This window comes from Hypomesus nipponensis, chromosome 10, assembly GCF_054491055.1.
Source record: "Hypomesus nipponensis isolate SF chromosome 10, ASM5449105v1, whole genome shotgun sequence".
Lineage (NCBI taxonomy): Eukaryota > Metazoa > Chordata > Actinopteri > Osmeriformes > Osmeridae > Hypomesus > Hypomesus nipponensis.
In genome coordinates this window covers 4,147,400-4,263,987 of record NC_140370.1, presented here as the reverse complement: position 1 = coordinate 4,263,987, position 116,588 = coordinate 4,147,400, and the positions used below count along the sequence as shown (strand labels likewise).

At 45.6% G+C, this 116,588-nt stretch overlaps 8 protein-coding genes across 12 annotated transcripts; 5 read left to right on the top strand and 3 right to left on the bottom strand.

Annotated features, from left to right (window-relative positions):
- Nucleotides 1–7,571: 7,571 nt before the first annotated feature.
- On the top strand, nt 7,572–18,202 carry klhl14 (kelch-like family member 14). Its single transcript, XM_084707491.1, has 8 exons — nt 7,572–8,978; nt 11,032–11,153; nt 14,625–14,714; nt 14,813–14,891; nt 15,101–15,291; nt 15,567–15,725; nt 16,159–16,316; nt 16,539–18,202. Exons 1-8 carry the CDS (start codon nt 8,059–8,061, stop codon nt 16,677–16,679), a joined length of 1,860 nt encoding a protein of 619 aa, XP_084563617.1. The 5' UTR covers nt 7,572–8,058; the 3' UTR covers nt 16,680–18,202.
- Nucleotides 18,203–24,623: 6,421 nt separating this feature from the next.
- Nucleotides 24,624–61,831, top strand: LOC146270885 (voltage-dependent R-type calcium channel subunit alpha-1E-like). Its single transcript, XM_084706595.1, has 48 exons — nt 24,624–24,776; nt 24,924–25,409; nt 30,054–30,314; nt 32,207–32,312; nt 32,534–32,673; nt 38,662–38,765; nt 38,922–39,080; nt 39,981–40,171; nt 40,430–40,533; nt 40,734–40,849; nt 42,720–42,773; nt 43,299–43,382; nt 43,477–43,686; nt 44,428–44,540; nt 44,730–44,842; nt 44,984–45,115; nt 45,776–45,845; nt 46,387–46,504; nt 46,636–46,703; nt 46,812–46,879; nt 49,136–49,882; nt 50,022–50,368; nt 50,481–50,637; nt 50,808–50,937; nt 51,056–51,115; nt 51,282–51,388; nt 52,214–52,310; nt 52,789–52,949; nt 53,409–53,546; nt 53,822–54,023; nt 54,204–54,368; nt 54,889–54,999; nt 55,109–55,189; nt 55,443–55,562; nt 55,785–55,850; nt 56,086–56,177; nt 56,328–56,502; nt 56,796–56,923; nt 57,315–57,411; nt 57,525–57,630; nt 57,764–57,871; nt 57,983–58,083; nt 58,207–58,313; nt 58,695–58,797; nt 59,759–59,863; nt 60,365–60,503; nt 60,612–60,781; nt 60,912–61,831. Exons 2-48 carry the CDS (start codon nt 24,964–24,966, stop codon nt 61,422–61,424), a joined length of 7,290 nt encoding a protein of 2,429 aa, XP_084562721.1. The 5' UTR covers nt 24,624–24,776; nt 24,924–24,963; the 3' UTR covers nt 61,425–61,831.
- A 3,806-nt stretch (nt 61,832–65,637) lies between these two features.
- LOC146270884 (RING finger protein 11) lies at nt 65,638–67,469 on the top strand. The gene is made up of 3 exons (XM_084708442.1): nt 65,638–66,347; nt 67,019–67,188; nt 67,276–67,469. Exons 1-3 carry the CDS (start codon nt 66,225–66,227, stop codon nt 67,445–67,447), a joined length of 465 nt encoding a protein of 154 aa, XP_084564568.1. The 5' UTR covers nt 65,638–66,224; the 3' UTR covers nt 67,448–67,469.
- Nucleotides 67,470–70,444: 2,975 nt separating this feature from the next.
- Nucleotides 70,445–74,756, bottom strand: rpe65a (retinoid isomerohydrolase RPE65 a). The gene is made up of 14 exons (XM_084707724.1): nt 74,746–74,756; nt 74,580–74,662; nt 74,286–74,436; nt 73,960–74,067; nt 73,657–73,798; nt 73,215–73,362; nt 73,042–73,123; nt 72,108–72,240; nt 71,602–71,741; nt 71,349–71,478; nt 71,130–71,244; nt 70,888–70,982; nt 70,686–70,797; nt 70,445–70,590 (listed from the first exon to the last, which is right to left on the bottom strand). Exons 1-14 carry the CDS (start codon nt 74,754–74,756, stop codon nt 70,445–70,447), a joined length of 1,596 nt encoding a protein of 531 aa, XP_084563850.1.
- Nucleotides 74,757–77,039: 2,283 nt separating this feature from the next.
- Nucleotides 77,040–83,863, top strand: LOC146270882 (uncharacterized). Of its 2 annotated transcripts, none has more exons than XM_084708495.1 (12): nt 77,040–77,326; nt 77,705–77,838; nt 80,204–80,319; nt 80,498–80,578; nt 80,777–80,808; nt 80,973–81,103; nt 81,222–81,300; nt 81,798–81,917; nt 82,138–82,227; nt 82,414–82,497; nt 82,661–82,868; nt 83,034–83,863. In XM_084708495.1, the coding sequence occupies exons 1-12, from the start codon at nt 77,205–77,207 to the stop codon at nt 83,220–83,222; spliced, it is 1,386 nt and encodes a 461-aa protein (XP_084564621.1). In that variant the 5' UTR covers nt 77,040–77,204; the 3' UTR covers nt 83,223–83,863. The 2 variants fall into 2 exon arrangements, with proteins under 2 accessions (XP_084564621.1, XP_084564620.1); XM_084708494.1 differs by having other exon boundaries at nt 77,041–77,326; nt 80,759–80,808.
- A 186-nt stretch (nt 83,864–84,049) lies between these two features.
- On the bottom strand, nt 84,050–93,753 carry LOC146270881 (ankyrin repeat domain-containing protein 13C-like). Of its 2 annotated transcripts, none has more exons than XM_084708492.1 (13): nt 93,002–93,753; nt 92,813–92,854; nt 92,080–92,184; nt 88,999–89,084; nt 88,704–88,749; nt 88,330–88,396; nt 87,655–87,799; nt 87,361–87,495; nt 87,058–87,219; nt 86,821–86,900; nt 85,756–85,854; nt 85,568–85,668; nt 84,050–85,451 (listed from the first exon to the last, which is right to left on the bottom strand). In XM_084708492.1, the coding sequence occupies exons 1-13, from the start codon at nt 93,351–93,353 to the stop codon at nt 85,321–85,323; spliced, it is 1,551 nt and encodes a 516-aa protein (XP_084564618.1). In that variant the 5' UTR covers nt 93,354–93,753; the 3' UTR covers nt 84,050–85,320. The 2 variants fall into 2 exon arrangements, with proteins under 2 accessions (XP_084564618.1, XP_084564619.1); XM_084708493.1 differs by having other exon boundaries at nt 87,361–87,492; nt 93,002–93,752.
- Nucleotides 93,754–93,969: 216 nt separating this feature from the next.
- znf830 (zinc finger protein 830) lies at nt 93,970–95,807 on the top strand. Its single transcript, XM_084708500.1, has one exon. It carries the CDS (start codon nt 94,047–94,049, stop codon nt 95,082–95,084), a length of 1,038 nt encoding a protein of 345 aa, XP_084564626.1. The 5' UTR covers nt 93,970–94,046; the 3' UTR covers nt 95,085–95,807.
- On the bottom strand, nt 95,608–101,353 carry efcab14 (EF-hand calcium binding domain 14). Of its 3 annotated transcripts, XM_084708499.1 has the most exons (11): nt 100,552–101,353; nt 100,247–100,395; nt 99,460–99,605; nt 99,199–99,297; nt 98,408–98,518; nt 97,954–98,040; nt 97,610–97,771; nt 97,373–97,472; nt 97,136–97,261; nt 96,789–96,927; nt 95,608–96,224 (listed from the first exon to the last, which is right to left on the bottom strand). In XM_084708499.1, the coding sequence occupies exons 1-11, from the start codon at nt 100,725–100,727 to the stop codon at nt 96,209–96,211; spliced, it is 1,311 nt and encodes a 436-aa protein (XP_084564625.1). In that variant the 5' UTR covers nt 100,728–101,353; the 3' UTR covers nt 95,608–96,208. The 3 variants fall into 3 exon arrangements, with proteins under 3 accessions (XP_084564625.1, XP_084564623.1, XP_084564624.1); XM_084708497.1 differs by having other exon boundaries at nt 95,608–96,927; XM_084708498.1 differs by having other exon boundaries at nt 95,608–96,927; nt 100,247–100,392.
- Nucleotides 101,354–116,588: the final 15,235 nt, after the last annotated feature.

The following is a 116,588-nucleotide window of genomic DNA, read 5'->3' as shown; positions in this document are numbered from 1 at the left end:
TCAACAGAGCACCGCACTGTTCCGTATATGTGCTTCTCCACAGACACACCGAAGTGCCTTAGGTTAATGGAGCCCAAACACTGGCTCAGATCAAAACCTCACTACGCAGTGAGGCCGTTAGCTCTCGAAAAGCACCTTGATGAAATTTGATGAAAAATGTGCAGTGTGTCGGTTATCTCTTATAATTTACATGGCCATATCTCAAAGGAAGGAACCTCCCAAACACATTTATCTACTCTCCTTGTATCTAATCCATCCATTAAATAAATGAATAGGACCCAGTCCTTGCTGTCATCGCATTCATCTACAGGCACAGCTGCGCTAGTGACTGTGTGTAGATATTGATGAAGGTAAAGACCTGACAGCAGACATATATTCAATTCCATGTCATATGCTGCTGATGCTTGCTATGGTGAGTTAAGAAGATGGCGAACATGCCTCACTGTGGCATTTTATTGTTGCGTTTTGCGACACTGTTACTGTGCGGGCATGTGCTATAAAGAGCCAGTTTGTAACAGATAGGGAGGGAAGATGAGACTCGACTGCCTGATACTAAACATTAGTGCGGAACCAAACTGAATATTGCTTCGTTTCGGTCGGTTGCGCTTGACTGATCACCTCTGATCAGTGAGGTGAAGCCAAGTGAATCGTAGCAACAGTGCATGTTTTCGGGACCAACCGAATGTCTGTCGAAGGTTTTAAAAAACATGGGAAATGAGGAGTGGGTTTGGTCCCTGTCCACTGTTGAACTGTCCTTTCTTTTTTTCTTCACCGAGTGGGGAGTTGAGCTATGGAGCTGATGGGAGTCAAGTAAGGAATGTGTGTGGAGAGGTGCCACTGTGTCTAAAATATCAATGAGGGTGGTCCTGCCAAGAGTCAGTCCACACAACGAGGATCGAGCTTCATAGAGAGGAGCCAATAATGGCTTACTGCTAGGTCGGGTCAGCCTCATAGATTCAGTTAAAAACAACAACAACAAACAGGTTATTTCATCTAAGAAGGAAATGAAAACTTTTGTTGTTTCTTTAGACATGCTGCACCTTCGTAGCCTAGATATCAATTGCAAGTCTGTCAGTGTGGAAATGTTGTGCGTCACTAGGGCTTGAAGCGATGCTACATCTGTGTTCTTAAAGACTTAAACCAACATGCCAAACACATTTATTACAAAAGTAATACGTGTTCGTTGTGTTTCCACACTCCTTTGATTTCAAAGACATTTATCTTAACAGGATAATAATTTGTGAAAGTCTTTGACATTTGTGGCTAGCTAGCATGATAATAAATCCATGGCTTGGAACATTTTTTAGTTAATTAGAGTCAATCAATCCAAACGTTGCTCACTTACCGGTGTGAAACCAGAGTATAATGAGCAGAAATCAGCATGGTGATTGGAAAACACAAATTACAGCTGTTAAAGAGAAACTCATCCACTCCTTTTCAGTTGATGCCAACTCCTGCTGTGAGGATTTAGAAATGCTGTGGGATTCTTTTAATGGGTGTTTGGGGGAAAAGTGCCCCTCAATAATTACAAACCTTTTAGCCTCCTCCTGGGCCAAAAAAACACCTGCATATATGAAATGCCAATGAAATGTTAAACAAACATGTTTAAACATGTTTATTTAAAGTCAGTGTGAAATATGCTGAGGTTGAGAGGAACCAAACAGCTAATCAGAGCATTCTTTGTAATTCACCTTACTCACCTTGTGTATGTCAACTTTGGCAGCACGGCTACTGCACATATGGTACAAAATGCATATTTGTATTGATATGACACATAATGTTGCAGTGCTGTCTTTCCCCGTGTAATAATGTAAGTACAAACACACTTCACTTCTAGTCAGTGTGTGCCGCTGTTTGTGCTTGAGCTCAGTGACAGAGGAGTGTACACTGTCTCATGGACTCGAGGCCTTCCTCTCAGTTTGTCGGTCCCCATGCTAGTTACACCATACGTGACTTGGACATGACATGATTTATAGGACAATCAGTGATTTAAAAGGCCGTATGGGGATGGTTAAAGGGCTATTTATATGATTCTTGACGCCCTCCAGACACACACCATTATTAGTGTTTATGAGGTGAATGAAAACCTTTTCCTCGTTGGGGGACCTTTGTTCACTCATAGAAACTACATAGACCACAACACCCGTGATCAGTTACTACAACATCTATGACATCACCACTGGAAGTCATTTGTTGTTTGGGGCTGTTAGAATGGGGAGGGTGGAATGTTGTTGAGCTTATGTCGCCAGGGTTGGGAACACCAGCTTGCCATTGTATTAATTATTGTCAGACAATCCAAGGAGTGTAGATAATACAAAATGCACTGGTTGGTCCCGTTTGTTTCACTTGTCAGTGAAGTGAATAATTGGGAGTGCTGACCATATTAGACACAGGGAATTTATAAAAGATACAATTCCAATAGTCAGAACACGAAAGTATGGCTGGAAATTAAAAGCTTAATGTCTCAGAATTTCAAATCAGTTTGGAATAATTTGTTGGCTTGTTGTTGAAACTGAACTGTTTATTACTGTGGTCCTGTTTCATAGTTCAAGCATGTACATGGAAATAATACACTTTTGAAAATAACAAGTCATTTTTTACATATTTGGTATTTGATTCAGATGTTTGATATTTTGAGTCACGGAAAATGTTTGTCTGCCCTTGCCAATCTGCAGACACTGCATTTGCTTTTCAGATGACGTCACATTGTGTAACCTATTTTCTCGACACCTAAAACATTACTTTGAGGGCTCAACAGCATTGATACAATTTAGGTGTGAGTGTGTGTGAGTGTGTCGTGGGGGGGGGGGGGAGGTGCTAATACAATGGGGCTCATCTTGCAATTCTCCCAAGGAATAACTATCAGTCCTGCAACAGCAGCTTTAGCGTCCCTAGGTGACCGCGCCACTGAGCCCGTGCTCGCTCCAACGCACCCCACTCCACGCCTGCTGCCACCCTGAAGGTAGATGCATCACGCTGGGGAGACTGCACCCCCTCTCCCCCTAGCCTCCTCGCTGCTCCTCCCCACTGTGGGCCCTTGTGGCTCCCCGCACCCTGACTCTCACCCCCACACACACACGCTCACCGCCCCTGCTCCCCCCAGTTATTCCCCCAGGTAAGCCTCTGGACCACCCCCCTGGACTCCCCCCTCTGCTCAAACCAGCTATCCTTTGTCATTTGAGAATGTCATGTACTCGCCGTCTCTCTCTCTCACACGCACACGCGTGCTCCTGTGCTCAGTCTAGAGGGGACACCGCCTGTTCCTCTCTCTGCTCACCTCCCGGCTGCTGGCGGGCTCCGTGAGCCGTGTCTATGGTGGCGACGCCATGTGTGGAGGGTCTGGGGGTTTCAAACAGCAGGCCCTCCCTACTGCAAACAAGAGCAGACGACTGAATACACGGTAGACTCTCGTTGACTCCCAATCACTGACGTTTCATTAAGTGGGAAAGTGCACAGCCTCCACAAGCAGTGAGTGATAACTTTGTGTCGGTCACAAGCGGTTGAAACGAGGATTCATGAATGGATCAGAGGTATGCATTTTGTTGTGACGAGGGGGCTGATCCAAAATATTACAAGACTACAAAGAATTTAGAAGCAGCTGCAATAGCAACCACCCTGTTTGCTCTGTGTGGTAAATAATGGGCCTCCCTCCATTTGTCATGAATCACATTTAAACTTTTGACCTTATCTACAAATACAACTTTTGCCGCAGGAAACGGACATTTCGTTGGGAGTTTCGGGGTGGTGGTTCCAGGAACAACCTATACATGATTATTATCCCTAGTTAAAGCTTTGAAATTAATCTTGTACTTTTCTGTATATTCAACTTAAGATGTTGTGGAACATGGCGTACAAACGAACAGTGTCGGAGCTCCAGCACAAGAATGAACTTATCTTAATGTTTCCCTCCTGGATATTCTGGTATGCCATCCTTTTTAGATTTATTGACAGAGAAGAGCTACTTTTAACTGACAGACTTCTGGGAAGGGAGATAAATTAAAACTTTCACTGCAAAGGTTGGCATACCAGCACACTTAGTTAACAAAATATGTTTTTACAAACAAGATGATATCACCCTCTCCATGATATTAATATGATATGTTCTGTGATCTGTAAACGGCTGGTTATCTTGCTTTTCCACGATAAGAGAAAGTGCAGAGGATTTCCGCTTGGCGAGCACATTTGGGCTGAATCTTTCACACATCACAAATTGCAGATGGGAAGCAGTGATCTTGAACAGCTGATCACATTTCCGTGACCATCTGACACCTTCCATTTAGGAAAATAATACTTTCTATCTTAGCATACCCTCTGCTGCAGCCAGCAAAAGGAATTATGCCTTGTACACGTTGCTATGCACAACTTCTATCTTCTCCTTGTTTTATTTTTGCTGGATTGATTAGATTAAATGCTCAGTCTTGAATCTGATATTCATCTGTAATCATCTGGGCAGAATGTGGGCTTCTGTTATTTCCTGTCTTTTTATTGATAAACACAACACTGTTCTTCTCTTTATCAGTCTAATTACTTATATTATTGGAGGGCACAGTTTGTGCTGATTGAATGAGAATAAGTCACAATAGTTACAACTGGGGTTACTAGCATTAATAAGCATGTCCTAGGCTGAGAATGCATCCATGACATTTAGAAATGAATCTACTGTATTCATTGATTTATTGGGGTTTTACTATTGTAAGATCGTATTAAAAGAGTACATCTTTTAATGTTGCTGCACAGTCCATCTCATGAACAGTGCCAAGTAAAATTGTGATTTGACTCTTCATTGTATGTCAAGTGTACTGATGTCCACTTGTTTAAGGTGACAATTCACCTTGTCATGATCATCCTCACAAACATGCACTCCAGAATCTCAGCTGATTCTCATTTGGCTTGAAGTTATTAAATCACTTTTATCATCTGGCTTGACGTAGACATGTGATTCCTTCTGACTACTCTCGCTTTGTTTTTAAAGAAACAATGGAATATTGTCCAGTGTTTGTGCACTCCTATTAAGTATATGAAAGAAAAGCATGGAAAGCATGAACAGACATTGTAATTCTTCATACAAGGAATAGATAGGAAATGTGTAATATGACAGATAAATATGAGTGGGGTTAACTGGTATAGAGAGAGTTGTAAATCACTGTACTGTGATTCTTTGTCTCAAAGGGTTTAATTAGTCTAGAAATTCTTCTCTTATCAGCTGACCCCCCCTCCCTCTCCTCGCTGCAACAACCTACAGCCATAAATGTCCTGCAATCTGAAGACCAGTGGTCTCAGGAGACTGAGTTGCAACAAAGAGCTGAAAGAGTTAGAAATGGTCATTTCATAGTGCTAGGATGGCTCACTAGAGACTTAAGCAATGTCGTGCTAATTTAGTCTTGGCACACAACGGAAATGTAGAACTGTAATGGGCATATGTTAAGTCCTTTGAAAGAGGTTGAACTAACCAATCAGCTGCATTGTGTTTTTATAGCACCTTGAGAAACACACGTTTATTAATTGCGTAACTATGTTCACAGTTGAAACCAAGCACCCCACTGACTAACCATTTAGCATATGGGTTAGACAAGGACATTTCTTTGTTAGATATTCAAGACCTCCCGATAAAATCTCTAGATTTTCTTTTAAATGTTATCTATGTGTGGCCTCCGTTACAGTATGGTAGCGTGATGTTGGTCTATTTCATAGTACATGAACAAGTCCATTTATCCCTATCTGTCATTTGATAACTTGCAAGGTATCTGTCAGTTCTAGTCCCAGGGGAACACTCAGTGTGGGTTTTTGCTCCAATTGAGCTCTTTATTTAATTGACAGTTCACACTACTAATAAGTATTTTTGGCACATATATAATTATAAATATATAATTATATTTATATATTATTTGCCTGAACGTTCAGGGAGTCTTTTACTTTACTTTTCATGCATGTAGCCTTTTATGGCATTTTCAAGGATGAGCCTATTCCTCCTAATGCTGTGCATACAGTATTGGGTGAACCTGTTGTTGGCCTTGACATGCAGACAGACTCACTGCACCACTGTGGCATATTAACCAACATGAGCCCACACGTGTATAAACCTGCAGTTTGCTCTCATGATCTCAGTACCTTGCATATTCAGGCATAATCAATCAAGTATTTGACTTGAGACCTTTGTTTATGTCTGGCTCGCAGCTAGGCCTTAGGGCATGTAACAATCATCTGTAAAGTGGACTTTTTTGTTATATTATCTATTATTGGTTTAATGTTGAAATGAAATGTACACTTGAACATGAGGCCTATATTACCTACTTAAAGTCACTGTGCACTGTGTTACTGCAATGTGGATAGTATCCATAGTTCCCAGTCAACAATCATACCTGATCAAATATAAGAAAATCTTATGCATATTGAATATGCATATTACATAAGTCCCAATGCAATGCATACTGTAGGACTAAAGTTTGAAAAGAGCACCTTCTTTTGAAGGACTTGCAGGCGCAGAATAAGATGAGGGGTTATTTTGGCGATGGAGATTAAGGCAGGGGCTTTTTGTCATTTGTGCGAGACAAGCCATTCATCCATCCAGTTCACAGCCAAAAAAAGGCTGGTCCCAGAAATTAGCAGTTTCAGCTCAGCAGCAGAGTCGTCGGGCTGTGAAGGCAGAGAGAAATTGACTAATTAGCAATGCGCACTAAAACTTGACGGTTCTCTCTATAACAGCGAGGGAAAGACTAGGTTTTTCTCCCCCTTTTTCTTTTCTTTCTTCCATAGATGTTTGAAATCGCAGTCATTTACGCTCGACAGTTTTTACAATAGCCTTGAGCCATAATTTTGCGAGTCTCTCCAGCATCCATACCCCTGCATGGTCTCTCTCCACCGGCCATGCACGACCGTTTCTCTCCCCAACCGTGGATTTCCTATTACTCTCGTTACGACTCACTGAGCCCCAGGCCCAAGGATAATGATGTGTTGTTTCTTGGTAGCATAATTTGTCACACGTATATTTCTTCTTCTTCTTCTCTTGCAGAAAGCACAGCTCCCTCTCACACACTCACACACTTCTTGTTAATTCAGAAGAACAAATGATCAACGTCAACAAATAACCAGAAATAGTGACTTTATGAGTTGGAATCAATGATTATTCTGAGGCACCGACCATAGACTTTAAAGGAAAGGATATTTCTTTACAAAGGAGAACAAAGGAAAGTCAAGTGAAAATATTTGGAACCTGAAGCTTACTTTATTTTTTTTGTGAAGCTCTGAAGTCAGGTAAGTTTGGCTTGTTCTCAGGCAAGCTGCTCACATCATTTAGTTGTGACAGGCGCTTTACAGAATGTGGCGACAACGAAACAAGGTACAGGACGTTTGTATCAAGTCTACAAACATAATTGATTAAGTAGAATCATTTTACGGCTTAGAAGTATCGAGATGTGTTCGTATTTCATTTATATTGGTTGGATATCTGCATTTAATGAATAATTTTCGATACTCACGTCTGCCTAACTCAGGTTAAAAGGAAAACGCACTCCGACAGTGATGACGGCTGTGAGAGACAAACTAATTGCTTTTGTATCGCTCCGTGCGTAAATTTGTGGAATGTGTAATGTCCTCGTTGTGGGGGTGTAGCAAGATAAGAGGAGAACGATAAGTGTTGCCTGAATACTGCATATTATCCTTGCACCGTTCCCTAATCCTACAACTTCGGTAGCGTTATCGAAGGGAAAGCGCTGCAGCATCCTATCGCAGTTTGTTTTGACAACACGCTTCAAACCGCAGCGTCCATTAAGATCTTCAATAGAAAGAATGAATAAGAGTGACACATTGTTATTACGGTTTAGTTTTTCATTGTTTTATGGACAGAGAACGAAGTTTAAAATTATAGGTTATACCTTCCGAACCTTTTTCAATGGTGAATAGCCCGACGTCGTCATGTTTGTTTACCGGTTTAATCGGATGAATATCTATTCAACGTTTAAGCGTGGTATAACGTGAAGTTCTTGGAGATAAATCCCTTCTGACTGCAGCTGAATAATGATATAATCTCATGTTGTTCAAAAGAGAAATGGCTTGAGGTAAATGGCTGCATGGTTTGTTTGTTGCCTAGGTGGCGTTCATAGGCAGGAAGTCATGTCCAGATCGGGGGATAGAACATCCACCTTTGACCCAACACACAGTGACACCCTGCTGCACGGGCTCAATCTTTTATGGAGGAAACAGCTATTCTGTGATGTGACTCTGACTGCCCAGGGACAGCAGTTCCACTGCCACAAAGCAGTGCTGGCGTCCTGCTCCCAGTACTTCAGGTCTCTCTTCTCCACGCATTCGCTCAACAGCGAGGGGAGCAAAGACCAGGGGAGCAGTGGGACCCCATCTTCCTCTCCCGATGACAAGCTCATAGCCAGCACTCGGCCCATAAACAACCTGGTTCTCCAGGGCTGCTCCTCCATTGGACTAAGGTTAGTGCTGGAGTACCTGTACACTGCCAACGTGACTCTGTCCCTGGACACAGTGGAAGAAGTTCTCTCGGTCAGCAAGATTCTCAACATCCCGCAGATCACCAAGCTCAGCGTCCAGTTCCTCAACGACCAGATCTCGGTGCAGAACTACAAGCAGATCTGCAAGATCGCGGCCCTCCACGGCCTGGATGAGACCAAGAAGCTGGCCAACAAGTACCTGGTGGAGGACGTGCTGCTGCTGAACTTTGAGGAGATGTGCGCCATGCTGGACGCTCTGCCGCCCCCCGTGGAGTCGGAGCTGGCTCTCTTCCAGATGTCGGTGCTGTGGCTGGAGCACGACAGGGACGCGCGCATGCACTACGCCCCGGACCTGATGAAGAGGCTGCGCTTCGCCCTCATCCCGGCCCCAGAGCTGGTGGAGAGGGTGCAGTCAGTGGACTTCATGAGGAGTGACCCTGTGTGCCAGAAGCTGCTCCTGGATGCCATGAACTATCACCTGATGCCCTTCAGACAGCACTGCAGGCAGACCATCGCTAGCAGGTGAGGGGTCTCTCTCGCACACACACACTTACTAGAACAAACTCACATGCACAGACCCAAATAGACACGCACACAGAATGTTGGTGGAGGATGACACGTTGGATTAAGTTCAGGCTCAGTTAGAATACAGAGGGAGGTCAGGCTGTATGGTGAGAAAACAGAGAGAGAGATCAGGCTGTGTTGTTAGTGTTTGCCGGGTTATCAGTAGGCCTATATTGATAGTCGCCAAGTTTCAGCTGTCTGTCGTTGTTATCTCTTGACTGTATGAAGTAAAACATGTTTAATGTACACATGTAGACTGTACACACTTAATGCCTTAACGCCTGTGTTAAAAGCCTCGACTTCCATACATCAGATTGTACACTCCACCCGTGTAGTGCCCGAAAAGCTCAACTCAATTCCAATGTCGTTACAAAACTGCCGGGATGTGTACAACGGCCACAGTCATAACACCCATAAACCACCACAACGTTACAGCAAATATTATTGGGCGGTTCGATGTTCATGGTCATTTGGCTCAGTCAAAAAATCCAGTCATTTGGCTCACTTAGCTTCACAGTTGTTCTCTACACCAGTATCCTATATTGGATGATAAACAACACCTCTTTTTAAACAGCTGTGACCTGCGCTACGTGACAGTACACGTTTATCCTTACTACTCAGGTTGTCGGTTCCGAGTCTGCTGCAGCTCGTCAACCACAGGGCTAACTGCACGGCCTGCTGTGTGCTTGTCATGACTAGCATTCCCAGAGACAGGGATAGGACAGCCGTGGTCTGGGACATGATCGATTGGTAGTGCTTGGCACCACTGTTTCAGGTGGAAACAGACTTGTTGTTCTGTTTAAATGACCTCAGAAACTTGGATGAGCCCTTGGGAAGTGTTTTTGTTACCCTGGCACGACAGCATGAATATCTCGTAGAGATGCGGAAACGACCCAAATCCAAATCCAGTGCCAGAGTTACATTTGAAGGAGCAATTTATGGCATGATTAATTTCACTGTTTCTCCCAATATTTCATGGGTCACAGTGGTTGGGCATCCTGTGGTAATCTGACGTGGGTGCTCTGACACAGAGGAGAGCTACATGTAGCGCCATGCTAACTCTCAGTGAGATGTACAGATGGGTTCAAATGAACAAGGAATGAAGAATGTTCATAAATAGTATCACATGACATGCCACTGATTCCCTCCTCTCAATTAATCACCATTATCTATGTCCAGGGTTCATTTGCATATGAATAACCCCCAAACACTTAACAGCGGGCCAGTGTAGCTGAGACAATACACAGAGAGGTTGGCTATTTAGTCAAGCATGAAATAGAAGAAAAAAGCACTGGTATAAATGAAAAAAGAACCAACTTTGTACGACCTGAAAAATATTTAATTTGACTGAACTTTATTAGAAATAGCTACTTACGTTTGTCAGGGTGTCTGGCTGTGACGCCATGCTTTGCAAACCAACACATTCAGGATATGTTAGGCATTGGCTTCAAACTGTCACATGAGGCATCTCTACCAATGGAATGGAGACGTGTTATAGGTTAGTTGCAGGGGTTTATTTCCCTGTCAGCGTAGCAGCCTGTAGAACAGGCCTAATGACTTCACAGCTAATTGATTAGATGTCTTAGGGGTGTAATAAGCATGCAAAATGATACGTGCTCACTGTAATAACCATGCAAAAGGTGACTGAACATTTTGACGTGAGTGGTTATTATGTACATACATAATGGCATTGTTCTATAGGGATCACAAAATGTTCATTTGATTGATCAAATCAAATCTCCATTCGATTTATCGCACTCAGAACCAAAACGTTTTGGTCATTAACACAACGTGTTTTTGTTGTCGAAATGACAAATGTGCAAACTGCTTGCCACATTCACAGAATATGCACTATACAAATACCAGCAAATAACTGCCACACCACCATTAATCTTTCATATGAGGGATTATAAGGGTCTCATTCTGCCCTGGTTCTGTGTTACTTTCTTCAAACCAGACTCTCTGGGTTGATCTGTCTTACCCCCTGTTGTGTTTGGCTCTTTCATAACAGGATCCGTTCCAGTAAGAGGCTGCTCCTGCTGGTCGGGGGCCTGCCCCCTGGACCCGATCGGCTGCCCAGTAATCTGGTCCAGTACTACGACGACGAGAAAAAAACATGGAAGATCCTCACGAGTAAGTGGCTCACCAGCCCTCCTTCTACCTGAAGACCCTTGATGGTCATGAACGAATGAAGGACTGAACGTGTTAGGGAGTATGAACATGCATAGTTGCCTTTTGTGAATAAATGAATGAATGAATGAATGAATAAAGAAATACATTTGAACATGCTGCTGTACAGAATGAGCAGCAATGGAACAAACAATTTATTACCCGAGGCCTGACAGTTACATCCCAGTTAATGACAGCACAATAACCAAGTATACGGGGAACGGATCCTGGGGCGATTCCTCTAGCACAGGTTCATTTGCAGGTAAAAATGAGAGAAAGAGTTCCTTAAATCCTTGAGGTAATGATGTATCACTATCACTTTTAATATAAGTTTTGAATCAGAGCGTGACTTTACACCACTGTGGGGCTTTATGCCTGGGTTCCCATGTTTTTCGCTGAAATCTCCTGGCAAAGATGCATGGCAAGATCCGCTTGACTCTGACGATCTACTGAAGTGTAGACGAAACAAAGCGAAATGACATGTCACTGTCCAACAGCTTGTCAAAGGACGCTCTAATGTTTAGTACTGAGGTAGGGCACTGGGTAGACGCTACCTTTTGTTCTTGAGAAAGAAAGCTAGACGAGAGGAATATAGATGTACATGGCTTTGAAAAAAATGTTTTGCTTCACGTTTGCTGCACATTATATTTGCTTTAGAGTTTAGACAAAAAAAAGGTATTTAAGGTGCAAATTCATTGCAGTTGTTTTAATGCGAAGGTAACATTGTACCACAATTCAGGCTGTGAATCTCAAAACGGTCCAAAAAATAGAAACCCCCGAATAAATCTTACAATCCTCTAAGTGTGCAATGACAAAGGGTAACGTTACCTCCAGGAATACAGTATGATCCTCTCCTCTCTGTCCGACCTGTCTACGCTGACCTTTACAGAGCAGCACCATGTGGCTGCCACACTCCAAAGGTCGACCCGGTGATAATGGGAAACCCCATTTGTCCTCTGCATCATCATCTGGCCTCCTATTGAGTTGTTGTCCTGTGCTTTGGTGTGGGCTATACCTCACTAATGCTTCATTCATACACATTAGAGACCCTGGTTTACCTGCTGTCACCTTGAACTCACACTCTCATCGTTCCCACTTGGTGTCTGCCTTGCTGATATTTCCTGTATTGCGACTCATGATGGCATGTCACTATGACGACTCTTTTAATAGTGCAAATGATCTAAAAAATGACAACCGTATCCATTTGCTGTCTGTCTATTAATGGCGTCAGTATGAGCCCTACTCGGATGTTTATCTGGCATGTTTAATCTGTTGTTCCTAAACAGACATTGCATACATTGACCAAAGGGCATGGTGGTGTTTGACACACGCATTTTTCAATAAAATCATTACACTCCTAGAGCGAAATTGTAGAAAGCAAAAGGTCAATAGGGATTTCCATCATTCAAAACGAAAAAGTTAACTCTCAAATGGCCCGTGGCCGTGTGGAAGGACAAAACTGCCAAATCATCCCCTTAACACATCACTGGCAGACTGATGTAGCTTCCACACAATGGATGTGGAATAGAAGATTATTAACATTCAATCATAACTTTTCAATGAGCCGAAGCCTGAGAGGGACAGAGTTTGATTAAGACATTCATCAACACAATTTAGGAAGAACCCTGATCCCTCTCTGGGTGTCAGATCTCTCCTGCTTCTGGTCGCTTCGAATGGAACGCTTGCCATCTAGTGTGCCTACACAGGCGTGCAGGAGGGGGAGTACAGTGACACGAGCTGGGTCACACCGCTGGCAGGCTGCCCTCCTCAGGTGCCCGCTACGAAAGCAACATCCCGCGTTCACTTGTCGAAAAAGCTATCTTAACCCTACTGCCTAAAGAATAGGAAACGAATGCTTTGAGACGCGGTTGGAGCGATGGGAAGTAGCATCTGGTGGGGCAGTGAGAATGAGCTGTGCAGAGGTCCGGCTGAAGCCCTACCTGCCGTGGAGGGGTCCGGCTGAACCGAACGGTGCTGCTTTGCAGAGGTGTCTGACTCCCTCTAGTGAGCCGGCGTGTTACTGTCCATCTCGAAGAGCCGGCTTAGCCACCCATTGTTGCTTACACAGCACTGCAGGCTTCTGGCTTGCTGGAGGTTTGAGTTAAGGTATAAACTCAGTGAAATGCAAATGCCAGAGCATCACAACGACTAGTTGGTGCCCCTTATAACTGTAAGCCTGTGACAGAACAGGTTTTTGGCTGAAAGCCAATGGCTTGGACAGTGGAGGTCCTAAAGATGTCTTCTTTGATTTGGATCCTTGGTGCTCTGAGAAGGTGTTACACAGTGATATATATATATATATATTTATTTTTATATATATTATTATTATTTTTTTGTGTTGGAATGTCAGATGTTGTCACTATATCCTGGAACCAGGAGACAACCGCCAGAAAACAAGAACTGCTCATCCAAATCCCCATAACACTGACGGAACCATAATGCAACAAAAAAAAAACGCACATGTAAGGAAATCAACAGGAAATCACACGTCTGTAGCCTTTGAAGCGCAGTGAAGGCAGGAAGTGGAATCCCCCCGCCCCCTCCCTTCTCCGCCGCTCTGAGATAGAGCTGTGCCTAGAGTCTCCTCCACAGGGAGAGGGTGGAGTCAATGTCTCCCAGCCAGAGTGAGACAGTAGGGAGAGGCCAATCGGAAAGGAGTGAGATTCAAGGCTGTCTAATTCTACGGCAACTGTGATCCATCAGCCGGTGGGGAGGTGACAGGTGGAATGACTGATGGAGACAGACAGGTGGGCTTTACCATTCCACTGATTTACGCTCAAAAGGCGCCGGGCCCGAGATTTATTGAGTGAACACGATCGTGTTCATTATGACTGTCACCTAACACCATTTCTCTCCAACTCAGTGGGGTCACTTTAGCAGGGGAAGATGAGACAGAACCTCCCAAATATACAGTACACACTGTTAGGGATACTACCACCTGGCTAGTGCACTGTTAGGGATACTACCACCTGGCTAGTGCACTGTTAGGGATACTACCACCTGCCTAGTGCACTGTTAGGGATACTACCACCTGCCTAGTGCACTGTTAGGGATACTACCACCTGGCTAGTGCACTGTTAGGGATACTACCACCTGGCTAGTGCACTGTTAGGGATACTACCACCTGGCTAGTGCACTGTTAGGGATACTACCACCTGGCTAGTGCACTGTTAGGGATACTACCACCTGCCTAGTGCACTGTTAGGGATACTACCACCTGCCTTGTGCACTGTTCTAATGTTCTGTTTTCTACCTGTGAGCTTTATTTTGACTTGGAGTCAAGCGTTAGTATGTTTTGGTTTTGTTTGGATTTAATCGAAACGTGTTGGTTGAAAGTCCTGACGGATTTTAGTTTAGTTCAGGGTTGCTTGTTAGTCTCTTGTTTTACTGTTGATTCTCACGACTTTGCCCTTTGTTGTGTCTCCGCTCGTCTAGTAATGCCTTACAACAGTGCCCATCACTGTGTGGTTGAGGTGGAGAACTTCCTGCTTCTGCTCGGTGGGGAGGACCAGTGGAACCCAAACGGTACAAGAAGAATGAACTTCACTGGGACACTGTGAACAGCGAGATATGTTTGAGTGTCTCCCCGATGAGTGGATCCTAATTGATCTCTTGTTTGGTAGGCAAACACAGCACGAATTTTGTCAGCCGCTACGATCCCAGATTCAATAGTTGGATACAACTTCCTCCTATGCAGGAGAGGTGAGCGCATGAGCCCATGAACGGACAGATACACATACTGTACACCTACACAGCTCGCAGACACACACATACACAATGCGCAACCCCCCCCCCCCCCCCCCCCGCCCAGCAAATACACACCCACCCACGCGCCTCAGCTGTTTATAACTGTTCAATGAATGTGTCATGATGGTTTTAATGACGTTGTCTGGCTGACACCTCTTCCCCAGGAGAGCCAGTTTCTTCGCCTGCCGCCTGGATAAACACCTGTATGTGATTGGCGGCAGGAACGAGACGGGCTATCTCTCCAGCGTGGAGTCCTTTAACCTGGAGACTAACGAGTGGAACTATGTGTCATCTCTGCCCCAGCCTCTGGCAGCCCACGCTGGAGCGGTGCACAATGGGAAAATCTACATCTCAGGTGAGAGCTCTCCTCTCTTACCTGGTCTAGCGTGGGTCGGCGTCGACACGCGTTCCAATGTGGAATGCGGAAATCGGCGTGGGAAAAAGGTGGAAACTCCAAACTCCTTCATTCAGGGTCGTTGGCGAGGGGGGGGGGTCCGCTTGTCTGGTGTAAACACGGGAGTGCGCGGCTCACGTGTCCGTGGGTGACGCAGCATACGTCCTCCCTGCGGGGTGTGAGAGGGCTGTCGATAGCGTGCTGACGCCGCTTGGCGGCCGCTGCTGTCTCTGCAGGAGGGGTGCACAATGGAGAGTACGTTTCCTGGCTCTACTGCTACGACCCCATCATGGACGTGTGGGCCAGGAAACAGGACATGAACACGAAGAGGGCCATCCACACCCTGGCTGGCATGAGCGACCGCCTCTACGCCATCGGCGGCAACCATCTGAAAGGTGCGGTGGGGACGGCGCTTGTTTCAGGGGGGTTCGCTGGGGACGTCATTGGCGTCAGTGACCTCTGTCACGTGGTGGGATCTAGGGCTGAATCCTCACCCGCGTGCCATCTTTCCTCCTCCTCTCCCCCTCTCGCCCCCCCCCCTATCCCACTTCTCCCTCTCTTTCCCTCTCCTCTGTCCCCCTCTCTCCCTCTCTTTCCCTCTCCTCTGTCCCCCTCTCTCCCTCTCTTTCCCTCTCTTCTGTCCCCCTCTCTCCATCTTCCCCTCTCTTTCCCTCTTCTCTGTCCCCCTCTCTCCATCCCTCCCTCGCTTTCTCTCCATACATCCATCCCTCTCTCTCTCTCTCTCTCTCTCTCTCTCTCTCTCTCTCTCTCTCTCTCTCCATCTCCCTCTTTCCCTCTCCTCAATGTCTCCCTCCGTCCCTCCTCCAGGGTTCTCCCATCTGGATGTGATGTTAGTGGAGTGCTACGACCCCAAAGGAGACCAGTGGAACATCCTGCAGACGCCCATCCTGGAGGGCCGCAGCGGCCCTGGCTGCGCCGTGCTGGATGACAGCATCTACCTGGTGGGCGGCTACAGCTGGAGCATGGTGAGGTTCTACCCACAGCCTTCCCAACGCAGTGTCGCATCCAACCCTTTTTGTTGCTGTTCAAGTGTTTTCAGTCTAGTCATGTCGTGCGTGACGTCCGGTGTTGGTCCAGTCTGCTTGTCAGGTGGCCCGCGGGAGCTTTTGAAAACAGCTGGAGCAGGTTGAGCGCGCGGTGCTCCGCAATCAGGGCGGAGAAACTGACAAGTTGTGCTGTGCTTGCAGGGAGCCTACAAGTCGTCCACCATCTGTTACAGTCCAGAGAAGGGAACGTGGATGGAGCTGGAAGGGGAGGTGGCCGAGCCCCTGGCAGGACCGGCCTGCTCCACAGTCATACTACCTGCCTGTCTGCCCTTCAACAAATAGCAGCTCTCTGGGCAGAGGTGGAGGGGGACAGGGGGGACAGGGGAGCGGGGAGGTGCGATGGGGACAAAGGACCATCGTTAAACAGACAGTCGTCAACCAATTTTGATCGTCCAATCAGATGACGGGGTGTGTATAAATTATTTTTTTACAGGTTTGACAAGAGCACTTTCGTTATTGCCTACTGAAGGTTGGAAATGTAATCACGTATCCATGTATTTAAACCCATGTGTGTTGAAATTCTGAAAATGGTCACTTTCATGTCAGTTTTGTTGGATTGGTAGTAAGTGTTTTGGCTTCTCTTGATATAGCACGCATAGTGTCAAACTGAATTATCCTAGCTTTTATATCCATCTGTATCTTGTAACTAGTAGAGGCATCACTCAATCAAACAGAACGCGGTGTTGCTGACACAATCAACACTGGAAATAATGTGAGCAACCACAAACAGAACTGTTTAATATGCTAGTTTTTTTCTCCAAACCAAAATCATGTTTTTTTTTGTAACAGAAAAATGGAACGTTACTCAAATGTCCTTTGCTTGAAGTGAATCATTTTTTAAGCTGCAAGTGAGACAACTTTGTTAAACATGGATTCTGTTTATTTTGAATTATGGATGGTACAATCACATTTCTATTCCATCGCTTGTAATTGGTAAACACAAGTAGAAGACTGGGGTGAAACGTCAAATGAGTCATGGGTTGAGATTTTTTCACATGTTATTGTTAGGTTTTTCCAGAGACAACGGGAGTATTTCTGAATAGATTCTCCCACAAAGGAAAACAAAGGGCTCTGTGGTCCTTAATGCACTAATTGTGAACCTCTGAATAGTTGCAAAAAATGGTTTACAAAACTGAACGTTTGTGTTATCTCGTATAGGTGAAAAAATAAAATAAAAAGATTAGGAAGACAAAAAGAGTGGAAACTCAATTCAGTTATTTTCAAGGTCCACACTGACAGCTGTTCAATTATTTACGGTGTGTCATTTTTTTTCATCCTTGTACATAATCGCTTGCAGTGGAATATTTTGTGCACTTAATCTGGGATTTATTCTCAAATCCTGTTATGTCCTTTGCATTTTAGAATATGAAAATAAAACACTTGATGATTAAAACAGTTTTTGTTCTTTGGCGTTTCTTAACAGAAATAAAATGTTATTCACAGACTGACTGACAGACTTCACCAAGGCATAAACATGTGAGAGGACGTTTCAGTCTTCAGAGTCACAATTTGAGTCAACACTACTTTTTAAATGAATGATTGTAATGCCTGCTTTCTGACTTGATGTATTCATTTCCCAGGTGCTTTCATACAGTGTTCATCCTAATAATCATAACCAAAACTAATCTTGCAGGAAATACATGATTTGCTTTTGAATGTGAAAAAGTGATAGAAGTACAAAAAATAGAAACATAGGAAAAGGAATTGGAATTGAATTAAGTATTCATATACACTGTCTGTCAGTTTAATATAAAGCTTGAACTCATCCTCCAGCCAATTCTGCATTTGGTGTTGATCCTTAGGCAACTCTTCCAACTGAAATATGAAATGAGTAGATTTTAGGGGTGAGAATTTTTAGGGACATCACGATTCTAATCGATTCTTGGGGTCAGGATTCGATTAAAAATCGATTCCCGATTTTTAATAATAAATACAAAAGTTAATTGATTTAAATTGCCAGAAAACTGAATCGAATCGAATGAATTTTTTTCCCAACCCTAGTAGATTTCAGTGAGTTTTGTGTGTGCAGTACATATATATTGTATATATAGAGAAAAAGAATAGCAAGAAAGAGTTGTAATGTGCCGATACAGCAGGATTTTATTTTTGGGGTCCCATCTTAAAATGGGGGGGCCACAACATATATCTATCATTAATTCCTCAATTTTGTATTGTAAGCAATCAGAAATCTGGGGGGGGGGGGGGGGCTGACATGCTACGCCCCTGTGATAAGGTATTAGAAGAAAACTATTACCAGAATCCTGGCAAATCTAGCTTGCCTTTTCCTCTAGAGGCAAGTACTGAAGGTCTTCCCAAATATCTGGGGCAAAATCAATTGCATTGTTCTTCAGCTTGAAGGCTTTAAAAACCTTGTCGGTTATAAAATCCTTTATGAGCGTGATAGAGAAAGACTGGACAAAAGGAAGTAGTGTTTTCACACATAAAAAGAGATACAGGCACAGTCCCATGGAAGAAACTACAACACCAGATGAAAGTGGATAAACTGAACAGAATGCAATATGTCTCTCTCACCTGAACTTCTTGTTGGTTATTAAAGTTGGTGATGTTGCACTTGTATAGGTGCTGCCTTGGTACAAGCCTCTCCTATGGCCTCAAGGGCTTTTCTCGCTGTGGGTCCTTCAGGAGCTCCCAGGTAAGGTCATACACAACCTTCACACACCAACAGAAAGGACAAAGGTCAATTCCTTAATTACCTTATTATAAACTCAGAAACGACTTAAAGAAGAACTACATTTCTACAGTATAACCTCTTAGTAACATGAAACAATCCTATTTTCGCACTGTATTGTACTTGGGTGCTTGCAAGGGAGTTCTACCATTTGGTAGCTCAGCCTACTTCTGGTGTCCAGATCCTCTCCCTGAGAGTAGTCACCCAGTGGGATGTCTGGCTTCAAGGCATCAGTGAGGACACGTGGGGCCCTGCCCAGCTGGCAGCTCATCCACATCTGCTGGCTGGCCAGGTGGACCAGCCTGGTGACCTATGCTACGTTGTGGGGCACAATCATTGGGACTGTGGCCTTTGGTTTGGGTTTGGAAGTTTTTTACAGGTTCCCCCCCCCCCCCCCCCCCCCCCCTCCTAATTTGGACTTGGCACTAAGACTGAGTTTATCCCTCAGATCATCACTCTTTCTGCCCACTGTGGACTTTTCACTTGGGCACTTGGCTTCATTGGCCATGTTGTCAACCAGTGTGGAAGGGACAGGGTAAGAGCTGTTAACTGAAACATCCAGAGAATTTCGAACCTTCAGAACTTCAAGTCGGCTTCCTCAGAACTCCTCCACTGACTCTTCCTCTGACTCCTCGCTCTCCTCGCTGACATCCATCACCTCCTCTTCCTCCTCGTTCTGATTCCACCACCATGTCCTCATCGAGATTCTCCAGAGGAGAATCTTCTTTCTCCAGGAGTACATAGGACAGCAGAACATCGTGGGTGAGGAGTTCCTACATGAAAAACAATACGAAGAAACAAAAAAGACGTACGTTTCGGTCATATCTCTATGTCTCTGTCTGTCACTTTCACACACAAACAGAAATGTGCACACATACCCAGACATGCAACCAGATAGGCTCACCTTGAGATATCTGAGGATATGACGTGTCTTTTCCGGGGACTGATCTGTAAGTGCGTCCCATGCCCGGTCAAACACAGCCTTTATAGCACACATCAACAAAAAGAAGTACACTTAGAGCAACATCCCTTATAAACAAAGTATGGTCCCAAACTAAATGCTCAGTTAGCGTAGCTCACCGCCATTTTGGAAAGATGCATGCTGAACCCCCCTAATGCCTCTGTGGGAGACGTTGCTGAGGTAGTGAATGCGTCCGTGGCTAGGTGCACCAGCCAGGTCACCTTGGGGGCTTCCTCAGCTGTGAAGGGACCCATGACGTTGAGGCCTGGGGTCACAAGGACCCTCGGAGAACTATCATCAGGCTGCTCTGATGTCTCCACAGAGCTTTCCAGCTGAGCTGCCTCCACTCTGTCCTCCTGCTCAAATGTTCTGTCATCGACTCGTTTTTCTGCCTCGTCCTCCTCATCTTACTCAATCTCCTACTTGCTCGCCTCCTCCACCAGCAGTGTCTCTGCATGGTGACGTCATGACAGCAGTGTCTCTGCACGGTGACGTCATGACAGCAGTGTCTCTGCACGGTGACGTCATGACAGCAGTGTCTCTGCACGGTGACGTCATGACAGCAGTGTCTCTGCACGGCGACGTCATGACAGCAGTGTCTCTGCACGGCGACGTCATGACAGCAGTGTCTCTGCACGGTGACGTCATGACAGCAGTGTCTCTGCACGGCGACGTCATGACAGCAGTGTCTCTGCACGGCGACGTCATGACAGCAGTGTCTCTGCACGGCGACTTCATGACAGCAGTGTCTCTGCACGGCGACGTCATGACAGCAGTGTCTCTGCACGGTGACGTCATGACAGCAGTGTCTCTGCACGGTGACGTCATGACAGCAGTGTCTCTGCATGGTGATGTCATGACAGCAGTGTCTCTGCACGGTGACGTCGTCTCAGGAGCACCGCTGACGGTCGGCCCGGAGCAGTAAAAAGGGTTTTACAGTGGCACTTGTTGCATGTTTGCTGGGGTCCCAAAATGTGTGTTATTTGTGATGGGATTGGGAAATGTGGTCTGGGTGCCCATGGACGTAACAGGAACAGGGGTACGAGTAGGAGTAAACGCCATGATTGGACTGCCAAAGCTGGTAAAACAAGGGCCAACATAATTTTTGGGGGAATACATTACAACATTACAAAGCACTTTCATTCCGAGATTAATAATATGGTCACATTTTGATATTTTTACACTCACGTAAACACACACACACACACTCATACAAGCACAAACGGCAGACACCATATACTTTACATGTCAATTTTTTTAAAGACAATACCATATTACTGTAAGTATCATGGATATATACTGTGTTTGTGTCTCAGACAGTTATGTTGCTGTGACGTTTCCAAATTGTCATAGCAATTACAATATTTCAAACAGAAAGGTTTCCATGACACTAGGAAGGTTGTCATGGAAACAAAGTTATAACCTTAAGGAGATATTTTTACCAAAGATAAGGCCTATGGCCTATGGCCAAAGGCCACAGTCCCAATGATTGTGCCCCACAACGTAGCAGAGGTCACCAGGCTGGTCCACCTGGCCAGCCAGCAGATGTGGATGAGCTGCCAGCTGGGCAGGGGCCCATGTGTCCTCACTGATGCCTTGAAGCCAGACATCCTGGTCTGTATCTTCTTACCTAGTTACTAATGTGGGTCTGTGTCGGCCTAACCCGGGCAGGAACCGTAGCGTTCTGTTTCTGCCATGGAATTACATTTTTGATTAGATTTCATGTTTAAGAAAAGAAAAAATCTTACCATTCAGTAAACTGATACGACTGTTATAATAACATTATTTTCAAAACAGAGCACGCTAATCTATTTCGCCTCGAGAATATCTTTCCATTCGGTCCGAATAGGGTAATGTGACCCGGGTCACCTAATGTTACGATAGAGGAAGTTTGACCATAGAGGTTGTAGCCACATGAACCTAAATACAGCCTAAATTAATTAATTAATTACTTACTCCAGTATTTGTCCAACATCGGTCAAATGTGAAGGAAGCACACTGAACGGTCATTCTTCTTGAGGGTTTGGAAGTGCATGTTCTGCTTGAGGTACATTTCTTAAACATGATGTCATCTTAAAAGGTCTAAGAACCGAATGGGTCAATCCGCCTGCCACGGCCATGCAATGTCAGGTAAAATACTCAGTTTTGAATCTGTAAGGCGTATTGCTCGAATTGTCATTTTGTCGTCCCTTTTCAGCTACCTGACTTGAAAAAGCCCGTTGATGATAATAACTTATAAGCTATTATAAGTTGGTCGAAAATATACAAAAATATTGTTTAGCCTAAACTTCTAGCTTTCTAGTCCTAAGAACTGACGACGCCCTGGGATGTAGCGGTCGTCAGCGCACCCGTCAGTGCTTTTCTGCCAGAAAATAAAACGCTAAAAGGATTACGCCTTTTTGGGGACAACCTTGTCCAATAATGCAATGATCTAATTGCAGTGTATTTTTTTTACAGCTTGTTCGTGGGAGCAAGATCTGCGTGCCTAGGCTAGGCCTACCCATCAATAAGTGTTTTTTATTTAAATACTTAGTTTTCACGCCTTTCAACACACTCAAGGTCAATAATGAAATATACAAATATATTAGTAGCCGTTACATGAAGCACAACAACACAAGACAAAATCCAAGACCAACTGAATCTTTTGACCAGTGCTATTAGCCCGTGCCACTTTTCCTGAGTTTAGTTCAGTTTGGTTCCAAAAATGTTGTCACTAAGACTTTTTGAAAATAATTCCAGACTTTTTAATATTTACGTCTCGTGTGGTAAGATAATTCCACCATCTAGTGGTTAATCTAAAAATATTTGCCTTACTGTTACTACAGATGATGTGACGTTGATTTGATACACAGTCCTTAAACATCATTGTTTTATTAACCAGGTGGTGCAAGCATTTTGCATGGTTTATCAATTAATAAATAAGTGGTGTAACCAATAATAAAATACGATGAGGAACTGTATTGGAAGTTAACCGGAATAAAAGACCCTGATAGAAATGGAATAAAAGCAACTTGTTATTTATAATTCGCAGTCATAGAAATGTAGTGCATCTAGAAATGCAATCTACCCTCGACTCGTTGCACGGCAGGCTAAAGATTACGGGGATGTGTGCATGTTGAGCACCCTTCCCTTCCCCTGCCTATTTACGTTCATCTCTGCCAGACTCCTTGGCTCAGTGCCACTCTTCTGTATTTAGCCCCAGCGGTAATCTTCACTCAAGGAATCCGCGCAAATTCACCTCAAATCATCACGGCAACTTAAAGAAGCTAGAATTCATGTCCACCTGATCCACCACTGACTTTCGGATGACAATATGGAGAAAACGACAGAACTTCAAGGTAAAATTGATTTATTAATGTATCTTTTGATTAGTTAATTGATGTTTTTCCTAAACGTTGACGTTCCATGCGTCTTTTCCCGAGAGACCATTTTAACAGCTTTTTCTCTGATCTGATGTGGTGTCCGTAATTTTGCCTAATAGTTTTTTTTTGTTGCAAGGCGCACTCTTTATAATATCGTAAAATTCTTAATATAGGGGGACATTTCTCCATTAAGTCTATTGTCTTAAGTCTATTGACAAGCACACATTACGTGAGACACTCAAGCTTGCTTTAACGAAGAAGTAGGCTACATGTTGTCGTTCTATTGAAGTGATGTGCATTACTATGACGGGAGATGGAATCAAACTGACAGCATTATAAATTCAAAATCAAACAAAAAAACGGTTAATTGGGTTGAAACATTGGAAATGTATTCTTGATTATATAAATCTGTATCCTAATGTGTCGGTCATTCTACTATAACACTTCTTGTCCTATTTAGGCTACTTTGTGTGGAATTAAAGTTATGGACATCAGCAGCATTTATCAAGTGGTCACTCTAATTAACCTCAAACGTACAGGTCTTTGAGTTTGCCCTGTGATACCTACAGTGATGTAGACTAATGTAGTTCTGGGGTAACACCTCCCCCCTAACACCATTCAAGCTAGTATATTATCTTGTACAATGTGTAGAATCATCAGCTTTCCTCCTGATGTCCTTGTGCTTGGTGAGGGCAGTGTCTCCAGTGCAGGTCTGAAGAGCACTGCTGATGAGTGAGTCACTGCCTGTGCCTCAGCTCTCCCACTCTGGAATGGTCCTTTCAGCTCTTGCTCAATGGAAATGGCCTTCCTTCCTGTGTCTCACTTAGGCATGCATTAAACTGCTGTTTTACAGACGTTGTTGTTCAGACCCACACATTGACTACCCGGTAGAGGAGCATCATTGAGGAATCGACTGGATCAAGGCATTGTTTCTTGAGGCAAAAGACAGGAATAATCTATAACTAGGGCATTTGGAAATGGCTTTGTACTTTAAAAAAAAAACAAAGCTCATAGAATCCCTTATGTTAATGGTCTGGCTCAATCAACCCTACAATATAATGTTTTGTATCCCTCCACAGTTCAGAGTTAGTTATTTGTAGTGAATCACACAAGCACAGCACTGGGAGAGAGACGGGTGCATGCAGGGAGGTCATCTCCTTTTCTTTTCATCTGTCCGTCTGAACTGACCAGATACATCCAATTACTCAGCTTCCAAATAGCGGTTCAGCTGAACGCCTACAGAGGGATCACACATTTCATCCCTTCTTTATTGGTCCATCATCACAACGCTGACAAGAAAGGCTTAGGTGTAAGGCAATCTGTGCCCTCCAGAGAGGAAGGAAAGGTTGAAGGAGAACCCCTTTTTGGTAAATAAAGGAGATTTTTTTTCTTCTTTCTATTACCTATCGGAGGATGGAGAAATATTGGGTCTTTCAAGCTAACCTGCCTTTTCTCCGTTTCTCTCTTTCCCTCTCGCTTTCTCTTCTCTGTTTTCTCTCTCCTGCTCTCTCAAGCTCTCTTTTTTCCTTTCTACCCCCCTTCTACCTCAGCAGTATGGTGATGCCAGCACCTTGTCCAGACATGCTTACCAGTTCAGACCAGTCCCTTCCCCTCACCCCCAACCACAGCAGCCCTGCCATCTCTGGACCCAGGGGCTCCCGGGGGCCCATCAGCAGTGGCCGATCCTCCCTGTCCCTCCCTGAGCCTGAGGCCTGGCGAACCCCCAGGACCCCCAGCCCGGTGGCCCGCCAGGGCCTGGCCCAGGGCTCGCGCTCCTGCTCCCTGCAGGTGCCCCGCACCGTCCCAGAGTGCCTGGGGCTCCCTCCCCGGGCGGCCAGCTTCGACGTGTCTCCCTACGGGGGGGACGAGAGCCCGGGGTCAGTGAGCCCCCACAGCATGCTGCGGAGACGCGGGGGCCTGGTGGACCAGCGGGATGTCGTCAGGGCCCACGAGGCCCACAAGATCCAGAGCACGCCCCAGGCCCGCAGGAAAGAGTGGGAGTGAGTACGCGGGGGGGGGGGGGGGGGGTTCCCATCATGTGTCTGCCCAGTGTGAGGACAAGACAGGGGGGGGGATGGGGGGGGGGGGACGGGGAGGGGGATGAGGGAGGACGTTCAGGAGGAGCATGATGTGGATGACGACACAAACCAGTATGACTGTTAATCCTGTCTACTGGAGATCCATGTTTTGTCATGCGCTGTGGAGATGCCCGCCATTTTGTGTTGAGGCAGAAAGGCGATGGCAGCGAGTGCAGCCCTGGCTGAGGTGCTCTGTGTTCCATCTGAAAGCACTTGCCAGTTCGTTTGACTGTGAAGTGGTCTTCATACCTGCCGACTGTTGCCGGCTGTGGTTAAATCTGATGCGAAACGTTATCATTATTAATGGTGAGGCTGAACATGCTTGATTGTGGAACTTTGAGGTCTGGAGCTCTGATTACCTTCTTCCAGTCACTCCAATGTGGAGTGGCACTCCATCACTGGAGCCCCCACCCCCACCCCCGTTCCCCCTCTCTCCTCTCATCTCCCTTGGCCGCCCCCCATCCTACGGAAGTGTAAGAACCCTGCCTTTGTTTCTCTACCGTTTGTGTTCGGCATGCGTGCGTGTGTGTCCACACCCATGCTCACACACCCATGCTCACACACACATGCTCACACACACACACACACACACTCTCCCTCTTTATATTAGACCTCTTCTACTCTCCCTCCCCTTCTTTTGTCGTTGGGGTTTGGGTGAGTGTGTGTATTTGTGGCAGATTTCACTCAGCTCTGTCAGGTATGCACTTTTGTGTTTCTGTTCAAGGTTGTCCAGCAGCAGGACATTCTTTAACAAGACTTGCAGGGAGCACGTCTGGCCATTAGAGGACGCCACATAATCAAACTATAGGAAGCCGTCAGAGACCAAACATGGCCGCTGCAGCATGAGGTCATTCCAGATGGACTTCAAACAGATTGACCGGTTGATGACTTTGTATTGACAGTGTGACAGGACCTTAGAACTATTTAACTTTGAGTGGTGTGCAGCGTGCAAACATTGACAAAGGAAATCCTGGTGTCATAGGTATTGAGACCCCAACTGGAAGGGAACTTAGTGTTTACAGTCTTTCATGTTTAGTATTATTCCTGGTGCACTTATACTTGCTAAATGTCCCAACATTTTTTTACAAGTAGGGTGACTGTGCAGTGACATTTACTTTTATCTTAACAGTTTTGGGTTTCATTTTTGCTCTGTGATAAGTAACATTTAACCATGATCAAATTGCAAGTTTGTTGCATAGCAGAAAGATGTTTTTATTGTAGGTTATGATTAATGTGTGTTTATGTAAGCCTTGCTTATTGCTGGAACCAAACTGACACAACTCAGGAATGAAGAGAGTCTGTTGCTTGGTAACGGAGGAAAAAAGACAACGCTAAAGCCACTCCAATCAGCGCTGGGGTGAAAGCCTGCCGCCAATTACATAAATGCTCAACAGAGTTATGGCGATAAGTACAACCATTAACATTTTAACTGATGGGGCCTGTCACCTACAGTACAATATACCCCCCATCCTTTTTAAGATATAAAGAAGAGCTTATTACTCCTAAATTCCATGAAGGATGTTGAAGGGAAAAGTGCATCACAGTCTTTGTCAAGTTGTAAAGTGAAGTGTAGCTCTGTTATGTGACTGCTGTCTTTGTAGCAGCAGAGACTCAGAGTGTAGCCAGATCTGAATGCTGTTCTGATCTGGCTGTGACCTTGGTAGAGTAGAGATGGTGTTAGACAACATCAGACACTCCGTACAGGCTACCACAGAAGCTGTTTCTCTGTTCGTCAGTGTGTGTGCTCTGAATCTTCTGATTATTGACCGTCTAAACAGACTTGGAGCTCAGCAAAGTTTTCTATTTGCAAAGGGAATAACGCAAATGGTTCACATCTCTTTTATTGGCTTTGAAGGCGATGGTGTTTCTGTTGGGCCATCTCTCTGAAACGGTGTGCTGCTGCTGCTGCTGCTGTGTGCTGATGTCTGTCTTCCTCGTAGGCCAGGAAGGCAGCCTTGACACGCTGTGTTGAAAGGGTTTCTTCTGGAGGACAGACAGATTTCTGGAGGAAGAGGTTGCTATTGTGCAACATGCCTTTTGTTGGCAAAATGAAAAGAACAGAGCAGAAATTCAAGCGAGCTGGGTCGCTATGGAAACCACTGTTAAGAAATGAAAAGGGAAGTAATGATGCTAGAAATTGACAAATATATGAGACCGACAGGATGTTTCTTTGGGGGTGTTCTTAATGTTTGAGTTTTATGTCAAACATCCAACTTTCCCGTGGAATGGTGTCCCTGAAAAGTTATGGACTTTATGTATGATATAGTACTTGACTTTGTTTGTTTGGTGTTTGTTTTGTCCACTTTCTCCCAACTCTCTTTTTCTCTCTTTCTTTCTGTCTTTTTTTCTATTTCTCTTGCTTTTTTGTTTTACCTCTTGAAACAGAATCAAAGAGCAGGTCTGTGCTGCAAAACTGCTCCCTCTCTCTCTCTCTCTCTCTCTCTCTCTCTCTCTCTCTCTCTCTCTCTCTCTCTCTCTCTCTCTCTCTGTGTCTTTCCAAATGTCTTTGCCCCATGATGACTAAACACATACTTGTCTCCTATTGGTTGACTATGTTTCTGTTATTTTGTTTATACAGTGTTGACCTGTTATGTCAGCATCATCCTGCCTACACAGAACTGATTCACACTGATAAATACAACACTGTAAGTTGAAGGATAGCTCAAGCTTCATCTGACAAAATGCTTTCAATATGATTTTTACAGTAAATCTTTATAATAAGATGAGGTACTCAAAGACAGGACCTGACTGATTCAAATCAATCTCTCCTCTGGCTAAACAAGTCATGTGTTTGATGAAATGGTCCTAACTCTTGAATATTCCCACAGTGGCTCTTAGTGGACAAAATAATATGTCAATACATACTATACATACAGTCATGGTAATGTCATTCCTAATGTTGTGTGTGGGTGAGGGTGTGTGTGTTTGTGTGTGAGAGAGAGACAGACGGAGAGAACGAGTGGTAAGGTGTGTGATGTGGTCATTTTGATAAGAGTCACAGAACCAGTCTCTGTAGAGAGGCGTGGAGAGTGACAGATGGAATGATTGAGTCTGGTCGCCAAATGAGGTCTTGTTCACACTTTGAGTGTGTGTGTTTGTGAGAGTGTGTGTGTTTGTGAGCGTGTGTGTGTGCGCGCGCGAAATCCTCGGGTTTTCTCTCCTCCCCTTTTAAAAAGAGAGCAGGCTTGAGATCTATTTCATGATCTATTTATATTTCCGACATATTTCTCTGATATTAGCACAATGACCCCTTTTTTTGAAAAAAATGTAATAGTACAAGTGGGTCTCCATGAATGAAAATGCATCAATGCTCAGACTTTTGAAGTATTATGATGTGGGGCTATGTTCATAGACTGGGCCACTATGTTCATATAGCGCCTGGGCCAAGAAAACTTGTCCATATCACCCCCCCCCCCCCCCCCCCCCCCCTCCAGTTAATGCCAAGCTTTTCACAAGATCGGACAAAGTTTTACACTTGAGATGTGGTTCTAAAGAAAAAAAATAGATAATCGTTGTTCAAGCATGGTTATATCACTGTAATCTCTGACAATCCATGTAGGCTGTGCTCTGTTTTTTAAATATTCGTGCAGCCTACACATTGATTGACACACACGTGTTTCTTTATTCATTTATTCTTCTCTGCTGAATGAGATAAAAATGAGGTGGAGTGGTCTGTAATGGATTTAATTCCATATCCCCACGTATAGGCTATTTACAGAAACCGTCAATTTGGAGAAAACGTCAGTTTCATCATGTAAAAGGTAGATTGCCATGGCAACGGAACAGTACTTTTCCCCCCATCTCTTCTAATTCCCATTCAGATTCATTTTTTAAATTACTGTAGTGAAATAGCACACGTGGGAGGGGGCTGCGCAAGCGTTTGCATGAGCGTGATGTCTGTCTTGATCACTTGGGAAACAGGTGTTAACATTGACAGATCAGCGAAGAGCGCGCCTATGAAATCAAGCGTATTCGATACAGACAATTTCATATGCCCGATTCATCTACTGCATGTGGATAAATGTCTGTGAACGAAGTTTTGGAATATACCAAGTGGTGGTCACCTCGGATAAACACTCGCCTTGTCTATTCGCAATTCAAGAAGATGCGTTGCCTAGTCTAAAGTTTGTGGAAGCGAACGCTCGATCAGTCGGTTTGAAGATTAACTAGTTCAGAATAGGTCTTACGATGTACTGAATTGAATTTCGATTGTGTAAGAAAGTGTCAATGGGAATCTCGATGGAACGTTTACCTGTTGTTACCTGAACAAATAGCGGTGTGCTCAATTCATCACAAAACTTGTTGGGAGAAGAACTGCTCCTACTGCGTCTTTTTCACCAACCCTACCTGATGGATATTGACAGTAAAGTTGAACAGTTTACATAACTGAAATATTAGTTGGATTAATAGTTTTCTTTTAAAAGGCCTTACTAAAATATTTAACCGGGATGCATTTTTTTATGGAATGAGACTGCAACTTTTGGGATATCTTTACACTCTAAATCGCCTGCAAATGGATTAAGACATCAAAACATTTAGCCAGTGTTATCATTATTTTCTTCGTAGAATGGCTCGTTTTGGAGACGACGTGCCGAACACCATGGATTCTGGGGAGGGGGATCCGGAGCGCGGGGGAGACGGTCAGGACGCCGCTTCAGGTGGGATGTCAGGGTCGATGAAACAAGCCAAAGCGCAAAGAGCGCGCACCATGGCACTCTATAACCCTGTTCCCCATCGGCAGAACTGCCTCACCGTCAACAGATCGCTCTTTATATTCGCCGAGGACAATTTCATTAGGAAATATGCTAGGAGGGTGATAGAATGGCCATATCCTTTTCCCAACATAAAAGTTTGTGGGTGTCACTAGTAACTTGTGATTTCTCATTAGCATTTTCTGAAGGTGTCCCCATACACAACGGTTTGTCAATTGGTGATCTTACATAAGTGATACAGCACAATTAGTACACTTTTTAATCGTTTTATCTTTGCAATCCGTTTCTGGTTGTGATTGATCAGCAATAGCTGTGTATGTTCAATGTGTGTGTTGTGTCTGACAATCATTTGTAAGTTACGTTGACATTTCATCATAAGGGGAATGAGAACTGTTATTGTGGCAACTTTGAGAACGTCTTAAAATCAGACTTGAAGCTAGCTAAGCTTGGTTGAGCACAGTACCTTCTGATCACACACAGTTTGTTGTCAGTTTGGGTTGTTGTCAGTTAGGGTAAGTCCCTAACTGACACTGACAACAAACCGTGTGTGATTAGAAGGTAGCAGGCTAGGTGAGAGATGATCTCTTGGAAAAGCTCTGCATACAGTGGGAGGTGGATGTAGGCATAACTCTCAGCCTACACTTTGGAACATGAACTCGGGCATGCGTGGGTGTCAGGACAGAAGCGTAATCTCTCCAGTTCCTCTCTGGTAGTGTCGAGGTATTCAACTACACGCATCCTAACAAAATCACCTTCAGTAAAAGATCGAATCCACACACGTTCCCTGGACACCTTTAGCACCGTCCGCATATAGCAAACCACCACAGGCATCTGGGAGGGGTTTTCACAGCGTGGTTGTCTGTCAGTGCTGTAATCTGTTTGGGTGGGAGGCGTGCAGTGTTGAGTGTGGACTGTTCCAGAGGTCAGGTCAGCGTCACAACACCCTCTGGAAGGCAGCTACCTGTGACTGCAGCCAGTGTTGTGGAGGCTGCTGTGTGCTGTGAGTCTGTTGGGATGCTCTGTGACCACCAGATAGTCAAGTCACTTTCCCTGTGTTGCCTGTGTTTGGGACTGAAACCAAATATTTCTTGTGTAGCCATTTCTGAAGTTCTGAAGTGGTTCGAGAGCGATATCGTGGAGCCTTCTCTAGATGCGCTATTTTTAACCCGTTTGAGTGGTGGAGATGCAGACTTGTCAATGTGAGTCACTAGAAACCCCTGAGGTCTCCATCACAGGCCTACTCAGTGAGTTAATGACACCATTTTCACTCGAGTCAAGAATGTAATAATTCAGGAGAAAGGGTCTGCTACAGGAATTACTAGCAAGGAGAAACAGGCACAAACTCTCTCACACACACACACACACACACGTGTGCACATACACATATGTGCACATGCATATTAGAAAGTGTCTGGTACAGGGATTTGTATGACACGCTACCCTAACAAACACAGTCTCTCTCTCTCCCTCTCTCTCTCTCTCTCTCTCTCTCTCTCTCTCTCTCTCTCTCTCTCTCTCTCTCTCTCTCTCTCTCTCTCTGTCTCTCTCTGTCTCTCTCTCTCTCAAACACACACACACACGGCACACTGTGCGTATATAGTTTCCAATGCAATTTGGTATGTAGACATTGTGAGTCACGTTGCTAGCTATATTCCAGAGGTCCTATTAGAGGGCTCTGCCTGGGGAGTTAGCCTGCTGGGAAGCCGCTCTCTCAGGCCAGAGTGACTTTGGAGCACTCTTTCCATCCTCCCGTGTAGCATTAAAAGCAGGTTGCCATGGTTACTCCAGCCCCTCACGCACACAGTGTCTCCAACGGTAGAGTATTTGCAACAGTTCATCATTCCCCTGTTCCATCCTCTCAATCATCCATCCAATGATCACGTTTGCTCACGCCGTGCCGTCGCGGCCTAGCGCCACGGCGCACGACGTGAGCTCCAGGTGTGTGTCACGTGGGGTGTCGTGTGCGCGACATGAACGCAGCTTGTGACCTTGACCCTGGCCCTTTACGCCGTTCGAGTACATGATCCTGGCCACCATCACAGCCAACTGCATCGTGCTAGCCCTGGAGCAACACCTCCCTGGAGAAGACAAGACCCCCATGGCCAAACGACTGGTGAGGACGGCCCCTGCCGGCGACACACAGCGCTGACCCATGCGCGTCCACGCACGCATCCGACGCCCACGCAAGCACACACTGATTGGGCAAAAGATACAGACGCACTCATGTGGGGTTGGGCGTATGGGTCGATCATGCATCATAGGGGTGCCTATCTATGCCCCTGTGAACCCATGATACAGTTGCCCCTGCATGTGTGGGTGTGTTTGTGTGTACAGGAGAAGACGGAGCCCTACTTTGTTGGGATCTTCTGCTTGGAGGCGGGGATCAAGCTGCTGGCCCTGGGGTTTGTGTTCCATAAAGGCTCCTACCTGAGGAACGGCTGGAACGTCATGGACTTCATCGTGGTGCTCAGCGGGTGAGTCCCCTGTCCCGGTCGCTCACTGCTCCGGTCTCTCCCCGCCCCGTTCTCTCTCTCTCTGGTCTCCCCTACCGTCCAGGCTGGGGTCGATGTTCTCAGCAGGCTGGGCTGAGACCGTCTGCAGATTTGTGCACATGCCATGGTGGTCGTTGTCGCCGTTACCTTCAGAAGAGGTTGGGGAGTTCACTGTTGTCTCCTTTTGAGGTGGATGGGTGGATTCTCGCTGTCCAACAGTAGACACATGTGGCTTGTTGTTTCACATTGGAAGCTTAAATGTGTGACATGAATAGTGAGCAGTACATGAGAGCTGTATAGTGAAAGAATGTTTAACAGGCACAGTTGCCGGTACCTGTTTGTGACATGGTTTGCACACGGTGGTGTGTGTGTGTGTGTGTCTCATCTCATACAGTCACTGCGGGTGTGAGCATGTTTCCATTGCTCAGTGTGGTTTTGCAGTCAGAGAAGAGGTGGGTGGGTAAGTGGATTGGCAGTCGTGTCTAAAACCTGTTCCGTTTAGCCCCCAGGACCTCTGTAGAATAAATGTAAATGTAGCCATGGAGATTTCAATTCTGAAGCAGCGCAAGAGAGAGGGATGAGAGAAGGAGGAGAAGAGAGACATGGAAAAAGAAAGACAATGGGAAAGAAAAGAGAGAGGTGGAGATGCAGAACAGCTCTCTTGTTCCTCGCAGGACTCAGTTAATTTATTCAGGTGTTTGCACACAGTTAGGCGCCGGCCATCAAGTGAACACGACAGATGAGGGGCTGTTGTCTATGGTTGACGGTACGAAGACTATTCAGGGAAGATAGCTGTTGGCATGTTGACTTCTCATTTCACCCCGACACCCACGTCAGTTCCTCTCCACTCTCTCGCACTGAATGCACTTACATAAAAGGAACAGCATTACGTTGACAGAGCAATGAGAACAGGCCCAAGCTGAACAGATGCTCCAGCTCTGTGTGGCAGCTCTCCCTGGCTCGCACGGGGGGTCAGAGTGTCGACTGAAACGAACGAAGGATGTCACTGACAGAGAAGGACAGGAAACAGGGATCTACAGGAGCCATGATACATGTTGATGTACTGTAGATGGCAAATGTGCAACTGTGCAGTTTCTGGAATCTTGTAAAGCATGCTCTGTTCATGCTCGTGCTCAGGAAGCTGTCAGTGCTGGAGGTGGTTGTGACAAACTAGCTGTCAGTCATCTGTAGTTGGTTACTTGACTGAGACACGTCTCTGGTTCGGGTGTGTGTGTGTGTGTGTGTGTTTGTGGGGTAGATACAGTTGGTGTGTATATGGATGCCTCCCTCCCTCTGTAGTGCTAGAGTCCAGAAAGTTCTCAGAGTCTGATGGAGAGTCAACTACTTGGGCAGGCTGTTTCCATGTTGAACAAAGAGTCATCTGGTTCATGTGGAAGAAAGGTGGACCACTGAGTTTCTGTGCCCCCATGGTGCACTAGCACAAACACCATCTGGTAAACATGAGAGTGGCTAGTTTGTGAGTGTGTGTGTGTGTGTGTGTATGACTGTGTGTGTCAATGTGTGTGTGTGACTGTGTGTGTGTGTGTATGGTGCCATTGTCGCTGCTGCATAGCAGTACTCCATATGGAAGGCAGCTGGGTGAAGCTAGGATTTGTGTGAATCTGAACTATTTATTTTAGTTCCAAACTGCTAGTGAGTGCACCAGTGTGACTTGCATTTTCCTTTTTGTCCTTATAAATGGTCACGTTATGCAGCTATGTATAGCATAGCACTCTATGATTATTTGGGAGATGTTACTTGGCAACGCGACAAAGTAGCTGTCTGTAGTTACGCTCCTAAGTTATGATACAAACCATCAGTTGATGTTCCACATCCAGTTCATCAAGACATGGTTGATCATCGTTCCATGGAATGTTTGAAGACCATTCTGAAGTAAAAGCCCAGACTTAATTATCTGAAATGAAATAATTAAAGTCAAAGTTAGCATGAATGTTAGACAATATTATACAGGGACACCATTGCGTCTGTGTGGGAGATTAAATGATACCTGGAAAACAGAAAATATAATTATTTCAACAAAAAGGGGGAAATATGACTTCTAACGTCTAGTGCAGGGTCCCCTCAGGCTTTAATAAACTGCTACCCTACTCCACTGTATGCTCCTGTCCGTTTATACTGTGAGAGGAACTTATGTCCCGTGACCTGGTTTCCCTTCTCTCCTCAAACATATTTTGGGGTGACACACATGTTGGCCCATGTGTGTCACAGTCTGACTAGAGTAAGTATGTCAGACTTAAAAGAGAAAGCACACATGTATCACAGAGGCCGTCTGGGAATGAAAACAAGGCCACTGGGCCAACTTTGGTGGCTCTCATTCCATCAGAAATTAATGAATAGCTGGAAGCTAGTCTGTGGGGACACAGCGCTCAATTAACATTCATTAAACGGATGGTGGCAAAAAAAACAAACCTCAGTCGCGTCAGACCGGCCAACACGAAATCCAATTTGAATCTCCGGGATTCCAAAAATGGTCAATTATAGCCCCCAGGCAACAAGTATGGCACCGGTGGATTTGGTGTCTTTGATTAGCACTGTCTCGGAGGACCTTAAAACTGTTACTCCACTTCTGAAGCTACAGGTTCACACTGTGCACAACCTGTTTGTAGGTCAGAGGGATGCTCCTGCCACCTCGGACGTGGTCCCAGCAGGCCTTTTGGCACGGAATTTGTGTGTATCAGTCTGAATGCCCTGCTCTGCTGTCCTTGTTACAGTGTGACACTTTGCTAAAAATGCTGCTCTTTAGCTGTGATGAATTATTGATGTGGATGGCTGTTTTAAATGATTCACTAGCCACCTGGCACCAAGACAGCTACTCAAGAGTAAGACAGGCCACACCAGAGCAACGCTGCTCCAAACTGCAAATTGTGTGTGTGCGTGTGTGTGAGTGTATTGAGGGAAAAGTGACCTGTACTGGCCTGGTCTTACACACAGCTCTGTGGTAACTCTGTCTCTCCTGCATGCTCAGTGTAGTGTGTCTAGTTGAACTTGTCACTAAACCAACTGATACTAAATTTAGCAGTAACACTTTTTTGGACAATGGGGACCCATAAGGGTTTCTAAATGAGGGTTTCAGTGGTTTAATTTCTAATCTTGCTCTAATGATTGAACTGGATAAACAAGGGATAATGGTCTCTTGTGATCAGTCTTTGGGAAAACAAAGACCAAGCTATTTATTCTGTGACTAACAGTGAATAAACGACTCTCGTTTGTTAATCCTTGTGGAACCAAACTACCGTTTCCTTTATGGACCGACAATAATGGGATGACAAATCGGTAATCTACTGGCTTACCTTCAGGTCATCAAGCAGTTTGAATGGGTAGATCAGGGTTTTTTCTCGCTCAAGTTGAGGAATAGGTCTGCGATTGACGGTCAGTGAATATATGTCATGCTAGAATACACAAACGCCACCCACTGCCTGCCTGTCTTTCATCAAGCTAGCATCTAGAAAGCCTGTGCAAAGCGTGTCATGTGCATTTCCGCTTCAACAATGGAATTTGGGTCTGTACCAGGCAGTATGCAGGCTGCTTTAGTTCAGTTTCCACACATAATGCTACACAACGTGATGTGGAACACTCTGTCTGTCTGTCTGTCTGTCTGTCTCTCTCTCTCTCTCTCTCTCTCTCTCTCTCTCTCTCTCTCTCTCTCTCTCTCTCTCTCTCTCTCTCACTCGCTTGGTCACTCTCCTTTTCTCTCTCTCTCTCTCTCTCTCTCTCTCTCTCTCTCTCTCTCTCTCTCTCACTCGCTTGGTCACTCTCCTTTTCTCTCTCTCTCTCTGTCTCTCTCACTCGCTTGGTCACTCTCTTTTTCTCTCTCTCTCTCTCTCTGTCTCTCTCTAGCGTTCGGTGGTTCTCACCGTGTAGGTGGAGGTGTGTGGGTGAGGCCACATTCTGTTCACGTAATGAATTCCGCCTCTTTAAAGTCCGTTTTGTACAGCCCAGTGTAACATATTGAGCCTGGAAAAGCAGGTCAGCTACTTGCAGTGCTGTGACACGCCGACATGGAGGCGACATGCCTCATCAGTGTGGTAGCCCTTGTTCATCCAGATCTCCTAGCTATCCTACTGGTGTTTTCAAATGCGGATGTGCTTAGCTGTTGTTATTTGTAGCAGCTAAATATGGATGTCTTCCACATTTAATAGTGGTTCTGAGCCTAATGCTAAATATCATTAGAAAATACATATTTGTTTTGTTTTTTTGTTGTTGTTAATCCGCCAATTTTCCATGGTGGTACTGTACTAGGCTCTTACTCTTACAGAGTGTGGAGCCAAACAGACAGAATTCGTTACTGTACATGGAGAGATTCTGAGTCCTTATCAGCTTTGATTTAGCAGAGCCCATTGTTCACCATGTTAGATGGTTACAGACTCCCACACCTCTCAACGCTCTCTCTCTGCTCTTTCTTTTGCTCTCTCACTCTCTATCTCTCTCTGCTCTTTCTTTTGCTCGCTATCTCTCTCTCTCCTCTCTCTGGTCTCTCTGCTCTCTTTCTCTCTCTCTCTCTGCTCTCTCTCTCTGCTCTTTCTGCTCTCTCTCCCTCTCTCTCCCTCTCTCTCCCTCTCTCTCTGCTCTCTCTCTCTCTCTCTCTCTCTCTCTCTCTCTCTCTCTCTCTCTCTCTCTCTCTCTCTCTCTCTCTCTCCCTCTCTCTCTCTGCTTTAGACCTTGCGTGGGCTTACACTTGAGTTTCTGCCATGTGCTTTCTGCCCCCCTCCTCACACACACACACCCTCTCCCACACATCCAAGCTCCATCTACTCGTGTGTGTGTGTGTGTCCATGTGTGATCCCTCTCCATGCCGTCTCATAGTCCACCATTCAGAACACTATCTGAAGCTTCAAACCAATCTGTGTTGAAACAGCATAACGATTTGTTTACTGTCCTGTGGTTTTCACCGTTGGGTATTTTTCACTGTGGAAAGGACTATACTCTTGCCTCCAGTTGGAGGGAGTGTTGTTTTCAGAGATTGTGTGCGTAGGTGGAAGGCTGTCAATATGCGTGTGGGTGGATGTGAGTGGAAGATGCCCGTAAGGTGTACGGAATTGTACTTTGTTTATCTCCAGCCTCAAAATTGTAATAAATGATTTTGTTGATTCTATGTTTTCTGTCAAATAGAGCTGGATGTGCCAAATGTTGAGAAAAGGGACATTTAATTAATTACATTTCTGCAGCTTAAACTAGACCCCCACCTTGAAGGTCCCATGACATGAAATGTTCACTTTAGGAGGTTATTTAACATTAATGTGGGTTCCCCTAGCCTGCCTTTGGTCCCCCAGTGGCTAGAAATGTTGATAGGTGTAAACCAAGTCCTGGGTATTCTTCTCCGCCTTTGAGAAAATGAAAGATGAAACGCTCGGTTTTGAAAATCCTCTCCTTATCATAAAAAGGAAGGTTACCTCCCCTTTCTTTGCTTTGCCTGCACAGATAATTTGGCCCACCAATGAGAAAATTAGCTACGACCGTGCGAGCGCGATATTGGTTTTTCATCAAGACATGCAAACGACCAAGGCATGGCAGTTAGCCCCACCTCTCTCCTCCTCATAGCATTTAAAGCTACAGACACAGAAACGGCACGTCCTGAGGAAAGCTCATTGTGGGACTGCTCGTAGTGGCTGTAATTCTGCACCACGGCTGCATTTTGGGAAAGAGACTTCAGATACAGTATTAGGGGACCACTAAGGCATATATAAAAGCATCCAAAAACAGCATGTCATGGGATCTTTAAAAAGCAATATATAAAAACGTTTTATATTTCTCATCGGTTACTTGTTACCTTTCAGAGTTATTACAATGATCCCACAAAGAGGCTGCAGCAATACAAAAGATATTCAAAAGTCATGTTTACATCTGGTCTATACCCAAGGTACAGATGTTGTAGACATACAATGTGCGCGTGAATGTGTGTGTTCATGAACGTGTGTGTGCGCGTGAATGTATGTGTGTTTGTGTCCACAGCATCCTAGCCACTGCGGGGGCTCATATGAACATTCCAGTGGACCTGCGCACCCTGAGGGCAGTCAGAGTCCTGAGGCCTCTCAAACTGGTGTCTGGGATCCCCAGTGAGTAGCACAGGAACCTGAACACACACACACACACACAGCACACACACACAGCACACAGCACACACTGTAGAACAATGTCAGCCAGGGGCACCTTCACAACCCTTATGTAAGCATTTGAGTCCAGGGTGTGTGCGTGTGTGTGTGTGCCCCCAGGCCTGCAGATTGTTCTGAAGTCCATCATGAAGGCCATGGTTCCTCTGCTCCAGATCGGCCTGCTCCTCTTCTTCGCCATCCTCATGTTCGCCATCATCGGCCTGGAGTTCTACAGCGGCAAGCTGCACCACACCTGCCTGCCCGCTGCTGACATCCTGGGTACTGACTAGCTGTGTCTCACATGTCCCCTGCCCTCCACACACACACACACACACACACACACACACACACACACACACACACACGTACAGCCACACAAAGTAAGACTCGCTCAGGCTGTGAGACCTGACTCTCTCAAGCTGTGAGACCTGACTCTCTCAAGCTGTGAGGCCTGACTCTCTCAAGCTGTGAGGCCTGACTCTCTCAAGCTGTGAGGCCTGACTCTCTCAAGCTGTGAGGCCTGACTCTCTCAAGCTGTGAGGCCTGACTCTCTCAAGCTGTGAGACCTGACTCTCTCAAGCTGTGAGACCTGACTCTCTCAAGCTGTGAGACCTGACTCTCAAGCTGTGAGACCTGACTCTCTCACGGACCTGAGGCCTCCCAGGACACTCTGTCTCTTTGTCTTCATGTTTTGAACTCAGATGGCCTCACATGTCCTTTGTCTTCAGCAGAACTGTTGTGTCCCCGAGTTTTTCATTACAAACGCTCCCGCTGTCAGGGGGATTAGTTATAGCCTTTCACTTTTCTTAGGCGAAGACGTCGACATTTCTTTGTTTCTCACGAAGGAGAGTTTGATAGATTATGATAGCAGCAAGCCAAAGGTATTATTAACGCTGGTGCACCCGCAGGGACGATGGGCTGCCTTTTAATTAGCCAGCAACCCCACTGTAATCACACGGACCCAAAATGGTGTTTAATCCTGTCTGTGACCAGAGCAACACAAGCAAACATTAGCCTAAAGGAAAGACACATACCCAGATAACTGTCGGCTTGTTACGGTTTATGGCCCCACACCTTCCTTGTTTCCAAGTGCACCAAACATTTTTAAAACAAACCTCTACAATCTCTACATCCCCTGTGACCACCTTGTCTTACCCCCCCACCCCACCCCTACATCAGACAACGAGACGGTGGACGCGTCCGAGGCGGAGTTTGCGTGCGGCGTGCGGAGGTGCCCTGACAAATACGACTGCAACGGCAGCTGGATCGGTCCCAACGACGGCATCACCCAGTTTGACAACATCCTGTTCGCCGTGCTCACTGTCTTCCAGTGCATCACCATGGAGGGCTGGACGGCCGTGCTCTACAACGTGAGTCCCAGCACACACACACACACACACACATACCTTCTGTCACACAGACTGAGGTTCTGCATCAACACCCGGATCATTTGCAATGTTCTACTCAACAGAACCTGGACTGCATGTTACTGTGTCTGTAACTGCAGATACTACAAACAGCAAACACTCCTCATTCCCCTCCCTTTCTGTAACATTTATAAAACTTGTTACGCTAACTGCAGGCTTATTACAGGTTAAGAGTGATATTTTTTGGGGGAAATCTTTCAGGCAAACGATGCTCTGGGATCCACGTTCAACTGGATGTACTTCATTCCCCTCATAATTATCGGGTCATTCTTCGTTCTCAACCTGGTTCTGGGAGTCCTCTCTGGGTGAGCAATGCAGCTGGAGGTTTTGTACAGTCTGTGTGTGTGTGTCCATCTATTTGTGGGTGTTTGTGGGTGTGTCTATCTGTTTGTGGGTGTTTGTGGGTGTGTCTATCCGTTTGTGGGTGTTTGTGTCTGTCAACATTGTACGTTTAGGTGCATCGACACGGTGATGACCATTGGGCTGAATGTCTACTCCTGTGTAGGGAGTTTGCCAAAGAGAGGGAGAGGGTGGAGAACAGGCGGGCCTTCATGAAGCTCAGACGTCAGCAGCAGGTGGAGAGAGAGCTCAATGGGTACCGAGCCTGGATAGACCGAGCAGGTACTCGACACCACACCACACAATGCTGCTACGCTAATGCTAGCATGCTCACTGTCTGTACAGTAGACACCGCACCACACAATGCTGCTACGCTAATGCTAGCATGCTCACTGTCTGTACAGTAGACACCGCACCACACAATGCTGCTACGCTAATGCTAGCATGCTCACTGTCTGTACAGTAGACACCGCAACACACAATGCTGCTACGCTAATGCTAGCATGCTCACTGTCTGTACAGTCAACACCACACAATGCTGCTACACTAATGCCAGACATCCCAAGTCTCCCGGAAGGTCCGGGAGTCTCCCGCATTTCAATAGCGGCTCCCTGACGCCCGCAAATGCTATACAATCTCCCTGAAATGGGGGATTTAGTATTTTGAGCGAGCAAGATACTGTCAATTGGTCATTTCTGGTAGAGATAGGTGCATATCGCGCGTCATGACAGCGTCTGGGGGTATAGTGCTGGTTGAGGGGGTAGGCTACTTCATGCGTCCGGATTGCGTCCCGGGGGGGGGGAAGCCACCTGAGGCTCATCACTTGTGACTCCAGTACAATGGAGAGAGCACAAGATAAATGACTTGATGTAGTTACATTAGGGAATAATAATGAAAAAATGAAAATTTCGATATTTTGAGAGGCCATATGTTTGGAAGACATCTAATAGGGAGAGTCCGACTCTGAGTCTCTGTTGGTTCCTAGTTTGACTATCATATTGGTGCTACACGGTGGGTTTGGTGGGTTTAAAGGAGCTATGTGGAACTGCACAGTGCTATAATGGCAATCTACAGTATCCGTCTCCCACGCAATGAGAGGTTGAGAGGAAGGTGAGACTGACTCACTGACTGAAGTATGTGTGTGTGCGTGTGTGTGAGCGTGCGTGTGTGTGTGGCAGAGCAAGCAGGAAGTAAAATACATAGATCGACTGTGTGCGTGTTTGTGTGCGTGTGGGGTGTATGGATAGTGAGCGAGTGTAGGCATTAGTCATAGAAATCCATAAGTGCCGTGTCTCTGAAGGGGGTTGTTCAGGGCCCTCCAAGTGTAAAGTTGGCTGCTGGTGCTGCAGGATGTGCTACCCGTGCCTCCCTTTCCTCTTGGAGCTTTGCCCCCATCCCCAGGGCTGGGCTGGGACTACAAAATGGCCCTGGCATTTTTGCTCAGACCAGCCCACCACAATCGGTCGGACCCCACCCACCAGTACACTAAAAGATTTAAGAGATGTAATTGGGCCAGCCCATTGTCAGTATGTAAAATGAACCAATGGGCTGCTGTCCCTGCTTTAATGGGCCGGATGTTGGCCAATTTTAAGTTTATAAAAAAAAAAAATATATATATATATATATATATATATATGTTAAATATCATATCGGTATATATTAAAGTGCATTTGCCCGGTATGCCAGATTACTAGTCCAGGCCTGCCCATCCCCAAAAACAAACCTATCACTACCACAGAATGATTCAACATTAAAGATTCAAGATATTTATTGTCAAGTATACGGTTTAACAAAGTTACTCTGTACAATGAAATTCTTAGAGTGTAATGTCCTCCTTCCACATAGTTACACTAAAAACACATAAAAAAAAGAGTGAAAAATATATAAATATACAGTCAGAATAAACTAAGCTAAAGCACATAAATGAAGTTTTAAAGTGTTAAAGTGCATTGTTGCAAATATCGCAAGTCATGGTTCAGTATTTGTGTGTCTGTGTATGCGTGTGTGTAGCCTAATGCCAGCCTTTCGCATTTGACATTTTCCTTTGTACACGATGTTTGGAAGCAATTAAATCCTCATGAAATCCTCAGACTCTATTGACACTGTGTATATGGAGTGATTCTGTGTTTACCATTAATTCATTTTTTTACAGAGGAGGTTATGCTTGCTGAGGAGAACAAAAACTCTGGGAGGTCTGCCTTAGACGGTAGGAACATCCACACTGCCGATAAATAGCTCTGTCAACCCCTGCTTGGTACTGAGATGTTAATTTGTGTTATCTTGCTTTGTACAGTTGACCCTGTGACCTGTTTGCCTGCATCCTGTTTCTCTCCAAGGAACATAAACTTCCTAAAGGGCTTATCCCCCTTCATTAACAGATCATTAACTTTCCAGAGAAAACACTGCTCAAGGACAGTCAGTTTACTCTGGTCGTTCTGGACATCATTGTTGTCTTGGTAACAGCCCCGTGGCTTGGCATATGACTGCTGCGATGAAGGCTGTTTGCAAGTTTTCCTGTTGGTTTACTCCCATCTCTTTAGGTTTTAAAGCTCGGCGTTTGTCGGCCATCAATATGCACTGTTTTCCTCCATTACTGTATCATTATCGTGTTGTTTCCTGGTTTGTTTTCACGCATACCATCTGGTATGGGATCATACACATCTGTTGTCCCAAGTGTTTCTACACTATGTAATTAGAGACCGTTTGTCTCATAATTCTCCGGACTGTTCAGTGCTGAAGCGAGCCACCAGCAAGAAGAGCGCGACGCGTCGAGGTGGTCCTGGAGATGACAAGCATGCAGAGATGTGTACCGCAGGTGAGGAGGAAGCCCCACCCACCTTCTTCCTTTCCGCTGCCTTCCGTCCGTCGTTTCTGCTCCTCCAACCTCCCTTCTGTCCATCCTCCCTCAGGAATGTCTCGAACCAGGGTCAACTTCCGTAGCGGCAGGCGCGGCCCGGCGGCGTACATGCGCCGTAAGGAGCGCATGCTGCGCATATCCATCCGCCGCATGGTGAAGACGGACACCTTCTATTGGACCGTGCTCAGCCTGGTGGCGCTAAACACCATCTGCGTGGCCATCGTCCACCACAACCAGCCAGACTGGCTCTCCATCTTTCTCTGTAGGTCCTCAGCTTAGCTCGGCTTAATGATGACAGGCCACAGATTTGTGAGAACTAGAGAAGCTAAGGTCGATCGCAGCTTTGCTTGTCTCATGAGCAACAGGTTTGCAAGGTAGACATTGAAGTCTTGTCATGATGCTCGTTAGCATTGCTAATGCTAAAGTTGTTTGTCAATGACAGCTACATGCAATAGTGCCAACCTGGCCTTTTCATCTGAAGGCCTAATTTAAAAGCCTTAGACAGTCACTAATGAGTGGTGAGATGTACTACAAGTCTATTGGTTCACCCTGAGTGCTAAATAATGAGCTAAATATTTGATTTGTACTTGGAGCTCAGTGTTCACAAGTAAACACACTGCAAGGACGTTCTATCCATTAACGTACCATAACTGAGAGCTCAGCACAAATGGTTTTACTGCGTCTAGTATACAGAGAGTCTGGGAGAAAAGTCTGGGAGAAAAGCTAAACAAGCTTGACCTCAAGTTGTTTGACCTGAAATGTCTGGGCAGGTCTTACATTTAGTCATTTAGCAGACGCTCTTATCCAGAGCGACTTACAGTAAGAACAGGAACATTCTCCCCGAGGCAAGTAGGGTGAAGTGCCTTGCCCAAGGACACACTGTCATTTTGAACGGCCAGGAATCGAACCGGCAACCTTCAGATTAATAGCCCGACTCCCTAACCGCTCAGCCATCTGACCCCCATAGGTCTTAATTGGATGTTCATTTTCCGTTGCTCTTCAGACTATGCAGAGTTTGTGTTCCTTGGGCTCTTCATGGCAGAGATGTTCCTGAAGATGTACGGTCTGGGGTTCCGTCTGTACTTCCACTCCTCTTTCAACTGCTTCGACTGCGGGGTGAGTCCACTAACCCCAGCGAGGGAAACGGCTGTTTGAACATCGAAAACAGACTCCATCGCTAACATTCATGAAATTGCCCTTCACTGTTGTGCTTGCTAGCGTGTCACTGGTGTGAAGCCATTAAATGTGACTTGACGATGTCCACGCATGTTGACCAGTTTTCCATTGCGTGTCCATCTGATTCAGGTCATCTTTGGCAGCATCTTTGAGGTCGCCTGGGGCTTCATCCGCCCTGGCATGTCCTTTGGAATCAGCGTTCTGAGAGCCCTACGACTCCTGAGGATCTTCAAGATCACCAAGTAAGTGGGACATCAGCCAGAAAGGCTTGTCTGGCATAAAAGCACAATACAGTGAGTTAGCTTGAAGCTTTTGTTGAGCCATGCTGATTACTTTCTGAATGCAGAAGGCTTGAGGCATTCCCTGTTTCGTCTGTTGCCCAGGTACTGGGCCTCCCTCAGGAACCTGGTGGTGTCTCTCATGAGCTCCATGAAGTCCATCATCAGCCTGCTCTTCCTCCTCTTCCTCTTCATTGTGGTCTTTGCCCTGCTGGGCATGCAGCTCTTCGGGGGCAGGTGAGGAGTGTGTGGGAGGTGTGTGTGTGTGTGTGTGGGGGGGGGGGGCTTTGCTCGAGGCAGAGCTGTTGACCAGCTCTCCAAGCCTCAGGCCCCCGACTGGGCACGAAGGGCATGACAGCGAGTTTACTCTCTCCCAAGTCTCACTTACATCCTCAGGCCTTTGTTCATGTCTACTTTGACTCATTATATGGCTTTGCGTTTTCCATGCCTTACTATGTTATGAAGCAGATCTGCATTAATGGCATGTTCTGGGGACGGAAACGACACGTCGGTAGGGGGAACAATGGATGTGTCAGCCGTGTTGTTGAGACGAGAGAGAAGGGGAAATGAATGTCGCGTCTGGACAGAAATAGCTCCACCTCTTCTCTTCTGGCCTCTCCCTCCTTCCCAGTTATACTCTCTATCTCTCTCTCTCTCCCTCCCCCCCCTCTCTCTCTCTCTCTCCCTCTCTCTCTCTCTCTCTCTCTCTCTCTATCTCTCCCTCCCTCTCTCTCTCTCTCTCTCTCTCTCTCTCTCTCTCTCTCTCTCTCTCTCTCTCTCTCTATCTCTCTCCCTCCCCCCCCCTCTCTCTCTCTCCCTCTCTCTCTCTCTCTCTCTCTCTCCTCTCTCTCTCTATCTCTCTCTCTCCCTCTCTCTCTTGCTCTCTCTTCCCTCTAGGTTCATCTTTGAAGATTACACTCCCACCAACTTTGACACGTTTCCAGCTGCCATCATGACAGTGTTTCAGGTTTGGCTTCCACAGAGCATTTCCTTCTCTCCCTCTCCCTCATTCTCCCTCATTCTCTCCCTGGCTCTCCCCTCCACATGACACATTGCACCCTGGGATACTTCTCACCCCAGGCAAAGATTAAACAACCAAGCTTGGCTTCAACTCGCCCCCCCCCCCCCCCCCTCCCCTTCTACTACCATCCTACACATCCACAAACACATGCACATTGATGTCAGAAAGCTGAAACACGAAAGAGTGTGGGCGCCATACACTAGAAATCTCTGGAACATGATTTCCGGAGTAGATCAAATGTTCTTTGTACAGTGGTTGTGGAATGTTTGCAACAGCTCATTGTCTTCCTTTCTCTGTCTCATATTGTGAATATTCTGCCGTCATCTACGCAGTTAACGTTTTTTTTTACATGCAGTTTAAACGAAATCCTTATGCATATTATGTGCAAAGTGTACACATCCAAAGTATGTTGATGTCTTGTGTTTTTGAGACAGATTTTGGACAAGATTTGTCCAGTTGTTGACTGAGGTTGTGTGTTTGTCTGCAGATCCTGACCGGTGAGGACTGGAATGAGGTGATGTACAACGGGATCAGGTCCCAGGGAGGCGTGCAGTACGGCATGTGGTCATCCATCTACTTCATAGTCCTCACTCTGTTTGGGAACTGTATCTTTGCTTGGCTCCATTAACATCTATATTTAGCCTAGTTAGCATTAGGTCGCTGGGTGGTCTGTGTTAGCTTGCTAGCGAGGTCTTCTTAAGTGTGCACTGTTGGCTCCTTAACCGACTGTAAACAGATACATTGCTGAATGTGTTCTTGGCCATCGCTGTGGACAATCTTGCCAATGCACAGGAACTGACCAAGGTGTGTGTGGTTTATTGGTGGAAAGCATCACATATATCCTCTGGCTTCCCCTCCTATGCTGCTGCAGATGGACAGCAGTAACTCAATTGTCGTTCTCCTCTTTGGCAGGATGAAGAGGAGGAAGAGGAGATCTTCAACCAGAGATATGCTCGGGGCAGAGCCTGCCCGATGTCTGAGTAAGTCATCAGTTTACATCAACCAGAACCACACCTTGCCCTCTCACTGCACTCACAATGACAAGTCACTGGATGAATATATTTTGATATCGACATTTTGTGTCAAATTACCACTACCACTTTTCCCTAAATGGAACCATTTGATTTTACGCTGAAAATGTGACTCTTAATATGTTCATCTAACATTTCTTTTGTGCGAGTTTACGAGTGCGGGTTCATGCTACCTATTTAGAGATTTCAAAAGATTGATCGATGTGGGATTATTTGTCTCATCGACCCAGCACGCTTTATTGATCTAGACCAGGGGTGGGGAACCTTTTTTCTGCCGAGGGCCATTTGGATATTTATTAAATCATTCGGGGGCCGTACAGAATTATCAACTTATCAAATGTGCCTGCTATATTTGGTCAAACATTTAATTAACTCACCCCTAATGTGATGGCTGGAACTGCTTCTCTTTGTGATGTTAGCTGGCACGGATGCAGCCTGCTTTGACTGGGGGTGCAGTGAACATTTCTGGGGGGGGGGGGGTATCATGATTACCGAAAGGGATCGTATTATTTTTTATATTGCTACCATTTTTGAGACTGCTTATTGATCCGAGTGTTAATCAGGCGCGGAGCAAGATGTTGTAAACATTCGGGGCTTAGGCCAAACCAGCAACGTATTCTGGGTTTGATTTGCTAGAGAGGAATTCCACACTCAATGCGAGTGGTACGCATCGCTGCGCGCCTCCACGGTCCTCTTCCACAAAAATAGTGCTGCTGCCAACCAATAATGCACCTAATAATATGGTTCCTGCAGTGCCATGGCGGGCCGGACCAAATGGACGTTCCCCACCCCTGGTCTAGACCAATCACAGCACCGCCCTAGTACAATATAAGAACATACAAGTTTCTTTATATTTATCCTCCGCGTACACGTGCATCCGGTTAGCCTGCCTGATATTCTGGAGTCTCTGGAAACAACAGAATAGTTGCATGTGGAACTGATAACTCAAGAGGCCTGCTTGGAATGAACGTGTCTTTGCCTGATGAAAAAAGCATGACACGCCACACTACCTCAGAGTAATGAGGGAAGCCCTTTGTGCCAGTTGCATTGTTGAATGACTGACCAGGCAGCACCTGTGCTAATAGTTTACAGGGAACTTTCTCCTTAGTGGTTTGGCTGAATCTGACTTTTTCCCCCTCCACAAACCTCCCTGTTTGTCCATTTGTTCCAGATCACAGCACTAGTCTTCTAAAGGGAATATACAGAAAAGAAATACACTGTAAATAAAACCAGATAAGCTTTGAGTGAGGGTAATGTTAATGTTAGGAAGGTAAGTGGTATTGAGGAGAGAAGATGAACGTAGTTATACCCCACTGTCATTGTTAGTGGTAGTGCCCCTTAATGTACCATGTGTTTGTTACATATATGAGTGTTAGTCCTATATGTTTCAAGGTTGCTAATGTGGTGCTCTTGATAAACGCCCTCTTGGTGAAATGCTGCTTCCATCCCGCTGTCTTGTTATTGTATACCTGTTAAGTGACACTTACCAAAATATTTACATGCACATACAACATTAGTATTATATATTTACTACATTCATTATTATCAATTCATCAATTTAGCAAAGGCTACTTTAGTTCAAAGGAATTGCACATTAATAGTTCCCTAAAATAAACAAAACTACACCTTGAGTTAATTCCAAACAAAGAATTTAACATGCAAGTCATTTCCACTTCAGGCTAGACCTACACTTGTTTTGGATGGTGTCCCAAAGATTGTTCTGTGTCTGTTCCAAAACTCTAATGTCTTGTTTTCAACCAATCACTCATTGATTACATGGACAACAAAAGGGTCTGAATACGAGTAAGTAAAGTTGTCTGTCCGCTTGGCTCCTAAATTTCTCTCTTTAATTTCCCTTACCTGAGTAGAAAAGTAGATTTTTCTAGACCTCACAGTTTCCCTCCATTTATCCTGCACTCGTTTAGTTTTTGTGTGTTTTAATTTCATTGTGACCCTTCTTCCCAGGTATTTTTATATTTTGAGATTTTGGATGTCCCTCTTGTGTTATTTGCTGTGATAAACCCATTATTTTTACATCTGCATTTGATTGATCTCAAGTTCTGTTTATGAACAACTGATGGTTAACTTTGTAGTTATGATAGAATTCAGTTGTGACTGACCGCATACAGTATGGAGCGTGTTTGAATGGAAGGCTGTGTGTTGGGCCTGTTGCTGCCCCCTAGTGACGATCTGTATGCTTGTCAGGAGGAGGAGACGGCCCTACCTGTACAGGAAGCGAGCTATCCACAGAGGGCGGCCCGCCTTCCCCGAAGACGAGGAGAGCGGCGGGGGAGGCGGAGACGAGCCCCCTCTCAACAGCACCAACGCCTTCTCCAACCGCCGCGAGAGGAGACGCAAGGTCAACATGTCCGTGTGGGAGCAGAGAGCCAACCAGCTGCGCAAGCGCCGTCAGATGGACAGCCAGGAGGTGCTGTTCAGCAGCCCCACGGACGACACCGCCGAGACCCCCACCAGCACCCACCACGCCCCCACCCTCTCCCCGGAGGCCAGCCCCGGACACCTGCCCGAGTCGCCCATGTCGGTGGCCATGCCCCTGCCGGAGCCCCCCATGTCGGTGGCCGTCCCTCTGCCCGAGCCCCCGGACTCCGTCCCCCTCCCTCTCATGACGCTGCCCGAGGAGAGGGCGGGCGGGGTCAGCCACCGGCCCGCCGGCGGGGGCAGGCACAGGGTGGGCCGCAAGTTCCGCCCCGGCCCAGAGGAGGGGGCGAGAGTCCGGAGGCACCGCCACCGCGAGGCCAGGGCCGAGGCCAAGAGCAGAGAGTCTCCTCACGAGGAGGCCAGTCGCTCCGTCAGCCGGGAGAGGAAGGTTCCGGAGGAGAGGGAGGAGAAAGAGGAGAGAGATCCCACTGAAGTGGACGGGGGAGAAGCCCAGGATGAGGGCGGAGTCTGTGCCATGAACCCATACGGAGATATGGCAGAAGATCCTCACTGGTAAGCGAGAGCATTGATCTAACGTGGCTTAAAGGGAATGTCATAATCCTAAAAGTGAACTTAAGGCTGAAAATGCATTTCAAATGAGATGCTCCATGAGATTGTCTCTCCTGGTTGATGAAGAAACTCTCTTTTCCAGGGCGAGCATCCCTGATCCCCCTCTGAGCGAACGCCTCCCTGGGTCTCCGCCCGCGCTGCTGCTGGACTGTGTCCACACGGAGCAGAGCGAGCTGGGGGAGGCCGGCCTGTCCGAGCCCCTGGCCCACAACCTGGAGCCAGCCTCGGAGCCAGCCTCGGAGCCAGCCTCGGAGCCAGCCTCGGAGCCAGCCTCGGAGCCAGTGGAGCCCAGTGGAGGCAGTGACTCGGAGAACAACCCTGCCTCCTTGAACAGAGAGGGGGCGGGCCCCGAGGGTCCCGAGGGCCCAGAGGGCAGCGTGGTGATAGAGATGTCTGCCCAACCCCTCCTGGAGCTCACCCCCACGACGGGTACAACCCCCCTCCCCACCAAGCCCTCGTCTCTATGGCACATCGGACCCACGCTCTCCACAATCTGCCTCCAGGCGACTGACCCCTTGGGTTCTGTGTTTCTGTGTCTCAGTCAACAGCAAGCTGGAGCTGGAGGCCTTCCAGCCGGGCGGGCGGGACAAGAACGAGGACTCAGCGCTGACGGAGGAGGAGGAGGAGGAGGAGGCGGCGGCCCTCGCGCTCAAGCCCGTCCTCCCCGACAGCATGTTCATCTTCAAGTCCACCAACCCGTAAGAGCCTCCCGGATCAGCGCCGCGTCACACCCCCCATCCCGTCCATCCCGCCCCCCCCCTAGGACCGCTCTCAAACTTAGCAGCGATTGGGCCGCGCGTCGGGCACAGCATGTCCGTTAGTGGTCGTGAGACACGGCGCGTTGACCCTCCTTGCGTCTCTTCCCCAGGATCAGGCGTATCTGTCACTACGTGGTGACCCTGCGCTACTTTGAGATGACCATCCTGCTGGTCATCGTGGCCAGCAGCATCGCCCTGGCTGCTGAGGACCCCGTCTGCACCAACTCTGAACGCAACAAAGTGAGACGTTGTCCAGTGGAGCGTTTACCAACCAAACTCATCATCATCCTCCTCATCATCCTCCTCATCAGCCTGCGTGGTTTTCTCTCGTGGCTGAAACTGTGTTGTCGTTGCACAGGTCCTCCGCTACTTCGATTACGTCTTCACTGGAGTCTTCACCTTCGAAATGATCATCAAGGTGGGTCGTGGGAGGAAAATTCCAAGCGGGCGCGCCCAAATAAAAACCGCTTGCACTAACCACGAGACTTGGTTCTGCCGTTCTGCACCTGTGTGTGCGCGCGTGTGTGTTTGTGTGTGCGCCTGTCCCCGTGGGTGTCTATGTGGGGGGTTGTGTGTGTTCCTAGATGATAGACCAGGGCCTGATTCTGCACGACGGCTCCTACTTCCGTGACCTGTGGAACATTCTGGACTTCATCGTGGTGGTGGGAGCGCTCATCGCCTTTGCTCTGACGTGAGTCCCAGCCCCCGCCGGGTGACTAATGTCTGACTCACCGCAGCCCTCCTGCAGTAGCTCTTGCGCATGCAGTGTAGCGCACACGCGCCCATGCAAGTTTTTCATCGACACCCAAACATTTTGTGCGAGGCGCAGTTAACCCCAAGGTTAGGGTTAGTTTGCCATGCGTTCTGGAACCTACTAATGTGAAGACAGCAGAGGAGTATTTATCATAATGCTTATGCATGATCATTATATTTCAGTTTGGAGGTATTACAGGGTTTATTGACATGTCTTGGACTTGTTCTGACGTTTGATCACCTCCAAGGGGCCTAAACGACAAACCTGAAATCAAAAGAAAACGTTTGATTTCAATTTGATTTACTTTTGAACCAAATCCCCTGTGAACCGTCTCTTTTTTTAGGACCCTTGAGCCATTTCCTTGCCATGTGCCCTAAATAACATGTGTGTGTTGATTTCTCTGTTGTGAATATAACTGTGATCCTCTGAGCTGTGCTCACGGTTGATCTCTCTTTGTGCCTTGATTTCTCTGTTGTTCCTGTGGATTGTATCTCTGTTGGGGGCTTCCAGGAATGTGATTGGGTAAAAGCAGATTCCTCTCCCATACACCTTTCAAACACATCTCTCTTTAACTGGCCAATAACCTTCTGTACGTCTTAACACTTGTGGTTAAACATAATACCCTTTTACGCTCAGTAAACTCAAAAATCTGTATGAATGCAGTGTGTGCATGTGTGTGCATGCGTGGGTGCATAATGCGTACCCTGTAAAGGTAGACTTTGTCCCCAGTGTGTTCACACCAGTTTGCTCACTACTTTGCAGGAATAACAAAGGCAGGGACATCAAGACCATCAAGTCCCTCCGGGTGCTGCGCGTCCTCCGCCCTCTGAAGACCATCAAGAGGCTCCCCAAACTCAAGGTCCGTCACGTCCACCTGCCAGCACCCACGCCTCCTCCGCTGGCCATCATATAGACACATCCTGTGACGAGCGAAGCCTCTGTCTTTTTGCTGGTTTTCCGTTCCTCGTCATCCTCTGCTTCCTCCTCCGTCCCCCTCTCTTTATCTCCTCCTCTTCCTCCTGTCACCTCCTTCTCCTCCCTCTTTCTATCCCTCGTCCCCCCCCTCCGTCCTTCCTCAACCACGGTCTGTTCCTCCTCCTCCCTCTCCCCCCTGTCCTCCTCCTCCCTCTCCCCCCTGTCCTCCTCCTCCCTCTCCCCCCTGTCCTCCTCCTCCCTCTCCCCCCTCTGTCCACCCTCTCCCCCTGTCCTCCTCCTCCCTCTCCCCCCCTGTCCTCCTCCTCCCTCTCCCCCCTGTCCTCCTCCTCCCTCTCCCCCCTGTCCTCCTCCTCCCTCTCCCCCCTGTCCTCCTCCTCCCTCTGTGTCCTCCTCCTCTCCAGGCTGTGTTTGACTGTGTGGTCACCTCCCTGAAGAACGTGCTGAACATCCTCATCGTCTACCAGCTCTTCATGTTCATCTTCGCTGTCATCGCTGTGCAGCTCTTCAAGGGGAAGTTCTTCTACTGCAACGACGGCTCCATGAACACCGAGAAGGAGTGCCAGTGAGTGGCTGTCCACCGCACACACACTTTCTCTCTTTCTCTCTCTTTCACACACACACATATACACAGGCGCATACACTCACACATTCATGTACTGTATGTACACGCATTAACACACACAACTATATATATATATATATATATATATATATATATATATATACACAAAAGCCCCCTACTTCTCACCACTTACCTTAACCCACACATTCCGGAACAAACATGCACTTCACACACTCATATTCTGTCACTCAAAATCTATTTCGGTGCACTGTAACATCCACTCATAAACCCACAAAGCGTCGATGACCTGTATCCCATTAATGGTCCTCCACTCTAACCTAATTCCTCCCATATTAAAATGCCGTACTATTTTGGAGCTGGCACCCTATAAAGGGAGGTTGAATTAAAACGTGGTGAATGGAATGATTGGTTGCCTTGGGCCCTCTCTGGTCCCCACAGAGGATACTACATTGACTACAGCCGAGACAAGAAGGAGGTGAAGAGGAGGGAGTGGAAGAGACATGAGTTCCACTACGACAGCGTGTGCTGGGCCCTGCTCACCCTCTTCACCGTGTCCACTGGAGAGGGCTGGCCTCAGTGAGTCACCTCGCGCCCCTCTCCTCGCTGACACGGACTCGCCATGTCATGTTGTATTTCTCAAGCCTAAGCAGTGATTTCGGAGGTTTGCTTTTTCTCCTTTGATGTTTGTGTGTTTGCTTGTTGTCTCTTTTCCCTCCCTCCCTCCCTCCCTCCCTCCCTCCCTCCCTCCCTCCCTCCCTCCCTCCCTCCCTCCCTCCCTCCCTCCCTCCCTCCCTCCCTCCCTCCCTCCCTCCCTCCCTCCCTCCCTCCCTCCCTCCCTCCCTCCCCCCCAGGGTGCTGCAGCACTCGGTAGACGTGACGGAGGAGGATCGGGGTCCGAGCCGGGGCAACAGGATGGAGATGTCCGTGTTCTACGTGGTGTACTTTGTGGTGTTCCCCTTCTTCTTCGTCAACATCTTCGTGGCCCTGATCATCATCACCTTCCAGGAGCAGGGCGACAAGATGATCCAGGAGTGCAGCCTGGAGAAGAACGAGGTACGGGGCTGTCGGAGCGTCTCGGCTCATGTCTGGAGGGTTTGGGTGTAAAACGGCCTCATCCTCCACACAGTTCCTTTCCTTCTGCTACAGAATGATTTGACATTTTAACATGTGAATCTGTGCTGATTGACGGATGGTTGGATTTTCACCCCTGTCCCTCCCCCTCCCTCATCTCAGAGGGCATGCATTGACTTTGCCATCAGCGCCAAGCCCCTGACCCGCTACATGCCGCAGAACCGGCAAACCTTCCAGTACCGGCTCTGGCACTTTGTGGTGTCGCCATCCTTCGAGTACACCGTGCTGGTCATGATCGCCCTCAACACTGTGGTCCTCATGATGAAGGTAGGTGCTCAACGCTGTGGTGCTCATGATGAAGGTGGGTGCTCAACTCTGTGGTCCTCATGATGAAGGTGGGTGCTCAACGCTGTGGTGCTCATGATGAAGGTAGGTGCTCAACGCTGTGGTCCTCATGATGAAGGTAGGTGCTCAACGCTGTGGTCCTCATGATGAAGGTGGGTGCTCAACGCTGTGGTGCTCATGATGAAGGTAGGTGCTCAACGCTGTGGTGCTCATGATGAAGGTGGGTGCTCAACGCTGTGGTGCTCATGATGAAGGTAGGTGCTCAACGCTGTGGTCCTCATGATGAAGGTAGGTGCTCAACGCTGTGGTCCTCATGATGAAGGTGGGTGCTCAACGCTGTGGTGCTCATGATGAAGGTGGGTGCTCAACGCTGTGGTGCTCATGATGAAGGTAGTCTGATGAATCAGCGTCCAGTCTGTGATGTCAGAGCTCTGTGATGTCAGAGCTCCAAGGTGCTGTGTTCCCAGTCCTAACCCTGCCGTGTTGTCGTGCTCCTGTCCAGTATCACTCGGCCCCGGCGGCCTACGATGCCGTCCTGAAACATCTCAACACAGCCTTCACCGTGCTCTTCTCCCTGGAGTGCATCCTGAAGATCATGGCTTTTGGATTCGTTGTAAGCAGCAGAACAATTGTCAGGATTTGAACCGTCAGTGATGTAGGTGAGGTCGGTTGATCGATAGGGAGTTTTCATGGTCGACCCTTGTTTCCGTGCTTTCGTACAGAACTACTTTCGAGACACCTGGAATATATTTGACTTCATCACTGTGCTGGGCAGCATTACGGAGATAGTTGTGGATTTGCAGGTGAGATCTTGTATCACTTAGGTAATATTGTCCCTAAGGGGTTTTGGATGCAAATAATATTTACAGAAAATACGTATGATATATCATTATATAAATATATTATATAAATTATGTATAAATTCTCATGATTTTAATCAAATGTAGCATATCTCTACCTTGATAACCCACTTTCTGATTCTCTCCCTCTCTCCTTCTCTCATACCATTTCTTCCTCCCTCCTCTCTCCATCTCCTGTGATCTGCTCTGTATCAAGTCTGTCAACACGTTCAACATGAGTTTCCTGAAGTTGTTCCGAGCAGCCAGGCTGATCAAGCTGCTGAGGCAAGGGTACACCATTCGCATCCTTCTATGGACCTTCGTGCAATCCTTCAAGGTCAGACGGGTTCAAGTGCTCAGTTCACAAAAACTAACAATAAACCCTGAAGGTGGAGGAAAACGACCAACGGTCAACTGGCGACAGCTTTCCTATGTTGTCGTATCTCCAGCAGAGGGCAGTGTTTTGTATTGAAGTCTTTGGTTTTTGTCAGAGATGTTTGTATGAGAAGAAATGTTTGCATTTTGTCCCAATCAGCTGTTTGTTCCTTCTGCTCTCCAGGCTCTCCCTTATGTCTGCCTGCTCATAGCCATGCTCTTCTTCATATACGCCATCATTGGAATGCAGGTACAGTCAAAACCAGATAAGAAGAGAGAAAACGTATATCTCTACCAAACAACCCGCTTTGGGACAGATTGTACAGAAAGATAAAAGAAACCCATAATCTTGTGGTAGACCCAATCAGCAGGTAGATGTTGTCAGTAAATTGACTGTGAACGTTAAGAAACGCGTAGGCGTTCCAGATGTGGAAGGGGTGACCTAGCTACCTCACTGTACGCTGCTCTCCTCTGACCTGCTCAAGGTGTTTGGAAACATCAAGCTCAATGACGAGAGCCACATCAACCAACACAATAACTTCAAGACCTTCTCCGGTGCTCTGATGCTGCTGTTCAGGTAGGGCACAGTGAATCACCGACAGGTTCAGAAGATTCCGGTCAAAAGAGGGCCAAGTTGACGCAAAAGGGAGTCAAAAATTGCTTTACTTTCCATCTGCTGATTTATTGGTTGATCGGTTGATTGATTGATTGGCTGTGTTATTGCCAGGAGTGCGACAGGGGAGTCTTGGCAGGAGATCATGTTGTCGTGTCTGGGGGGGCAGGAGTGCGAGCCAGACCCCTCCCTGGCCCCCCTCACCATGTCTCCAGACCACGAGGGGGGCTGTGGCACTGAGTTTGCCTACTGTTACTTTGTCTCCTTCATCTTCTTCAGCTCCTTCCTGGTGAGAGACACGCTCACACACACAATCACATAGATCCACACTAACACATTTAGACGTCTTCATTCAGCAGGCATGTTTATCCAAACTGACTGAAGTTACAAATAGTGCAAATAGCAGGTGAATAAGTGAACAGTTCTAACAGTGTTACAGTGGTTAATGCCAAGGAACAGGCTGTTTTACGACACACCAACGTTCTCTCAATTACAACACTGGACACCTTTGCAGATACACTAACAGTTGACATTAACTGTTTTGACTCTGAACCTCTTTCCCGTTGTGTGCTGTGTATCCAGATGCTGAATCTGTTTGTGGCCGTCATCATGGATAACTTTGAGTACCTGACCAGAGACTCCTCCATCCTGGGCCCTCATCACCTGGATGAGTTTGTCCGCATCTGGGGAGAGTTTGACCGAGCAGCCTGGTGAGGGAACCACTGTGCACACACACACACTCTCTCAAATACACACAGACACACTCAAACACACACACACTCACTCACTCACTCACTCACTCTCAAATACACACACACATTCACTCTCAAATACACACTCAAATACACACAAACACACACACTCAAACACTCTTAAACACTCAAACACACACACTTAAACACACACACTCAAATACACTCAAAATCACGCACACTCAAACACACACACACATAGTCTCAAATACAGACACGCACACACACACTCACAAATACACACGCTCTCCAATAAACACGCGCACTCACACCACGACCGAACCTCCTGCTATTCTAAACCCAGTGTGTGTGTGATGGTGTCTCTCCCCCTCCTACTGTGCTGTCTCAGTGGCCGTATCCACTACACAGCCATGTATGAGATGCTGACACACATGTCCCCCCCACTGGGCCTGGGGAAGAAGTGTCCTGCCAAGGTGGCCTACAAGGTGAGGGAGAACCCCCATCGACGTGTCGCAGCTACTGTCCAGGTGATCGTCAACATGTCCTCACGTTGACCCTGTCTCCTTCGGGGTCTCTGTCTCTTTCTCTCCTTCTGAAGAGGCTGGTGCTGATGAACATGCCAGTGGACGAGGATATGTCCGTCCACTTCACCTCCACGCTCATGTCTCTCATCCGCACGGCCCTGGAGATCAAAATCGCGAGAGGTCAGGCGTCGTTCCAGCCAACGCGAGGAAATAACCTGTTGCTTTTTGGGAGTTGTAGTTCATATCATGAACAGTATATCGTAAGTGATAGGATTCCAGGACTACAGAATCGTGTATGGTTGTGTGTGTTCAGGAGGGGAGGACCGCATAGCCCTGGACACCGAGCTGCAGAAGGAGATCAGTGTCATCTGGCCATATCTGTCTCAGAAGACCCTGGACCTGCTGGTGCCCATCAATAAAGGTCTGCAGCACATCACTGACACAGCAGGTAGGGCTCGACCAGAGACGCAGGCATTGACCCGACTGTTGTGTGTGTGTGTCTGTGTCTTTGTATGGTCCATTTCTCTTCCAGACACTGACATGACCGTTGGGAAGATCTATGCCTCCATGATGATAATGGACTACTTCAAGCAAAACAAAGCCAAGAAGCTGAGACAGCAAGTGGAAGCGCAGGTCAGCTACATCTCACACACACACAGACACCATCTGTCATTTTTGGAGAAGATTGTGTTTCTCGAGTAGGGGGCCGGTTGGGGTTAGGAGAAAGGCCAACATTGTGTCGCTCGGTCTCTGCAGAAAAGCAGTCTGATGTTCAAAAGTCTGGATGCCTCCACCCTTCCAGAGGACATCCTGTCCAACACCCAGCCCCTGTCGCTCATGCCCCACAGTGCTGGGTCGGCACTGTGAGTTCACCCTCTGTGTGTGTGTCTGGGGTTTAACCCTTGTGTTCTCTTCGGGTCCTTCTGACCCATCAGTCACTGTGACCCACCGTCGTTTGCGACCACTTTACCGCATACAAAAACAAAGTGAAGCATTTTCTTTTAACCGTTGGGCTGTCTCAGACCCCCCACATTGCGACGGTTAAAAGAAAATGATTTTGATTTGCTTTTGTTTTTGGTAAAATTGGGTAACCACAACGATGGGTCGTTAGGAACCTTTGGGTCATGTGACCCGAAGGCAGCATAAGGGTTAAACAACTGCGTGTGTGTGTGTGAGCGCAGACACATTTGTACCCGCGTGAGTACTTGTTTGGGTCTTCCTCTAAGTCTCCTGTTCCTCTGCAGGACCAGGGGAGGCTTTGTGGCCCTGAGTCCCATCTCCCCCCAGGAGCTACTCTGCATGAAGCCTCTGACTCCAGACCTAGACACCAGCCAGGAGATCTCGGGGGTGAGGAGCCCAGACCAGACCCAAACACAAGACACACATCCCATAGTCTCAACCTCCTGACACTCGGGGACAACTAGTTCTAGACGTAACCAACAAACAAGCGAGGCAGCCTTAGAAGAGATTCGAGCTACTCAGTCATGTGAATGAGTGACATATCTAGCAACGTGATAAGATGAGAACCTCCATGCGAGAGATTTTCTTGAAGCGACGCCTTGATAATATGCATCTAGACTGGGTCTAACGTCTGTTTCGAGTGCTTTCTGTTCCATTGCTTTCCAGAACACGGCGTTTTTGTTTTCTTTTTGTCCTATGCAACGTTAATCCAGCGACATTCGGAAGTGCGGCCAAATTGCTGTGTCTGACTGTGCTCTCAGGTTGAACTGGTTTGCAGTGTTCACCCCGGGAACTGTCAAGTTTCACTTCAGATATTGGTGTTTGTCTTCCACTGTTTCCAACTTCTACCACGGAGTACTGTGACTGGCTTGGAGGCAGGTAGATTTGTCTGGCTCGTGCTGATGGCCAGGTGCATGCCTATGGCTCCCAGAGGCCCCTGTGTCGTTCCTTGGCCCCTATATTGATGTAGCGATGCGCTTCTGTTGCTGTTGCTCTGCTGCTCCCCTGTCCAGTCTCTCTCTTGTATACCGTCTCACCATTGGTTCCTGCTTCCCCCTGAACCCATGTCCACCTGGGTTCGGTCGGCTTGTTGTCGTCGGTTCTGTCTCTCTCTGGCTGAAATGACTGCTTACTGAATGGCCCGCGGTTCCTCCATGCACCCGTAGGGGGTCTCGGGAGGATGTACATATATGGGATGCGTAGTACACACGTAGCGAGATTCCCTTCTCGCCCTCTCGCCTCACGCCCTAGCCGTGAACCCCTCCTGGGCGCGGACCCGAGAAACGGAGCGCCCCACACATGGACCAGCCTGACTGCCCATGTCTTCCCTCTGTGTGTGCTCACCTAGGTGGGGGGGTGCGGTGGGTTGACTTGGGGCCCACTGGAGCTCCCATGGGGTAGGGGCCTGTGTGGGCGAGCCTCCTCCATGCCCCGCCTGGCTGTAGACCCACAGGTACTGCCCCCCTGAACACACACACTCACCTCCAGGGACCCAGCCAACTGTGGCCCGCCCGCGCCCCCCGGATGTGCATGAGTGTGGGGCAAGGACCGGGACTGAACTCTGGGGGTCCCTCGGATGGAAATCGTAAAGGGGGTTTTTGTGTCTCGGTGTTTTTTGATGCCTGTAGAGGGGTCATTCAAGGACTTTTTGTCCTCCGTTGTTAGTGGCTGAAGACGATGTTTGGGGTTAGGTTGCCGCTCAACCTGACATTTAGGTTTGGGCCTCCAAACATGAGCAAGCTGAGCATGGGGATGGATAGAATCGGTCAGTGGTTTCCCCCTGCAACAGGGAGGATACACGAGAGGAGTGGAATGCTGTATGGATCTAAGTATGCGGAACACATACCGAGTAATAAAACCATTGTTCCTACTGTGTTCTGTGGCCTTTGGCTGTCTCTCCCTCCGTATTGTGTGTGTGTGCGTGCGTATGTCTGTGTGTGTGCGTGTGGTCCAGAAGGATATGTGTGGAGGCGCTTTGAAGCGCTCCTTATCTACCATTGCTGACCAGCGGGTGAACGGGCTGTGGCAGGCCGAGGAGAAGAGCAGCCCTGAGAGGCTGTACCGACCGCGCCACAAGAGCTACAAGGCTGCAGGTCAGTTGTCCCCGGACAGTCCCAAACGATCCCTGGACACGAGTCACAACAGAACTCGCGACGCTGCATGTTTTGTATTTGTATTTGACAAATACCCCCCCCCCCCAGTCTCGCGCTCAGACCACTGGCAGCAGGGGGGCAGGGACAAGGAGCGCGGGCGCTCCAAGGAGCGCCGTCACCTCCTTTCCCCGGACACGTCCCGCTGCAACTCGGAGGAAAGAAGTCAGCAGCCGTCCCTCTCTTCCAGCGTGGAGCGGACACACCCTCTTGACAAACAGGTACCAGAGGGTCTACCATGAGACGGCAACCTCGATCAAGAATTGCCTCGCTGTCATATGTGACCGAAATTGACGTCATTCGACGGTTTGAGCTCTTTTAACTTGTGTGTGTGTGTGTGTGTGTGTGTAGGGCAACAGTTCAGACAGCCCGGTACCCTCCACGTCTGAGTCTAGCACCCCTAGTGGCCGGCGGCCTCTGTCCCAGACGCCCACGCGCTCCCACCCGCACGTCTCCTACTCCCCTCTGGTGTGTCGCACGCACCCCTCCGCGGGCCGAGACGAGCACGGCAGCCCAGAGACCCAGAGGCGCGGGGAGCCCTCCTGGGGGCACGGAGACAGGGCCTCGGGGAAGGGACCGGGCGAGCCAGGCTTCCGGCGCTCTCCCCCTCGTCGCTATCCGTCGGAGCCCTATCTGGCCATGCAGGAGGACGACCACAGCCCCGACCCCTCCGGCCACATGGAGACCCTCACCTTCGAGGCGGCCGTGGCCCACAGTTTGGGACGCTCCAACACTGTCAGCTCGGCACACCCGCGTTCGCGGACCGGCTGGCAGGTCCCCAACGGACACTTCCGGAAACGGCTGGCACAAACGGTCTCGGTCACAGGCCCCCTCAGCGACACGGAGGAGGATGACAGGTGCTAGGAAGAGGAGGGTGCATGAAGAAGCTGCTAGGGACAAGCCTTCTACTGGGATGCTGAGGAGGGACACTGTCATTATTATTGCAAACAAAACTATGGTTTTCACCCCTTGAAAGTGGAATCATATTAAAATTCACACAGTGAAGGACTATTTATTTGATAACTACTCTGTATAAATAGAGAGTCATAATAAAAACCATGAATAGCCTTTGATATACAGTAAAAAAAAAAAAAATGAAATGAAAGGATAGAAATGTGGTTCATGTCAATAGGTATTGCCATTTCTGAAGGTGTTTCTCTAACATTGATTCAGTGTTGCTCTTAACAGTGTGTGTGTGGAGTGTGTGAATTTGTTACTATGTGCAAAATAATGAGAAACAATAACTATTAATAAAGCCATGGTTTTGTAAATACATGTGATTTGTCATACAATTACCTGAAAAATATATGTGGCCATATAGAAGGAGTTTCATACCAGTTTAACTGGCAACATATAAAGGATCTATTATGTTGGTTAACTGTTTAATACTATTTGTAAAGCTTGTTTGGAGCAGAAACCTGTTTGAAGAACAGTTCTGTGTGTTTCTGCCTCGGCCTGCCCCTTGGTTTTTGTCATTTGTTGACATTTAATCACGAACGGAATTGGCCAAAGCAGGAACAGATTTGCAAAAATGCTGTGAATACTGAAATGTTTCAAAAACTGTCAGTTACTGACATTTTTGTCATCAGTTTGACATATTTCTTGTCCCTTTAGACTCTATTGTCAGCAATAAATGGTTTCTATGCTTGTTTTTCACCAAGCAGTCAATCACCCCTGACACCTTCACAAAATTACGTAATTGGCTTCTATAGCGGTATGCATCCTTCACAAAGAACCAAACTGTGATTTTTCAGCTGGGCTACACCGGAACAAATAACAGAAACTGGCTTTGGAGCATTGTTGATCAAGTGACATGAGCAAGCACTTTTTGTTCCTTGGACTTTTCTTGTTTCTGGTTTTATTTTTGGCTATTTCACAATGCCCATTAGTTAATTTCTTTAGATAATATGTTACTGCTTAATTACCATTTTATATTCCGCATCATTGCACAATAATTTCATAAAGCATATTGTGCAATGTAGCTGTCTGTTTTTTTCTCTCCTTTTGATTTAGCCTGCTTCATCCTGGACAATTCCATCTGCAAATGTTTACCGTACATTTTTTTCCACAATGTGAATATACTGTATGAATTAAAACACACAGAGACTGTAGAAAGATGTTTTAACACAACACACTAATTTACCTGTTGAGATGGTTTACTAATAATGTACAGTACAAATATGCTATAAGATGTAGAGAAAACACACTTAAACTCACCTGCTTTAAAAGGAATAGACGGGTGTATGGAATGTTACTTAAAGGTTGTAAATGTTTTATTTGCCTGAAAAGGGTAATTGTGAAACTCACTTAACCAAAAACACTAATTGAATCAAATGTTCATGGAATGCAAATAGTTGTTGGGTTTATATGTGTATAATAGTTGTATATATGAATAAAAAATCTCATGCAACATTGGTTATATATTTCTTTTTATTTGTATTGCTCGTTAGTTATAGGAGAAGAAAAGGGGGTGGACCTAGAACATTCTTCACTTTATTTATGAATGCAGTAACCATCACTGTCAGATGCAAGGTCAAGAGTGGATTGGGCCACATCCTTGTGCTTCATGCGTCATTAGAACACACAATTTGTTATCAAGGCTCGCCACTTCCATTCAATTAAATAACTCAATAAGCTGTGGAACACCAGCAAAGTACTTAATCAAATGTTCAGAAAGTCATTGCCTTTAGATGTAAGAAAGTTAATCTATAAAACATGAAAGATAAACATGAAATTAGATCTGTAAACGTACAAACTCTGTGTAAGGACTATAAATTCCTATATATTTCATATTTGCTCAGTTCATATCTCCTTTTATTTGCTCAAAATGTACTAGTTATAAATATTATATATTATATTTGAGATATATTTTAGTATGACACAAGGGCATACTTTTGTGTCAGTTGGCCCAATATCCCTGGCCTATATGTGTGTATGTATAAATATGTGTGTGTATGAGTTTCTCTTGCATCCAGAGTCTGTAGCCTCCCCTATGACCCTGCCTCCAGAGTCTGCAGCCTCCCCTGTGACCTTGCCTCCAGAGTCTGCAGCCTCCCCCTGTGACCCTGCCTCCAGAGTCTGCAGCCTCCCCTATGACCCTGCCTCCAGAGTCTGCAGCCTCCCCTGTGACCTTGCCTCCAGAGTCTGCAGCCTCCCCCTGTGACCCTGCCTCCAGAGTCTGCAGCCTCCCCCTGTGACCCTGCCTCCAGAGTCTGCAGCCTCCCCTGTGACCCTGCCTCCAGAGTCTGCAGCCTCCCCTGTGACCCTGACTCCAGAGTCTGCAGCCTCCCCTGTGACCCTGCCTCCAGAGTCTGTAGCCTCCCCTGTGACCCTGCCTCCAGAGTCTGCAGCCTCCCCTGTGACCCTGCCTCCAGAGTCTGCAGCCTCCCCTGTGACCCTGCCTCCAGAGTCTGCAGCCTCCCCCTGTGATCCTGCCTCCAGAGTTTCCAGCATTTACAGTGGCCAGCTTCCAGGGCTGCCCAGCCTACGTCGCCAACCCCTTGAGCAATCCCGTCCTCCGGCCCTGCCTCCGGTCGCCCTCCAGACCTTCTGTTCCCAACTGTCTGCCTGCATTCTCTTGTGTTTGGATCCACTTTCCTTGTAAGCCGTGACAGAATAGACTGGAAAGGTTCAGAAGAAAGGTTCTGAATATTTTGAACTTAATTTTAACCCATTTAACCCACAATTGCTGATGGTCCAGACTCCAGACACTTAACTAGTCTAAAGCATGCCAGTTTTATTATTGCTTAATTAGCACAACTGTTATCAACTGTGCTACCATAATTGCAAAAGGTTTTCTTTTTCTTTTAAAAACAAGTAAATAATTAAGTGACTACAATATTTTGTAACATCATATTTCCAAGCTAGTAGCCAACAATAATAATTTACTGCACTGAATCGATCAATACAAAAACAGGCAAAACACACAAGAGGTTATTCAATGCAGGAACAGTAATTTGTTTAACTGTTGATGCTTACTTTAATGGTACCTACACCCTGTGGCTTTTGCTATCAAGGTGTTGCACCTTATAAGGTGGATACAAACTAGCCTGTTGTATTTTTTTGTTTTACTGTTATATGTGAATAGCACAAATGACTTGGCAATGATTATTTCCCTTTGACAAATAACTGCTTGCTGGTGGAAAAGGATATTAGAATTTCCCTCAGAAAAATGTAAGGCTGCTACAGGGAGCATTGAGTGACTATGGAGTTTTGATTTAAGGGTCTGTAGATTAAAGGATATTGCTTTTGCATCTTCTTCAAAAACAGATACACTGTTATTGGGAAGTTGTTTTGAAACATTATAAACTCATACATATATAAAACGTGAACAATGACCAATAGGTATGGCCGTCTTGCAGACTTCTACTGGATATACTGTGGACATATTTTCACACACTGGTACACGTTTTGTTGTTGTGACGTCTCATGCAGCTGTCCAATGAAAGCGCAGAACCAGAGAACGTCTAATATGGGGAGGACTGTCAGTCTCGGGAAACTTCTGAGTTCTGAACTGGTTGCAGTTCCACTCTGGTTCCATATGAGGGCGCTCACCAGTGAGTGCAGAATGAATGGAGGTCTAGCCCCTCAAAATCCACTTTTCTCAGGATATCATTTTTTGTACAGTAGTTTGAATGTTGCATTTGAAAGGGAAGGCAAAGAAAATATACAAAGCAGGGTGTTTTTTTTCTCTTTTTTGTTTTAAAAAGCCTTTTAAAATGTCAATGACGTAATGCAATCAGCATTAATTAGCAGAATGCTAGCGTGTTATGGGCAACAACGACTCACCCTGTAAGAAATCAAAAGGACATAAGTACTCGTTCATTAAACTTTTGACCTATAATCCATGTTGAACTCGCAAAAACTACAATCAAATCTGAGATTCCTCAACGACAATCAGACGAAAGAGGCAAATTTAGCCGTCTAGCTCCATAGACTCCCATTTATTTTGCACTCATTGCCTCATGCCGACGATCACCCCCAGTGGAACCCTCGTGGAACTGCAACCAAATTCGGTACAATGGGGCTTAATAGGGAGTGGATAGGCTCTCCATAGACAGGCTCTGGCAGAACCAACTCTACCCTGACAAAGCACAACAACATTAACACCCTTACGTCATATCCAATGGACAGATAGCTGTCCTGGGTTGAAAAAGAGAACATGATTAAATCCTTATTTGACAATAGACAACTGAGACCATGACCTTCACTCGCATAAACATCACTTTGTAAGGCTTGTTGCTGTCAGATGCTGTTAGGTGGGAGATTTCTATTCGAAGTCGTAAACCGAGGAATGACTGACACTAGTCTTGTAGGAAGTCGCTAGCAAGTGAAAAAGTAGCAACCAGCTAGCTGTAGCTAGTCTAGTTAGCACCAGGGTCCTTTGTTTTCAGATGCTATGATCGTAATAATGTTGTTGAATAGCTAGGAATCGGTGGATGTTCGGACGGTAGTGCTCGGTTATATTCGTAATAACATGTATCGGATAGCTTAGTAGGTTGTTAAACAATAATAACCATTGTCATTTAATTTGAAAAAAGGAGAGAGTTGTATCGTAGCCAGGTAGCTAAACGGACAACGGCAAGTTTAACAAGCCATTGGTCTGTAGTAGCTAGTTCTAGCCAGGTAGCTAAGCAGAAATAAAAGGGCTAATAAGAAGAGGATATGGGCAATTGTCTCAAATCGCCGACGTCGGACGATATTTCTTTGCTTCACGAATCCCAGTCAGACAGAGCAAGTTATGGTGACGGGACAGACCCAGACATGGAACCACCTCCACCTTATCAGGTTAGACTTAAAATAACATTAAAGTTAATTAAGTAGTACTAAAACTACGTTTACTGGGAAGAATCGTTTTTAATAATGTTGGTTTAATTTTTTTTGAATTACATTTACAATAAAATTACTTTAGTTTTGATAGACTAAAGTATAAGAAAATAGATAAATATATATAATGTTTAAGTTCCATGCCTGTGACCCAGGCCTAACTTTCATGGCTTACCTTAGCTAAAGGTAAGTTAGTTGTGTTAAAAAAAATGTTTTCCAGTTTTACGTAGACATTTGCAAAGAACATTTAAGCCTTCGTCAACCTTCAACAATAGGTCTATATCCACACAAAGACAAAACATGCTCAGCACTTTTTGTGGCCAAACTGCTTTTCAGCTTCACAAATGTGTTACAAACAGGCTTGCCAAGAATGTCCAGACAGAGTATTCTTTTAAATTATTCTTATACTTCTAGTCAACAGATCCATTTAATCTATAGATGCTTTTTCCATAGAACTGGCCAAAATGCCTGCTTTGCATTTTTCTGCAGTTGGCTTGCAATGTAATGAATGCTATGCAGACCCCAGTTACTATATCTCTCATGATGTTGCCACTCCCAAGTGTTTACAGTTCTTGCCATGGATGTGTATACTGCTGTGTTGTAGCTGTCATCCCTCTGTACTTGTGATCCAGGAGCAGGCCCACATGCCCATGTATCACCCCACCCCCAGCCAGGCCCGGTTGGCCACCCAGCTGACAGAAGAGGAGCAGGTTCGTATCGCCCAGCGAATCGGCCTCATCCAGCACCTCCCCAGGGGTGTGTACGACGGCGGGCGCGACGGCTCGGAAAAGAAGATCCGAGAGTAAGCATTCCCAGGATGAGTGGAGGGCCAGGTCCGTTACCTCCATCCTAAAATGGTCCCTTTTCTAACCACGGCCTCTCTCTGCAGGTGTGTGATCTGTATGATGGACTTTGTGTACGGCGACCCCATCCGGTTCCTGCCCTGCATGCACATCTACCACATGGACTGTATAGACGACTGGCTGATGCGCTCCTTCACCTGCCCCTCCTGCATGGAGCCTGTGGACGCCGCCCTGCTCTCCACCTACGAGACCAACTGAACCTGCGTCAGCCTCCACCCCACCCCCACCCCCCTGCCCCCCCACCCCCGACCCACCACCCTCTCCCCACCCACCACGATCTAAAGGGATGCCTTCAGAAAACACTTCTTCAGAAACACACTTCAGTCAAACACACACATCCATACAGCCTTGCCTGCACCTTCCACCCTCTCACCTCACGCGTACAGTGTGAGAAGCAGCAAGTTGTTGAGGCGTTGACTAGATGAGAGACTTCTGTTAACACTCGTGATGCAGACCATGCCGGCCCCATCCGACAGCATGGACTGGCTGGTGCAGGGAAGGCCGGCCCAAGTCAAGTCTCGATAAGACAGCTGCCTCTGTAGGTCATACATGCATGTATGTGTGTGACTTGTGTGTTTGTGTGTCTTCATGGTTGGGGGCGTGTTTTCCGGAAAGTTCATAAGACTGGATAAGCTTGGTGTTGATGAAGAGTTGTGGGAGATTGTTTTGGGATGCAGTTCCGCTTGAGCAGGTCTCAGTGGTTTTCTTTGTCTGTCAGTCAAAATGATGAGTGATCACATGATCAGTAGGTGTAAATGAGATACTTGTCCAGCTTCTGTATTTGGCAATAGGGAAATCCTGTCAAATTTCAGAAATTGCATCAATAAGACCAAATGCATACTCATCATCAAAGGTAATTTCCCCCAAAAGGCCTACATGGTGGATATGTAGGTAAGCAGACTGAATATCCTGTGTTAGTTTTACATCGGTGTACAGTATAAAGAAATTACAACTTAATATCCTGAAAATCGACAACAACAAAAACAAAAAATATTTGCACACTGCAAAAATTGCCCAACGTCCATCCTTTATTGTGTCTAAATGGGAGATATATGTATGTAAACATTTAGCTTAGCGTTTTGTCCTCATTAGGTTTTTATGTTAGACCACAATGGCTTCACTGCTAGAGCTAGGTGGATGTTAATGGGACCCCTTAATGCTAGTCCAAATGACCAGAAAAGAAACTTAAGAGCTTTATAGCACTGTGTACTATTGGTGAGTTAAACATGGGTGGAGTGGAATAGCTGTCAACCAATTGTAAAGGGCTCATTTGTGCATGGTCAGGAGGATCAGTCTAAAGTTAGGAATGCTTGCAAACACATTTATCTGATCCAGAGATTTGCACTTTACTTATAGGACAATAACGGAAAACATTATATTAATATATAAAACTATAACCTTGCACTATCAGTATGATTTCTTGTTTTTTTCCGCAATGCAGAAATGACAGAACGCTCAATGCTTTTGTCAGTGCTACCATTGGTCACCTACCACTTTGAAGTAAGCCTGAACACCTGGACTGATGGGTGATTCAATAGTGTGACTTTGTTTAGTTTAGTTTTTTGAAGCCGTGTGTGAATGGTAGGAGGGACAGAGGTTGGAGAACACCCAAATCTGGACGCAGAGAAGCAGGATCTGATCTGTTCACAAGCAGAGCCCCCTTTGAATCAATACTCTGATGTCATGTTTAGAAAGAGACTCTACAGTTACATCTTTGTTTGCCTTTTTGTAATATGCTGCAATTATTTCCATCTGAGGTGTTGCATATGTTAGTAGTGGTACCTCTTCCCTTCTTTCTATGTAGCTATCTTAGATTGTGTGATACCATTGTGTAATGTGTCTAAGACAACAACCTTCACTATTAGTGTACACTGTTGAGTCTGTGTTTGCAAACCTCTGTCCCTTTTGCAGTTTCAGAGTGAGAGATGTTTCTGGTGAAGTGTGATTTGTCATTGGAGATGACACACTTTTTGAATTAGCCTTTTTGGTTTGGAGTGTTTTTCTCTTCATTTCAGTTCTGCAGGATACTAAAAATAAATGTTATCTCCTGTAATCTTTGTTTTTGGGAGGCGAGCTAGCCCTCATGTAAAGAAAACCAATAAACAAGAAAGCACACTCGTCGGTCATCCTTGTCACTGTTTTAATGTTTGTAATAAATAAAGTATGTGAACAAACTTAAACATAAACTTCAAAATACCTATTTGTGTACATGTGCATGTCACAAGTAATCATATATACATTTCCCTTTAGGACAATAAAAAAGATTTTCCATCTGACATTGTCCCATTAACTGAACCTCACATCTAAGTTCCCAGTGTTGTAACGTTGGTTGCTCAGTAGAGGTTAGTCTGAATCTGGTCAACGTTATATCCTGGATCAGACCAATAACTCAGTGCAGAATAACTGCTGTTCAGGGTCGGTATGGTGTTTGCAAAGTCTTTAAGACAAAGGCCACACAGTGCACATACAGATTTTAAAGGAATTAATCTGTCATTGCCATTGCTGAAATGTTTCAACACGCTTGTTTGTTCTCTTGTTCGTGTAATTAACCGCTGGCCCAAGTAATCAGCTTAATATGTCACCTGATTGGTTAGCAAGATTATGATTGAGAAACTTTGACCAAAAAGGATCTTCTGAAGGGAATTAATTGCAAAACATTGTTCCTAGCGGCCTCAAGGCCTCCCCTTATTCAAGTGGAAACATAATCAGATTTTCTATGGTGAAACAAATCTACGTGACCATCTAAAAAAAGTTTTATTCACCATGAGAAAGCATGTCATTGTATAAGTATTTATTAAAATCTTAATTGCATCTGCATAAAGGACAACAAAACTTTCAATGAAAAGGGTGTTGTGTTGATTCTATGTTTTTATTATTCCAGTACTTAAAGAGCACAGCATGTGAACCCATGCACTGATTTCCATGGATAGCACTCCATTTGTGTTGTGATTGAAGCATTGTTGTTGGTTTTAACACAGTAGGGTCACTGAGAAATCACAAGGGTTACATACCAAAGCCTCCATTTAAGCAGGCTTCATTTAAACAATATAGCTAGTGACACATTTTGGCATCAATGCTCTCTTTATGGCTTGTTTTAGCTATCCTGAGCGCAAGCCTGGCATTCTGACTACCCTGGAATGACTACACTTTCACCCTGAGAACAGCCAGGTTTCCTGTCGCTTCCACACTACATTCCTATGGTTTGTACATTCCGTGGAAGGTAACAGGCATGCTGCACTCCACTTCTGCCCTGGCAATCTCTGACAGGTCCTTGGCGTTGAGGATCAGCATGTACCCTGGTTTGGCAGCGCCGGGGGCGACAACAATGGTCAGCAGGACACCTGTGAGGACAGTACCGGCCTTGGGTCAGAAATCCACACACAACAACCACATGACAGTCCAGCAGCCTTCCCTAGCAGCAGTATGGCATACATACCGTCATCCTCGTCCACAGCATCTGGGTTGGGCACGAACAAGGGCTCGGAGGGGTAGGAGTCCGGCTCCTGCCACACCCAGGTCTCCTTGGTCTTCACGTTCAGCTTGCAGATCTACGAGCAGGCAAAACCTAAGGTCACCAAGGCCTGACGATAAATTTGAAGGGCTCGTCTCATTTTCATGATCACACCCTTTCTGCTTACCCTGTCAGGGATGAAGTGGTTGAGGCCCAGTGCGTAGGCATAGGAGTAGTTCTTGCCACCATACTTCCCATAGTTGATCTGGGGGAACTCAAAGGCTACCAGAAGACACAGCAACAGTACTCTCAAATACCTGTCTGCCATCATGAAAGACTGTAGCCACGTCTAATGCAACAGGCATTCATGGGAACACAGCTCATTTCGTGGAAGTGGACGAGCTTGCGGGACGCTCCGTGTGTTCTCACCTTGGCGAGGCCCGGAAAACAGAACCTCCGGCTCCAGCCATATGGTCCCATCAGAGCGCATCACTGCTGTGGCCGTGGTGTAGGGCAGGCTGATGAGGTTCTTCCCCTGCTCCTCCTGCCAACAACCCCCAGAGTGCCCGCGTGTGAAGGGGAGAAGGTCATCAGTGGTCGTCGGTGGATGATTCCTGGGTGCCGCTGTTCCTGAGGTGTCAACCTTACCTTGTGGATGTCCAGCGGGATGACGTATCTGCGCACCTCGGGCTGAGGTGCCATCATGGCCGCCTTCTTCACCTCGTCCCAATTGGCTCTCAGATTGGACAGCCACAGGTAGTTGTACACAAACTCGAACCTGCAGAGCGTCAGGAACAAAGGAAGGTTGTGTTGTTGCGAATCAAATCAATGTGCGCTATTTATCTATCGATATATTTATTTCATGAAAGTCAATGGGAAGTCGCAAACTTCATCCACCTACCCTTTCCATGTGCACAAGTCAAAAACGACGAAGCCTTGGTCCTCGTAAGTGTTGATGTGATGGAAGACGTTGATGGCAGCTCCCCTGAACTTGTGATCAACGTACTCTCCAGGGTCTTTTTTAGCAATGTGAAACCATGTCTGGGAGATTTTGCAAACGTTAAACAGCATAACATTCAATCACATGATAGTCATGCCATGTAATTATTACAGGGATTCATATATGTAATGTCACCATCCGTCTACTGTCAACTTCATCCTACTGAAACCTAGAGAACAACTGTTACAGATGTAGGTTTTTAACATCACAGAAGTGTTTAAAGTGAACAAATGTATTGCAAGGAAAACAATTCACTGCAGTCAACTAGATTATTTGAGGGATCAGAAATGAAGGCAGTGGCATGCATGGATGGATGCCAAATGTGCTAACCTGAAACCAATGTCCTCCACAGTGGAGAATCAAGACATAGCTGGGTCTCAGATTACACATGAAACCATGGTGCTTACCCCAAGGCTCTCATTGGACTCAAAGCAGTCCATGTAGTTGGAACCACGGATGCTCCAGGCACTTAGGAACTTGAGCAGGTTGATTTTCACAGGGGTCTCCACAAAGACAAAGTAGTTGTCCGACATGCCAAAGCTGAAAGAAACACATGACGTTCAACACTGCAGCCCTGAACAGACTATTGAGGGGACACACAGATTCTTGTGAACGTCCTCCGCTGGATCGTTGAACGTGTCCTGACCAGAGGCCTCACAGCGTGCTACAGTTACACCACGCTCAGGACAGGAAGGCTCTACTAAGCGGCGCAGAAGGTCCTCGGTGCAGAGCTAGCGGCCGTCAGGGCACCTCCACACCCCACACTGCTGTAGCAGAGCCACCTCCTTCACCACAGACACCCCCCAGCCCGCCCGTCATCTGGCCCACCACCGACCAGAGAGAGACTCCAGATGGTTGGAGCATCATGACCAGAACAAACAGGCTCCGCAACACCAGGCATACTCAACGATCAGCAGTCCATCGGCTACCCCTGTCCAGACTAAACCCCCGACACTGGACAACCCCCCACCCTATCACCCCTCCCCCCTGTCAGCTACCCCCTGAGGTGTCTGCCTCTTCCTCCTCTAACATGTGCATATTGTTAGGTTATTCTTAGTTATTAGTCGATTTTCTCAGTTGAGGTTATTTTCAGTTGTCAGGTGAATTATTCTGTGTTAATCTATTTTTGTAAATTCTTATTAATAGCCCATTATAGTTATTGTCGATAAGTATAGTAGCTCATATAGGTTAGGAATGATTCTTTGAGGTTTAGATTATTTATTAGCGGTTTAGATAGGGTTTGTAGGGGTTTAAGAGGAACTGGACCAAAGAATGTCATTGTGTCTGCACTTGTCATTTTACTGGCAATAAGCTTGAAACTCGAGGAGCCACAAACTGTACCTGTGCACATAGGAGGGCTTGAACCTCTCAGCACTTGGAAACTGCACCACCACCTTGGACTTCTCAATGCAGTCAGACTTGTCTGAGGAAACATTCACAATCAGGGTACAGGTTAGCGACCTCGTTGTCCCAGAGAATTCCGCCCTAGATTTCGTGTTTGAGAGACAACCCACCTGGCTGTGTAGGGGGCATTTTGACAATGTTGTAGGCCAGTGAAGCTCCTTTGCCCATGCAGTTGCCGATGTTGTACACTGTTCCATCTCTCTCTATGTGCGGGTGGGCTGTCACTCCATTGATGTTAACATAGTTACACAAGTCCACCTGTGTATGATAGGAAGGTTGGCAAGTGAACAGGCTAGCCAGACAACTGAAAGATGAACATTTCCTCTACGATATGCCAAAACTGTCAAATATCAGCAGGTTATTGAGTGTTCCAGGAAGGGCGTCCATTTAGTTTGCATGCATTGAATTCCATTCTCAGTCTTCCAACTCATGATAGAACATCAACAAAGAGAGCTTTATGTTTTAAGATAGGTGAACGGAGATGTAATCTGGACGAGTGAGTAAAGAAATACGAGATCTGTGCATAGCTCTCTTTAGGTAATAGGACATGACCTTCTTCAGGGTTTCCAAGGTGTCAGTGTTGACTTTAGTGATGTAATTGGTTTCAGTGACAGCATAGTAATCTTCGCCAATGGGGTAAACGTTCACCAGGCAATTGTCTGTCACTTCAACACCCTTGAAGTAAGAGAAAAACCTGCACATACGCAGAAAACACGCATATACAAGAATTAATCAATGAATTAAGAAAAATTACAGATGAGAATTGGAACTCAAAGAATTAAATGAGCAAATATAGTGTGCCGTGGACCATTACAATAGAAAATCACCAAATGACAAGACCAACATGTGACAAACCTGGAAAAAATGTTTTTGCAGGGATCTGGATAAGCAAATGTTCCAAACTCAGTGATCACAACACGCTTCTCTGTAATAGCCCTCACATAGGCATCTGTTTTTATAAACCTACGAGAAAGATTAAGACAAGGAAGCGTTATAACTGTGTAATATATAAGAGGCTATGAATAAGAGGCTGTGTAAGTCAGTGGAGTCATTTTATGAAAACAGAGTGAAGACAAAACATGCTTGATTTACAAATCTAATTGTGGTTTCCAGAACACGGCAGCAACACGTCATGTCACTGTCTGATGGACAGTGTCCAAACATATGAAGTGTCTGCTTACTTGCGGAAGTAGGTGACCTGCCCATTCTTGAAGTCAAATTTGTGCATCAAGGCTTGACCATCAAAGAGGTGGTAGAAGGGCTCATCGGCCACCTCAAACAGGCCAGGGCCCAGGCGTAGGAGACTCCCTTTTAGAAAGGAAGGAATACGACCTGCACACACCCACACATCTGGCTTTAGCAGTCCAGTAGTACATTAACTATTTTCAGATAACCTTTTTTGATATAAAATGCATGTGTTATAAGACGTATGCACGAATCTTCACATGATATAATACAGGTGTGTGTCAACAAACCTGTGACTGTCGCAGGGACAGGCTCTGACAGGTCCTCACATGTCTCAAAGATCTTCTTATAGCTACCAGCAGGGTGTTCAAATCTGCAGCCACATTGTAAACAACCAGTTCAGCACTTAAACCAATCAGATAAGAATCATTCAGTAATTAAGAAAAAAGCATTTACCGGCTGACCATAGTTCCTCCTTGTTGTGGTGGCACACAAACATACGCTGGTGTCCTGCAATAAGTTCAGAACTGGGAGACTTGTACCACTGAATATGTTCAGGGTATTTATATTTGTAGCCTGTTCTGAGTCACTGCCTAAGGGAACTTAAACCTTTCCACCAACCAATCATCTCACACCATGAACAAGAATTCCATTGTAGCAATATCTTTAGCTGATTGACACAATTCCCAACCTCTGTGAAAACGGATTTATTACGCTGAGCAGTACACAAATTAGAACTTTGTCTGGCCTATGTGTTGTAATATCACAAATTAGAAATTAAGGTGAGCATCAGCACAACAATGCCAAATGTGACACAATCATAAGATTTTGTACAAAGCATGTTGATTTGTATAACGTGAATCTACAGTAAGTAAGGAAGTGTATGGAAGTCTTAGTCATTTATACTCTAAGAGAATGCCAAGACTTGTATTCCTTTAAAAACTAAATGAATTGCTCAAATAAGTGTTACTCTAAAGTAAAGACAGGTTTTTTTATGTATTCATTTACATTTCTAATATGGAACACAATCTAGATCAAAGATGTTCAATGTTTCAGACTGCCCACAAGGTGTACTATGATGTTACTTTAACATGGGAAGTCATTGGAAGTCTCTGAGATGTGGGCATTCTTTGGTCCAAGTGCCAAAGGTTCCTTTGTCAATCTAACGCAACCATAATCCAGGTTGAGATTACTCTGGACATGGTTTGTGGACAGAAAAGCCATTGTTCCTCCCTCCCTTGGGAAAAAGTCAAGGAAAATGTGACGACAAATTGTGTGTGTAGTTACCAATGTTTTACTGGGCTCGGCTAATTACAACGACAAAAGTCTTTGCTGGCCTACTGTAGTTATGTGGAAATCAAACACCACTGAGTCTTGCCTGCTGGAGGGTTTTAACACTCCATAGTCATGTGATTTTGTGTTTGATCTGAAACTCTGTTATAGTGTATTATTTTATTAACTGTTAATTTATCCAAAAACGGTTTTAGAAGCTAGTTGTCATAAAGTGTTAATGAAAGGGACCTATTGCCTCAATCACACAACATATTGTTTGAAATATAATGATGGCAGTAACAACCAAACTTTGGGGTTATATTTTAATGCATGTTAGGATCATTTGGCGTTTACGTTTTTTCTTATAAATCAAAATCAATCAAAACATGGTCATGAACAGGAGAGAGAGAAAACTTGGTTGTTTTGTGAAGAATGCTAGTACAAAAAAGGTAAGGTTTTGTAACCTAACACACACATCATTATCAGTCTGAGAATATAAAGCCTATTGTTGAAACACACACAAAAAAAGTTGGCTCTACACAGAATTCTTGCAAAGCTTAACATAAACCACTCTTGACCTAAGTTGGCACAGAATAGAAGATGATTAGAGCCTGGTATAATACAAACGTATAGCCAATTACAGCAGGGCAACCAAGTCCATTCCAAATGTGACTCCAATCTTAAGGCATTGATCCCACAAAGTGTAAAAATAATAGAAAAACTGTTTTAGTAATGTATTTATCTCGGCTGCCACTTGTATCTGAATATATAAGCATCTCTTTCTGCAGATCCCAAAATCTAATAACCAGCGGTTAGACTGGGCTGGGGCCTCGTATGAAGCGTTTTGCCTGTATGTAGAACGTTATTCCTCATCACAACCTGTTGTAAGAAATGGATGTTGAAGAAACGACCACTAGGTGGAACGCAGGAGCATTATGCAAAACCTGGCCAAGCGACATAAGCCTACAAGAAGATGAGCTACCCAAACGTAAATTGGCACAATTTTTAGAAAGGTATGCATAGAACATTAATTGTATAAGTACATTTAGGTTTAAATTCAATACAAATTAATTGTGATACAGTATAATTGTTTCCCCGGTTTCAATATGTACACACTTGTGTTTCCAACTAATGTTTTATTTTCTCATTTTGACCAATTCTGTTTCAACATCTTTATTTTCATGACCAAAAAAGTACCAAATCTCACTCCATAAATGCTGCACAGAGAAATGTGGCTTCATACAAACAAAATACAAATAAGCAAACACTTTGCAGTCTGCTTGCAGGACTATAAATGTAGACTTTGAAAATGCCCAAATAAACCTTATCCAAATTTGATTTACATTTGCATTTACTAACAACCGTTACACTTACAGAATTCAAATCAATAAACTAGTTTTGAGGGTTTAAGATATTTTACACAACATAATCCCCGCTTCACATACTGCGCATGCTCGTTGATTCTTGACGTAATGCTAGCCACACGCATTGCTAGCCAGCTAGGTTTTGTCAGTCCCGAGAGCTGTGCTTTTAGCAAGCTAGCCAACTAGCTATTGTTGGCAACCAACTGCGTCGAGTATCGAATATTCCGTCTATTATAGACATTTAGCCTTTTGTTTATTTTAACTTTTTTATTCGGTAGAATGAATTGCACAACCAACGTTGTTCAAGTGACCAATGTGTCGCCAAGCACAACATCCGAGCAGATGCGAATGCTGTTTGGATTTCTTGGAACCATTGAAGAACTCAAATTATTTCCACCAGAGTAAGTTATACTTCCAATTTATTAGTATTTGAAATGTCTGTGTTCTGTTTATGACGATATTTCCATGCATTTTTTACAAAGAGTTGGCAATTACATTTCCTACGATAGCCAGCTAGGTTGCTTACGAGTGTTGGATTGCAGGGCCAGAGCAAGGCCTGGCGTAGGCCAGGAGTTCAGTCTATTGTGTGCCAGCGCAGTGAATGGTGAACGCGCATCGTGTCGTGATCTTGCGGTCTAGATTAGTGGTGCTTTAACAGTTACGCCTCCGTGTCTTCTGCCATATAAATTGCTTCATTTGCCCCCGTTAAATAGCAAACCTTTGGCATTTGTGAAGCTAAACCTGAAAACCTGTCAATACAAATGTTTTTTCTTCTGCAGCGAATCCCCTCTACCGGTGACGTCGCGTGTCTGCTTCGTCAAGTTTCAGGAGACCGAGTCCGTAGGAGTGTCTCAGCATCTCACCAACACTGTCTTCGTGGACAGGGCGTTGATAGTTGTCCCTTTCGCGGAAGGTTCGTTCCCCATGTTTTCCATGTTTCAATGGTGATCAGTTTTATGCTGTATTCATGGGAGAGTGAAACCACACTGATCACATAAAATGTCTTGCTTGTGTTCTTGGGCAGTTTCCTTCAGACATAGCTACTTATCATTTTAAGGATTCCTAAATTTGTGATCAGTGTCACTCTCCTGATGCTTTAATCAAGAGAGGTGTTGGTAGCACCTCAACTTAGACTTTTGGTATGCTCTTGGTATACTGTGGTGCCATAAATCAAGTCTTTAGTCTCCACGCCTGCTCACTACAAAACCTTTTCAAGTATGGGTCGCACACCTGATGTGTGTGCTTTAACCTAACTGTGCCATGCATTGATTTTGACGCACTCAAAAAACGAGGCCCAACAGCCCTCCTGGTAATATCACAGTATACCAAAGTCTTCTTTAAGGACCGGGACCTGAACACGCCTTTACCATGGGCAGATACCCCTCATGAGGCAGAGGTGAACTTGATGGTGTAAAAGTTTAACCATTCTTTTTATTTTCTCCCCCATATCGGACTCTCCGTCATTAAATTTCTCTCTGTTATTTGTGTGTGTGATTTTTGTAGTGGAGAAGGCAAAAGCAGAGCCCCCCTTCCTTGATGGCTGAAAGTGGTCCTCTGCCTGTAGCCGCCAACAGGGGACTGTAGGCAATTACAAAAGGCCAGCCAGCATTCAAGTCCCCCCTCTCCCCCCTCTCTCTCTCTCTCTCTCTTTTGTGTGTCAACTCTTCTTTCTCGTTCTCTCGTTCTCTCCTCTAGGTGTTTTTTAGTCTTTGCTTTGCAATGCAAGTACATGAGCTCTGTTAGCGGCGTCATTTGTCAGGTCTCGTTGATCTAGTCTGATGACCAATTCAAGATGACACGGTCATATAGTGTAACGAGATTGGTCTCAGCCATGTGTTTAATCAGAACTGTGGAATGTCCAGTCTGTCTTGCGCAATGAATTGGATCCCAATGGTAAGAGAGAACCCATAGCCACATGCTGCTCAAGACACACTGGCATGTTTGATTTGCACACCAAGGCACTGGTTAAGGGCTGTATTTTGGGGAACAATTGTCACAGTGGACCACTTAAGAGACCTGGGGGAAAAACAAAACCGCATTTGGTCAACGACTACCCACTAGATCATAAATATACACTCAATTGCTCACAAGGTAGCCAACCAGTCTTGTGTTTCTGTGTTAACAAGTTGCTGTATCTTGTTACTTGTCTCACATGTCCACTCCACATAACATGGCATTGGTTCACTACTCTCTCTTTAACAGTGGTCTTTTTGTTGTTGTTGTTGTGTTTTACAGTTGTTTTTCCTGGCTCTGCCAGTCCTGTAAGCCAGGCCCTGCTGAAAATACCACCCATCCCTTTTGTCTCCTGCAGCTAAATTCTCTCTCCCGTGTGCCCTTTTCTAAATGTTGTTGTGTGTCTGTGTCCTCTCTTGAAAAAGGCAAACTTTGTGTCAGGGGAAAATCATCAAAAAAAATTGTGATTTTTTTTTTAAATTTTATTTTTACCAATGCATCCTAATTACAGTACGTTCTGCCACAGAAAGTAGACGTTCATGGGCTTTCAGTTGCCTGAGCCCATTGTTATATAAGGTGGAAACCAAAGTCATTAGTGATTACATTATTATTCCACACTGACTCCTGTCAAAAGGTGCAAGTTATCGGCATTGGTTGTAGACCAATTGCCATAACAGGTAAGCTACTTAGAAACAGTGTGCAGCTCTTAATGAAAACCTGTATCCATTTTTTACTGAGTGTTGTTTTCTCTCTGACAATTTACTTTCCGGTAAGTAGAAACTGTCAACCTGTACAGTATTGCTGCCAATTTTCTCTGAAACTCTTTTTGTTTTGTGTATCTCGATTTTCTCTGTGTGCTTTTAGTAGCGAAGCCGGCACCGTGAGTCGCTTGTTCTGTAAACATCTATATGAAAATTGAGAGCACACCCCACTGGAGAAGCCGCTGTGCTTGCTAACGTTTGGTTCATGACTTAAAAAACAAGTTCAGGTGATAACATCTTGGCAGTGTTTATTGGAGTAGTGTATACTGTGATATCTCCCCCCCCCCCCCTACGTAGTCATTCTACTGCAATGATTAAATGAGTAAAGGGGACTCTTCATAGATCTAGCAGCTTTTGAAGGTAACCATAGTAACACCACTGCAAATGTTTTGTATGAAGTTGTGAAAAGTCTGTTTTTTTGTGTTTTTTTGTTTGGCCTTGAGAAAGTCATTTTGTTTCTCTGTTTCTTTTTTTTTCTTTTGTCTTTCTTTTGAAAATGTCTCTCCTCAAGTTGGAGTGTAGCGACAGTTCAGTTCTCCTTCTAACACTTGTGTTTTCCCGTAGGCGTTATTCCAGATGAGGCTAAGGCTTTGTCACTGCTGGCTCCAGCTAATGCCGTAGCAGGGATTCTACCAGGAGGAGGTCTGCTTCCCACTCCAAACCCAATGGCCAATCCATCAGTAAGTCCACACCATCTGCTGCCTAGGCTGGAGCTATAGCCAGGCGATTTGCTATAGGGGATGGGGCTTGGAATAGTATATGAAGTTCCTAACCCATTGCAGATTTGAATGTTGCTTTCCAATACACCGCAACCCCAACTTAGCGACAGGCTCACCTGTGTGTTTTGGTGCATTGCAGATGGGAGGCAATCCTTTCGGTGGACCCAACATGGACCCCATGGCTGCGTTTGGATTTCCAGGAGGCAACATGAATCCCCAGGTGACCGACTGCTCGTTGAACTATCAAACTATTAACATCTTCGTTTCCATGAGTTTGCCACTGTATCAAATGAACCATGGTGTACACATTACAGTGTGTCACAACCAGGGATAATGGGCTGCTGTGCTTGTCAATAATATCACTGTTAGTTGTATAATGTCTTCTCAACATTAATGACAGTCTCTGGCCGCTGACCAGCTTTTGAAGTTCATGACGTCTGTGGACCCAAAGTAAGTTATAGATCCATTCAGGATGTACACATACACAATAATATTTTATACCCTGAAAACTTTTGAAATGAAATACAACCCAGTATAGAGTCAAGCGATGGTTGAAGTCAGCCAGCTGTTGGGCGGGGTCATCATCCTCTGACGTGTACTGTACCGTCCTCTAGACTGAATCACATGACTGCCGGGATGAACATGAATCAATGCATGAAGCCGGACCCCAACAAAGAGATCGAAGAGGCCATGAAGAGAGTCAGAGAAGCCCAGTCACTCATCTCTGCCGCCATCGAACCAGGAAGTAAGTAGCTCCAGCTCTGTTGACATTCAGGCTGTCGGGGGGGGGGGGGGGGGACCGGGATCACTCGTCTTCCGCAGTGTAGTTGGGATGTGCAGCTAATCTGACCCTAACCCTGCAGATAAAGAGAGCAAGAGGAAGCACTCAAGGTCCCGGTCCAGATCCAGACGAAGGAGATCCCGCTCTCGCTCCAGACACAGGTGAGCAGCCCAGTAGGGGTGGAAAATCTTTTGGTACCTCACAATTCGAATCGATTCTTGGGGGTCGCGATTCGATTAAAAACCGATTCACGATTTTTGTCAATTCACGATTTTTTCCGATTCACGATTTTTTATCAAATTTCGATTCAATATATGCCTACATTTGATTCCAGTTTGCTCTTTAGTGTTACTTGTTTCTATTTGACTGTGAAAGGTAGTTGTGGTGAAGAAAAAAAATCCCAATGCATCAAAACCATCAAGACATTTATTGTTTTGCTTGCAGTTTAGCAAAAAAAACCTCACTTTTTTTAGTGAAAAAAAATAATAATTGTGAATCGTCATGAAACGCTAGAAGACTGAATCGCGATTCAAATGCGAATCGATTTTCCCCTACGGCCTGGCCTCCTCTCCTGACCCGGGGCGGGGACTGGGTTTGGGATAGGGTTTAGGGACGGTCCCTGACGGTGTTGTGACTGACTGACCGTGTGTGTGATCAGGCGCTCCACCAGCAGGTCGAGGCGCCGCTCCCACTCTCGCAGCCGGAGGCGCTCCAAGAGCCCGCGCAGGAGGAGGTCCCACTCTAAAGAACGAGGCAGGAGGTCCCAAAGCAAGTCCAGGTCAGACAGCGGATCCTTTTTTCCTAAGACCCTTATGTACATTCTTACAGTACAGTATAAAGTCTTTATTGCCCGTGCGCTAGTTTACTAGAACTGGGTTAGATAACCTCATCCTCCGAACATTCATTGAGGGCACACGTGCCTTTTAATCTCTGTTCTGGATGCTTCCCTGGAGATGCCAAGTGCCTAACCCCCCCCCTCCCCCCTTTCTGACTGTCAGGGACCGAAAAAAGGAGGAGCGGGAGAAAAAGCGCTCGAGGACGCCGCCGAAAAGCTACAGCACCACCAGGAGGTCGCGGAGCCCGAACCGGTGAGTGCGGCTGGGGACGCTGGGCAGATGGGCGGCCGCAGATTAGCCGCGGCCTGGCTCTTTTTGTAAAGAGGGCCGGCAAGCTGTTCCTCAGCCTGGCCTCCGACAGTGTTGGCGGCTCAGACGCCCCCCCCCCCCCTCCCCAGGTCACAGCCTCACTGTGGGAATTGTGTTTGTGACTTCCAGGAGGCACAGGAGGAGTCGCAGTGCCAGCCGCTCACCCAAGAAGTCTCCCAAGAGGAAGGTCTCCAGGACTCCCTCACCTCGGAGGTTGGTCTCCTCCTTGTTTATCTGAAGGGTTTACAGGAGCGGATGTCAGGATCTCTGGAAATGTTACCCCCCCTTGCATACACGCAGTCCCATTTCATGCAAATTGAGAATAGAGATGCTAGCTCTGTGAAGCCACCACCCTCTGTCCCGTCTTCTGTCGCAGGCATAAGAAGGAGAAGAAGAGGGACAAGGAGAGGGAGAAGGAGCGCGAGCGCAGGAGCGAGAAGGACCGCGGCCGGGAGGAGAGGGAACTCTCCACCAGCAAGAAGAAGAAGAGCAAAGACAAGGAGAAGGAGCGAGAGAGGGAGAGAGAGAGGGAGCGGGAGAGAGAGCGGGAGAGGAAATCGGATGGCGAGAAGGGAGACGTAAAGGTCAGTGAAAATGACGCTGGATGTTCATCAAAGATGGATCCTTTTCATTGCAGCGTTTGAATTTCTCATGAACGCCGCTCGAGATCAGCTGTTGCCATGCTCCGTGGCAACAAAAGAAATCAGGAACCTGAAGTTAACCTGACGTTAACTTGTCTTTCTCCACAGGTTACAAGGGATTATGATGAAGAGGAGCAAGGCTACGACAGCGAGAAGGAGAGGGAGGAGAAGAAGGACTCGGATGATTCCGGCATGTCTCCTAACTCCGTAGAGGGCAACGGCACAGGTCCCCCAGCGAAGGAGGCCAAGGTCAACGGGGACGATCACCACGAGGAAGACATGGACGTCAGCGAATGAGCTGACCGCGCCGCGCCCCACCCCCCACACCCACCCCGAAACATGCTTTAACCTAACGCCATCCATTAATCTCAATCTCTCATCTGATAGAAAAACCGATCAAATTGGTGAATGTCTCCGCCTCCTATAGTTATGTCCCCGTCTGTGAATGTTGTGTACATGATTATTTTGACGTATTTGCTGAACAGATGTGAAAGGGTATATTCAGTAATTTTATATTAAAAGGTTACCTTTTTTTCTTTTCTTATGTGCAACCTTTTTATTTTTTAGCATAAGCTTATGTCTTGGTAATGCAATATGAATCTTTTATTATTTGTTGGTGTTTGACAGATTGCTGGTTAGAAGCAAATCCATTTCACTGCTAAATTGCAAGTTAATGGTCCTTTTTTCCGTTAGATGATATGGTGGTCAAAATGGCAGTTGGCTGTGGGGTTTTCCATGCATGTCTGGTCAGCTCAACAACTTCCCTGTCCTGCGCTGTACAGGCTCATGTCCACAGCCCGTCCAGAAAGTGGTTTGATTGTTCTGGCGCTTTCTAGCTTTTCTCTCACACAGTCACGATGTTCTGTAGATCTTAACCTTATTGTCAAGAATGATGTATTGTGTTACCATTTTTATACAATTAAAAACCATTTGAGTGATGTGTGTCTGTCCTCCTGGCACAGTGTTCCTGAGTACAGTGTTAGAGAGCCAGAGCTGAGCTTTCCAGCTGCTCAAATCATTATGATTGAAGGTGTCTGAAATTCAAAACTATATTAAACAGAATCAATGCTCGAATCTCAACGGGGGAAGCAAGGTGTTCCCCAGAAACGGAGCATGCGCTGAAACATGGTGCTGGTGCTTTATTTAAAGGGATGTCAAGGTTGGTGAAGCTGCATTACATTAGAGAAGACCAGCAAAGCCCAAGCCAGACATCTTGATGAGTCAAGTCATCACTTACTGCCGGACACTTTTAGAACATATCGCAAGGTTGGTTTCACAGTATCATTTCACAGTATATATCTAACAAAACAAACTTGTCTATAAGAAGAGTGTCATACTGAAGCTGTGAAGTGGGCTGAGCGGAACAGGAAATGTTAGTGTTTGGTCTTTAGAATCTATACAGAAGGTAAATATTATCAAGTAAGAAATATAGCTCGAGGATATATTTGTAATTAAACGGGACAACCATAGCATGCGTTCGATACATTAACGACTGTGCAGTATCAAACTAGAGGTGTTCCTGATACCCCACATCTGGGTTTGCACAGAAACACACTCACACCTGTAGACATACAAACTACCCTCAAACGAGTCGGACCGCACTCAAACAGAACAGATACATTCAAACAGTTACTATTCACAAAGGGTGACAGCCAGGAGGTAACATGAGCTAACCTGAAAACGCAGGTGTGTTCATCCTGCACCACAAAAAAGGCCTGGGGTATTGATCTTGTAAGAAGTTTTTAACACCATTATATCTCCCAAACTGGTTAAAAAAAACATTCTTGTGTTCTTGAAATCTATTGCCACACAGTGTTGCTCCTTTGACTAAATTGTACATTAGGTACATCCTTTACACATGAAAAAGTAAGCTCAGTTCAATATGGAATATGTTTATTTCTAACGCTATTTTCATTGTCATATATATAGTGTTTCAATTTACAGACGCTAAATGTCAGTGCACTTTCAAGAGTACAGTACTACAAGGTGTCGTGAAAAGGGGGGAGATATCTTGGAATACAAGATCCAGTGAAGCTTCCTCACTGCTCACAGGAGTGCTGCAGGAAGAGTAGTGGTCATGAAGGTGAAATCAAAGCTGTAATTTCAGTGACAAGTTTTTTTTGTTTTACTTTACCCCCCCCCCCCAAATTCTCATCCAGATCATGTCTCCCGTCTGATTCCCAAAGTCATGTTGCGCTACATCATGTGTTTGCATTGATTAGATAAAGATTTCTACAAAAACAAAGACTCAAACTAAAAGGACCATTCCCTTTTTGTCGGAACACACAGACATAAAACATGAGATAATAGAATTCCACTTCTTTCCTGTTCTTCGTCTTTAGTTGGTTATTTCCTTCAGCGTAGAAAGAGTTCATCTCTCTGTCGGTCCCCCAGGTCAGAGGTCAGGGAAGCGACTGGGGTCTTCCTTGTACTCAGCCGGGATGGAGAACAGGGACGCGTCAAACTCGTCGTAGCGGAACTCCTGGAAGGTGACGGTGGCCGTGATGGTGGGGAACACAGGGATGTCTGAAACACAGTGGCAGAAACACACACCGGGCAGTTGCTAAACGAGTTGAAGGAGCACATTCAGAAACACTTCCTGATGCAGCTCGCGTGGAGGGGGCTTGTGCCATCTCTCCTACCCAGTTTGACAGGGAACCCGGGAGGAAGTTTCATCTGGACAAACTCTCGCAGTTTGTTGAAGTGCTTGAATGGAGCGATCACCTCCAGCACATTCAGTAACCTGGTGGCAAAAAATAAATAAACGAAAAGGCAGTCAGAATCATTCCATTTTTCAACAGAGACATTGATCTATTCCAGTTGTACGTACGACTCGATGCCCAGAGGGAAGTCTTGGCTCATGGCCACGTTGGCTTTGAAGTTCTTCTTGCTCTCCTTGCACACCAACTCTCTCCCAAGATGGGGTGGTCTGTCGGGGGGGGGGTGGGCAGAGGTGGAGACACAGACACTTCTATTTAGGATTGGGCAGCAGCATCAGTGTTTCCCACGGATTAGAAAGCAATTTGTGGGGGTCGGTCGGCCCGTGTCTGTGCTGTGTGTGTGTGTGGGGGGGGGGGGGGTCCAAATTATTCTGTTGTTAATAATTTGTTGCACAATATTAATCAAAAATGATTCACACCTTCACATGAGTCCCCTTGCCCTGAGACCTGCTTTCTTACCTGCCTGTTTCTACATGTCTGTCCACCTCAGCTGTTGCTTCAGCTGGCTCTCTCACAGCAGCATGTTGGATGCTGTCCTCCTCTCCTACTCTTTCTTCAATGCCTAACAAATCTGTCTTTCTCTCCCTGACCATGTCTTCCTGCTTGAGCAGCACTGGTCGAAGCTTGAAAATGTTGTAAACAATTTATGCATATATGCAGGTAGCAATGCTAGTGCTAAATAACTGTTTAGCTGGTCGGCTCCATGACGCCGGGTAAGTAGGGCTTGTGAGACTGCTCACCAAAAAAACGATGGGGACATGTTCGTAGGTGCCTAGCAAAAAGTAGACTCAACTTTCTTAGACTTTTAGCTACGCTACTAATGCTGAAGGCTCGCTGTTATCGCCGTCTGTCTTACTAGGAAGGCGGACCTACGTCGTTGCTAACGTGTGCTGACGTTGTGACTGTGTATGTGCGTATGGGAGAGAGACGTGTGAGTGACAGAGAGACGGAGGGAGAGCAGGGAAAGGATATGCAGTGTTTTAAATAGCATTTTTTTTTACATGTACAACGAAACGCAATATGTGGCGGCCGGTGTTGATTCTGTGGCGCACCACCACAAATGAATCCATGCGTGGGAAACACTGAGCATGGATGTTGCAGTTTGAAGCTAGCCTCAAGTGTTTTGTGTAGAGAGTGTCGAGGGCGGCTGCCAGGGGCAGGGAGGCAGGCCTTACTTTCCGTGCTCTGCGGAGATGTATTCCTCCCAGGAGATGGTGTTGGGGGCCGGGGCAGTGAGGGACGGCCTCCTGGCAGGCTGAACACAAGACCACAAGATCAGGACCCTGTCACGGCTTCAACCTAGAACTCCTGCAGATGACCACAGACCTCCTTCCCATTCCCTCCCTCCCCCTCCAGCAGCCAGGGGGGCCAGGACCCCGGGGGGCCAGGGCCCAGGGGGGCCAGTGGCTCACCTCGTAGTTCTGCTCCACCAGGTTGCCCCCTTTGCTCAGGCTCTCCATGATGGCCTTGTTCCTCAGGATGTCCTCCTCGCTCAGGTGCTCGCGTCTCTTCCTGGACTCCAGCACCAGGCCGTTCACCGCGTACACGTCCGCCACAAAGTTCCCCACTCTCTCCTGGAAGGGGGGGGAGGGGGGCAGACACACGGCACCCAAACTGCTCCATCACAATCCAACCAATCACATTAGGGTTTTCTGAGGGTGGGTGGGGTGGGGGGAGGTGACCATGTCATGCATGTATGGTGGGGGGGGTCTGACCGTCTTGTCCTCTCTGAAGAGCCAGCCGATCTGGCTGCGGGAGAAGCTGATGGACTTGGTGGAGAGCGTGGCGGAGTACACGTCGCTGCTCATCAGGATGTCCACCTCCTCCTCTGTCTCCATCTCCGACTCCTGCTGGCACAGACCCCACAGGAACAGTCAGCGCTGTGTGTGTGTGTGTGTGTGTGTGTGTGTGTGTGCACTCGTGTGGGGGGAAGATCTCCTCTGGTTTGACCTCAGCAACAGCGCAGGGCCATCCCCTGGCGACTGCTGAACATACTACCCCGCCCTCACCTCGTGGTGGATGCGCTGGTACACCTTCTGCTCGTTGTCCAGGACCACGAAGGACTGGGCGGGCGGGGCGTCGCCCGTGAAGATGAAGCTCAGGTCCCCCCTCTGACACTTCATGTCGGTGAAGTCTATCAGGGTGGTGTCCAGTCTGGGGAAGGTCAACACACAGGGGAGGAACTCATGTGGACTTCCTTTAGTCTGTCACAAGGAACAGTTGGGCAGGAGGGGAAGGGGCTAGGAGAAGAGGGTAGGGAGGGAGTCTAGGACAGGAGGGTAGAGGAGGGGTGGGGAGGGGGGGGGGGGGGCTAGGAGAGGAGGCTAGGAGAGGAGGCTAGGAGGGGAGGCTAGGAAAGGAGGCTAGGAGGGGAGGAGGGGAGGCTAGGAGAGGAGTCTTAGAGGGGAGGAGGGGAGGCTAGGAGAGAAGGCTAGGAGGGGAGGCTAGGAGAGGAGGCTAGGAGGGGATGCTAGGAAAGGAGGCTAGGAAAGGAGGCTACGAGGGGAGGAGGCTAGGAGGGGAGGCTAGGAGGGGAGGCTAGGAGGGGAGGCCAGGAGGGGAGGAGGCTAGGAGGGGAGGTGAGGCTAGTCAAGGAGGGGAGAGAGCTCAGAAAGTCTCCAAGAGAGCCCAGTCGTGAGGCGTGACATGGCCAGGGTGGGTACAGACTGCTACCAGACGCCCACCTGATGTTGATCCCCTGCTTGTAGATCTTGCAGGCGTCCGACGGAAGGATCCGGGACAGCAGGGGCACTGAGCGTTACAGGAGAGAAGCTGCGTTAGGGTTCTGCCGTGTGGCTGTGGCGGATTAACAACACACATCAGACAACAGACCCTGATGGTCAAGTCTAAAGGAACCAGGCAGTGATCAGCCCGGAGAAGGTTTCGTTACAAATCCCTGGCCCCCGCGGGCAGCGAATCCACCAGGCAATTAGCACATCACAGGCATATAATGGGAACAGAGCAAACTATAATTAGCTGGAGAGAGGAGAACTTGGCGAGGCGTCCTCGACTCTAAACCCGTGTTTGTGATCACAGCCTCCTCTGGTGGACAGCTCACCCCAGCTCTGAAAGTCCCAGTGAAGCTCCAAGTAGAAGTCTCCGAGCTGCGAGGGGGAAAGAGAGACCAGTGAGCACGCGCCGCCCAGCCTGCTGTGCTCAACACGGAACGAGACGTTTTCTTTTTGCTGATGCCCTTGCCACGTCTGCCGTCACCATTTCCCATGGGAGGTAGAAAAACCATGTGGGGGGGGGGGGAGGGGTGTGGCCTGACGTGGCGGGGGGGTGGGGAGGGGACGGGGGGACGGGGGCTGTGACCCCAAATGTAGTGCGTGGTGGGGTGGAGTGACGCTCACCTCCCTCAGGGCCTTCAGCAGCTTGGGCCTCTTGTCCTCCACGCTCTCCCTGGACTGCTGCTTGAGCTTCCTCAGGATGGCTGTGACTGGAGGAAGGGGCGACAACGACACAGGCTTGGGGGTGAGGAGACCACGCCAGACCACGCCCCTAACAGACACGGCCCGGACGGGCCAACGCACGCGACCAGAGAGATACTCGAACGAGACGCACGCGCCGCAAAAGGCCAGTTAACACGCTGATCTAACGACTGTAGATCTGTCAATGGGCTACGTCCCAGATGACACTGGGAGATCGAGCTGCTGTTTAGGGAGGGAGGGAGGGAGGGAGGGAGGGAGGGAGGGAGGGAGGGAGGGAGGGAGGGAGGGAGGGAGGGAGGGAGGGAGGGAGGGAGGGAGGGAGGGAGGGAGGGAGGGGGGGGGGAGGGAGGGAGGGAGGGAGGGAGGGAGGGAGGGAGGGAGGGAGGGAGGGAGGGAGGGAGGGAGGGAGGGAGGGAGGGAGGGAGGGAGGGAGGGAGGGAGGGAGGGAGGGAGGGAGGGAGGGAAGGAGGGAAAGAGGGGGGAGGGAAAGAGGGGGAGGGAAAGAGGGGGGAGGGGGGGAGAAAGAGGGAGGGAAAGAGGGAGGGAAAGAGGGAAAGAAGGAGGGAAAGAAGGAGGGAAAGAGGGAGGGAAAGAGGGAGGGAAAGAGGGAGGGAAAGAGGGAGGGAAAGAGGGAGGGAGCTGGGGAGAAGAGAGATAGAGATGGAAAAAGAAAGAGGAAGAGAGGATGATTGATGAGGTGAGGGGGAACAGGAGAGCTGTGGAGCAGGGCTCCAGCCTGTGTGTGTGAGACAGGTTGTGAGGGGGAACAGGAGAGCTGTGGAGCAGGGCTCCAGCCTGTGTGTGTGAGACAGGTTGTGAGGGGGAACAGGAGAGCTGTGGAGCAGGGCTCCAGCCTGTGTGTGTGAGACAGGTTGTGAGGGGGAACAGGAGAGCTGTGGAGCAGGGCTCCAGCCTGTGTGTGTGAGACAGGTTGTGAGGGGGAACAGGAGAGCTGTGGAGCAGGGCTCCAGCCTGTGTGTGTGAGACAGGTTGTGAGGGGGAACAGGAGAGCTGTGGAGCAGGGCTCCAGCCTGTGTGTGTGTGTGAGACAGGTTGATATCAGCTTGCTGCAGCGCTGCGGCAGCCAGGAGATAAGGTGACCTGACAGACGGCTCTCCAGAGGGGGGCACACGCTACATCCCGGAACGGGGAACACGCGTGTGCGTGCAGGCATGCGTGTCTGTGTGTGACGTGAATGCTTAAAGCTGACGCTGCAGGTCTAACCAACCTCATGTCACGTGGGGAACCCAGTTTCTAACAATCTCGTCACGCTGAAATATTCAAATATCCCCTTAATGGCCCTGTACGACAGGAGAGATATTTCGCGGGGACTGAGCCCTAATGAAGAACAACTGAGGCAGTAAACCTGGCTGCTGTACTGTACAGTAGTAATCTTGACCGGGATCAGAAGCCCTGGAACGGGGATAGTGGTGTGAGAAAGTGCTGACAGGGTGCTCACTGCAGGGCCAGCACGGCACTGCATGTGCACATACGCTGAGCTGCTGGCGCAGTGTGGGACTGTGTGTCTGTGGGACTGTGTGTGTGTGGGACGGTGTGTGTGTGGGACTGTGTGTGTGTGGGACGGTGTGTGTGTGGGACTGTGTGTGTGTGGGACGGTGTGTGTGTGGGACTGTGTGTGTGTGTGGGACTGTGTGTGTGTGTGGGACTGTGTGTGTGTGGGGGACTGTGTGTGTGTGGGACTGTGTGTGTGTGGGACTGTGTGTGTGTGGGACTGTGTGTGTGTGGGACTGTGTGTGTGTGGGACTGTGTGTGTGTGGGACTGTGTGTGTGTGGGACTGTGTGTGTGTGGGACTGTGTGTGTGTGTTGGACTGTGTGTGTGTGGGACTGTGTGTGTTTGGGACTGTGTGTGTTTGCGTGTGGGAATGTGCGCGTGTGAGAGAGAAAGAGGAGGAAAGAGAGACGGAGAGAGAGAGGGATGGATAAATGATTTATCTCACACAAAGGACCAATTCACCCATTAACATGATAAAGAAGTACATAAAATCAAAACAAAGGACGACTTTCACCCCACGTCCTCTGGAGTTTAGATGTCTTTGTGTGTCTTTGCTCTCCACTGGGGACCTGGCCAACCCCCTCCCCCCTCTCCTTCCTCTCTGTGACAGGAGCTTCCCATGTCTGACCTCTGAGTTCCCAGCCAGCCAGCCAGCTAGCCAAACAGCAAGCCAGCCAGCCAGCCAGCCAGCCAAACAGCCAGCCAGCCAGCCAGCGTATGTTTATAGCAGGGCGGGAGTTGCATACTAGTCGACGGGGTCATCTGCCTAACTGTTGTATGCAGAGCACAAGCAAATTATGTCTCATCTCCCCCCCCCCTGTCAATGTTGGTCTAGATATTGTAGTCAACGTCAAATGGGAGGTTTAGATAGCTGAATGACAATGCCCGGCCCGGCCTATCCATGGGATTCATTAGCAGTCTGAGACGTGTTGTCAGAACGGGACACGCAGTCCGACACACTACACCCTACGACGAGAGCTCTGATGTCCAAAGCTGCTGTGAACAGTCAGCCCACCCCCGCCCCCACGCCCGCCCCCACGCCCGCCCCCACTAAGCCATGATCCAGGCCGTCTGGATCCTGGACGCTCACAGAGAAAATCCTCTCTCTCTCTCTCTGTCTCTCCCTCCGTCTCTCTCTCTCCTTCCAGCAGCACAGATCTAACCCCCCCCCACACCTCCCCCCACCAGAGAGCAATCACCGTCATCTGTGCAATCCCTAATAACACTGAAACACTGCACGGAGCCAGGTAAAGCCAAATGGGAAACAGTTTGAAATCGTATTGGTTATTATGAGTGCCAAAAAGCCTTGATTAAAATAACAACAGCGGAGCTTCTAACTACAGGAATAAAGGCTGCATGAAATATACAGGCCTAGCTTGGGCTGAACCCTGCTTTGGATCATCTTTCACATCATTGATTGGTGAAAAAGTCCTGCTTGCCACATCAGACAATCTGAAGCTACATTAGTGAAGTAGAACAGATTACTTACTCATCTGTCTGTCACCATAGCTTATGGCCTCTGCTAGGGGACTCCACCCCTGAGCATTCTTCACCTTCACAGGGGCATTATGGGCCAACAGCAGGAGGGCACACTCTGCATGGTAAAACAAACACACACAATGAACAGTCATAAACACAGGTTCCTATTTGGCCCAGGAGTCCAGTTATATCACCCTCAGTGAACATCTCTCTCTGCATGACTTTGTTGTTTTGTTTTTTTCCATTCACTTCTTAAGTTGACATTTGCATCAGAATAGACGGTTAATGAGTGTGTTGGAGACCTTCGTGTGACATGCTCAGGAGCCTCGTTCAGTCAGACTAATCAGCGAGATTAAGCCATCCCAAAGGACCCTCCCCGTCAGAAATACCACTGACATAAAGCAACTAGCAATGCTATAGAGGTCAGAAAGGACGCTCAGCCCTGTGGAAAGTCTGTGTGTGTGTGTGGTGGAGAGAGTCCTTTACACACAAAAGCTGCGTGTCAACACATTTTCAGAGGGGGAGAACATGCTGCTACTATGGATGAGCATGGGCCTTGAGCCTTAATATGCCAGACGGGACCATAGATGGGACCATAGGCCTCCCTCCACAATCTTAAACCAAACTTAAAGTCAATAGAAATGAAGCCATATTAAAGAAATATTGTCAGGTTCTACTGTTGAGAGAGACTATTTCAACACTCCCTTGTTTACGCTTTGGCTGGGTCTATATAAAAACTTTACCTTTGTGGCCCAACATCACTGCTAAGTGGAGTGGTGTGTTCCCTGTAAAGAGGAAAGTTTAGGACATCTTAATAAATTGTCAACAATGGTTGAAATGTGGACATCGTCACATACTGGATAGGCACTGCTTAACATAACCACACACTATTTTGCCTTTTACTTCCAGTCAAGATAGTCTTTAAAACTTACCATGTACATCTTTTTGGGAGATGTTCTGGGTCCGAATGAGTGAAGATAAGCGACGCACATCTCCTTTGAACACACATTCGTGAACTGGGAATTCGAACTCCCCATTTGTCAAAATGATGGGATTTTTGTTATCATCAACGATAGTTCCATGAGATGAATTCGCGTGTACGTTGTTTACATTGATATTTGATATCTGTTGCTGTGATTTGTTATGGTACTGTTGAAAACCCTTGTTTGATTTAAATGCATTACTGGTCCCGTTTGAAGATGCATCATAGGATTCCATTATATCGTCATTTTTATTCTGTTTGTTGTGGTCCTTCCGCAACGAACGAATCTTCTCCCCAGTCATGATTTAGCTAGCTAATAACACCAGGATTCTAATAACAAAACTGTATATTTGTCACGACTGCCTACTACAATATAGCTAGACCTAATGCAAAAAGCTAACATTAGCTAGCAACAAGCTAGTTTGTTACACTGGGAAGAATGAATGTGGGTGCGGTATTGTCAACAACAACAACGCCACGAAAAATACTCTAACACATACTGTTGTGACAACATTCGGTTACGAATGTTAACGTCTAGCTACCGGTTACATCGTTATACACATATTTCTTACAAGACGCTTCTTTTTCAAAATCTCCGTTGCCGTTGTTTTTCGCAGTAAAAATGGTTTGCTAACGTTTAGCTGCGCTAGCTTGACAGGACCGAACGAAAACCATTGACAGCCGCATCTTCCGCCTTTCCTCTCGCGTGATGAAGTGTATCGCGATATACCGATGTTAACCAACCTTTTTAGTCTGTATTTTTATTATCATAAATACATACAATGTTCGACATCAGATATCGGAAACTGTGTTCATGCATAGGAAATGCACTAAAATAGCTTTTTTGACGGTTCAATTTTTTGAGATTAATCAGGCAGTTTTAGAGACGCCTTTTAAGTGGTATTTGGGAAGGGTCCATCCATTCCGTCATATTCCTGAGCCTCGTACAAATATTTTTCTTCCTTGAATTTGTAGAAGCTAGCTAATTAACAACAATGTCCACTTCCAAAAAAAACAAGGGGAAGAAAGTAATACATCAAGACGAACTTCGCAGGCTGATGAGAGAGAAACAAAGACAAACAACGGATAAAAAGCGAATCGAGTCTCCTTACGCCAAGTACAACAGTCTCGGGCACCTCAATTGCGTGGTCTGCAATGTGCAGGTCAAATCAGAATTATTGTGGCCGACCCACATTCTCGGGAAGCAGCATAAGGAGAAAGTTTTAGATCTTAAAAGTTCAAAACAGTCGACTGCAAGCCAAGGACCCCAACCCCTTTTGAAAAGAAAAGCATTGGTTTCTGAAGTTACTAATGCTGAGAAGAAGTCTAAATCCCAGTCGTCTACAGTCAGTCAACCAGGACTGCCTGTAGATTTTTTTGAAAACGCAGAGAAACCAACTGGTTCCGTTCCGAAGAACTCAGGATTGAGTCTTTTGGCTGGAACCTATGATGAGGATGACGGTAATGAAGATCAGAAATCCGATGCAGAGGCACCAGGTTCCAGTGTCCAGAAAGATGTACCTGCCCCTGGACTTCCAGCTGACTTTTTTGACGGCTCCATCCCACCCGTTCCAACTGCTTCTCACTCAGGGTCAATCCTCAAAGCAGATGAACCAGAGATGATCTTAGAGAAGAAGGACAATACAGCCGAGGCCCTACCAGAGGGCTTTTTTGATGATCCAGTAAGAGATGCTAAAGTTCGCAATGTGGACGCACCCAAAGATCTGCTGGACAAGGAATGGGATGAGTTTCAAAAAGAAATGCGCCAGGTGAACACCAAGTCAGAGGCCATTGTAGCTGAAGATGACGAGGAGGGACGCCTCGAGCGTCAAATCGATGAAATTGATGAACAAATTGAATGTTATCGAAGGGTGGAGTTATTGAGGAATAAGCAAGATGTTGTGAGAGGGAAGTTTGTGAAAGAGAAAACTCAAGGGTCTGGGGCGTCTGGGGGAAGTGATGAGGAAGAGGACGAAGAGGAGTTGCTTCACTTGCTATCACGAGACTGGAGGGCCAAGGGGGCGCTTGCATAAAGGTCTTGGGAGCCCTTGACAACTGGATAACGTGTGTTTTTGGCTGTAAATAAAGTTTAAAGTTGAACTGAATAGAAAATCTTGCCTGTATTAACAATACATCCCTTTGATGTTGTGAAAATGCTATTCTTGTAGTCCAGGAAAATCTGATACATGTTTCCTTTTATACTGTCAGTCAAAGCAATGCTTATTTTTAACACCACCAGTTGTGTAGTAAAATATCTGAAGCCAAATTGTAGTTTTGAAAGGAATGGATGTTCAGAGACATGCCGAACATCCTTAATTCCAAGAGTGTGCTACAGGCAGTTACATACAGGCAGTTACCTACAGGCAGTTACCTACAGGCAGTTACCTACAGGCAGTTACCTGTCAGTAAGGTTTGTGATGGTCCAATATTTTGTGCCTATTTGTATGTCACTTGGGATAAAAGTAATAAATGAATACATGTAAAATGGTATGGGGCAAATAGACAGTTGGATGTGTAAACCTCTACTACAATGACAGGTACAAAGGAGACATGACATCCTTGTATATACATTTATTTAGTGCTGACGCAGAACACAAATTGCCATAAACATCATAGCGTTGAAGGGACAAAACTGTTGAAACATTGTTGGCTTTCATTTTGAATTCCAGTTCTCAATACGCTCCTCTAAAACCGTCTGTTAAAAATGATAAATTACATGCGCAAAGCACAACCTAATAAAACAATTCTCTAAACAATGTACAATGCTAAGAGCAGTTTCTACAGACTTCATATGCAGCCCACACATCCCTACCCCCAAACATGTTTCATAAGCCATGTTAAAAATTCTACCATATTTACATAATACAAGTGTTGAATAGTTTGTATATACATTGTATCATTCTAAGCCCCACAAAGGCCTGACAATCAAGTAAAGGGCGATCAGTGCTTCTCTTACTACCTGTTATACATGTGAGCCAGGGGTTCCTTGTCTCTTCATTTGCAAAAAAACACAACTGAAGTAAATGGAAGCAAGCACTATACTAATCTTGTAAGCCAATTTATTTCTGTATTATTGCTACATAATATGCTTTAGGAGTTACCACTATAAAACGTATTATTATTAAGTGTATTTATAGCCCTTCAAATCTTGCAGACTTCATAACTGATTCACTCTGGGGAGTAAAGAGAACAAGTTTATATTAAAGCAATAAATCCTAAGGGAGTTTATACTGTACAAATAACCTGTGAGTTGTGCTCCTGTTGTAGGCATGAAGCGCAGCCGATTACAATGATGGAAAGCTACCAGATAAAAAGAGACAGGGAACTGGCTGACTGAACCTTTCTAAATATGGCAATTTAATACCTCTTACCCGAGCTAGGATTGATGACATACACATTTTTTAGGTTATGTTGTGACGATTACGATGTTAGCATTCCTTAACTCAATTGAAATAAATACAATAGTAAATTCTTAACGTGTAAACAATTCTGTAAAATGGGACAAAAAGAAAGTCTGGGATTCTGAAGAGGGTCCTTGTGTAGAGGACCGATGAGGTGGGCATGCTAGTGCCACTGTTCCACAATAAGCCTGTTAAATACTCAGTTCAGAAAAAGGTGCAGTGATTTCTGGGATTGCGCTCCGTACACCGGAGCCTTCCCTAGTTCAATACTGTTCACTGCCATCCACCCGACGCACTCACAAACTAACAGCAGCTTTCAGCTCAGCCAGTGAGTACCTCCTGTTCCCATCTTGGTCGTAGCTCTCCAAGACCTGGGAGTCGGGAGTTGCCGGTCCTAGGAGGTCCCTCAGGTCCTGGTAGGACATCCCCTCTGATGTGCCACCAGACTCCGAACGCTGGAAAAGGACCTCAAGATCTGTGGGGATGAAGTCCTTTAGTCCATTGTATAGCGTGATCAAATATGATCACTCATATTCCTTGACCAAACATTGCCGATATGTCTCCCCTGCAATATATTTGCCTTACCAATAATGATATATTGTCTATCTATGCTAATGAGCGCAGCATTATCTATGTTAATGAAGGCAACATAAGACAGTATGGTGAAGAGAAGAAGAAAGTACCTTTCAGAGAGCGGACCCCTGGCAAGACCGACATCTTCCTTGTCCCGGCGTCTCTCTTGGCACGGCTTGGAGTCAAGAATCGAGGCCTTCTGGTCGGCTTTGAGCCTGTAGACGGAGTGGATTTTTCTGACAGTAGGGGAACAATAAATGTGGTTATTAGTAACACAAAAGGGAAGGGATGAGAGGTCAGGGGGATGATAAGACACCTAAAAAGGTCTTCTGTCTGCACATCCGTACCTTGAACGGCCTCCGTGGTTGATCCACCTGTCCCGTTATCTGGCACCATCGCGCTGACTGTCCCACCAATATTTTCACTCTCAATGATCTCCACAGAGTCCTTAAATGTCCCCCAAAAACAGATGGTTCGTACAGAGCAAGATTCGCGTGCCCACCAGGCTACTATAGGACAAACCATGATGTGCATTTGAATAAACTATATGACTTTAAGCTCCAAACCATGGTTGTGTGACTCACGTGTGGTGCTGTTTGGGCAGACGCTTGTTCCAGGCTGGCCACCTTCTGTGTGAGGTTGGAGACAGACGAGCGGAGGGACAGAATCTGGTGGTCCGTCCAGGAGCGGAAAAGCTCCTGGCTCTTGTTCACCTCGCTCACAACTTCCCTCAGATCGGCTACATCCTACAGGTGACCATCAGGGTGGAGAGGGGCTACTGGTCATTGTTTTTGAAAAGATAACAATCACATCAAATCTTGAACCATAACGTGGTTTATAGCGTGAGAGACATGAGTTGACACTGAATGCCTGTTTAGTACCCATGGTGTTTTACAGGACAATGGGATTGGTTGCACTGTCTCTGTACCGTATTTAAGGCTAAGGATGAGAAGTTGCTTGCGTCTTTTTCGGGGGAGGCAGCCGATTGGGCATTGGATTGTGCATCCCCGTCATCCTGTTTCATCCATGGGGAATAAAGTCAAAAGATATGTGAGTCTTCTTGTCTGTGCTAGTCTTAGCTATACGACCCAGATGGAAACTGAGCCGATTCCAATCCTGAAATAGAGGTCAGTCTGGAATTCATGTAACATGGATTAAACCCTTTCAGCCAATGACTCAGAGAACCTAGCATGGTTAGGAAAATTGATAGGAAATGTAGGTCTGTAACGTAATATCGGACAAAATATAAACTGGATAAGGAAAATAAGAAAATGGAAGATTAGTTCAAAGACCTCTGTTACAATATAGTCTACTTGTGACAACTTGGATTTTTTTTTTTACAGATAATAAAAAGTAGGAAGGTGGATTTAGCAGCCTTTTACCATTGTCTGTTTCAAACCATCCGTTTCTTTCCTCTGTTCCTCGAGCGCTGCCTGCATAGTCTTCACATCATGCTGGACACTTGTTAAAGTGCTTCCAATTGTTGCCACACTCTGCAAATGAAACCAACGTCCACTGGTGTTACATACAGACTGTGCAAATGCTACTGTGTCCTTATCCCCATTCTAAAACTGGTTGTTCCCATCCTTAATTGTGATTGGCTATATCGCGTTCCATGCCGTTGTAAAATCCAGGCTAACCTCACAGGTTGTCCTCATAACATTCTTTAACATTCCATATTACTGCGCATCGAATATTTCAAATTGAAAAAGACGGCAAAGATGTCCTTCTGGCTGTTGCGTGGCAACAATTTATGTAGGAACTATACTTTGTAGTAGCGGAAGAATGACGGTTTATTATTAAACTATTTTGTTTCTAATTGTTTCTATTGATGAAACCATATCAAATATTTGTAGTATCAGTTTTAGAAAAGCAATAAGCCCCAAGAGGCCGTGGTTTACGCTGATTTCAGAACAGGTAAGGGGGTTTTCGGCACTCCGCTTTGCGTCGTGCCCAACAACTCCCCTTACCTGTTCTAAAATCAGCGTCAACCACGGCCTCTTGGGGCTCATTGCTTAAAAGAACAACACCCTCAGAAACGTGCACTTGTAATGGTGAAACAAGATAAACAAAGTCCCTCTCGCGCGTCGGTAAATATTCTATACATTAAAGATCATTTGAAATAGTATACTCTAGTTTCCCCAACACAGACTTCATTCAAGGCAAGTTTGACCTTTTGGAGCTCCTCAACTGTAGTAGGGAGGCTGATGAGATCTGAGGCTGACTTAATATTGGCCTTCAGGTGGTTCACTGCAGTATCCAGCAAACTGATCTGAAAGGCACAGCGACAAAGGATAGTCACACGACACTTGGAAAACAAGTTTCCCCTTTCTTGGCGGGTCGAACTGCAAACTGCTGGTGTTGTCGTGAAGCGCTTATTTCGGAATCGAGGACACCGAGAGGCAGGTGAAGGGTGTAAAGCAGAAAGGCATACCTTTCTGTTCATCTCTGTGAGGTTGGACCACAGTTTGTTGAGACCTTTGTCCCCACTTTCAATATCTTCTAGCTGTCTCTGCCTTGTCTTCAGGTCTTCACTTAGCTTTGGGATCTCGTGTGATGACACCTTTTGGCTGGATTCCACTGAGAGACAAGGCAGTAAAACAGTCAAGTTAGCTCCGCGAAACAGCATCCTGGACCCTATGACTGAGTGATAAAGTCCAGCGCCCTTCTACTTTACAACATGAAATACACAATTCAAACATTAACTTAAACTTTATCCACTGAATGAGTGAAGCAGGTTCAGGCATGGCACTCGGGCAGCGCGCGTCATATCACCCATCGCCGTGTTCTCAGCCCATAGGCTTAGCTCGATCGGCGGCGCTATAAAGTCGTCACACGCACGCACACGCATCCTCGATGACCTTTGTGTTCTGCGCTGCTGCCACCCACCACCATCCCCTTCGCCCCCATGTTGTCTGTCTGTGCTCCCCGTGGGGATTTACCTTGTTTCTCCCTGCCTCATGTCATGCATGCTGCAGTGAAGGCAGGGAGCGCTTCCCCATGTACATCCATTACGCCAATGTTAAACCGTTTGTCATGTGTAAGAACAACTGGTGAAATCAATCACGAGAGTGTCTTGACTGAACTTTAATTATACTGTTATTTAACTCAATCTAAGACTAAATATCTAGTCCTATACAAGTCTTCTTCTGTGACACATGTGGGATGTTGAATTTAAGGTTAGAATGAGACCCTGCAGGGTTCCTTTAGAGAGGGCTTACATGTGTGCAACTTCTCTTTGAGTGAGTCCAGGTCCTCCTTTAGGGCAATTTGCATCCATATCAGTCCCCCACATGCCATTACACACGCAGCAAGTATTATGAACAGGAAGAGGGGGTAGCACATATTGCAGCACTGCGTGTAACTCCTTCTACGAAAAGAGACAAAACACACAGTCCGTATGCATTAACATTGCAGGAGTATAACAGATGGATATTCTATGGCTGGTTCTTGTATTTGCAATTTGAGGTGGTAGCTGCCAGAGCAAATCCATTTTTAGCTATTGACGTTTGTTTTGTTTACTCACTTTCCAAAGGCGGCGACGGTGCCTAGGTTGTTGAACTCATCATCGTCTGAACTGGACTCTGATTCCGTGCCTGGCGGCTCGGTTCGGAGAAGCCTGTGACCGGAGCCCTTCTTGGTCTTCTTCCTCTTGCTTTCCCCAAGTCCAATTAATGCATTGAGCTCCTTCCTTTTCTTCATTTTCTTCTGAGGGGTCAGCGATCCCGCTGAGCCCGACTTAAACCCGACCAAATCCAATGTTTTATCCAGTTTTGTTGATTTCAGTAATCCTACCTCAAACCAAATCTGGTTACTCTTCAACGGTGCCTGGCTAGGTAACTACAGTATCTAAGTGAACATAAGACTGCTAAACCTGAGTCTTTTTTGTAGATGGCCACACAGTAGCAGGAATCCCACTAGCAGGCCTGTAAACCTGTTGGACAACTGTGTGACATACCACTGCGTGTATAGCCTAATTACACCGGCATGTTAACTAGTTTACACACACCCTAGGAATCCACGCGAATACCAACGTCTTCTTGCTAGTGATCTGGCTAGCTGTTTGACAGCTCAAAGCGCTGGCAAGCCATTCGACCGGTTATTCGCCCCACACACATAAGTTAAAATGGCGTTGACGAGCTTCAAAACCACCGACTTTGTCTTCGCTGTCTGTCATTTACGGAATAACTCACTTTCAGGATGCTTTGATTCGTCTGTTTGAAGCTTCACAGCTGTTCTATAATGTCTGAATTGTCGTAAAACACTCAAGCCAGGCTAGTGAACACAATTTGGTTTTGAGTGCGAACATCTGATCTGAAGGTGTCGTAATAAGCCCTCGTCTGATTGGTGGAATTGGCTTTGCCAGAATGGGGCACAACAGTGCCGCCAGCTGGTCATAGCTGAAAATTAATTATACAATTTATGTCTTAGTGTGAATAAATCAGGGTCCTAGGTTAGACCTCGAATACTGCGTGTTTCAAATCTATGCCATTTGCAGTTAAAGTATGCACAGTGAAAAACACATACTATGTACAGCCGTGGCCAAAAGTATTGGTAGCGACATACACTTTGTGTTTGCCAAGGTTGCTGGGCTTTGGCATAAAATTACTGCTAATATAATTTCAGTAACTCATATCATCAGCACAGGGGAAAGCGTGAACTAGTTCCAGCCTGGTGTAATCACTCATTCTGATTGGATTTTAGGAGCAGAATGACTGCTGTAAAAGAGGGGACTAAATGCATATATTGAAAAAGTTTGCCCCAAAAAAGCAAAAAAAATAATAATGAAATGTGCGTTATTGTATAAATATTTTCTTCAAATACTAAACCAGCAAACTTTGCCAAACGCAACATTTATCATTGCCAAAACCTATGGCCATGACTGTACATTGGTATAGTATCCTGGTTGTGTCTCATTTGATGCTGGTTGGCTGTAAACAAAGCCTTCCTGTTGCGTGACCTTAGCCCCCCTGTCTCAGCCAGAACTGTCTTCCTATTCTATGCTCCTGCTGTGCATGACCTTGCCTTTGTTTGCCTGACCCCTTGACTCACACTGCTTCGTCAAGTCTCACTGGAGTCAACATAATTTATCGAAAAAATACATTTACACAATCCTGTTAAATGTACAAAATAATAAATAGCTGGATTAGCAGAATCTCAAAAAATGCATGGCTACTGCGGCTTCAAACAGTCCAAAGACTGACCCCTACAGTTGACAGAAAAAGGCATGGATGGTGTCGGGATGCCATCCTCTGAATTACTTAGCAAAACCTCGTATTGCTATTACTGACACTCAACACCATTCTAGCCTGTCAAAGTGTACTAGCAGCGAGGAGACTACTGTCTGAACGTAACAGTAGCCCGCAGCGAGGTGTGGGTGGTAGCAGAATGAAATTCAATCAGCAGCTCATCTTTACTCAGAACACCTGGTGAGGGGACACACAGCACCCTGAGGGCCTGTGCTAAACCCCCAGCATGAGGCCGCAATTCAAAGCATCAGTGATGTTTCATCTGCTCACTGGCTGGATTTCCCGTTTACAAAAAACCCCACAAAAAAAACGTATTCTCCTGTGTTCAAACCGATACTGATAAGACAGCACTTTCACGCGCATCACATCCGCAGCCACGAGGCAGGGAGCAGGGTTTTACCAGTCCATGACAATAAAACACTTGTTTTCAGACTTTGTTCACAGCAGGGGTACTCATATTCTCCGCAGGACTGATCCCTGTGACTGTCTGGCGACGCTCTCCTGTGCTCAGAGAGAATGTAAATGGTGGTGGCATGATGAGAAATACTGAATAGAATTGACTACTAATTGGATGCTTTCATCTGACATGGCAGACTGTTTGAATACAGATTAACATCAGTTGGTGGTTCAGCTGCTCTTGAAATACCGATTTATTTTCTCTCTAGGGATATGCTACAATTTATTGTGCATTGGTACACTATTACGTTTAATGACTCTATTAATAAATCTTTCCAGAATCAAAATATTGGGTCTGTTCTCTTGAATAGAAATAGGCTACAGAATTAAGGAACGTAAGAGCGTTCACTGGATTTAGTGCACATCATGCTGGTGTGTGTGTGTTTAGCAGTGTGTACGTGTGTGCACGTGCACGTGCACAGGTGTGTATGTGCATGTGTGTGTTTGTGTGTGCAATACCATTATACAACTATGTGCTGCATTTAGCTGAAGAGTATATTTCTACCTTCCATAATGTCTATGACCTAGAAAGGGTTTTTTCGTGATGTTGTGTGAAGTATTGGCAAAAAGATGTCGGCAGGGGGCAACCTTCTCATATTGCATAGATTACAGGAAGTGTGGTGCAGAACAAGCACAACATTGATCTCCAAGCTGAGTTCCACTTCAAGACATCAGCATATGTGGACTAACACAGAAGGAACCAACGCAGCAGGCATACCTATTGATCAGAGAATATGATGTTGGAAATGATATGTAGCAATGCAGCAAGACAGTAAACAAAAAGCAGATGATATGGATGTGAATAATACATGAAAGTGTAAACATCGTCACACGGTATATTCACTGTATTTTGATGATAAACCTCAAGTTGGAATTTCAGAACACACCACAAATGGTGGCAAGACATGGTTCTGTAACCTCAAAGTGGTTCAAACACTATTTAAAATACTTAAAGTATGGTATCATTGTCACAGCAAAAAAACAATGGTGCAGTCACAGAGGCTGTGATGCGGCATGAGGCAAACCAAGCACACCTTGATGACTGTCCAACTCAACACTGTAATGTAATGGATCTTTGTAATTGACCCTGGTCTTGTGTGACCCAACATTAAAGAATAATAGTAGGCTTTTCACCATCCTGACCTACAGCACATGCAGTGGCACTAGCTGTATATTGCAATTACAGCTATAGAGCAGATTTACTTTAGTCTCAGATAGATAAAAGAGAATAATTTAATGAATTGGGCAGAGAAAATATAGAGAAAAGGAGGGGAGAAAGAAAAACATTTAGATGACAAAGAGAAGCTGGGTGGGAGAAGGAGACTCAATTTAATTTTATGGTAAATTAAATTAAAAATGTCCTCTGATGTGTTGCACTTCACAATGCAGAGCAGATATTTGTTGCTCTTTCAGTATGTCCAACCATCACAATAACAAAACCAAAATATTACAATCATACAGTCTATTAGACACTTTCTTGGTTATTATGCATCTAAGACTTTTGTCAGAAATGTAGTCAGTCAAAGTGATACACAGTTGAATAAGCGGATTTATTATTTAGTTGTTTTGGAGTGTAGAGCATAAAAATGCTTTCCAGTTCAAACCGAGTTCCATTTTGTTCAACACACCTTTTGTTGTATTGACCCTGACTCTTATCCTTACTATTTTAGATTATTTTGCCCATAGAAACTCCAACCGTTAAAGTAACTGTTGCCCAAACCTTCTTCAAAATTGTCAATGGGATTACTTGGTTTTGCATGTAAACGTTTCAAGATTTAGGTTTCAGCCCAATGATGAATTGTTATTAAAAAAAAGCTACAAAATGTAATTTCATTAAAATTGTATGATGTATCCAAAGGACAGGTTAATCAACGATAACATATTGGATTCTGAGAATAGGATTGGATGTAGGACCCAAGTGTCCTGCAGACACAGAGAAACCAGTATGCTTTGCTACTACATTTGAAAAATAGTTAAGAAATGTGATCCCGCTACCAAACTAGTTTTCTTTCCATTGTGACAAAGTGACAAAGCAGAGCTCCATTATTGTCATACTAATTGTCAAATTGATCAAACAGAGAACATTTGGGCTCCCCTCTATCACCTCATACCACAGGATAAAGAACAGTGTCCAGTTTGTCTACAAAGTTACAGTGGCGATTCATTTGTATCTCTATGAGATAAAGAAGAATCGCACAAGTTTAGTAAATAAGATCAAACCAAAATATTTGAGTATATATATATATATTTGAGTGATATACATACACTGCATTGCGGCACATAAAAAAGAAAAAAATGTAACTTTTTATTCTATGCAAGCATGACTTTTGCTTAACAAACGCTGTGCCGAGTGTGATTTGATGCCGTTCCTAGTTGAGGTAGAGGCCTCTCTCTGTTTGGGCCTTTTGTCTTTGACTGTATTCATGCTGTCACACTGTGGTTGATCTGGGATTCTCTTTGTACAAGGCTTCTCTCCTCGCACAGCTCAACAGGCCAGACATAGAGAGAGAGAGAAAAACCTTGATGAGGTGTCGGAGAGGGGAACCAGCACATTGGGGTATAACTAAACCTTTGAAGCATTCCCAGCCAACTGGATCATTTATGCTGCTGCTATGAGCACTGAGAATCAGCACAATGTGCATTACAAGCGATGCACCACACCTTGATGTAGTGTTGTGTTTTAGACAGAACGGTGACTCATTTCCACCAAAATGAAGTGTGAGTTTGCCAAAGTCCCAATCTCCAACTGCTCCTCTGACACACTCCGCTGACACACGCTTGAGGAGGACGGGGAAGCACAAGGACTCAAGGTGAATGTGCCTAACCCTCCCACGAAGTTCCTTGTGGATTGTTGGATATGGGGAGCAAGTGATTAGATTGAGATAGGGATGTTTAGAATAGGGGTGATTGACAGACTAAGACAAAGGGGTGTGGAGAGGACACAGGAGAATGTCAGCTATCAGTGATGGGAATGGCGAATGGCAAGATGAAACTGACAGCGCAACAACTATGATGGATAATGGTGGCTGGTACTGTTGCCCCACACATGGTCCTGCTGAAGGGAAGCACGTAGGAAAATATACAAAAATGTGTTCTATCGCCTGAGCTTGAACATGTGTTGTGAGAGACAGCATGTCCATAAACAGTTGCTTTTAACGTTGAACATAACAAGCCTTGAGGCAGTCTAGACTTTGAGTCTTCGAGTTTTGACTAATAAGAGATGCCAAAGTTAAGGCTTTGCCCTTCTGGGACAATTGCTACAAAGAAACGTGCTGGTTTGTGCATATTCATGAGACATTGATGGTAATCACGTTATCACAATCAAAACAAACATTCAGGCCATCATTATTGGTTTCTAAATTACATTGCACCAGGAAATGTAACCAAACAGCTTGGCAGCAGATGGACTCCCTACAGCCATTTGCACATTTAAAATGGTAGCCGATTGGTATTTTTAGTCAACGACGCAATGATTTGTTTTCACAAAATGTAATGTGTCAGTTTGCAATTTATTTATTGTGGTGTGTTCTTATCTTCTGGGATAATACTGTTTAATGCACCTTTGCAGGGGAAAAATATTGTATGTAATTATTGCTAATAAAAACGAAATGGACATTTGGAGTCAAAGTAAAAACCTTATTTGTTTAATACAACTGAATGAAAACAGTTTCATACATAGGATGCTTTGTATATCTGTCTAGATATATTTGCAATTTAAATTGGCAAGGAGAATCACACCTACAGTGTGCTGTTTCTAATCAAATTAATCCGTTTTCTTCTACTGATTTTACTAATCAATACCATCACACATAAATGGGTTCATTTGGATTTGAGCAGTCTTTTTAAAAACAAGTACATGGATCTCCAGCAAATACTAATCAACTCACTCAAGCAAGCTGAAAGGATTGCATTTTGGCATTAAAAACATCCTGATAGAGTTAAATGTACTGGGAGTACTGCTCAATGAAGCAAGAGGTTAGGATGTTCTGGACATTTGCTCTTACTAATGTCTCATTATCAAATCATGGCAATGATAGGCTTGGTTGATAAGTTTATTTTTTATTTTTAATTCCCCTTAGTATTAGCTAGACCCCCCTTAGTATTAGCTAGACTTTGCTCCTTTTGTATAGTTAGTCCACATATTTAAGTTTCAATATTCCTAAATGTTTAATGTATGCACCTCCCTGCCAAAGTCAATTCCTTATTTGTGCAAACATTCATGGCAAATAAAATCCCTTCTGATTCTTCTGATTTCTTCTGATTGGCTTGGTTGATAAGCTTTTTGGCAAAGCACAGTGAAAATGCTATGACCGTATGTAGCACAACCTTATTTGTGCATTGTTCAATGCAGTTAGTGATTTTGGTCACGGCCAGAACTGCGCTCTCCGGAAGCAGAGAAAGAAATGAATGAATAAATAATTAAAGACATCAAAAATCCATTATTTCGGTGTGGCTAGATTTTTACTGAGGGTTTGTGGTGACTGTATCGTTCCTGCATATTGAAAGATTTCCTTTAACAGCTCAAATCATGAGTCCATCAAATCCTGTCAATCAGCACATATAGGTTTTTCTGAGGACTGAGGAAATACTTATCAGCCAGACCACCCTCCCAACCACCTCTCAGCTGTGGAGCTGGGGCCCACACTCTGTGCACAAATGCACAACACACTGAGAACATTTCCAACAGCTGGATACTGATCCAACTGGGTAGTCAAACATCTATTGAGACCACACAAATATGGATAGACAAAACCTTTCAGAGCTAGTCATTAGAGAACAGGGGGGTATCCCTATCAAACAATGCTGTTAAGTGTCACATCTAACAGCTAACATCATATTCTTCTTCATATCGATTTGTCCTAATAGAAAAGTGGATTTACATACAGTGGATTAACCTTATGTCAAACGTATTTAAATATGTGGACGACATGAAAACGCTATAGTCACGGTGACACAGCAATGCCAAAGATACAGGAGAATGTGTTTAGGTTTCCCTGGAATGCAGCGACTACTCAGTAAGAGAGATTACTGGAGGAAGTAGGAACGTTTAGTGCCATCCAGTGCATGATTCTTAAATAACGGATGCTGGGTCATTTCCAGGGAGACAGTGGGCCTGCAGCGTATCTAATTCTGCTATAATACCTCCAGAAATAGAGAATCCTCTCCTAGGCAGCATCCCAACATGCCTTTGTCTGGATCTCAGTAACAGAAATTGCTTAAAACTTTTGCTCGAAATTCCATTGGCTGTATTTTACAAACAATTGTGCCGAAGCATTCAAAAGGCTGCACTCTTTTACTGACGTCAAGAATATAATATATTTTTCATCAAAATATTAGTTGTATTATAATTGAAGAGACAAAAAAGCTTTATGTGACATAATAACAATACAATTCTCTGCACTGTCGGAGGATTTAATCATAGCCTCTGTTCAATTGGAATTACAAATATTAATTTTCTTCTAGTAAAACAAAGAAACAAGCAAATCAATGATCACTTTCCAGGATTTCTCTGTTTTTATTCAATATTATGAGATAGTTTTTTTATTTATAAATTAGATTTAAATAAAAGATGTAACATGATTATTGATTACTTTAAAAATGATGTAATGTAATCTGTTTCAATTCTTTTTTATCTAATGGTTGGAGTCACAAAACAGATCATTAAAAACAGATAGATCTGTCATAGCAAGCAGCATACAGAATCTGTAAATTACTGAAACATTTATTTCAACAATCAAACGTAAAGCGCAAAATCCGTCTTCTCAACATAAAATATAATGTAAGCGTTGGTGAATATCGACAGTAAGATGAGAAGATGTAATTTGTTTTCAATGTTATCATTGCAAACCTTTTCAGCTCGGTGCAACATTGAATGCCCAATGTGTTTATATAACTTGCTTTATACAGGGGAAGTGAGGTCACGTCTTTTAACAAGACAGTGACTTTGTCTAGAGGGAATTTTTAAAGCTCTATGGGAAGGCTGTCTGGAAAAACATTCTCTCAGGTGTTATGTCAATCATGCCAAGGCTGCAACATCAACACATCTTTTGTGCTTTTAACTTATTTTCCTCCGATTCTGAAAGGAGGACAATGTCAATCTCATTTTCCACCTTTGCCATCCTTGGGCGTTTTGCAAAATGTTTTTAGGAGCAAAATATTCTCAATTTGTCTCCAACGTGTAGCGAGACTTGATATTCTTGAATGTTTTGAATTGTTTAGTTAGAGAAGTTTGAAGGTCTATTGCAACTATAGACCTTTAAACAACAATAGTGTAACCATAGATACTGTATATGAGGACGGCTCAGTGTGCTGGTTCAGTAAACACTGCAGTTCTCTCCTGTCTGGACAAACATACTACACTGCACCTTGTTCTTTTGATATCCAGTGGAAGACGACAACAAAGTGTTTGTATTCTCACAGAGCAGGGACTATACCATAGCTCAATATGATCTTCAAGCAAATACTGAAGACAGTGGTAGAGGTTACAGTAAGCCCTTCACTGTGTTACAAAGGTTAGAGATTGAGCTCGGTAAGAAAAACTCAAGTCTTTTTTTAATGCTTTGCTGTCTTTGACATGATATCATTGATTGCAACACCTGCTATTTCTTTATTTTAAGCCTCCCAATCTAAAAGATAGAAAAAAAAACATTACGTTTATTGCCAGCTAAAACACTCTGCAGGGCTAATCAAGCTGGCCTACTTTTCATGCTCTCCTGACGGTTTCTTTTTCTGTCTAATCCGCTGAATTAGCATGAAGACCATATTCAACTGTCACTTGGAGACATGCCTTAAATTTAGGAGATTTTTTGCAACATTCTGTAAGTTTACCCTGAGTTGTACTTGTGATGATGTGAAGACATTCAATCTGAGAAAGATAGATTAGTACTATCACAATAACAACAGTTAAAGGAAAGATTCACACGTGGATTTTGTTTGTAGTGAGGAGCAGACCAAAATGTATAGTTGCCCTTTGTCCAGAATCTTGTTTTCTCTGTCTAGCATAGTCAAGCTTAACTTCGGCCAAACCTAAAGACTTCTGCCAACCATTTACATACCCAGTTAGGTAATAAGACACTTGGGTGCCAGTGCAGAGATGCCAAAAACAAAATAATTGTGAGTGAAATTCCTTTTGACACCCATCTTGTGTTTTGGGCTCTCTAGAAGTATGGGGCATGTTCCTAAGGTGGCTTTCGTCCTTAAACGACTCGGTGCTGAATAATTTCCTCGCACCCTATGCCAGAGCAGTGTTCTATGACATGCTCATCATGACACCACACATTTGTCAGTTTTCACCGCCCGTCTCGTCTCTCCCATCACCCGGTGTTTGGATAAACATTCTGAGTTCCCGGGCACATGGAAATACAGCTGTCAATGTTGCAATTATGTTGTTGCTTACACAGCAGCACTGTACACAACGTGGCTCAAAACACATGTTTGTCATGCGAGGAGATAAACTGTTGCCACAGGGAGGCTGAACAGCAACACGATAGGACGAAGGAACAACAAAATACCCAATTGACTTTTATTAGTGTCAGGTCCTGTGTCAACACAAGGCTGTAGGCTATCTGTAAAACAGGCCATATGAGGAGATGGGAGTGTACGTCCGGAGCACCAGCAGTATTTGGATAATAGTTCATAATAATAAATGCTAGGTCATTGTTGAGGAGGTCATTACGTAAATGAAGTGGTTGTGTTACCAAATAGTAGGATGGACCTGGATTTCTGGTTTTCTCTCAAATGGCTGTTGATGGGTCCATTATAACATCGACTTTTTGGAAAGTCCGCCTGTAAAACGAGGCATTTCGACTTGGTACATTCGAGTTGCTCTCCACCATTATCTCCACCATCATTATCTTCACTGTCTATGCTTCACTTGAGACAGCGTGATGGAAATGAGCAAACATAACCTGTTTTCTGCTCTGAATAAAATGATCGGTTCTGAAGGTAGTGAGTCCAGCACTGGATAATCCTCAGCATATGAACTCCAAATAAGAAGAACATATCAGCCTGCAAAAAATAGTTGACTGTGAGAGAAAATAACGTAATAACAAATGCTGGTGGGGCCTCGGTCTGCACTGCAGTGTGCAGTCTGACAAGAAAATGTATAGCCTAATCAGATAATTGAGTCCAGTAATAGAGAATGAATTCTCTGTTTGTTGATGTCACTGCCAATGATAACAGTGTAATTTGGATTTAAAGGCATAAAAACATTTACTGGAGGGTCTGCCAGACCAAACTTTTTTTTTATCAGATATGAAGAATATCTATCAAAAGTAACTGTTGGCATGTGGTCCAGAATCCCACCTCCACCTACCACAAGAGATAACCAGAGCTATATTTTCAGTAAAGTGGCCACTCTCAGATAACGCCAGGTAATGGATATACAGTATTTGTTGATTTAATACATAATTTGACAACGAAGATCTGTTTCCTTGGAGCTTAAAGTGCAATTATTGCAAGTAAAACATCCTTTTCAGTCAAGTTTTACCCCCAAAAAATCATTCCAATTTCAAAAATATTTCAGAAATGTTTGTTCTTGTATGAAAGTTTAATCCTCATAATACTATCAATCAATGGACCTGCATTTTGTTGTTACTTATATAAGTGAACTATACTAGCAAAACCATTTGTAAATGAATAGATGTCCAGGCATGTGGCAGCCAAAGATGGTTGATTTTTGAACAGAGATGTTGTATCTGTGTTCCAGTGAGGATCTCTGAGACAGTGCCATGGGGAACGATGAATCCTCGACGATATGCTGTTTGAAGTGGTGGTTTGAAGTAAAGGGTTGTCAATACACAGGCTACTCTCCATACTAATCTAGTCAAGGTCTAGGTCTTCTGGAAGAATGCTAGTACGGTCTATAAAGCTAGTGCTTTGGAACTCTCCAACCGAACATTTCTGTAGCCAAAGGTGATGTCACTTCTTGCCCTGTAGAGAAGTAATCTGTCTCATGTTTGCCTGAAGGGCCCTTTAGGAAAGATCAGTCTTTAATAGTACTCTTTGTAACACCAAATCGAGCCAATTCGGCAGATACACTTATTCATTTCTGTCATTACAACGAGAGAGAGAAAGACTTGGGGCCTTCGGGTTATATGTTGTTATCTTGTGGTTGAATGTTCTAAATTGTTGCCAACGATACTATCAAAAGAGAAGAAATGCCAAGCCATGCAAGAAGTGAAATTATGTAGGTCGAGATGAGACCCTCACACACAAAGACACACACATACACGCACACACACACACACACAGACACACACACTGCTCGGCGTGCCACTTCCTCCTCTCCTGCTGCTCTGTCCTAAACCCCTTCACCCTCCATGCCGGGAGTAGACACAGATCTCTTTTTCTCTTTGTCATGGTAATAACACTAAGCCAAACTGTCCCCCCATTTTGCCTGTCAACTTGCGTTTATTTTTGCTTTTCTTTATTCTTTTCTCCTTGCAGCATGTACCGTCAGGTTTCTTGTGGTATGTATAAGTGTTCCCCTCCCCCCCCTGCACCCCTGGAACCAATTATATTATCCAAGCAATCCTTTCAATTCTGACAAAAAAAGGAGCAAAGAAATCTATTCTTTCCCCCAGCAGTTTCACACCTTAACAAACCTTCTCGAAATAACTGCTAAAAATGGTATTTCTTTCGCTCATTCTTCCTCACTGTTCCGTCCTCCGTTGTTTCCATGAAGGTCTTGACAGTTTTCGCTGCAGATTCCTTGTTTGTGACACTTACCGCTGGTGTATTCTGCGACTGCAGCAGGATGCCTGCCTGAGAGACCATTGTTTCGTGTTGTAGCCAGTAGCCATCACTTCTCCAAAGGGCATCCACAGCCTCCCAGCACAGTCTAGCTGGAGGCTTATCCTCAGGCTGGTCTCAGGCTGCCAGGCAGGCTGCCATCAACAACTTTCAGCCATTTCACATTCACTGTTGTGACTATTGTAAGTTGGTGGTCAAATAATAACTGCTTTTATGACATTGGCCAAATTAAATGATTATTTTGCTCAAGTATGTTTTGGGAAAATGCATGCATTATTTGGGATTTCAAGAGCCCTGGCCCTGGATAAAAAATATGGACAATCCCAACAGGTAATCATTAATTTTTTTGTTTTGCATTTCACCTGCCTTGATAATACCGTAACATGGCAGCCATTTTATGTGAGAATACTCTTCTCTCAAGCTCACTGCTGATAGGGGAACAATGAATCCGTTTTTCAAACCTATCAACATCTAGCCACCTTTTCAAATTGCACAGTATTTGATAGACAGCCTTACACGTGAAACTCGTTTAATCTTCCCTCAAGCCAACTATCTCCATGAGGCGAGATATCGTCTAAATAATCCACGTAAACACGCACCATTCATTTGCTTTGATATAGATTCAATACCGCTGAGATTTGTTCTCATTAATTCCTTTTTTTCCTTTTTTTATCCTGTGTTGAGATGCTCCATTCTAGGACATGGGTATATACTGATTTATGATACTCAGTTCCATATTAATCTCCCCTGCTATTCTTATTGTTCCTGTCGAGTTCCATACATGGCCTGAAAGTGAGGTTAGGCGGAAGAATCCTGAGTGAGTGTGAACCTTATTGAAATTCAAGTGCTACATTCAAGGCTGTCCTGGGTTTCAGCTGAAAGCAGCCCTATGTAATTACTCCAACCACAGTTTAAAAAGCAATAGCCTTGTCAAATATCGCCAGGAACATGTACAATATTGGTTGACAAGGAGCAATTCTGACTCGCCTACAATTTTGACAGGCACGTCCCCCCCCTGAGCAAGGTGCCCTTTCCCATTAAAAACAGTCATGATGCTCCCCCTATGGTAACATTTTTGGAAAAAGGTTATAATTAAAAACCATAGGAAATGTTTATTGCTGCATAAATTCAAATGTTTGTGTCAAGTGGAAAAATCCAAATAACTATTTTGCTGTCAGAAATGAATTTTAAAAATCTTTGTAGATTAAATTGTTAGGTTTTTCTCAAACACCTGACAAACTAATGCCAGAGATTGAAAGGGATAATGTGGTACTTTATCTATTCCAATCAGAAACTGCAGAAAAAAAAACAGTTGAGGGTGAATGTTAGATTACACACAGATTTGAGATGTAAATTGTTTTTGTTAGGTATTAATACTACATGTCGTTGATATTTTCAGAAATTGTTTTGCAACAAAAACGTTCAAAAATGAATGCAAAGTAACATTTTTGTAACATTTTACTTCTATGCCTGTCTTTAAAAAAAAAGCGAAATGAGATTTACCTCAAAAGAAATAGGTACATTCTACTACCTCTTGTCACAAGCAGCTCATAGAAATTGAGATGAGTGAGGTGGGTTGGTTCCCTTGTAAGGTGTGGCACTGGGAGATGAAACACTGAACCTCTACCACACATTAGAGGCACGTCTCATCATATCAAAATACCAACAGGCTTCCCGACAAACACAGGCTGCCACAAACCATAGAGCTTTCACAGCTGCATGTGTTTAAGATGCTATTAATCCAAGCAATGGCTGCCGAAAGATGAAACGTCTGGCAATAAACTGCAGAGACAAGATTATGCAACATAAAATTAAAAAGGAGCCATCATTAGGCTGTCTTTGTTTCAGTGAGTTTTATTTTCTGTTATAATCTCTTGCAGTAGATCTCATCATTCCCCCCCCCAATTTGTCACAGTTTATGACAAGGAGTAGATCGTATTTTATCATCTAATGGTTCACTTGACGGTTCATTGTGATACCTGAAGGATGTTATGAGAAAGTCTGTTTCAAAAAAGGATGTGGTAAACCAACAAGATATTTAACATACTCGCTTTTGCTGTTATAAAGCACAAGTCACAGCAAAGGACTGTATTAACCTTGCTGGACATGATTTATTATCAAATAATCTATTTTTAGATTCGGTTATTTCATTTTTACAAGTCAAGTCTAAAATTCTATTTTTAAAATCCCTTGTAACTGCACACACAATAATAATCATTAAGAACAAGCAGCTTTGAAATGATCTTGAATATCAGGTCTTAACGTGGTTTTTGTAGTCTGGCCTTGAATTCTTTTTTTTTCTACTTTTCATCCATCCTCTGAACTTACCTCTGGGGGGCAGTAGAGACATCGCTACTTCCTTTCATCCCCTCCTGGTTGCTGGAAAGGGGGCAAGGTCAGAGGGGATTTAAGCTTGGCTTACCACCACATGTTTCTCTGCTAGCCCAGTCTTGCTTTAAGGCATAGATTATCCCCCCACACTGGCTACTGTTACAGCAAACCTTTGTGGCTGTGTGGCACAGCAGCCCTTGCTAACATGCACAGATCCTATTGGCTGTTGGAACTATCTCTATCCTACCTTGACATGTTTATGTAACCGTCGTGTCTTCTCTGCTCCTCCTCAAAGTACTTTATTAATAGGGGATTAAAAAGCATCTTACTCTCAAGATTGCAACCAGGCATTTGGGTGGCCACCTCTTTTAAGGCCTTATGAAAGATTAATGGAATGGCGGGTATGTTCATCGTTTTCTGCTAAAGTCACATCCTTTATGTGCCCTACATTCGGATCATGCTGTTTGAATTGAGCAATCGTATCACAACCATAACACACAGGCTGAGTTCCCAGTGGCCGGTGAGGCAGGAGCATGTAGCTTGACTCTGTTAATAATTTGGCAGTGGAAACACAGACAGGCAGATGGAGGCTAAGAGAGAAATGTTCCATTGAATGAAAAATGAAATCCACTTATGTTTCCTGAGAATTTTTTTTTTTTTTGGAATGTGTGCTTTTTTGAAACCGAAGACTGCACAAAAAAGTTAGGCCGTATAGAAACTAATTAGGTTTGACTCCTATCCGTGTGAAAACGACACCACTTACAAATTCATTATTCCTGTTCCTTTGAAAGCAGGACTAAGGTAACATTTGAACAAAGAACACAAACAAACTGAGTGTTGAAAATGTGTAAATGTCTGAATATCTTTTTTTTTAATGTGAGGCAGTTAATTGATCCTAGATATTCCTTGTGTGGGTCCTTTTGTTTGAAAAAAGCACAACTTTTCTGTGTTGTAAAGGCAGCATTAGCCATTCAGGTGAACTACTGATGTTTATGCTTTTGTTTCCTCTGTCAAGTGATTTCCTGTCTGGGTGCCAACATAACAAGGAAGCTGATATACAATTGAATATAAACCCTAGAACAAATATTGGCCCCATACTACAGTTAGTTACACAGACAGAAAAAAGGCACCCTTGGACCTGGTAACAATTCTGCCATTGTTCTATAAGTTGGGTTGATGGAGAGCGTAGTCTCTGGAGGCCCAAGGAGGAGCGGGCTCACAGACCCAGTCTAACTGTGTGTAAGTCATCCAGCAGTGGCCTCCGTCTGGCATTCTACCCAAAGCACATCCTGTGGGAGGGGGAGTTTTGTAGCGGGCCGAGCGACCACATCAAACAATGGCTTTTTGTTGTAAACAAAGCCAGGGCAGCTTGCCTGGGGCCCTCTCTCTCTCTCTCTTTCCTCGCGGCCTGGATCCAGACTGCCCACCGTAATTCTGGACTGTCAGACAAATGTACGTTGGTGCTCCATGAGTCTTTCCATAGTGTTTGTATTCGTACACAAGGCTGTAAACTTGGCAGTAAAACAAACGATACAAAAAAAGTAAACAAAAGTAGGCTTCGGAAACAGTCTGATGAAAAGGCAAAGTCTGCCCAGAGACAGGAAGCATGGGTACAACTAATTTACCTGGGCAGGTGGTACTTTTTCTTTGTGCAAAATAATACAATGACCATATGTTTGCTTATTAATGAACTTTAAACACTCTAAGAACCAAACACATAGCCTTGGGGCACATTGCCATTGATGCATGACAGACAGCTTGGTTACATTATAAT

Bases quoted from the DNA above. Each gene is read 5' to 3' on its own strand.
- klhl14 (XM_084707491.1), top strand. From the start codon at position 8,059: ATGGCTGCATGGTTTGTTTGTTGCCTAGGTGGCGTTCATAGGCAGGAA. The intron at 15,292-15,566 runs GTGAGAGCTCTC...CTGTCTCTGCAG, and splicing joins TGGGAAAATCTACATCTCAG to GAGGGGTGCACAATGGAGAG. The intron at 15,726-16,158 runs GTGCGGTGGGGA...TCCCTCCTCCAG, and splicing joins CGGCGGCAACCATCTGAAAG to GGTTCTCCCATCTGGATGTG.
- LOC146270885 (XM_084706595.1), top strand. From the start codon at position 24,964: ATGGTGATGCCAGCACCTTGTCCAGACATGCTTACCAGTTCAGACCAG. The intron at 50,638-50,807 runs GTAAGAGCCTCC...TCTCTTCCCCAG, and splicing joins ATCTTCAAGTCCACCAACCC to GATCAGGCGTATCTGTCACT. The intron at 52,950-53,408 runs GTGAGTGGCTGT...TGGTCCCCACAG, and splicing joins AACACCGAGAAGGAGTGCCA to AGGATACTACATTGACTACA.
- LOC146270884 (XM_084708442.1), top strand. From the start codon at position 66,225: ATGGGCAATTGTCTCAAATCGCCGACGTCGGACGATATTTCTTTGCTT. The intron at 66,348-67,018 runs GTTAGACTTAAA...CTTGTGATCCAG, and splicing joins AACCACCTCCACCTTATCAG to GAGCAGGCCCACATGCCCAT. The intron at 67,189-67,275 runs GTAAGCATTCCC...CTCTCTCTGCAG, and splicing joins TCGGAAAAGAAGATCCGAGA to GTGTGTGATCTGTATGATGG.
- rpe65a (XM_084707724.1), bottom strand. The intron at 71,479-71,601 runs GTAGGTGGATGA...GACGCTCTGCAG, and splicing joins GACTTGTGCACATGGAAAGG to GTTCGAGTTTGTGTACAACT. The intron at 71,245-71,348 runs GTAAGGTTGACA...GGTTGTTGGCAG, and splicing joins TCCCGCTGGACATCCACAAG to GAGGAGCAGGGGAAGAACCT.
- LOC146270882 (XM_084708494.1), top strand. From the start codon at position 77,205: ATGAATTGCACAACCAACGTTGTTCAAGTGACCAATGTGTCGCCAAGC. The intron at 80,809-80,972 runs GTAAGTTATAGA...ACCGTCCTCTAG, and splicing joins ATGACGTCTGTGGACCCAAA to ACTGAATCACATGACTGCCG. The intron at 82,869-83,033 runs GTCAGTGAAAAT...CTTTCTCCACAG, and splicing joins GCGAGAAGGGAGACGTAAAG to GTTACAAGGGATTATGATGA.
- LOC146270881 (XM_084708492.1), bottom strand. From the start codon at position 93,353: ATGACTGGGGAGAAGATTCGTTCGTTGCGGAAGGACCACAACAAACAG. The intron at 92,855-93,001 runs GTAAGTTTTAAA...TCCTCTTTACAG, and splicing joins CTCCCAAAAAGATGTACATG to GGAACACACCACTCCACTTA. The intron at 85,855-86,820 runs GTAAGGCCTGCC...CCCCCCCGACAG, and splicing joins ATCTCCGCAGAGCACGGAAA to ACCACCCCATCTTGGGAGAG.
- znf830 (XM_084708500.1), top strand. From the start codon at position 94,047: ATGTCCACTTCCAAAAAAAACAAGGGGAAGAAAGTAATACATCAAGAC.
- efcab14 (XM_084708497.1), bottom strand. From the start codon at position 100,727: ATGAAGAAAAGGAAGGAGCTCAATGCATTAATTGGACTTGGGGAAAGC. The intron at 98,041-98,407 runs GTAAAAGGCTGC...TGGATGAAACAG, and splicing joins ATGGTTTGAAACAGACAATG to GATGACGGGGATGCACAATC. The intron at 97,772-97,953 runs GTACAGAGACAG...GGTCACCTGTAG, and splicing joins CATCCTTAGCCTTAAATACG to GATGTAGCCGATCTGAGGGA.